General features: G+C 39.3%; 5 protein-coding genes and 1 long non-coding RNA gene across 11 annotated transcripts; 4 read left to right on the top strand and 2 right to left on the bottom strand.

Annotated features, from left to right (window-relative positions):
• Window positions 1–28,643: 28,643 nt before the first annotated feature.
• Window positions 28,644–31,758, top strand: LOC127550874 (HIV Tat-specific factor 1-like). Its single transcript, XM_051980146.1, has one exon. The coding sequence runs from the start codon at window positions 28,755–28,757 to the stop codon at window positions 30,102–30,104; it is 1,350 nt and encodes a 449-aa protein (XP_051836106.1). The 5' UTR covers window positions 28,644–28,754; the 3' UTR covers window positions 30,105–31,758.
• A 5,594-nt stretch (window positions 31,759–37,352) lies between these two features.
• SH3GLB2 (SH3 domain containing GRB2 like, endophilin B2) lies at window positions 37,353–64,837 on the top strand. 3 transcript variants are annotated; one of them, XM_051980147.1, is made up of 12 exons: window positions 37,355–38,973; window positions 51,469–51,610; window positions 52,804–52,932; window positions 54,566–54,699; window positions 55,407–55,499; window positions 58,491–58,553; window positions 60,200–60,223; window positions 60,973–61,062; window positions 61,790–61,890; window positions 62,284–62,298; window positions 63,180–63,420; window positions 63,686–64,837. In XM_051980147.1, exons 1-12 carry the CDS (start codon window positions 38,911–38,913, stop codon window positions 63,791–63,793), a joined length of 1,203 nt encoding a protein of 400 aa, XP_051836107.1. In that variant the 5' UTR covers window positions 37,355–38,910; the 3' UTR covers window positions 63,794–64,837. The 3 variants fall into 3 exon arrangements, with proteins under 3 accessions (XP_051836109.1, XP_051836108.1, XP_051836107.1); XM_051980149.1 differs by lacking the exon at window positions 58,491–58,553 and having other exon boundaries at window positions 37,353–38,973; XM_051980148.1 differs by lacking the exon at window positions 62,284–62,298 and having other exon boundaries at window positions 37,354–38,973.
• An 824-nt stretch (window positions 64,838–65,661) lies between these two features.
• NUP188 (nucleoporin 188) lies at window positions 65,662–108,703 on the bottom strand. Of its 2 annotated transcripts, none has more exons than XM_051980144.1 (44): window positions 108,656–108,703; window positions 102,644–102,698; window positions 101,777–101,850; window positions 99,602–99,686; window positions 98,010–98,090; window positions 97,426–97,470; window positions 96,272–96,364; window positions 96,013–96,132; window positions 95,187–95,398; window positions 91,394–91,508; window positions 90,409–90,609; window positions 89,274–89,363; window positions 88,759–88,824; window positions 87,613–87,732; window positions 81,218–81,344; window positions 80,484–80,636; window positions 80,190–80,316; window positions 79,773–79,860; window positions 79,609–79,685; window positions 78,768–78,882; window positions 78,179–78,299; window positions 77,911–77,977; window positions 77,336–77,464; window positions 76,381–76,520; window positions 75,645–75,751; window positions 75,150–75,356; window positions 74,858–75,027; window positions 73,979–74,048; window positions 73,604–73,671; window positions 72,991–73,186; window positions 72,230–72,307; window positions 71,822–71,907; window positions 71,077–71,222; window positions 70,460–70,641; window positions 70,173–70,376; window positions 69,748–69,840; window positions 68,596–68,754; window positions 68,045–68,182; window positions 67,538–67,612; window positions 67,187–67,402; window positions 66,953–67,084; window positions 66,786–66,859; window positions 66,494–66,623; window positions 65,662–66,318 (listed from the first exon to the last, which is right to left on the bottom strand). In XM_051980144.1, exons 1-44 carry the CDS (start codon window positions 108,685–108,687, stop codon window positions 66,142–66,144), a joined length of 5,241 nt encoding a protein of 1,746 aa, XP_051836104.1. In that variant the 5' UTR covers window positions 108,688–108,703; the 3' UTR covers window positions 65,662–66,141. The 2 variants fall into 2 exon arrangements, with proteins under 2 accessions (XP_051836104.1, XP_051836105.1); XM_051980145.1 differs by having other exon boundaries at window positions 70,173–70,373.
• An 84-nt stretch (window positions 108,704–108,787) lies between these two features.
• Window positions 108,788–112,477, top strand: DOLK (dolichol kinase). Its single transcript, XM_051980140.1, has one exon. The coding sequence runs from the start codon at window positions 109,323–109,325 to the stop codon at window positions 110,907–110,909; it is 1,587 nt and encodes a 528-aa protein (XP_051836100.1). The 5' UTR covers window positions 108,788–109,322; the 3' UTR covers window positions 110,910–112,477.
• A 331-nt stretch (window positions 112,478–112,808) lies between these two features.
• Window positions 112,809–134,917, bottom strand: PHYHD1 (phytanoyl-CoA dioxygenase domain containing 1). Of its 3 annotated transcripts, none has more exons than XM_051980141.1 (11): window positions 134,616–134,915; window positions 131,815–131,973; window positions 116,554–116,629; window positions 116,342–116,389; window positions 115,724–115,779; window positions 115,208–115,270; window positions 114,650–114,671; window positions 114,226–114,354; window positions 113,995–114,111; window positions 113,542–113,668; window positions 112,955–113,382 (listed from the first exon to the last, which is right to left on the bottom strand). In XM_051980141.1, the coding sequence occupies exons 1-11, from the start codon at window positions 134,646–134,648 to the stop codon at window positions 113,337–113,339; spliced, it is 876 nt and encodes a 291-aa protein (XP_051836101.1). In that variant the 5' UTR covers window positions 134,649–134,915; the 3' UTR covers window positions 112,955–113,336. The 3 variants fall into 3 exon arrangements, with proteins under 3 accessions (XP_051836103.1, XP_051836101.1, XP_051836102.1); XM_051980142.1 differs by having other exon boundaries at window positions 134,576–134,654; XM_051980143.1 differs by lacking the exon at window positions 113,995–114,111 and having other exon boundaries at window positions 112,809–113,382; window positions 134,616–134,917.
• LOC127550871 (uncharacterized) lies at window positions 123,352–129,026 on the top strand. Its single transcript, XR_007950955.1, has 4 exons — window positions 123,352–123,522; window positions 123,611–123,748; window positions 125,821–125,945; window positions 128,915–129,026. It is a non-coding gene; the product is annotated as an uncharacterized LOC127550871 (long non-coding RNA).
• Window positions 134,918–135,339: the final 422 nt, after the last annotated feature.

Raw genomic sequence — 135,339 nt, 5'->3', positions numbered from 1 at the left:
TTCCAGATTTGACAGAGTCCTTTATTCATTCATTAATCAGTACTAAATTGTACCCCATTTTTGCTTTTCTAGTCTGAAAAGTCTTTTTGTTTATCCTCATAAGAACATTCCTTTTCCCATACCTCCTTCCATTCATTCCTCCTTACTTTTACTGGAAGCTTCTGTTATATCTTTCTCAAGGGACAGTGACCAGTCTTGTCCATAAGGCTACAGAGCTCTTATTTTACACAAGAGGGAAAGCATTTCTGTTGTGTTTCCTAGTGGTATTGAAAATTGTGTTGGCAGGATTTCATTGTACATGGCAACAGCAAGATTAGACGATGATCAATTTTAATGAACATGGCTTTTCTCACCAATGAGACAATTCAGGCCAGTTCCAATAATCTTGTGATGATGAGAACCATCTACATCTAAAGAGAGGACTGTGGGATCTGAAAGTGGATCACAACATAGCATTTTCACTTCTTTTGTTGTTGTTTGCTTTAATTGTATTTTGTTTCTCATTTTTTTCCTTTTTGATCTGATCTTCTTGTGCACAAGATAATTGTATACATATGTATAAAAAAAAAAAAGATGATACAATTCAAAACAATTGAAATACCAACAACCAACAGCAGTTCAATATAATTGCTATTGGAATCCAAGTTCAATAACCAATGTTAATGGTGATTTCTCTTAGGCAATTTTTAAATTTTATTGCCTTTGTAACCATAAAGAAAAAAAAGAAAATTGTGCTGGCTCTTTCATCAACAGCTTCAGAAACAATCTATGACTGTTCCTTTGACTGCATTCTTTACTATGTTCTTTGTGATCACTCTGATGCCTATATTGGGTCTATGAGGAGCACCAGCCCTGGAGTCAGAAGGACCTTGGTTCAAATTCAGCTTCAGACACTTAATACTTACTGTGTAACTCAGGGAAAATCATTTAATTCCAATTGTCTTGCAAAAAAAAAAAAAAAAGGAAAGGAAAAAAGAAAAAAAAACGGTCTGTGAAATATGTCTGTTAAACAATGGCTTATTAAATTGATCATAAACTCATAATCCAAAACTTCCAATGCTGCCACTATCTGGTAAGGATATTATTAAAAGAAAAAAAAGGGGGAAGGGGTCTACCTATATTTATGAACCACATATTCATGTCTGCCTAATTCATAGAATCAAATAATTTAGAACTGGAAGAAATTTTAAAGATCATCTAGTCCAACCAACTCATTTTATAAATGAAGCAAGGCCAGAGACACACAGATCACCAAGCTAAAATTCAAACACATGGCTTCTTGTGTTGAATTTTATGTTCTTTCCACTAAGTCACATCATCTCCTTTACCAAATATTTTGACTATTAAAATTGTCAGTGAAAAAAATTTTGGAATAATTTGTTTATATTAGTAGGTGGGGTAGAAGTGTTATCTTGACCTGGAATTTAATCAGTATAGGTAACCTGAAGTATGGAATCTTCCAAGACTATCGTTGGCAACTTCTAATTTCAGAGTTTTGTGAAATACTGAGAAGTTGTGACTTATTCATGGTTACTCAGCCAGCATGTCATTAGCAGGATTTAGATCCAGGTCTTCTTGATGGAAAAGACTAGCCCTCTATCCATTACACCATGTTGTTTCTCTTTTATGATTGGAATATGGAATACAAGGAAAACAGGGTATCCACAAAAGTCTTAGTGCAGTTTTAAGCCACTAAAATTTTTTTGGTGTAATTTTAAAATTTTTTATTTAAATACAAAATGAGAAAAGGAAAAAAATTACCATGTATATATCAGACTATAAGAGAGGATTCAATATAAAACAATAATAAATACTACATGTTTTCAAAACTGCCCTGCTTTTCTTTGTTTTCTTATTGGATTTCTTTTGTTCTTTGATGTGTACTTCTCGTTTTATTTTTCTTTCCTCCCTCTCCAACCAAAAGGCTATAATTAAACATAGAGATATATTTATGTGTGTGTATATGTATACACAAATATATATGTATAAATACACTTCTATACATGTATATTTATGTAAACATAGATATCTAAAATATCTTACACATGTAAGACAATCATACTATGTTTATTTCCTTCTATCATCTGTTTCTCTAAAAGTGGATAGCATCTTCCATGATAAGTCCAAATCTTTTCTTTCTTTCTTTCTTTTTTTTTTTTTGAGGCAATTGGGGTTAAGTGACTTGCTCAGGGTCACACAGCTAAGAAGTGTTAAGTGTCTGAGATCAAATTTGAACTCAAGTCCTCCTGACTTCAGGAGTGGTACTTTTGCGCCACCTAGATGCCCCTCATGCATATGTTTTGTAAATAAAAAGCTTTAATAAAAAATTTAAAAATAAAATAAATAAAAAAATCCATTTTACACTTCACAACACTCTCCATCTCTTGTTTTTCCATAAATTGTTCATCTATCCATAAGTCTGATAATAGGTAATATGATGCATTTTTTCAAATTTTCTTGTCTCCTTTTATATCTAGGTCATTTTTCCATTTTGATCTTATCTTGGTACATGGTATAAAATATTGGTTTATGCCAAATTTCTGCCAGACTACTTTCTAGCTTCCCCAACAATTTTTTAAAACCAAATAATAAATTATTATCCTTAAAACTTAAGTCTTTATACTTGACAAACACTGAGTAACTATATTAGTTTGTTGTTGTAGCTTGTATATATACTATATTCTACTGGTCTACCTTATCACCTTTTATTGTTGATGTGATCAATTACATTAATAGTTTTACTTATATTAAGCCATCTCTCGAGTATGAATTCTGCTTGGTCTTTATGTATAATTTTTATAATATTATAATCTTTTAGCTAACATTTCATTTAGGACTTTCCATCCATATTCATTAATGAAATTGGTCTATAATTTTCTTTCTCTGTTTTTACTTTTCCTGGTTTAGGTATTAGTATCATATTTTTCATAAAAGGAGTTTGGTAGGACAGCTTCCTTGCCTATTATTCCAAATTATTTATTATTAGATGATAGACTATGGGACTCTACAGAGAGGGAGTACCGGGGCCACCTCGATCTTTGGTGCACAATAAGTTTTCTGCCATGTTGCAGAAATGCCCTTGTTAAGCAAGGAGCAATGATTTGTGATCATGGGAATGGCTGAGACTGAAGGTCATAGCTAGTGGCTCTTGAGCAGGATACCTAACAGGCCCTCTCTCCTGTGAGTAAGTTGCTTAATTGCTGTATCGACTCTCCTCTAATTGGCAGATACCATGCATAGACAATGCCCATGAGCTACTTCTCTGAATGGTGATTGGGGATTGCCTACTGTCCACACGCTGATTACGCTTGCAAAAATGTATATCAACAGTGCTGTTCAGCATAATAAACTGGAGCTCTTTTTACACTCTGTGAGTCTCCTGTTTCTCATTCATCTTGCTTCTGAGATCAAAGGGCTCATATGCTTTGAGTTCTTAAGATGGCTGAAACAATTATAATTAGTCTTTTGAATATTTGATATTTGATTTAAATATTTGATAAAATTCATTTGTAAATTTACCCAGTTCCTTTTTAACTTAAGAAGCTCATTTATGGCCTGTTCAACTTTTTTTCTAAAATAGGTTTATTTAGATATTCTATTTCCTCTTTTTTTATTTTAAATTTATTTATTTAAAACTTAAATACAAAAGAAAAAAAAGAAAAACGTTGCCATGGGCACGGAACATAAGAGAGAATTCAAAATACAAAACAATACATTTCCATTTCATGACAGCCTATATAATAAATAACTACACCTTGCATTCAAGCTATCCATCATTTCTTTGCTTCCTTGTAGATTTTCTTTTGTTCTCTGTTGAGTACTTTTTACTTTTTTCCTCCTTTCTTTCCCCCCACTTGCCCCAAGAAAGCTACAATTGCATGCAGATATATTTATATAATACATATATGTATTGTATATATACACAAAATACACATATATGTATACACATATACATATAAACACCTTTATACCCATATGTAACCTCCCACCCAGAGGTCACTGATTACCAGCTTACCAAATCCCTGGTCTTGGACGTCTCCGGCCACGCTATCTCTCTGGTTCCTGTTCAACAGAACGCCTCGACACAGAAGCTGGCAAGCACAAGACTTTAGCCCACGTGTTCACATCCTGTCTGTCCAATAATGGCTTGACCAGTCAGATTATATGGGATGCCAATGGAACGGGCAATACCAAATTCAGTGCAGAATGACCTAAAGACAAAAGGTGTATAAGCCAGTCCATTACCTGTCTTAAGTGCATGTGGGACTCTTACAATGGAAAAACAATGATAAAGATGGCTGATCACATGCCTAACTTCTCCAGATTGGAGTGAAGCCATGAGGAACTGAGAATGCATATCCAGAGTTATATGGATGCTCTGCTTCTTTACATGAGTAACGTCCATTTGCCATAAATGGATCTCAGATCACAAGGGTTTTTCCCTGGAGGAAGTGTAGGAGTGTGGAAAGGAAGGCAGGCTGTACAGGCTTTTACTATGCTCCTGGCTTCCTCTTTTGTTATCCCGAATCGAAAATGTAAAGCACTAGCAGCCTGATGATAAAAAATAGAATTTGAAAGTCCACTTAAAAGTGGACATACAAGATGTAATACTTACAGGAATGCTTTCTCACTTGCTCTCAAAGTTCTTCAAAAAACTGATATATATTGGAAGCTACAAATTTTATTTGGCCTGTGGCAATTCTTTGTCCCACACCAACTGAATAGGCCGGATCAGATATTATGTTTACATCAAAAATCCATTGCTAATTATGTAATAGCTGGATTATCTTTAATAGAGACCCATGTGCAAAGTTTGGAGCTGTGGCCAATAAATTTTTCTACTCTGGGATGGTTTCACAATACACATCAATTTGTGCATTGGTACAAAAGATGTATATTTTGTCAGATCTTATCCCAGATAATTGTACTACTCTCTTAATGGCTTTTAATAAAATTCTAGCCACAAGCACTGGGTAAGGAGTAAGACTTTGGTCTGGTTGTGCTAGGAGGTTAACTCACTCTATCATACTGTCTCCTTGATGAAGGACTGCTGTGGGTGCCTCTTGTGTAACAAAAACTGTTATTTCCAAGGTTTTTTGAGTGACTCTTTCAACCACATTGGATACAGCCAGTTCAACTTCTCTCAAAGCCTCTTGAGCTTCTTTTGTAAGCGGGCGTGGTGAGTCTAAAGCACTGTCTCTCCTCAAAATGTCATATAATGGTGGTAACAACATAATTTTTGGAAATGCTTTTCTTACTGGAGTAAGAGCAGCAGTCATATACATTTGATATATAGTAGGGCTATTCTTCATTCCCTGTAGGAAAACTGTCCATTCAAATCTTTCATAAGGCTCAGCTAAATTAATGCTGGGCACTAAAAAGGCAAATCTTTTCATATCCTTTATATCTAGAGGGATAAAATAGAAATAATCCTTAATCCAAAGAGGCCATATCCTAGGCAACTGAGTAGGAGATGGAAGCCCAAGCTGAATAGCTCCCATTGTCTCCATTTGTTCATTTACTTTTCTCAAATCAATCAACATTATCCATTTTCAAAATTTCTTTTTTTATAGCAAATACAGGGGAATCCCAAGGACTTAGAAAAGCTTGAAAATATCCTTGGTCAAAGTGCTCCTGTATTATATCTATTTTTTTAAATAGCTTTATATTGACAGAACCCATGCCAGGGTAATTTTTTACAACATTATCCCTTGCACTCTCTTCTGTTCCGATTTTTCCCTTCCCTCCCTCCACCCCCTCCCCCAGATGGCAAGCAGTCCTATACATGTTAAATAGGTTACAGTATATCCTAGATACAATATATGTGTGCAGAACCAAACAGTTTTCTTGTTGCACAGGAAGAATTGGATTCAGAAGGCATAAATAACCCGGGAAGAAAAACAAAAATGCAAACAGTTTATATTCATTTCCCAGTGTCCTTTCTTTGGTTGTAGCTGTTTCTGTCCATCTTTGATCAACTGAAACTGAGTTAAGTCTCTTTGTCGAAGAAATCCACTTCCATCAGAATACATCCTCAAACAGTATCGTTGTTGAGGTATATAATGATCTACTGGTTCTGCTCATTTCACTTAGCATCAGTTCATGTAAGTCTCTCCAAGACTCTCTGTATTCATCCTGCTGGTCATTCCTTACAGAACAATAATATTCCATAATGTTCATATACCACAATTTACTCAACCATTCTCCAATTGATGGGTATCCATTCATTTTCCAGTTTCTAGCCACTATAAACAGGGCTGCCACAAACATTTTGGCACATATCCTGTACTATATTTAATAAGGCCTGAATTTTTTCACTTTGTAAGATGTCTCTTCCCCACAGATTGATGGGGATTTTTTCAACCACAAAAGAAATAAAAACTCTGTCTTATCTTCAAATTCCCTTCAAATACCCTTCAAAGGGATTAGCACTAATTCTAGCTACTATTGATCCTCCTATGCCAGACACATAGGTGTTTGCTATAATCTTTGGCCAATGACTGAGCCAACTGGCACCTCTAATGACTATATGATTATTAGGGTCAAAGTCTAGTAAAATACTTCATTGCTTAAAATGTTTTGTACAAACAAAACTAATACAAACAAGATTAGAAGGAAAACAACAAACGGAAAACATTTTTACAGTTAAAGATTCTGATAAAGGCCTCATTTCCAAAATATATTTTTATATAATTTATAAGAAATCAAGCCATTCTCCAATTGATAAATGGTCAAAGGATATGAACAGACAATTTTCAGATGATGAAATTGAAACTATTTCCACTCATATGAAAAAGTGTTCCAAATCACTACTGATCAAAGAAATGCAAATTAAGACAACTCTGAGATACCACTGCACACCTGTCAGATTGGCTAAGATGACAGGAAAAAATAATGATGAATGTTGGAGGGGATGCGAGAAAACTGGCACACTGATGCATTTTTGGTGGAGTTGTAAACGAATCCAACCATTCTGGAGAGCAATCTGGAATTATGCCCCAAAAGTTATCAAACTGTGCATACCCTTTGATCCAGCAGTGTTACTTCTGGGCTTATACCCCAAAGAGATACTAAAGAAGGGAAAGGGACCTGTATGTGCCAAAATATTTGTGGCGGCCCTGTTTGTAGTGGCTAGAAACTGGAAAATGAATGGATGCCCATCAATTGGAGAATGGTTGGGTAAATTGTAGTATGTGAATGTTATGGAATATTATTGTTCTATAAGAAATGACCAGTAGGATGAATACAGAGAGGACTAGCGAGACCTACATGAACTGATGCAAAGTGAAATGAGCAGAACCAGAAAATCATTATATACTTCAACAATACTGTATGAGGATGTATTCTGATGGAAGTGGATATCTTTGACAGATGATCCAATTCAGTTCCAATTGATCAGTGATGAACAGAATCAGCTACCTCCAGAAAAAGAACACTGGGAATTGAATATGGACTATTTGCAATTTTGTTTTTCTTCCCAGGTTATTTTTACCTTCTGAATCTGATTTTTCTTGTGCAATAAGAGAACTGTACATATCTGTACACATATATTGTATTTGAGATATACTTTAATATGTTTAAAATGTATGACTCTGCCTGTCATCTAGGAGTGGGGTTGAGGGAGAGAAGGGAAAAGTTAGAACAGAATTGAGTGCAAGAGACAATGTTGAAAAGTTTCCCATGCATATGTTCTTTAAAAAAAAAAAACCTGAAAAAAAAAAAAAAGATTTATTGGCATAAACTTGGGTAAAATAACTCCTTATAATTGCTTTGATTTCATCTTCTTTAGTGGTATATGCACCCTTTTCATTTTCCATATTAGTAATTTGATTTTCTTCTCTCTTTTTAAAAATCATGTTACCAATGGTTTATCTATTTTATTTTTTTCATAATTCCAATTCCTTGTTTTATTTATCAATTCAATAATTTTCTTACATTCAATTTTATAAATTTCACTTTTAATTTTTAGGATTTTCAATTTAGTGCTTAATTAAGGATTTTTAATTTGTTCTATTTCTAGTTTTTTAATTGCATACCTAGTTAATTGATCTGCTTTTTTCCTTTTTTATTTCCCTTTTATTTTCCCTATTTTATTTATTTTATTTTTATTTTTAATTTCTCTTTGTATCTCTTGCTGTTGGATTTTGTTAGTGATGTATAAAAATTATTTTATTTGTAGAGATAAATATTTCTTGATTACAGCCTTTTCTGTAATTCATAGGTTTTAATAAGTTGTTTCATTATTGTCAATTTATTTAATGAAATTACTGAATGTTTCTTTTATTTGCTCTTTAACTCACACATTCTTTAAAATTAGGTTGTTTAGTTTCCAATTAGTTTTCCCCCTATTTTTCCATGATCCGTTATTAAATATAATTTATTGCATTGTCGTCTATAGAGAAAGCATTTAATTTTTCTGCTTTTAGCTATAAAATTTGTGTGCCCTAATATATAGTCACTTTTTGTAAAAGAACTATGTACTGCTGAGAAAAATATATTCTATTTTACTTCCATTCAGTTCTTTCCAGGTAGCTAACATATCTAGCTTATCTAAAATCTTATTCATTTCCTTAGTTTCTTATTTTTTCTTTTGTTAGGTTTGTCTACTTCTGAGCGGAAAAGATTAAAGTCCCTCACTATTATGCTACTACTGTCTATTTCTACCTGTGATTCATTTAATTTTTCTTTTTAATTTTAAATGTTAGTGTTGATATTGCTTCATTATCTATGATACCTTTTTACATAATATAGTTTCCTTGTTTATCTCTTAAGTAAATCTGTTTTAACTTTGAATTTGATAGTGATTGCTCCCTTGCTTTTTTGCATTGAATGAGCCATAAATACATTTTCTACTCTAGCCCTTTATTATAACTCTGTATAGCTCTGATTTTAAAATGTTTCTTATAAGCAACATATTGTTGGATTCTGGTTTTCAATACATTCTATTCATTTCTGTTTTATGGTTGAATTCATCCCATTCACATTCAAAATTATAATTACTATTTATGTATTTCCCTTCATCCTATTTTTCCTGTTTCCCTTCTCAGCCTTTTTTAATCCTGTCCCTCTTCTAATTTACATCTAATTCCCAATTATACTGTCTTTTAAAGAATCTCTCCCTTTTTCTTCCCTCCTTTTTCCTTGTTCTATCTGCTCCTCTAAGAGTCCCTCCCTTTTCTTCTTTTACCACCTTCCTAAATCTTACCCTATGCACCCTTTCTATATTACCTTTTGTTTCCTCACCCTCTTATTTCTTTATAAATTTAAAATACTTTTATATCCTTCTAGATGTATATGTTCCCTCTTTAATCCAGATCTGATAACAGTAGAGTTCCAGAACTACCAACCTCTACCCTTATCTGATTCCTCTATATCAGTTCTTCTGTTATGCCATAGTTCTCTTTAACTGTCCTGACTCAGTTTCCTTGTACAAGTTTCCCTTGTCTCAGTCTCCCTAATTACTCCCCTAAGCTGTAAATTTCCCTCTGGTCCATGAAGGCTGAGGACCAATTAGTCTAAGGTTATAAATTATTAGCCCAAGCAAGATAAACAAGAGATTAGACCTCCTGATTATCTTCTGTCCTCAAGAATTTACAACATCCCTCTAAAATATTCCAAGATATCTCTGGGTATTCAGACATCCTGTCTCTGGGTTTTTTGGTTTATGGCCTTAACAGGGACTTTCCCACTCTTTCCCTCTTCTTTGTCTCCAAAGATATATAAAGGTTAGAGATTCTCCATTCATTGCTGGAGGATGGCAGCTGGCAGCTGGCTGTATCTAGGCTGGACATTGGATTCTTTGAGATGATAGTCTCCTCCAGACCTGGGACCAACATGGATTCCTTGGTCCCAGTATATCTTTATCTCTGTCTGACTGGATAATTTGAGACAAGAGTCTTGTCCAGTCAATCTTACTCTCCCATTAATAAAATATTAAAAACTCTCTAATCTCTCTCCTGCCTCAGTTTCTCCGGCATTACACTTCTTCACATGTCTCAATTATATGAGATAATTGCTCCTTTTATCTTTCTTATACACTTTTGATTTGTAGATTGTAACAAACTAGGTTCTTCCCCAATCTTTCTTTTGATCTATCCAAGTACTAATGACAATCTTAAGCATAGTACCATTTATAAAATATAAACTGTTTGTACTCATTGAATCCCTTGCAATTAGTCTTTGATTATTTCATATTTCTCTTGGATCTTGTATGTCAAATTTTCTATTAAGTTGGATTTTTTTTGCAATAAAATCATAAAAGTGTTTTCTCTTCTTGATGTGTTCTCCAGATCAATTGCTTTTCTTAAAAGATATTTCATATTCTCTCTCTTTTTTTTTTATTCTTTTGGTTTTGTTGTATTATTTCTTGATATCTTATAATGTCATTCACTTCCCCTAGTCCAATTCTAGTTTTAAAGTTGTTTTCTTCCTTAAGATTCTGGATCTCCTCTTAAAGGACAGAAAGAGACCCACATGTGTAAAAATGTTTGTGGCAGCTCTTTTTGTGGTGGCAAGAAACTGGAAACTGAGTGGATGCCCATCAGTTGGAGAATGGCTAAATATGATATATGAATGTTATGGAATATTATTGTTCTATAAGAAATGATTAGCAGAATGATTTTAGAGAGGTCTGGAGAGACTTCATTATACACAGCAACAACAAGATTATATGATGATCAATTCTGATGGATGTGGCTCTTTCCAATGATGAGACGATTCAGGCTGGCCCAGTTCCAATGATCTTGTGATAAAGAGAGCCAACTGCACCCAGAAAAAGGAGGACCACAACATAGCATTTTCACTCTTTTTGTTGTGGTTTGCTTGAAATTTATTTTCTTTCTCATTTTTTTTTAACTTTTTGATCTGATTTTTCTTGTGCAGCAAGATAATTGCATAAATATGTATGCCTATATTGGCTTTACCATATATATTTTTATCATGTTTAGCATATATTGGATTATATTCCAGGTAGGGATGGGGGCGGGGAGGAAAGAGGAGAAAAATTGGAACACAAGATTTTTCAAAGGTCAGTGTTGAAAAATTATCCTTGTATATGTTTTGAAAATAAAAAAAAAACTTCAATAAAAAATGAGAAAAACAAAAAAAATAAAAAATATTCTGGATCTCCTTTTCCAGTTGGTTGACTTCCATAATTTTCTTGATTTTCTTGGATTGTTCTCATTTTTTCCTTAATTTTTCCTCAATCTGTTTTATTTGATTTTTAAAGTCCTTTTAAAATTCTTTCCAGATCTCTTTCTGGGCAGGTGATCGCTTCCTGCTACTCTTTGGGGTAAGAGACTTTTTTTTGCTTCTGTATCCTTCTCTGTAAGATGAACCCCAGTCTTCTCTGTTCCCATAGTAGCTGACTACCGTTGCCTTCTTTCTCCCTGGCTTGCTCTTTTTTTTCTTTTCATTTTTAGCAGTTTGTTCTTACAATCACCTCTAGTCCTGGGGTGTTGAAAATTGTGCTTCTTTCTTACTTTTATTTTTGACCTTTGTCCAGAGCTCACCCTCAGCATTCCTTTCCCCATCCAAGTCACAGCTAGGGCCCCCAGACCCAATGTTAGAAACGCTCTTGTGCCCCAAAGACCCTCCAGTGGCTGTAACCTTCAGTTCCTCTCTTTGGTCCAAGAACTCAATTCTCCTATGAGTGCCCACAGCCAGTAGCAGTCCCACTTTGCTGCTTCTGCACTCACCGGGCATTTGCTATTCTCATCTTCAGGGGACAAGACTGGGAGCAAGGCTGGAGCTGACATCCTTCACACATCCCCTGCTCACACGTTGGACCCACAGCATTGTCTTGAGGTGAGAATCCCGGTAGCAGGGGCTGACACTATTGCCCCAGATGTGTTTGTTGTTTCAGCATACATAGCTTGGAAATCTTTGCGCTTCACTTTGCTCAGAGGCCAAGCCTCTGTCCTGGGGTCTTTCTTTGTCTCTTCAACGGCTCCTGGACCACCACTCTGCCCCAGCCTTGTTTATTTTTGCCCTGCTACATTCATGCTGAGGAGCTATTATGTCTTGTTTGTGGAAAAAATCTAGAGAGCTTGGAATACTCTGACCTGCTCCTTTACCTGATGGATCCTTATCTGGAGGAATCTTCATAGAAGTATTTGTTGCACTCGGCCTCTTATGCTAAAGGACCACAGAACAGGATATGTATAACTGATATCAAAAATGTGGATAACATGATGCAGTGGTCTGGAGTCAGGAAAACTCATTTTTCTGAGTTAAAATCTGCCCTCAGACATTTACTAGCTGTATGACCCTGGGAAAGTCATTCAATCCTGTTTGCCACAATGCTTCATCTGTAAAATAAACTAGAGAAGAAAAAGGCAAATCACTCCAGTATCTCTGCCAAGAAATCTCCAAATGGGGTCACAAAGAGTAAGACGTGACTGAACAACAAATTTGGAATTGAACGAGAGAAGGTGAGATCTTTCAAGACAGTTGTGAAAATCGAGTAAGGCTTCATCTATTTCAAAGTTTGAGTAGGCCTGAAGGACTTTAAGCATTTAAGGCATACTTAAAGTGTCTTCTCCCTGCTATTCTCCTAAGGGCATACTTAAGCCCCCATCTTGTTATCCTCCCTACTTCAGCCAAATATGGGCAACTATACACTTATTGATCAAGTTCAGCCAAATATGGGCAACTATGTACTTATTGGTCAAGTTCAATTTCTTGGGTAGTTCCCGCGTATAGAATGTAAGATCCTCAGCCAATAAGGATGAGGGTCAGTGGTGGGAGGGGAATTTGCGTTAGGGATTAAAAGCGTCCACCCTGCCCCCTACAGTGCTTCCTTCCTTCGATTGTCTGCTTGATGGCTGTGACCCTCGATTCTCCCCAGATCGAGATAATAAACTTTGCTTTGCTTCTAGAGATCTATCCAGTTTTTTTTTTTTATTAATGGTTTCTGACCCACACAGAATTACTCAGCAAACAGATGTACTTATCCTGCTTTTGAAAGCGTTTTCCTTGAAGGTTTCAAAATCCTCACTGACAATTAACTTGCTGAATGGAATTCAGAGCTAATTTGATTGTCATGAAATAAAGTGCTAAAATACATAAGGAAGTGACATAAATACCTAAAACTAAAAGCCAATCTCAATACATAAGAAGCCCAAGAATGTAAAGTTTTCAGATGAAGAAATGCATGAGAACTATCTTAAGAACTGTTCCAAATATTATGTATGAGAGATGTAAATTTTTAAAACTGAAGTTTCACGTTATGTTGGAGTCCAGCTCCTTTAGTGAGATGAAGACTGTGACATACCGGGGCCAGGTGGAGAAGTCCTGGTTATGGACTCTTCGAAGTTTATTGATCAGAGACACATATATATATATATATATATACCTCAAATGCTCATAGGTTTGATACAAAGTACACTCTTTTAAAATTCCCATAGCCTAACAAAATTCTTCTATGATGTAAATGATTAAACCCTTAAGCCCTGATCTTGGTTACTTTGACAGAGATGTAAATAGTTGAGATAAGCATCAGAGTAAAGTTTATTATATTATTATCTCAGATATCTTTCTCCCAAATACCTTTAGTTTCCTTGTGGACATTCTTTCCTGTCCTAAATCCAAAGATTTAGCTTTTAATCCAAAGAGCAGTGTTTGCATTTTGCTTCAGTCACTAGATTATTCATTTATATTGATAAGCAGTCTCTGCTATTTCAATAAGGGAGTTTTGGTAAGACTCACAACCTGAAATGGAGTCTTAACTCCTGGTCCTCGACATTACACTATCCAGTTTTTTAAAATGACAGAAATAGAAGTAATGATGGAGGGGCTGTAGAAATTTAGGCATGAGGAGCCAAAATGAAGGAGAGAAGTCAGGAAGTTACCTAAATTCTCCACAGTTTCCCTCAGAAACAACATTAAAATCAAGTCTTTAGATAGCTTGGAAAGACTTCAGGAAAGATCTGTTTCACTTGGGTGAAAGGAAATACAGCCCAGTACAGGACTCCAGGTTCTTAGCCACAGTACAGTACAGCAACTGAGGTGCTTTGGCCCTGGCTCAACAGTACAGTGGTACAACAGGGCAATAGTGGAGCAACTACAGGTATACCTAAGTCATGCTACCCCAGCATGTTACCATGCTGAGCAAGTTACCAAATACCTGAGAGCCTACCTCTTCAAGCCACTGACCTCATCATGGCCTCATCCATGGCCCATAGTACAAAAAATTTGAGACAGTGTCCCCTAAGTCCCAGGAGCAGGTAACATAAATTAAATTAAATACATTAACCAATAAAGAAAAGTAGTATATAGTTTGACCACTAGATGGTGGCACCCTCAAGATCCCAGACTGACTCCAGAAGTTGGCTTTTGTTTTTGTTTTTTTTTACTCCAAATTATTTATCATCCCCACAATTCATTGTGGAGTTCTCAGCCAAAACATTCGGGCTATTATCCTTTCCACAATCTGACCTCCCAAATAAAAAATTTACTTTAGATAAAAATAAATGCAATATCTGTCTCTTCTTAGTTGCTATCTCTGGAGCCAAGAGGCTCCACCATTGCTTCTCCATGGGTATCATTTCTGGGGCTAAAATTTCCCTGAACTGAAATTTCCCTGAAAATCAAGTCTTTAGATAGCTTGGAAAGACTTCAGGAAAGATCTGTTTCACTTGGGTGAAAGGAAATACAGCCCAGTACAGGACTCCAGGTTCTTAGCCACAGTACAGTATAGCAACTGAGGTGCTTTGGCCCTGGCTCAACAGTATGTGTATAGATACACAGATTTTACTCTTCAGGGACCTAGTCCCATCTTTTGTGTAAATATGCGCTCAACTCAACATTCTTCTGTTTCTCTCCTCTTATAGTTCTTTCTTTCAATTCTTTTTTGTTTTGTTTTGTTTTGATCTGACCATGTCAAATCCATACTCAATAAAATATATGGGGTATTTAGGGAGAACTAGCACTTCTGATGTGAATGCTTAATAAACCTTTTTTGAGGCTGTTTGTCCATCTTTGGTATTTTTCTGTCACTCAACCTGTGGCTTCAAAAACCTGTAGCATGTATAGCAGCCACACTCCAGCAAAACCATGATGGTAGATAGGCTAAACTAGGTAACCATTAATCCTCAAAACATCAGTGAGTTAGGGGGGTGCTCAAGTTTGTGAACTTTTTTTTCTTTTTTTTTAATTATAGCTTTTTATTGACAGAACATATGCCTAGGTAATTTTTATAGCATTGTCCCTTGCACTCACTTCTGTTCCAACTTTTCCTTTCCCTTCTTCCACCCCTTCCCCTAGATGGCAAGCAGTCTTATACATATTAAACATGTATATCTTAGATACAATATATATGTGCAGAACCGAACAGTTCTCTTGTTGCACAAGAAAATTAGGATTCAGAAGATAAAAATAACCTGGGAAGAAAAACAAAAACATTCATTTCCCAGTGTTCTTTCTCTGGGTATAGCTGATTCTGTCCATCATTGATCAATTGGAACTGAATTGGATCTTCTCTTTGTTGAAGATATCCACTTCCATTAGAATAAATCCTCATACAGTATTGTTGTTGCCCTGTGTAATGATCTCCTGGTTCTGCTCATTTCACTCAGCATCGGTTCATATAAGTCTCTCCAAGCCTCTCTGAAATCATCCTGTTGATCGTTTTTTACAGAATAATAATATTCCATAGCATTCATATACCACAATTTATCCAACCATTCTCCAATTGATGGGCATCCATTCATTTTCCAGTTTCCAAATGTTATGGAATTTTTAAGAGTTTGGTCAGATATTGAAGATATTAAGGTCAGCTACTGTAACATGTAACACCAGTACTCTTGACTTTTGTCATTCAGAAATTAACACTATGTGCAACTGTCTCACTTAAATCTATTTTACTCATAAATCAAGACATCACTCTATATGTCATTGATCCTCTTCAACAACTCCTGGGGTTCCCTGTCAAATATATAATCTTCTGTTTGGCATTCAAAGCCTTTAATAATTTTTTTATTAAAGCTTTTTTATTTTCAAAACATATGCATGGATAATTTTTCAACATTGATCCTTGCAAAACCTTGTGTTCCAAATTTTTATTCCTTTCCCCTACTTCCTCTTCTAGATGGCAAAAAATACAATATATGTTAAACGTGTACAATTATTCTATACATATTTCCACAGTTATGCTGCACAAGAAAAATAATTTCATAAGCAGAATCAGGAGATCATTCTATACCTCAACAACGATACTGTTTGAGGATGTATTCTGATGGAAGTGGATCTCTTCGATAAAGAGAGCTAATTCAGTTTCAATTGATCAAGGATGGACAGAAGCAGCTACACCCAAAGAAAGAACACTGGGAAATGAATATAAACTGCTTGCATTTTTGTTTTTCTTCCCGGATTATTTATACCTTCTGAATCCAATTCTTCCTGTGCAACAAGAAAACTGTTCGATTCTGCACACATATATTGTATCTAGGATATACTGTAACCTATTTAACATGTAAAGGACTGTTGCCATCTGGGAGAGGGGGTGGAGGGAGGGAGGGGAAAAATCAGAACAGAAGTGAGTGCAAGGGATAATGCTGTAAAAAATTACCCTGGCATGGGTTTTGTCAATAAAAAGTTATTTAAAAAAAAAAAAAGAAAAGAAACACCCTAGTTAGCATGCAAAAAAAAAAAATCATTTCAAAAAGAAAAAATGAGAAAGAAAACAAAATGCAAACAAACAATAACAAAAAGAATGAAAATGCTATATGTTGTGAACTACAATCAGTTCCCACGGTCCTCCCCTGGGTGCAGATGGCTCTCTTCATCACAAGACCATTTGAACCAGACTGAATTGTCTCATTGTTGAATTGTCATCAGAATTGATCTTTCTATAATCTTGTTGCCATGCATAATGATCTCCTGGTTCTCCTTACTTTACTTAAGTTCATGTAAGTCTCTCCAGGCCGCTCCAAAATCCTCCTGCTGATCATTTCTTATAGAGCTATAATATTCCATAACATTCATTCACCATAACTTATTCAGCCATTCTCCAGTTGATGGGCATCCACTTAGTTTCCAGTTTATTAACACTACAAAAAGGGCTGCCACAAACATTTTTTGCACATGTGGGTTCCTTGCCCTCCTTTATGATCTCTTTGGGATATAAGTCTCATAGAGAGACTGCTGGATCAAAAGTCGCACAGTTTGATAGCCCTTTGGGCATAGCTCCAAATTGCTCTCTAGAATGGTTAAATCAGTTCACAACTCCACCAACAATGCATCATTATTGCCGTTTTCCCACATCCCCTCCAACATTTGTCATTATCTTTTCCTGTCATCTTAGGCAATCTGAGAGGTATGTAATGGTATCTCAGAGTTGTTTTAATTTGCATTTTTCTGATTAATAATAATTTAGAGCACCTTTTCACATGACTAGAAATGGTTTCAATTTCTTCATCTAAAAATTGTCCGTTCATATCCTTTGACTATTTATCAATAGGAGAATGGCTTGAATTCTTTTTTAAAAATTTTTATTGTTATTTTAATTTTTAAAATTTATTTTAAATTTATTTTCCAGCTTTTTATTTTCAAAACATGAATGGATAATTTTTCAACACTGACCCTTGCAAAATTTTGTGTTCTGAATTTTCCTCCCTTTCCCCCACCCCCTCCTTAGAGTGCAAGTAATCCAATATATGTTAAACATGTTAAAAATATGTTAAATCCAATCTAAGTATACACATTTATACAATTATCGTGCTGCACAAAAAAAAGCAGATCAAAAAGGAAAAAACATGAGAAAGAAAACAAAATGCAAGCAAACAACAAAAAGAGTGAAAATGGTACATTGTGATCCACATTCAGTCCCCACAGTCCTCTTTCTGAGTGCAGATGGCTCTCTTCATCACAAGATCATTGGAACTACCCTCAATCATTTTATTGTTGAAAAGAGCTGTGTAATGGCTTAAATTATTTTTTTTTCCTTCTTTTTTTCTGAGGCAATTGGGGATAAGTGACTTGCTCAGGATCACACAGCTAGGAAGTGTTGTGTCTGAGGTCAAATTTGAACTCAGGTCCTCCTGACTTCAGGGCTGGCGCTCCAACTACTGCACCATTTAGCTACCACAATGACTTAAATTCTTATAAATTTTACTCAATTTTCTAAATATTTTGGAACTGAGGTCTTCTTTGATAATACCACTCTATGTCTAAATCATGAACCCATTTAGACTTTATCTTTATATACAGTGTTAGGTATAGGTCAATGCCTAGTTTTTGCCTCATTAATAAGCAAATTAGAAGAACAAAGAATAGTTTATCTCTCAGATCTGTGAAGAAGGAAAGAATTTGTGGTCAAAGAAGAACTGGAGTACATTATTGAATACAAAATAGATAATTTTGATTACATTAATTTAAAAAGTATTTATACAAAAAATATAAAACCAATGCAGACAAGATTAGAAGGGAAGCAATTAACTGGGGGAAAATCTTTACATTCAAGGGTTCTGATAAAGACCTCATTTCCAAAATATTTAGAGAATTGAGTAAAATTTATAAGAATTTAAGTTCTTTCCCATGCTTTACCCATTATCCTAAAGAGGGAGAGGGATTAGGGAACTTAATCATATAATCAGGTAGTAATAGAAGCTGTAAAAACAAACAAGCAAGAAAGGATATGAGCCAAAAGTTTTTCAGTATCACTTACATCTGAAGTCAAAGAAGAGAAAAATACACACACTTACAGAAAGTTGGTTGAAGAAATCCTCAACTCAACATGCAAAGAAGAAGGCATGAAGAAAAAGACCAAATAAAGAGGGTAGATTTATGAAGAGATTAGTCATAGACAAAACAAACTCTAAGAAAGAAAGGGCAAAAACATGATTGAGGTCTGAATGAGGAAAGAGACCAGATCAAGACAGCTAGATGGTGTAAAGAATAGAGTACCAGACCTGGAACCAAGAACTCCCAAGTTAAAATCTAGTCTCAAAAGCTGTGTGACCCTGGGCACTGCTCTAATAATTAGCAATCCTTGATGAAGACTCTATCATCTGCCTCCTGAGCCATCACCAGTAATCTTGACTTTTGTCTTGCTACTAGACTTCAATGACTCGAGGAAAATGAAACTAATGACTTTGCATGATCGGCCTCTCTTAAATCCAATTCTCTCACAAGTCAAGACATCCTTCTTGAGAATAACAATGATTTCAGGCAATCACTTAACTCTTTTTGCCTCAGTTTCCTCATCTGCGAAATGAGCTGAACAAGGAAATGGTAAACTACTTCATTATTTCTGGCAAGAAAACCCCAAATGGGCTAAACATGACTGATTGAATGATTGAACAACAGGGTAGCAGACATTTATTGCTTCAGGCCCAGGGCAATGGTACTGAAGATTACCTCTTTCTCTATTCTATGTTTCTTTGATTTGTTTATTTTTTAATTGAAACATTTTATTTTCAAAACATATGCAAGGCAACAAGAGAACTGTTCGGTTCTGCAAACATATATTGAATCTAGGATATACTGCAACAGACTGCTTGCCATCTAGGGGAGGGGGTGGAGGGAGGGAGGGGAAAAAAATTGGAACAGAAACGAGTGCAAAGGATAATGTTGTAAAAAAAAAAAAAAATTACCCTGGCATGGATTCTGTCAATATAAAGTAATTATTAAATAAAAAAAAAAAAACATATGCAAGGATAATTTTTCTGTATGCTTCTTTGAAAAGAGGAAGTAAAGAGTGAAGAAAGGAAAAATTAGAGCTAGATATAAATTAATGAGAATAATGAATCCTCTGAGATGGTTTTATTATTTGAATTTATATTGCATATTCCCATTGGGCTGAGTCCAAATACCAATATTTTACATAATTATTATTTCAAATAATGTGGATTTGAGTACATGTAACCACTTTAGGGGTTTCATTAATCTTAGGACCTAGTTGTATAATATAATAGGATAGAGATAAGTAGTAATTATTGATCATAATGAAAGTGGCATTAATCCCACTCTCATAAAATTGTAAAGGATAGAAGAATGAATTAAAAAGAAGAATCCATTAATATGTTGTTTATAAGAATCACACTTGAAACATAAAGATTCATTCACAGTTAAATTAAGAGGCCGAAGCAAAATCTATTATGATTTAGTTGAAATACAAAAAAAATGGGATAGTAATCATGATATCAGGTAAGATAAGAGCAAAAATAGATTTTATTCAAAGAGATAAACAAAGAAATTATGCTATGTTAAAAGCTATCAAAAGCAATAAATTAATGTCAAAGCTTAGCTTATTTTCATAAAATGGCATAGCATCTAAATACTTAAAAGAAAATTGAAAGATGAAGTTTTAGGGATAAATAGATATTAATCCATAAGAGAAAACCTCCCAATGTAACCAATTGGCCTATTAAAGCCAATACAAATCTAACCAAAAAGTAAACAAGAAAGAAGTTAAGAACCTGAATAGATTTTTATTTTTTAAGTTAGATAAAGAAGGGGAGCCAGGATGGTGAAGAACAGATAGCAACTCAGCTGAACTATTCCAATATTCCCTTCCAAACAACTTTAAAATCACATCTCATGTTAAATTTTGGAGCAGCAGAGACAAGAAGAGATCAGAATGAGACATGTTTCCCTCTTAGATAGTTTAGGAGATCAGTAGGAGAGACCTGTGACAGCAGGTTAGGAGTCAGAAGCACCAACACTGGGTCTTAGAGATGCCTGTTAAGCAGCAACAATGATAGTTGCTCAGTCCAGAAATGGTAAGGGAGCTGGATAACTGGACAGAAAGAGATTACAGAGAACTTTTTACTGGCACTGAGTTGAATTGATACTTATTGAAGAGTTTATAGCCCATGGCAATTCTGGGTTGCAATTCCAAGATGAAGAGGAATGCTTTTGGTGGGTCACAAGAGAGTAGGGGTCCTGGTCCCAGGTGAAAGGCAGCGAGAAGTGCAGCACTAACTGCAAAGGACCTGGGGCCTATCTGGGTAAAGACCCGAGCACAGGAGAGCAGCGACCACACTTCTGCCCTGATCTCACCACTTTGGAAGCACCAAAAGAAGACCCCCCTCAACAGCACAAAAATATTTGAAGCTTGGGACAATGTTTTTTCACATCCAAGTAGGCAGAGCCCAGCTTTACCATAGTTAAAACTAAAGAAATAGACTGGAAAATAAGCAAACAACAACAACAAAAGGAATTGGACAAGAAAAAGCTGTTATTATGGCAGAGAAGACCAAGACATAAACTCAGAAGACAGCAATGTGAAAATAGCTACAAGAAAAGCCTCAAAAAAATGAACCTAAACCCAACAAGAATTCCTGGAAGAGTTTAAAAAAAAAAAAAAGATGAGAGGGGTAGAGAAAAAATTGGGAAAAGAAATGAAAGTGATGTATGAAAACTATGAAAAAAAATAACATTTTAGTTGAGGCACAAAAAATATTGATGAAAATAACACCTTGAAAAACCAGAATTGGCCTAATGGTAAATAAGGCACAAAAATTAACTGAAGAAAAGATTTTATGGTGGAGGGAAAAATGATAATTGAGGGGAGCACATGAACTTAACTCTTATCAGAATTGTCCCAAAAAAGGGAATAATATATTCAGTTGTGTGTAGAAATGTGATTACCATACAAGAAATCAGGAAGGAAAGGAGATAAGAAAAGAAAAGTGGGGAGTTAACAGAAAAGAGGATAGTTTGAAGAAGGCAAAATTTATAAGCAAAACATTTTTTGACAATGTTCACATAACAGGAGAGAGAGAGTATAGGATATAAAGGGGGGAAATAGGATGGAGGGAAATACATATTTGATATAAAGATTATCAAATTATAATGAGTTTCTCTGAAAAAACTTCATTTCTTAAAGATATAGAAAACTGAGTCAAATGTATAGAAATAAAAGTCATTCTTTTATTGGTAAATGGTTAAAGTATATGATTAGGCAGTTTTCAGACAAAGTAATCAAATAAAAATGCTCTAAATCACTATTGAGAGAAATACAAATTAAAACAATTCTGAGTTACTATTTCATATCTGTCAGATTGTCTAATATGACAGAAAAGAAAAATGACGAATGTTGGAGGGGATGTGGGGAAAATAAAATACTATGTGTTCACTACTATAGGTGAAGTTATATACTGATTTAATCATTCTGGAGAGAAATTTAGAACTCATGAAATCATTATAGCCCAAAAGGGTATTATACCCCAAAGGACTATAAGATCATGAATGTTGTTTAACCAAGCAATATCACTACTAAGTCTGCATCCCAAAGGGATTAAAAAAAACACACAAAAGGGTCTATATGTACTAAAATATTTATAGCAGTTCTTTTAGTGGTGGCAAAGAATGCAAAATTGAGGAAATGTTCATCAATTGGAGAATGGCTAAATAAGCTGTACAAATTGTGATGGAATACTAATGTCCTTCAAGAAATAATGAGCAACAAAAAGTTATCAAACTGTGCATACTCTTTGATCCAGCAGTGTTACTACTGGGCTTATATCCCAAAGAGATTTTGAAGAAGGGAAAGGGACCTGTACGTGCAAAAATGTTTGTGGCAGTCCTTTTTGTAGTGGCCAGAAACTGGAAATTTAAGGGGATGTCACCAATTGGAGAATGGCTAATAAATTATGATATATGAATGTTATGGAATATTATTGTTCTGTAAGAAATGATCATCAGGATGATTTCAGAAAGGCCTGGAGAGACTTACATGAACTGATGCTGAGTGAAATGTGCAGAACCAAGAGATCATTATATACTTCAACAATACTCTATGATGATCAATTCTTTTTTTTTAATAACTTTTTATTGACAGAACTCATGATTTTTACAACATTATCCATTGCACTCACTTCTGTTTCCATTTTTCTCCTCCCTCCTTCCACCCCCTCCCCCAGATGGCAAGCAGTCCTTTACATGTTGAATAGGTTACAGTATATCCTAGATACAATATATGTGTGCAGAACCGAACAGTTCTCTTGTTGCACAGGAAGGATCGGATTCAGAAGGTATAAATAACCCAGGAAGAAAAACAAAAATGCAAGCAGTTTATATTCATTTCCCAGTGTTCTTTCTTTGGGTGTAATTGCTTCTGTCCATCCTTGATTAATTGAAACTGAATTAGATCTCTTTATTGAAGAGATCCACTTCCATCAGAATACATCCTCAAACAGTATCATTGTTGAGATATATAACGATCTCCTGTTTCTGCTCATTTCACTTAGCATCAGTTCATGTAAGTCTCTCCAGTCCTCTCTGTATTCATCCTGCTGGTCATTGCTTACAGAACAATAATATTCCATAACATTCATATACCACAATTTACTCAACCATTCTCCAATTGATGGGCATCCATTCATTTTCCAGCTTCTAGCCACTACAAACAGGGCTGCCACAAACATTTTGGCACATGATGATCAATTCTGATGGACCTGGCCATCTTCAACAATGAGATGAACCAAATCAGTTCCAATAGAGCAATAAAGAATAGAACCAGTTACACCCAACGAAAGAATTTTGGGAAATGAGTGTGAACTACTACATAGAGTTCCCAATCCCTCTATTTTTGTCCACCTGCATTTTTGATTTCCTTCATAGGTTAATTGTACATTATTTCAAAGTTCAATTCTTCTTCTGCAGCAAAACAACTGTATGGACATGTATACATATATTGTATTTAACATATCTAATACGTATTGGTCAACCTGCCATATAGGGGAGCGGGTAAGGGGAAAGAGGGGAAAAATTGGAACAAAAGATTTTGCAAATATCAATGCTGAAAAATTACCCATGTATATATCTTGTAAATAAAAAAGCTATAATAAAAAAAATCAATTAAAAAAAAGAAAGAATGAGCAAGATTTTTCTCAGAAAAACTTACATGAACTGATGCAAAATGAAATGAGCAGAATCAGGAGAACATTGTATATAGAAACAACAATATTATATGATGATCTACTATGAATAAGCTATATAAATTAGCTATTGTCAGCAATACAATGATTCAATTCTGTAAAACTTATGATGAAAGATACTCTCTTATCTCCAGAAAAAGAACTGATACAGCTTGAATGTAGATCAATGATACTTTTTATTTTCTTTATTTTTTCCTGTGTTTTCTTTCAAAGAATGACTTACACATTTTATATGAATATAAAGGTGCTTGCCTTCTCAATGAAAAGGGGAACAGAAGGAGGGAAAGAATTTGTAACCCAAAATTTGAACAAAAATGTTTAAATTGTTTTTACATGTAGTTGGGAAAAAATAAAGTATCAAATAAGACTAAGAAAAAATAAGAGACACACTTGAAACAGAAAGACATATACAGGATTAAAATAAAGGATGAGCAAAATCTTCATTCAGCTAAAGCAAAAAAAGGCAGAAGTAGGAATTATGATCTCACACAAAGCAAAAGCAAAATAAAAACCAAATTAAAAGAGAGACTAGATTTTGATAAAATATACCATAGAAAATGAAGCAATATAAAAAAATTTTACAGCCAAGTTTCTCTGATTATTTCTCAAATATACAAGGAATTAAGTCAAAATTCAAAAAAAAAAGTCCATTCCCCAGTTGATAAATGACTAAAAGATATGAACAAGCAGTTTTCAGAAGAAATCAAAACTATCTTCAGTCACATAAAATGCTCTACATCTCTTATTAGAGTACTGTAATTTAAAACTAGTCTGAAGTACCACATCACATTTATAAAAAATGACAAATAGTAGAAGAAATAGGTACAATAATAAATTGTTGGTGAGCTATGAACCGTTCCACCCAGCCTGGAGAATGATTTGGAACTATGCCCAAAGTGCTATAAAATTGTGCATATCCTTTGACCCAGCAACACTCCTACTAGGTCTATATCCTAAAGAGATGAAAGAAAAAGTTAGAGGATTTGTATGTATAAAATTATTTACAGCAGCTCTTTTTTTAGTGATAACGAATTGGAAATGGACAGGATGCTGAATGTAATGTTCTCTGTTGAGGTTTCCTTGGGATCTCTGAGAGCAGCCTTCCTTTCAGTTCAGGAATCACCACATGAGTAGCCAGGGGTTAATTCTTTATTGTCTCTTTCAAAGCCTTGTCTCCTTTCCTGGGGCCTGGTTAGCGTTCTTTGAGGCCTATCTCTCTCCTTGGTTTCATGGGGTTGAGTGCCTGCCTCCTTCTCTGCCCTCTGAATCTCTGCGTATGTCTCTGAATCCAAAGGTTTGTGCTTCAGCCTCCAGCTACCACAAAGGTGGAAGATGGAATGAATCTGCCTCAGCCTCTGACAGCTTCTACTGGGCTAGTTCTCTCTGGCCCTGAGAGCTTCTCCTTATATGCCCCACACTGAGTATACACTCATCATTATATCACTAGGAAACTATTATTTGTTGTAGGATTAAATCAGTGCTAAACTAGATTTAACCATTGTCTCCTCAATTCCACTTAGTACCTTGTTTTAAGTTCTGGCCCATAACATCTCCTTGTAGGATTAAATCAATCATAGCGAACCATTCTAAATCAGATAACTATTGTCTCTATCAATTCCACTGACTTAGTACCTTGTAAGAATCCTTTGTTTCAAATTCAGAGTTCTGGCCCATAACAGCTGAACATTAGGGAAATGACTGAACAAGTTGTGGCACATGGTTAAAATAGAATGCTATTGTGATATAAGAAATGATGAGCAGAAAAACCAAGGAAGACTTTCATGAACTGATGCAAAGTGAGAATTAAGAGATCACTGTGTCTAGTAAGAGTAAAGTTATTTATGATGGAAGGTGCTCGCCATCTCCTTAATGAGATCAGCTATGAAAATTTTGACTACTCTGATCAATGCAATGATCCAAGACCATTCCAAAGCATTCATGATAAAGAAATGCTATATATATCCAGAAAGGAAAGTGATAAATGCTGAATGCAAACTGAACTATAATTTTCTCACTGTTTTTTTTCCTTTTAAAAATATGGCTAACATGGAGATAGTTTTGCATGATTTCACATATAACTGATATCATTTTGCTCACCTTTTCAATGGGTGGGTAAGGAATAAATGAGGAGAAAATTTGGAACCCAAAATTTAAAAAGAAAAAATGTTAAATTATATATGCCTATATGTGCTCTCTCTCAATATATATATACATATATATATATGCATATATACACATATACATATGATTCTGTCAATTGTTGAATGGGAAGAAAAAGAATCATATGTATATGTATATATATATATATGTATGTGTGTATGTATCTCTCTCAGATATTTATGGTACATTTATAATAATTGGTTGTTTATTAGGGCAGAAAAACCTCACAAACCAATTTCTGGAGTCAGGAAATGGAGTGTCTTGTTCAGGGAACAGTAAGTAGGCCAGTGTCATTAGATCTTAGAATAATTGAGAGATATGAGGTAAAAGAAGACAAGAAAGAAGGAATAGAATAAGTTATAAAAAGCGTTTTAAATGCAAATAGATTTTCTATTTGATCTTGGAAGTAATAGGAAACCATTGGAGTCTCCTGAATAGGGGGTTACATGATGAGATATGTATTTTAGAAGGATCACTTCAAAAGCTGGATAGAGAATGGAATAGAATGGAGGAAAGACCTACGGCAGGGTTACCAACCAGTAAACTATTGCAATAATCCAGTCATATGATGATGAGGGATTGCACTGGTGTGATGGCAGTGTTAGAAGAAGGAACATATATTGGAGATGTTATCAAGGTAAAATCGACAGGCCTTGGTAATAAATTAGATTGAGAGATGGGGTGAGAGAATGAAGAGTCGAGGATGACACCTGGGTTACATGCCTGGGTGATTGGAAAGATGGTGGTACTCTCAACAATAAGAGGGAAATTAGGAAAAGAAGAGGGCTGAAGGGGATGGTGAAGATAATGAGAACAGTTTCTGACAAATTTGTCTATAGTATCTCTCTCTCTCTCTTCTCTCTCTCTCTCTCTCTCTCTTTCTCTCTCTCTCTCTCTCTCCATATGTATATATGGAGAAAGAGAAAAACGAGGGAAATGGTTTATATATGCATAATTTATGACAATAATGAGACAATCTAATGAAATTTTAGGGGTACTATCAAATCAGTCTTTAGGTGAAACTATATCTCTAAACATCTTTATTAAAAGAAAAAGATAACAGGTCAATGAATTGGGTGTGCAATTAACACAAGAAAACCAATGTATGAAAAAAAAAATCCTAATACCAAAATAGAAAATCTTAAAATCAAAAAAGAGAAAAACAAAATTGAAAGCACATTGAGTTAATAAATAAAAATAGAAAAATAGAATTTTTTTAAAGAATGAGAAAAAACATTTTAACAGTATGAGAGTATTTTACATGTGCTATCTAATTTAATCCTTACGAAAATCCTGGGAGGTAGATGCTACTATTTCTATTTTGTAGATGAAGAAAATAAGGATAAGTGACTTGCCATAATCACACAGATAGTAAATATTTGAACTGAAGTCTTCCTGGTTTCTAATCCAACAACATGTACACACATTATATACCTATGTGTGCGATATCATACGCTTCATGTGCCATTATAATTATATATGAGCAATGTATGCATATATATAAAAATGTATAGCATGTGTATACCATGTGTCAGACCACCATGTATCATCAATTATATATACCAAATATATATCTTACATTAATGGTTAGTTCTCAATAGGTAGCACATACTTATATGTAAATATGTATCTATGTGTACATATAAATATATTCTCTTACATATCTTCACACACATTTTCTTAGTACAGTTTTGGTGGATATATCAAAGCTTAAAACAGAACTAAGATTTTTTTCGAGACATGCTCTGTGTGTGTCTATGTATACATGCGTGTGACTAAGTGTCTGTATACATATGTATATTCACATTCTCAAAAATATGGAATATATTTATGTGCCTTACATAATGCACTGTATACACACACTATACACACATATCCAATCTTATATCACCACATTTAAGTATTTTGTAATAAATGCTGTATAAATACGCATATGTATATGTACCATGTGCCATATGGCATAATGCACCATATATGCAATATACCAAATATATATTACACGCGATATGGTTGATTTCCTACTAAATGGCATTTACATACATGTACACATATGTCTACATATACATATACACTTATGTTTATACTGTATAATATTGGACATATCTATGCATGTATCTACAGTTACAAATATATACATACATACATACACAACACACACACCTACAAGAAGTCTTAGTTCTGTTTTTAACGCTATCAAATCTTAGAATAGAACTAAGATTTTGGGACACCTCAGGTGAAAGTGTATATGTATGTGTATGTTATGTGTGTACTTATGTATATTTGAACTATAGCTAAAAAAAAAACCTTTAAAGGACTTAAGTCCCCTATATACAAAAATTCATAACGGCTCCTTTTTGTGGCGGCAAAGAACTGGGAACTTGGCGCTGCCCATCATTTGGGGTCAGGGCTAAGAGGTGGCACGTGAACGCAGAAGAACGCTTGCCGGAAAGGCCGCAGGCTCAGCTGCAGTTGCATCAGCCCGCCAAAGCGGCCGCTGCTACCAGCATCGCCGCCACCCCGCCTCTGCAGCCGCGGGCTGTTCCGTCGCGGTCCGCGCAAGCGCACTTTCCTCTTCTCCTCTCCGCGCCCCGCCCCACTCCGCCCCGCCCCTCCCGGACGTGTTCCCGCGCCCTCCTTCTCCTTCCGCTGCCTCCCCAGGTCCGGGGATCCCACCGGGACCGGGCGCCCGAGGTGCCTGCCCAGAGCGGAGATATGAGCAGTTGCAGGCGGGACGTCAATGAGGAGTTCAACGAACAGCTGAGGCTCCAGCAGCTCCAAGAGGAGGCCAAGCTCGCGGCCAGCGGCTCGCCGGAGGGCCCCGAGGGCGATGACCCTTACACTTTCGTGGACCCGGCAGATGGCACCGCCTACGAGTGGGACCGAGACAAGAAAGCTTGGTTCCCTAAGATTACGGAGGATTTCCTTGCCAATTATCAGGCTAATTATGGGTTCCCTGCTGATAGCTCCTCTTCTTCCGGTGGGCAAAAAGAGAAAGAGGCTGATGTGGATGTAAAAGCTTCCCAAAAAGCTGCGGATCAAAAAGCCACACAGAACGCTGAAAAGAAACAGAAAGGTGAAAAAAGAAAGCCTGAGCCGGGATGGTTTCATGTCGAGGAAGACAAAAATACAAATGTGTATGTGACTGGCTTACCTCCAGACATTACAAAAGATGAATTTGTACAGCTCATGTCCAAATGTGGCATCATCATGAGAGACCCACAGACAGAAGAATATAAAATCAAACTTTATAAAGATAAACAAGGGAATCTTAAAGGAGATGGACTTTGCTGTTACTTGAAGAGAGAATCTGTGGATCTAGCATTAAGACTTCTGGATGATGATGAAATCAGAGGCTACAAATTGCATGTGGAAATGGCAAAGTTTCAGCTAAAGGGAGAGTACGATGCCAGCAAAAAGAAGAAGAAATGCAAAGACTACAGAAAAAAGATGTCTCAGCAGCAAAAACAGCTGGATTGGCGGCCCGAGAAGAAAGCCACCACCACTCGAATGCGGCATGAGCGGGTGGTTATCATCAAGAACATGTTCCACCCGAAGGATTTCGAGGCTGACCCGCTGGTACTAAATGAGATCCGGGAAGACCTGCGAACAGAGTGTGAAAAGTTTGGGCAAGTCAAGAAGGTCCTTCTCTTTGACCGACACCCCGACGGGGTGGCCTCCGTGTCCTATAAGGAACCCGAGGAAGCTGACCTGTGCATTCAAGCCCTCAATGGCAGGTGGTTTGGTGGTCGTCAATTAAACGTGGAAGTGTGGGATGGAGTGACTGATTTTCAGGTGGAGGAGACCTCAAGAGAGAGGGAAGAAAGACTGAAAGGTTGGGAGTCTTTTTTAGAGCATCATAACAAACAGAAAGAAACGGATTCCTCTGATCCAAATTCTGCTTCCGGAAGTGTGGGCCTGGGAAAAGGGAAACCGTCCCTAGCGGATATGACCTCACCTGGAACAAAGGAGGAAGCTGGTAATGGGGAATGCAGTAGAGGAGGGATCCAGTCTAAGGACAGCAGCTTGGGCCTCAGTGATAATCAAGACCAGGCATGCCATTAACCTCTTAAGCATGCTTTTTGTAGGGCAATGTTTGGATTTCTTTCTTTGTGCTTCAGGGTGATTACTGGTAGTGTTTCCATGAATACATGCATATTAATCAGATGTCATCCACTTAGTGCTTTGAAGTTTTCATTAAAAGCAGTATTTAATGAGGAACTAAAAATATGTTAATGGGCTGACCTAGTGAAACATCCCCAAGTCCCTGGTACAGAGTGAACAGAATTTGTTCATGTCAATTCCTTGCTTGTAAAGTCTCTAAAGGTATCTATGTGTGAAGTATGTTGTAGTCTAACTTCAAAATTTGTGATCATAAAACTAAAGATAATTTGATAATTAAATTGAATTTAAGGCTTAAGTTGAATTTTAAATACGACTATTAAATGTTTTTCTATTTTTAAACAAAGAAATGATGAAATTGAGCAAGCTAGGAAGATATATATGAACTGATGCAGAGGGAAGTGAGCAGAACCAATAGAACAATATATACAGGAACAACAATATTGTGAAGGCAAACTGAAAGACTTAAGTACTCTGATCATCGTGATAACCAACCATGATTCCAGAGAACCCATTATGAAACATGCTACCCATCTCTTGACTGAGAGGTGATGGACTCAGGGTGCAGAATGAGACATATATTTTTTGGACATGACCAATGCAGGAATTTGTTTTGCTTGACTATGCATAATTTGTTACAAGGGTTTTGCTTTGTTTTGTTTTTAGTGGGAGAGGGGAGGTGGGAGGGAGAGAATAGATTTTTGTTAATTGAAAAAAAGAAAATTTAATTTAAAAAAAAAAAAGAAAAATAGCTGGACCAGACAAATTATACACTAAGAAATCTGTACTGGACTTAATATATTTTTCAAAACATTGAGGGATTGATTTTCAATATATTTCAAAGAAGTAAATGAAATGATTGGAAGAAACCATGGATGGTATTTCTTCAAACATTTCAATCCTTTAATAGACTTTCTTCTTATCAGTGTGGGTATTTTCTTCACTGTTGAAGATTGCAACCTGACTTAATTTTCTTTCACATCCTCCCATAACCCCCATCTCCACCTCCACCCCCAAGGAACTTAATGGTAGTGTTGGGGGCCTTCCTCCATGTCTCTTGACATTGGTTACCCTTCACTTTCCCTTTGTGATTGGCCCTCTTTTTCTGTTAATATACCTCTCTGATAACAGTCTTCATGCTACTTCTCCTGCGGAATTCTTCATTGATAATGTGTTAAGAGTATCATTACCCAAAAAATGGTGACTGAGAGGACATTAGCAACAACTGACCTATATAGTTATGTGTTCATCTCTGTAAAATTGTTGAGATTAACTTATGTACATATGTAGAGTGTCCTTGATGAAAATATAAGAAGGGAAGACATGGGCTCTTGTAGACAATTTTCTACAACAGACCACATCTTTGCAGTCACATAATTGATTGAAAGGTATGGGGAATACATGATCCTACTGTGTTTATTGTTATTACCAAAAAAAAGTTTGAGTCAGTAAAGTACAATAAAAAAAATTTCTAAAACTCATATCAGATTCTGTGATAAATGTAACCACAGGAATAATGTTGTCCAACAGTTCTTCCCCCATTGAATGTAAGCTCCTTAAAGACAAGGGTTATTTTGAATAAATGCTTGTAGATTGATTTTCTGGATCATCATTATCAAGTAAGACATAAAAGAGATAAATGTGTATAATGGGGGGGGGGGCAGTGAACTAGCTCTCATGAGCAAGTGCAGAATGTTCAGCTCTTGCAGTACCCATATTTGAAGCATATGTGGACATCTTTTAACTGATTCTAGTATGCTAATTATGTGGTGAAGAGGAGCCTCTCTGGCCAAGTGACAAGAACTTGGAGAGAGGAGGGGGCAAGGAATTCAAAAAGCACTCACTAGTCAACCAGAACTTGGCTGTTCTCTTGCTGTGATTTCTTCTTGCCTTGCAGTTTTCTGGTGAGAAAAAAGGAACAGTGTTATAAAGAAAAGGACTTAGGATCCTTTCCTTCTATATACATAATTTGTGAATACAAACATTGTTTTTTTGTTTGTTTCTAAATTTGTTTTTTCATTTTAAGTAAAGCTTAGAAATGAATTTGTGTATTTTGGAAGGTCAGCAGAGGCAGCTTATAATAGTAAAATTCCCACCTTTTTGAGGACTTTTAAAAATAGTATTTACTCTCCTTTGGATTTTTAGTTAGAAGAGAGGATTTTCTCTCATCTTCCCACCTCCAGGGGCAATGATGTCTTGTAGCAAAAGCATAAACCAGCTGGACACATGTGCTTGTCTAATTAAACCTGAATCCCTGGCTAAGAGGAATGTTTTAGGCCTTTTTCTTCCTTTTTCCTTTTTTGGTTCAAGCTCCTGAAAAATAGATATGTCCAAGCATAGGGATTACCTCATGAGTTCGAGATCCCAAGCTCCTGATTGGGACAACAGCTGTGTAACCAAAAAAAATTTTTTTCTTAATAGTATTATGGTTTTATTTTAGTTTTTTTTAACGAAACGAATACCATTACCAATATCAACATGCATCCAAAGGACTAAAGAGAGTCTAGCCTTGGTTAAAAAGGGCAGACTTTGTCAACCATCGAAATTGCTGTGAAATGCTCACATAAAGCAAGTCAGAGATGAATGTGGAATGTTCAGGAGCCTCTACAAGGGTCTTTAATTTCCGGGAGTAACATACAAGTGAGATAGGCTATTGAATCTGTATTTTCAATGCACACACATTTGAATCCTTTGAATTTTGTGATGTTTCTCTCAGTGGTAAAGAAAATAAAGGATTTCCTATGTTCAGTTTTAAAAAGGAGGAAGAAAGAAAAGAAGAAAAGTAAGGAGAGTGAGTCTGGGAGTAGAGTCTGTGCTTTGGTTTGTAGCCAGCCAGATAAGCTTTAAGAGCCTGAGAAGTAGAGAGATAGTTTTAGGACCCTAAAGTAGCTGAGAGGATTATTCCTCTTAACAATGTTGATGCTCTTGGATGTATAGTTGGTGGTGGGACCCTGATGAGCCTGTATAAAATTTGAACCCATACTTCCTAGGGACTGAGATGGTACAGGGCACAGTATTGGGAGAAATGTCTGTACTTTTATGCTTCTTATATCATTGAAACAAAAGTCCCTTTGTAAAAATTAATCTGTAATAACTGGTCAGATGGATCAGGGCAACTAGACACTAGTGGTTTACAGAAGGAGGAACACACTGGAATGGAAACCCATCCTGGCAGTACAAGAGAAAAAAGAGGCACTTTAACCTCACAAGGGTATTCCTTAAGGAAATGTAATCAGCCCTCCCTGGGAGAGTAAGGCCAAAATATTTGATGTATATACACTCAGCAAAGATAGTCTCCACTATCATGAAGGAAGCCCTGTACAAAGGTCAAATGGAGAACAGATTCTCTGTATGTGGGGAGGACCTTCAGATGCTTCTTTTTGCAGATGACATTAAAATAGTTGTTTCATGCTCCAGAATATTACAGATCTCCCTGATAACAATCAGCCTAACAGAACAGGGGGAAAAAAAGAAGGAAAAAATCTTTACTAAGCACTTAACAATGTGCAAGGTGTATATAATTACTATAAATAGAATATATAGATCAAGGCTTCTTAAACTTTTTCCACTCACAACCCCTTTTCACCCAAGATATCTTTAAAAAACACCCTCTTCTGGGCAGCTAGGTAGCACAGTGGATAGAGCATCAGTTTTGAAGTCAGGAGGACTTGAGTTCAAATCTGCCCTCAGACACTTTACACATCCTAGCTGTGTGACCCTAGGCAAGTCAATTAACCCCAATTGCCTTAGCCAAAAAGAAAAAAAAAAAAAAAACACCTCCTTGAATCTGAGCTGAGGTATTTCTGGCAGCATTCAAGCATACACAATGCAAAATGCATATGTTCAGAGCCACGGCTGCAGTGAAATTGGGTAATGCAACACAGGCAAGTACTGCCAGAAACACCTTGAATTCACATTTGATTTTGAATTAATTTTTGTCACTGTATTCAGAGACTTTATACTCTTACCAATTTTTTTGCGGTACCCACATTCAATTATATGACTCCACGTGGAGTCATGAACCACAATTTAAGAAGCTTTGATGTAGACAGCTGTAATGAATATATGATAATAAAAACTTGCATTTATATATCATGTTGAATTTTAGGAGTGAATTTCCTCATCATGTCTGAGAGGTAAGTAATACAAGTACTGATACTATTGATGCTCAATAAACTTTAGTAGCTCCCTATTAACTCTTAAGATTAAGAACAAATCTTCTGTGAAGAAGCCTTCGCAAAAGCTTAAATGTTCTTCAAAACCTATGTCTCTGGGCTTATTATTTATCACTACCTTTGGCAAACTCTCTATTCCAGCCAAACTGAACACCAGTGTTCTTGCTATTCTTCACACATAACATTCCTTCTTCCAAGTTGGTACCTTTTCACAGATTCTCTTATATGCCTAGAAAATAGATGCATATATTCTCTTATATGCTCTCCTCCTAAGTGCCATTTTTTAGGACCTTGACTTTCTTAAAGCTTTTTATTTTACCAAATACATGCAAAGATGGTTTTCAACATTCACTTTTCCAAAATTTTGTGTTCCAACTTTTTCTTCCTCCCCTCACTGTCTCCCATAGACAGCAAGCAATCCAATGTAGGCTAAACATGTGCAATTCTTCTAAACATTTCCATGTTGGTCATGCTGCACAAGAAAAATCAGATCAAAAAGTGAAAGGGAAAAAATGAGAAAAAAGCAAACAGACAGCAACAAAAAATAAAGTAAAAACTCTGTGCTTTGATCCATTTTCAGTCTCCATAGCTCTCTGGATGCAGATGGCTTTTTCCATCACGAGTTTATTGGAATTTCCTTGGATCATGTGACTGTTGAGAAGAGCCAAGTTCATCACAGTTGATCATCACATAATCTTGGTGTTGCTGTGTACAATGCTTAGTTCTACTCACTTCACTTAATATCAGTTCATGCAAGTCTCTCCAGGCCTCTCTTAAATCAGTCTACTGAACAATCATATTCCATGACATTCATATGCCATAACTTATTTATCCATTCCCCAGTTTCCTAGTTCCTTGTCCCTACAAAAAGGGATACTACACACATTTTTGCAGATGTGGGTTCTTTTCGGTTTTTTATTTTCTCTTTAGGATATAAGCCCAGTAGAGACACTATTGGATCAAAGGGCATATCCAGTTTGATAGGCCTTTGGGCATAGTTCCAAATTGCTCTCCAGAATGGTTGGATCAATTCATAGCTCCACCAACAATGCATTAGTGTTTTACCATTTACCATTATCTTTTCCTGTCATTTTAGACAATCTGAGAGGTGTAAAGTGCTACCTCAAAGTTAATTTGCATTTCTCTAATTAATAATGATTTAGAGCATTTTTCTACCTCACTAGAAATGGCTTTAATTTCATCTTCTAAAAGTTATCTGTTTGTATCCTAGTTGGTAGAGTGGATAAAACACCAGCTAGGTGTTTTATCAGGAGGACCTGAGTTCAAATTTGACCTCAGACATATAACACTTCCTAACTGTGTGACCTTGGGACAGTCACTTAACCCCAGTTGCCTCAGCAAAAAGAAAAAGAGCTCTAATGACTTAACAATTTGTAAAGATTCCAACAGTTTCTACATTAGACCTTTTCTTGATTCGATTTTTTCCTTCAATCTACTTTGGAATTCACTATGTATGTGTGTGTGTTTATATACATATACATACATTTTTCATTAATTATTTAGCATCCTATGTGCCATGCTTTGGACTTTTAGAAATATTATTTCATTTGATCCTCACAACAATCCTGCAAGGTAGGTGTTATTATCATTCCCATTTTACAGATGAGAAAACTGAAGGGATCAGAGGTTAAGTGACTTGTCCAGCATCACACAGCCAGTGTCTGAGGCCAGATTTGAATTCTCGTCTTTATGACTCTAGGCCCGCTTTATCCACTGTACCACTAGCTGCCTCAGAATGTCAGTTTTTCAAGAGCAGGGACTATTTAATTTTTGTCTTTATATTCTAAGCTCCTATCACATAGCCTAGAATATAGTAGGCATTTAATAAACGCTCATTCATTGATTAATACTATAAATAAATATCTATATTGGTCTTAACCCACTACCAGAATTATACATGTGTTTTTGTTATTGTTTAACCACTTTTTGGTCATGTCTGACTCATTGTGTCCCCATTTGGAGTTTTCTTGGCAAAGATACTGGTGTGGTTTGCAATTTCCTTCTTTAGATTATTTTGTGGAAAAGGAATTGAGACAAACAGGGTGACTTGCTCAGTGTCACAAGCAGGTAAGTATCTGAGGACAGATTAAACTCAGAAAGATAACTTTACCTGATTCCCAGCCCAGTGCTTTCTCCACTGTGTCACCTAGCTGACTTTTTCCCAAATCTGGCTTGTATAAATTCAAAGTGTACCTTATACTTATTGTTATATGTGTGTTTATATAATTTTTTTGCCTTCCTGAAAATATATATATATGTATATATATATTAAGAATACTACTTATATCCAAACATGAGAGTATTATAATGCCAAAAGAATCAAAACTTCAAAAACAAGAACAATTGAAAGATAAATGGCAGTTGTAACTAAGCTATAACATATTGTTAACAATGACTGGCATAAAAGATATGATCAAGGACCAATGTGAGTGAAAAAAGAAGTGGGCTACTTATGTGCTGAAGGTAAAAGAATCCCAATAGCTGTACTGGCATCTACAACATGTTAAAGGAATTTGAAGAAGGCTTCCAGGACTTTGCAGGGTTCCTTTGAGAGATTCACTGAGAGAAAAGAAATAAGATAAAAATTCATGGAGGATAAGCAGGTTTCAAAAAAAAAAAATTTGAAAACCATTAAAAAAAAAACATATGAAAGAGTGCTTCAAATCACTAATTATAAAAAATCAAATCTAAACAAATCTGAGTTTTCACCTCTGTTTGCAAATTGACAATAGTCAGTATTAGAGGATTTATAGAAAAATTGCATAGGTTAAATATACTCTTAGTGGTTGTTGTGAGTGGGTCCAAAAATTCTGAAATTTGGAATTGTGATTTTTTTTTTAAGTTGCTAAAATGTCAATATCCTTTGACCCAGAGATCAAAATGCTAATATCTCAAGGAGATAGACGATGCAAAGGTCTAAAATATAGCAAATATTTGTAGCAATGCTTTTTTTTGTAGTGGCAAAGAACTGAGGAAAAAAGTACTTGCCCATCAACTGGATCCAACTTGTGGTTTATGGAATTGTAGTACTGTGAACATAATACAATATTACTAAGTTATAACAAACAATTATCATAAATAAGAGAAGCATTGGAAGACAAATGAACTGAAAAGAAATAGGAAAACAACCTATAAGATAGCTACAACAACATTAATGGAAAGAATAAAATAAATTTTAAACTGGAAACTATATAAATAAATCCAAATACATTTGGTCCTGAAGTAAAAAAAAAAAAAATCACTTCATTTGTTGCCGAGGTTATTACATTTATAGATTATACTGTGAGGAACATTTATTAAGCTGTCTGATTCAGTTGATTTGTTGCTTAGTTTTGTTGGAACTCATTTTTCTTTTTCTTTTTCCTACAAGGTATAGTTTTTTGATTGGAGGGATGGAAAAAGGACATGTTTGGAAAAAGTGATGTAAAAAAAACAAAAAAAGAAATAAAAAAACCAAAATTTAAAAAATAAGAGATCATCTGGATACATTTTTCTCTGAATGAATAAAAAATATTATTTATGGTGTTCTTTGTAACTGGTACCCTGCTATCAATTATCGTTTATTAGTAGTTATCTGCACCAGCAGAAAGAGGGTCACACCAATGAAATCATGGATTTATGGAAACATCAAAATATAATTCAATCAAAAGTCAGATGGAATATAGCAATAATGGACATTTCTGCAATCACTCCATCTTTCTTTCCTTGAGCTTTGTTAAAGGATGAGATGATCTGCACTGACATGGCGTCCTTTCCTAGAGAGTCCTATCCCCAATTACTCCAATTAGCCAAACAGTCCTCGCTCCTCCTTCAAGGTAATAGGGTAAAAAACAGAAATCTCTCACTTCTTTCCTGAATCTGGGACGCTCTGCAACGAGATACCTCTTTGTCCCGCCTTATTACTCTTATTTATCACTACTTCTTACCCTGTTCGAAGCCCTTCTCCCTCAACTCGGGCCCCGAGATAAACCCGAGTGGGGGAGGGGAAGCGGGAAGAACAGTCCCAAAGCCCTTTCCCTGTCCATGGGGGATGGCTCCAATCCAGGAAAAACAGCTGGCACAGAGGAAACATTGCGAGTGGAGAGAGCTCCGCAGTCTCCATTCTACAAACCTGAGCCATCTGGTGATAGAGACAGAAAAGCGGGAGGGAAAGAAGCTTATGAGAGGGGGGGAAAAAGATCCTAGGGTCTTAGGAGAAGGGAAAAGGCCGAGAAAGGAGGGGCCGGAGGAAGAGGGGGCAGCCGGCACTCTCGCTTTGTCTAGAGCTTGCAGGTATTTTCCGCTTTAAGAAGCAGCCCAGCTGGGGGCCAGAGGGCAGCAGCGAGCACCGGGGCCGGGCTGGAGACGCTGGGCGCAGCGGGTTCTGTGCGCCGCGGCGGCACCTCCTCTCCCCGGAGCTGACAGGCAGCAGGTGGGCGGAGTGGAGGCCGGGGCGGTGGCGGGGCGGACGCCGCCGGCTCCGATGCTGCGAGGCTGCTGGTCCGGGTCGGCGCTCGCGGGAGGAGGAGGGAGAAAGAGAGAGGAGAAGGCTCCGCCAGCGCGGAGTCTACGCCATGGACTTCAACATGAAGAAGCTGGCATCGGACGCGGGCATCTTCTTCACCAGGGCGGTGCAGGTAAGCCGAGCTGGGCTGGGCTGCGCTTAGATGGGCTGGGCGGGTGGGGCAGCTCCGAGGCCTGGCTCCACTCCTGCAGTAATCGGCGTGCTCCTCGGTCCCTAACTCTCCACCTCTGCTGCGTCTCCCGCTCGTTGGGGACCTTGCCTCCCCTGCGAAATCGACATCAGAACTCTGGGCTGCCGCCAAAAAGGGACTGGGGAGAGCGAGCCCGGGAGCCGCTGGAGAGCGCCCGGGACTGCAAAGCAGTCTCTCCGGCGCCCGCCCTGCTCCCAGCTGGTGCGTTCTGTGGCTCCAATCGTGCATCTCCTAGGGCTCTCCCCGGGAGACCCGGATGTCTGGGATGCGCTGGGGTCTGAGGGAGAGCATCCTAAGGCAGCTGCTAAGAGGGGAGGAAGAAGGAGAGCCCCAGGGTCAGGGACCAGAGGCCACTAACTAGTTCAGGGCTCTGCGCCCACGATGCCAGGGACTGTGACAGAGGCAGTGTCTAGGAAGCTCTCAGTCCTGCTGCAGAAGGCCTTTTCTATGGAACCCACTTTTTAAAATCTAGCTTTAGGGAGAACGACCTGTTCTCAGTCTGTCGAGTCTTCACTTTGGCTCAGAAGCAGTTTGGCAAGAGGGGGTGTGAGATAAACTTGGACTCATATCTATTTTATCTGTCATTCTCTTTATTCTTCGCTTCCTCCCTTCCTCCAGCACTAATCACCTAGTGACCACTATACCCTGGGGGGAGGAGGGAGCCGGGGATGGACCCCACCTGCTTCGCTCCCCATCTTCCACTCAACCCCAGATTCCTCTTAAGCACCCAACCTAGGGTTGAGGCTGCCGGAGCCATACCCTTCGCATAGCCCTGTGTGTCCTTGTAGGAGCTCAAAGGAAAGGGCGGCCTCACACGTGCTGAACTGTGCTCCCATGAGGTATGGCAGCAAAGTCTGAGCGTGTCGGGTCCAGGCCATCTCGGAGCTTAACAGTTTGCATCTGGCAGCTTTTTCTCTTGCCTCTTTGTGGGAAGGGAGGGAAGGCAAGAGAAGGAATAATGACCACATCCTGACCAGGACACGTGGCCCATGGGTCACACCCCCTATTCTGAGGCTGGTTGGGCAAACCCAGCGTAAACAAACGTTGTGAGTTGCTGGCTTCCCTCTTCACCCAGATAGGGAGCACAGCTGAGGAAGTGAGAGGTCAGGGATGGAGAGTCCCTGAGTACTTAAGATTGTTCTAGGTCCCCTTTGTTGGGTCAGCCTGGAAATTCCATTCCTGGGTGAATTTGGGGGAGTGGTATAGTGGAAAGAGCACTGATTTCAGAATCAGGAGATCTGGGATCTAGTCCTAGCTTTGCCACTCATCTGGCTCTTAGACCTTTAGGGATACATGACTTCCTTCACTAGTTTCCTCATTTTTAAGATGAGAGTTCTGAACTAGTACCATTTAGTTCCAAGTCTCCTCTTTACTTAGATAGCTACACACTGCTATTTGCATTACCCAATTAGGGTAGGAAGCCGGATGGGAGCCATAATGGGTAGAATGCTAGGCCTGGGTTCAAATCCTGACTCATTCATTTATTTATTCATTTATTTTTTGTTTGACCCTGGACTAGACTTTTAGCCCCCTTTTTAGTCTCAGTTTTCTCAAATGTAAATTGTGTGTGTGAGAGAAAGAGAGAGACAGAGAGAATAATAGCACCCACCATGAAAACGATTGTTGTGAGCTTCAAATGAGATAATGTTCCAGATCAATTCCAAATAGGAAGAAACTATGTGAAACAGAGGATGGGACCTGTTTATAATCAGTGATAGCGTGTTGAGAATGCAGGGGATCTCTCTACCCAACTTAAAGCCCCAGTTATTGAGTTCTGTGACCTTAGATGTCCCCTGTTTACTATGAGTTCCAGGAGACTGTTTTCTCCCATTCTGAAGGGCAGAGAAACACAGAAAGCTGGTTTTTCTCTGGACTTCCCACACTGCCTTCCTCCCATCCCCCCACTTATGCTTATTGCTCTAGGATGGGAAATTAAGGGCCCTCCCCCAGTAGGGAATGATTGGGTTGTCAGGGTAACCATACTATCAGCCTTTATATCTAGCCTAGACTGGATTGGCAGGTTCCTTCTCACCCCTTCCACCCCCACCTAACCCTCCTCCATCTGTCACCTCCACTTACCTCTGAATGCTAGGGAGAAAACAGGACTTACCCCTCTCCCCACTCCCAATTTACCCTTCTGGAGGGGCTGGGGGTTTTCTGGAGTGTTTGTTCATCTCTCTTTGTGTGAAGAGAAGGCCCCACATGTGTAGCTTGGGCAGCAGCTACTAGCAAATGAAATCTTCTCTGGGGAGTAGGAGGGACCCTGTCCCACGCAGCTGGGATCTGGAAGAGAAATGTATAAATAGTGCCCCTTTTTTCTTTTTCTTTTTTTTCTTTCTTTCTTTCTTTTTTTTTTTTTTTGCATACCAAGCCCTGCTGCCTTCTGGCTCCAGAGGAACTCCCAGTGCCCAGGATCTTTGGGTCAGGCACCTTTTAAAATAGATGAGGGCTAGAAGATCAAACCTGAAGAGAATATGGGGGGTAGAAAGAGAGAACCAGACAGGAGTTAAAAGGAGGAAGGTCTAGATGTGCTAAGAGGTGATGGGGAGATTTCTAAATCTTAGACCTACAAGTTGTGCTGTATAAAGAGCACTGGATTTGTATTCTAAAGACATGGGTTTAATCTCTACCTGTGCAGCCTTGGGTTTTAGCACAAGTCACTCCTCCTTGAAAGTGGGGGCCTCCTTTTCTTTGCCTATAGAATGAAGGGCTCTGTAAGGTACTTTTTAACTTTAAATCCTAAGTTTTATATCATACCATCCTTGATTTCTGCAGCTTGAGTTATGAGCAGTGAGGTGAGCTCCCTGAAGGAAAAATATAATCTCTGTCTCTCTCCTTTGCTCCAGTCCCAGATCCCTAGATCATAGTCTTTTCCAGTGAGAGGACCAGAGCCTCTGCAACCATTAATCTTATCACTGCAGAGAGATAGGGCAGAGATTAGTCCTAACCAAACAAACATATGAGGCTCCTGGAAGATCCCAAGGTATTTAAGGGGAGGAATGGAATCGGTCAGATCTAAGGATGGCAATCAGGGTATCTGTTTTGTGTCCAAAGGAAGCTGGGGAAGTCTTTTTCTCCAGATCTGGGGAGTTCATTCTGGTTCCCCAAATGGCAAGCAGGATATCAGGGTAAGAGAAGCAGCCAGACTCTGGACCATGGTGGATGATGGATCTAAAGACTATGTGAGCTTCCCTGTCTGATATCATAGGGTTTCACTTCCTGGGTAAAAGGCTGGAACAAGAGATTTCCAGGGCTAACAAACTATTTCAGCTTCTCTGATTTTCTCTGGGTCTAGTTACCATAGTGATGGTAACTTTAAAAATGACTGGGGAAGTGGGAAACATAACAAGCACAGATGTGAGTTGGGTTTTGGACATTCGAGCTTGATAAAGCAGCCTTATCCTCACATGGATTCATCCAATAGGCATCTGGAAATACTAGGCTGCAGCTCATAGGATCTTAGGATATGGGCTTAGAAAGGCTCACTCAAACTAATTTCATTTTTCATATTACAAACCCAAAGAAGGGAAATGACCTTGCCAAGATCACACTGATAGTAAATTGTAAAGTCTAAGTCTGACCCAAATTCAGTGTGTTTTCCACTACAGCCTTGCCTTGGGAGACAGATAGGTCTTGTTGGAGATGGACAAATCCATAAGCATTTATTAAGCTCCTGCCAGGAACTAAGGATGCAAGTACAAAACTAAGGTAGTCCCTCTGCCTGGAGGGGAAGGATGAGGTCTACACCTGTGATTTTATTGGTATAGAGAAGTTCTGGTTGACGAAATACCATTAACCAAGCCAGTTGGCACCTTCTTTGTCTTCAGTCTTAAGATCACTAAGAGATGAACCGTATCCAGGGTTCTATAGCTAGCTAGTAGGTGTCAGACTTCGAATTGAAGACTCCCCAGCTTGGAGCTGACTCTTTATCCCCATCCCAAGCTGCTACTTAAATAAAACAGATATGTGGTAATTTAGGGCTGGACTCTAATAACTAGGGAACGAGGACAGGCCATTTGAAGGAGGTATCACTTAAGCTGAGCTTTGAAGAGAGCTTGGAGTTCCAAGAGATTGAGGCGAGGAAGAACATTCTGGGGAGGGGAAGCTGTGCAAGAGCAGAAGCGTAAGAGATAAGACAGAAGGCACAGAAAGTAGGAGAGGGCTGGCGATGTAAACATGGACACTCCCAGATAGATGTGGATAGTTGAAGTGGATTAGAGTAAGGGATACTGTGGAGATTGGAGAGAAGGATGCCTTCAGAAACACCTGTTCTCCCCACCTCTGGATACAATGGGATGGGAAGGGGTTGTCACGGGGTCACAGTGTCTTAGTATTGCTGGGTTTCTCGCAGAAAGAGGGAGGTTGTTCCAGGTTGGAGGTGAGTGGGGACAAGCAGAGTAGACAGGTTTAAATGAAAGACTTTTTTTTTTTTTTTTTTGCATGAGAGAAATTGGGCGTATTTATGAATCACAGAGCAGGTGGACACAGGATAGATTGCATCTGTTGGAGTCCAGGGGAGGAATGAAGAAGGAGGAAAGGTGTGTGATTGAGGGGAGGGTTTGGAGGGAGAGAAGGTTGAGCTCAGAGGAAAAGAAGCCCCCAGGCTGGGATTCCTACAAATCATTGCCCATGCTGCATTAGCCCAACACTGGTTCTCCCCTTATCATCAGGAGGGAGCCTGGGATCCTGGGAGGCAGCAGTAGCTACATGCTCACTGGGAAGAAACCCAAGCCCTCGTGCATTATTGATGGGCTTGCTTTCTCCTCCCCGCCTGCTCCCCACACCAGAGAGGCCCCTCCTCCATAATTTATCACTATTCCTCTGGGAGAAACCAGGGCAGGGCCCTCTTCAGGGCCTGAAGAAGGATGTCGTTGGACTGCGAAGCCTCCCCCTTTATCAGACACGGGCACTGGGCTCAGAAGCTCCAGCTCTGGGGGGAGGGAGCCCAAGGTAAAGGCCTCCTGGGAAGCACCGCCCAGCCCACCCCAGGGGGTCCTCCAGGTGCCTGCCTGGGGCATGCTGCTGTCTTCTGCATGGCTGGACATACTGAGCAGAGGCGTATTCTGGCCGAGGGTAGAGGGCCCTTCCACCCCAGAGAGATTTCAGAATAACGGGGTTTGGGAAGTCCTGAGAACTTTCTCCTCTTCCTCTCCCCTCCCATTGAGGGAGCTAGAAGCTTCCTGTAGGGCACTGTATTCATGCAGCAAAGATGTCGGAAGCAGCATCTGACCCAGGAGAATCTGTGGAAAGTGACTCAGATCTCTAACAATTATCAGGAAGACAAAGGCCCAAATTAACTAAGGCTCTGAAAAAAGTGCTGTAAAATTAATTTTCTAAATCTGACGGATAAGTGACCCGCTTGGGCTCAGAGATGGGATGCTAAGAGATGGTAGAGAACCAGGCATTCAGAGCCTGATTTAATTCCGTCTTCTCCTTCAAGAATGACTTTCTCTTGGCTGCAGAGGCACTGTGCTAGGCTCTGGGGACACAAAATAAAATGAAAGGGTCCCTGCCCTTAAGAAACTTGCCGAATACAACCGGTAAAGTACTCCAGCGGATAAGTTTAGGCACGATAGCCCTGAGAGGAGGGAGACAGCATTATTAACTAAGAGGATCAGGAGGGGCTTCAGGTAGGGGGTGACTCGTGCTTGAGCTGAGCTTTCCAGGCAGATACAGAAGTCAGGAGGGAGCACATTCTGATTATTAGGGAAAATGTGGAAAGGTAGGCTGGGGCCAAATTGTGAAGAATGTTAAGTACCAAGATGAAGAATCTATATTTTATCCTAGCAGCAATAGGGAGCCGCTGAAATTTCTTAAGCCAGGGACAGCTGGTTTAGGAAGGAAGTTTTGGCAGCTTTGGGGAAGATAGAATGGAGAGAGAAAGGAACGAAACTGAGAATCAAATTAGGAGGCCATTACAATAGTCCAGGCAAGAGATAATGAGGGTCTGAACTGGGATGGTGGCCAGTGAGTAACAGTAAATGGGACATAGGTGAGAGATATCACAGAGGGAGAATCCGTGTGCATGAGGGAGTGGGAAGAAGCCAGGATGATCCCAAGGCTGTGAACCTGAGGGTCTGGAAGGCTGGTGATGCTGTAACAGAAGAAGGGAAATTGCAGAGAGAACTGGATTTCTGGAGGAAATGTTTTGTTCTGGTTATATCTTGTTGGAGACTCCTGGATATTCAGTAAGGGACAATGATACAGAACTAACTTTTGGGAGAGAGGTACATCTTCACACTAGAAACAGTGGAACAAACATTTGTTTAGGGAAATTGAGGAGATTGTGAAAAAATGCCTAGCTACTTTTCAACAATGAGGTGATACAGGGCAATTCCAATAGACTTGAGATGGAGAGAGCCATCTGCATCCAGAGAGAGGAGTGTGGGGACTGAAGGTGGATCACAACACAGTATTTCTACCTTTCTTGTAGTTGTTGTTTGCTTGCTTGTTTTTTTCTTTCTCATTTTTTCCCTTTTTGATCTGATTTTTCTTGCAACATGATAAATGTGGAAATATTTTTAGAAGAATTGCACATGGTTTGGATATATATAGGGTTACTTGCTGTCTAGGAGAAAGAGGAGGGGGAAGAGAGGGAGAAAAATTTGAAATACAGGATTTTTCAAGGGTGAATGTTGAAAACTATCTTTGCATGTATTTGGAAAAATAAAAAGCAATTATTATTTTTAAAAATGCCTAAGTATTTTAAATGAGTTTCAAGTCCCTAAATTCAATAGTTAACATGTATGACATAATCAATTATTTCCTAAGGTACTAAGAAAATGTATAATTATGCTTATGGCCCAAGTGATGGGCTCATTGAGATATAGAGTATGTAGCGTGGGACAGAGTTATTTAGGGAGCATGTTATGGATGATAGCGTCACAAAGAAGACTGAAAAGGAATAATCAGAGAGAAGGGAGGAGAACCAAGAGGGAGAATCCAGAAAAGAAAGAGTACCCAGAAGAAGGCTGCAGAGAGTGCAGGAATGATGAAAGTTGAGAAAAGTCTATCTTTTTGGGTGATTGAGAGATTATTGGTAACTTTGAAGAGAACAGTTTCAGTTGAATGAAGCAGAGAAAGGGTTGATAAGTGAATGAAAGAAAATGAAGTAGCAACAGAGAGTAATTAGGGTTTTTTAATTCCTTGGATTTATAAAAAGAAGGAAAGATATAGGAAGATACTTTGAGGAATGATAGGGTCAAATGAAGTTAGTTTTGTTTTATTTGGGGTAGAAGGGGAGGAGAGTAAAGGAAATTTGGAAGTGTTTCTAGGCATCCATGATGGAAGCAATAAGCAGAAACGGAAAATCAAAAGAGAAGTAATTAGGATAATAGAGGAGACAGGAGGGGATGGAATCGAGGTTCCCATTGAAGGGTTGGGTGGAGAGAAAGGCCATTTTTTCAGTGGAGACTAATGAAAGAGAAAATGGAACGAAACAGCAGAGGATCTTGTGATGTAAGAGAAAAAAGTGGGCTTCAAGTGCGTGGCCTCCGTGTGATCAGTAAAGCACATGACAAGGTCCTTGGCTGAGACAGAGGTGAGAGGTTCGAGGGGAGAAAGGTGAGAGGAGAAAAGTGAGCTCGTTTACCACCATCGTCACCAGGCAGCATTCATCTGGTACTGTAAGGTTTACAAAGTACTTCACAAATAGCGTCTCTTTTTGCCCTCGCCACACCCCTGGGAGATAGGTGCTAATATCATCCCCTCCCCCCCCCCCCCCCCCGTTTTATAGATTTGTCTCATGCTTTGTCCAAGGACCACACATAGTAAGTTTTGGAAGTAGGATTTGGACTCAGAACTTCCGGACTATAAGTTCCACCCTGTCCCTTAGCTGCCACCTTGGGATGAATTAGGAATTAGTGAACCCAAAGAGTGATTTTTAGATTCATCGATGACAACCTGGAAGAAAACTCAAATTTTCTGTCCTTTTCAGGGTTTTTGACTTGGATGAAGGGATGATTAATGTGTGGGGGGACAGAATCAAGGTTTAAAGGTATCTCAACAAGCTGGAAGACTGGGCTGAAAGTGAATGGAAAGTCCTATACCTAGTTTCAAAAATCCCAACTCCACAAGCACAGCATGGGGAGGTCATGTGAAAAAAGACCAAGGTCACACTCAATGAGTCAGCACCGTGATAGATGTGGCTGCCAAGAAGCAAATTGGATCGTGGGCTACGGCCTGGAAGTAGTGTCCAGGGGAGTAGAGGCAGTGGTTCTCTGATCTCTGCCCGGGGCCGACCACAATGGGGAGCATTGTGTGGCATGCTGGGCCGGTTTGGAGGGGCCCTGGCAAACTGGAGGAGATCCAGGCAGGGGGATTGGATAGGTGAGCAGACTGGAAGCCGGGTCTTGTTAAAGAGTACTTAAAGGAGCCGAGGACTTTCACCCTTCAGAAAGAATGTTTTGGATTGGGAAGTAGAGAGAATGGAGGCTCTGAATATTTGAAAATCTAGTGTGCAAAACAGAACCGTGTTGGTCGGGCTCCAGAGGAGAGAATTACAGATTTAGTTTTGGAAATTACAGAAAGCCAAACTTCAACTCAATATAAGAAATCCTTTCAACTAATGGAAGCTGTCTGAAAATGATTATATTGCCTTGTGAGATGGTGAGGTCCTCATGCCTAGAAGTGATGTTCAGAAGTTATTGTCAGTTGTCTTTTTTCTATACATGCCAGGTTCACTTCTTTTTTCTTTCTTTCTTTTTTTTTTTTTTTTTTTGTCTCTCTCGTGGTTTTCCCCTTTTGTTCTCTTTTTTTCTCCCAATGTGATTTATAAAGAAATGTGTATTAAAAAAAATTAATATACATGTAAAAAAAGTTAGAAAAAAAAAGAATTGTTAGGGAAAGTCATATAGCTATACTAATTAAGGTCTGTTTCCCCATTTCATCCTTCTTGAAGACCTGCTCCCACTCTGATCTGCACCCTGATCTGTTTTGACCTGTTCCATTTATGAACTGGGCCAGTTAAACAACCCCCTCTTGAGTGTTAATCATATTAATGCTGAACTTAGTGAGGAATTCAATCTGTTTGGGCTCTGTAGCTTAGAATTCCCGAGCTCAAGAAATCTACCAGTCAGCTTCCCCCGTAGCTAAGATTACAAGCATATGTCAGTTTTTTAAAGTGTCTCCTGTGTGCAAAACACTGAGCTAGGAGTGGAGGAAGAGAAAAGTTCAGGTAATTCTTGTTTCTTGTCCTCATGGAGCTTATATGACCTAGTGGGAAGAAAAAATGCCAATCCTAATATCTATAATATTCAGTAATCCCATCCATTGGAGACTAGAAAACAAAATGTTATATGGAATACAAAGGATAAAGGATATTTAGGTCCCTGAAAACTTTTAATCAAAGCAAAAAGGCTCTGATTATTCTGGCAGCAATCCTTCAGGATGTATTGGAGGGGAGAGAGATGACCAGGATATTGCTGTACTTCAAGCCTCTGGTACCAAGGGCTTGTGTGAGAGTGACAAGAATAGGGAAAAGGCAGCAAATGCAAGAAGTGTTGTAAAGGACACATTGAGAGGACTTATTGCGAACGGAGATATCAGTGAGATGTCAGCAAAGTGTCACGGATATCCCTGAGGTTTTGAGCATGTGAGACTAAGAGAAGAGTGGTACTGCTGCCAGAGGCAGGAACACCTTCACAGGAGAGCTACCAAGCTCAGTTTTAGGTGCTAGTGGGACGTCCAGTCTGGGTGCATTTCCCACATTTGCCAAGAATGTTGCAGAAAGGATTCCTGCCCCATCTACGGTTGGGCTTTCCCTCCAAGGTCCCCTCAGGATTTCTAATTCTAAAATTCATGAGGTCATAGGATTTAGAGCTAGAAGAGACTTTAGAGGTTATTATCCAATCCTGTCATTTCATGGATGAGGAAACTGAGGGCTCAGTGAAGTGACACGTCTGAGATCACCTAAGTGAAGGAAGTTGAGATCTGGGATGTGAATTAAGTTTATCAGATTCCCAGTCTGATGTTCTTTTAACTGCAATTTTGTTATCAGTGGACATTATTTGGGGTCATGGGGATACTGGGGGGGGGGTGATGACCAATGTGGTGTCTGCCAACATTTCTGAAAGCAATAACTGAAGTAATCAATTTTAATTGGTAATTGATAAGTTTAAGAATATGTTTAATGTTTTTTGGTATATATCCATATCCTCTCAAGTACGATTCCTTAATCCTATTTCTCCAAGAACATATATACCCATGAGTTTCCTGTGACAAGATGGGAAGGAACTAATGCATCCTATGCTACTCTCCTCTCCCTCATCTCTACCAAAGAGCAACTGCCCTAGCTTGTGATTTATCTACATTATACATTATTTTAAAAATTTTCCCAATTATATATGAAAACAATTTTTACATTCTTTTTTTAAAAAGATTTTTGAATTCCAAATTCTCTTCCTTCCTTCCTTTTCTCCCCCTTCATTGAGAAGACAAGCAATTTGATATGGGTTTTGCACATGTAGTACATTAAAGTTTTTATAAATACCTTCCATCTGTTAAACTGTCATTTCTCATGGTGCAATGGAAAGATCACTGGAGTCTGGGGACCTGGGTTCAAATTCCACTTCTGATCTTGAATTAATTGAGACTTTGACAAGTCATTAAATCTCCCTTGATTTCAGTGCCCTTATTTGTGAATGGGAGAAAGGAGGCAACGGTCTGAAGTCCTATCAAGGGGCATAAAAGTAAGAGAGGGAATTTTGGAACCTCAACAGTCAGATTTTTGCTGTCCTGTGATGGCAATAGGGGAGTGACCCATCTGATTTATTTGAATGAATTTAATTAGCATTTTGGTTCATTGGAGCTCAAAGAAAATTAGATTCAAGCTCATGTTTTGATCTCAGTCACTTTCCTAAACCAAGTAACAGTTTTTCCTAGTTTAGCTAGAAGAGTCAATCTGAGTCTTAGCGTGTTAGAGATAGACGAGAGTTCATTTCTTCACTTAGGGAGCATTTAGCTTCCTGTTATGTGTAGAGGACTATGGTAAATAGACATATGAAGCCCTAGATATCATTTAGTCTAACTCTCTCTTTTCTTTTTTTTTTTTAATAGTATTTTATTTTTCCAAATACATGCAAAGGTAGTTTTCGATATCTACATTTGCAAAACCTTGTGTTCCAAATTTTTCTCCCTTTTTCCCCTCATTTCTCCCCAAGACAGCAAGCAATCCCATATGGGCTAAATATGCACAGTTCTTCTAAATATATTTCCATATTTGCCAAGCTGCACACACACACACACACACACACACACACACACACACACACACATCAAAAGAAAAAAAAAAACAACAAGCAAACAAACAATAAAAAGGTGAAAATAATAAGCTTCAATCTACATTCATTCTCCATAGTTTTCTCTCTAGATGCAGATGGCTTTTTCCATCACAAGTCTATTGGAATTGGCTTGAATCACGTCATTGTTGAGAAGAGCCATGTCTCACATAATTTTGTTGTTACTGTATACGTTGTTCTCTTGGTTCTACTCGTTTCACTCAGCATCAGTTCCTGTAAATCTTTACAGGCTTTTCTGAAGTTAGACTGCTCATCATTTGTAATAGAACAATAAAATTCCATTACCTTTATATACTATAATTTATTCAGCCATTCTCCAATTGATGGGCATCCACTCAGTTTCCAGTTTCTAGCCACTAAAAAAGGGCTGCCACAAACATTTTGGCACATACAGGTCCCTTTCCCTCCTTTAAGATCTCTTTGGGATATAGGCCCAATAGTAACACTGCTGGGTCAAAGGGTATGTACAGTTTGATAACTCTTTGGGTCTCATAACTGACACCCAGAAAGATTGTTTTTTGATCAAGTGACAGAGATGGGGATTGAATCTAGGTCTGATTGCACATTGAAGCTTCTTTCATCACGACTGCAACCTTTATTCTTATAAATCTGACAGTCCAGCAGTCCAGCCTATTCCTTTTCCTAATGGCTTATTGAGGTGACAAGGCAGGAAGTTTCCTGTGATAGCAAATTGGTGCCGAATCCCCAAACTACCCAGTTCTCCTGAACCCCGTAAATTGGAGGACAATTTCAGTGTGGAAAAGGCTTAAGAGAATGGCCCCATTTTTGGCTCCATTTCCCCATCCTAATGATTACATGATTAAAAAATGCTTCTCTCCTCTATTACTCAAAAACATTCTTTCTCCTACATACACCCTGAAGCTGCCTGTCCCAGAGGCAAGAGGATCCAGGGATGGCTAATTTGGATCACAGTGCTGTCAAACTGAATAGAACTTGACTTAGAAAACCACAAATTAACATTCTGTTGTACTGCATTCTTACTCATTTTGTTCAGAATTTTAGAGTTACATTTTAATCTGTTTCTGAGACGGGCTGGGGAGTTTGGCTGTTCATGAATTTAACTGAATTCTCTTTTTCTTTTTTCCTCGCTCCCCTACAGTTCACTGAAGAGAAATTCGGACAGGCAGAGAAGACAGAGCTAGATGCTCATTTTGAAAACCTCCTGGCCCGGGCAGACAGCACCAAGAACTGGACAGAAAAGATTCTTCGCCAGACAGAGGTGCTCCTGCAGCCAAATCCAAGTATGCAGCAGGGAATCGGGATGTGTTTGGGTTTGGAGGGAGGAAAGGGTTTGTCTGTAGCTTTGGAGGTGCCCACCTGAGGGCAGACAGGTGGAATCCAGCCAGATTTAGAGGAGGGTTCTGGAGGGCTAGATTCACACAGCTAGAATACTCGCCTGGAATCAGACTCTTCAAAGGTTCTATCACATAAGGTAGACCATTTTAACATTTGAAATGAATATATATTGCCTTGGTGTGGCTGAAAAACCAGTAGAATGTAAGCTTCTTGGGGGCAGGAATTGTTTTTCATTTTGTCTTTATATCCTCAGGACCCAGATGGCAGTTCCTTGCAAATAGTAGGTGCTTAACAATTGCTCATTGGATTAAGGATTTGGGTTGGGAAAGGAGGAAGAAGAGAAAGCTGGAAAAATAGTCCTATGAAGGACCCAAGGCTTTGCCAGCTCTGTTTAAGGAGGGAGCACAAAAGAATCTTGCTCTTGGACACAAAGACTGGGATGGAAGAACTGGCTCCAAGAACATACCCTGTGGGACAGAAGAGGGAGAAATTCTCATCACAAGATGTCAGAGCTAGAAGCAACCTTAGAATCAGTGTTAGAATCAGAAAGGATCCTAGAGACAAACTCCTTCATTTTACTAAGGAGAACTGAGAGGGGTGAAATAAATATTAAATAAATAAATTGGAGAAATAAAATTAAGTGCTCAGAGCCTCCTAGGCAGTAAGTAAACAGCAGAATCAGGATTTGAACTGCGGTCCTGTGACTTTACTGCATCCTGTAACATAACATGTTACATCCTGTTACATAACATGTAAAATGGGAGGTTGGATAACTATGGGACCTCTTTCCTCTAAGTCAGAGTACTAGGTATAAGGCCTACCTAAGGAGAGAATGGAAAGTTGAATTCATCCTATTTTTAAAAATTGCTTTGTAGTTAAATTAGTTGTTAAATGAGAATGTTTTGTTTGATGTGGAGGAAAGTTGTAAATAGAAGAAATGTAAATTTCTGTTATGATAAGAATAGCTTGTGGAGTCTATATCCTTGGCAGTCAGTAAGTAGTGAGCGGAGGGCTGCTGAGGGGTGGGGGATGAGGATGGGGAGAAGAGAGGCTTGGAGGTTGAGGAGTGGCTTAGATGACCCCTGAGTTAGATGTGTTGGGACCTTAACGGGCGGGGTTTTTGTGGGTCTTGTTCCAGGTGCTCGGGTGGAAGAGTTCCTCTATGAGAAGCTGGACAGGAAGGTTCCCTCTCGAGTCACCAATGGGGAGCTGCTGGCCCAGTACATGTCAGAGGCTGCCAACGAGCTGGGGCCAGAGACGCCCTATGGTGAGGCTGAGCCTCTGCCCAACCTGGCTTCTCCCTCTTCCCTTCTTTCCTGCCTCCCTTTCTCTTTTAGCTCTGTCCCTTTTTCCCCGCTCTCCCAAACCACAGAATGCTAAAGCTGGAAGGGCCTTAGAATATACTACACCGGAATATAGCATTTGAGACCTGGAAAAGTATTTCAGAGACTTTCTAGTCCGTCCCCCTCCTCTGTTACCTTAAAGTAACCAAGCCCTACAAGAAGCGCTTGCCTGGTGCCACATAGCTCTTAAGGAGCAGGGAGTAATTTGAAGCCAGTTCTTCTCTTTTCTCCATGGGGCAGAGGCCCGTGCCCTGAAATCTGCCCAGCCTCTCACATTCCCTGGCCTCCACCGCTCCCCTGCCACACCTGGGGGCCCTGGCTTAATCCTGCCCCCCACACTTAGGGAACAGGTCGGGAGCACAGGGACAAGTCTCCAGCTTGGTCTGTTTTCCTGAGTGTCTCTGTACGTCTCCTTTGCATTTGTACGGTTTTCTGAGTGTTTGAGTCTCTGTATACCTTTTCTGGTGTTTATATGATAGTTTGTATGTTTTAAACTCTGTGTTTAAGTTTTCTGCCTTCGGCTAACATGACTATGTGCGGGGGCTTCTCCTGGAGTTTGTGTACATCCGAGAGGGTGGGTGGTTACCCCAAATGTATATGTTCTTCCATATGTTCTTACCTTGTGTGATGGCTAAAGCTGTATTTCGAATTTTGACTGAGCCATACCCCAAGTATGGCACCTGTGCATGCATTCAGGTGTGTGTTTGTTCTAGGGTTGGGGAGGGACTCTCCCTCTTTCTTTTTTATTTTTTTATTCTATTTTTATCTTTAATCTTTTTTTATAATAACTTTTTATTGATAGAACCCATGTCAGGGTAATTTTTTACAGCATTATCCCTTGCACTCATTTCTGTTCCGATTTTTCCCCTCCCTCCCTCCACCCCTCCCCCAGATGGCAAAGCAGGCCTTTACATGTTAAATAGGTTACAGTATATCCTAGATACAATATATGTGTGCAGAACCAAACAGTTCTCTTGTTGTACTGGGAGAATTGGATTCAGAAGGTAAAAATACCCCGGGAAGAAAAACAAAAATACAAGCAGTTTACATTCATTTCCCAGTGTTCTTTCTTTGGGTGTAGCTGCTTCTGTCCATCCTTGATCAATTGAAACTGAGTTAGGTCTCTTTGTCAAAGAAATCCACTTCCATCAGAATACATCCTCATACAATATCATTGTCGAAGTGTATAATGATCTCCTGGTTCTGCTCATCTCACTTAGCATCAGTTCATGTAAGTCTCGCCAATTCTCTCTGTATTCATCCTGCTGGTCATTTCTTACAGAACAATAATATTCCATAACATTCATATACCACAATTTACCCAGCCATTCTCCAATTGATGGGCATCCATTCATTTTCCAGCTTCTAGCCACTACAAACAGGGCTGCCACAAACATTTTGGCACATACAGGTCCCTTTCCCTTCTTTAGTATTTCTTTGTCTCCCTCTTTCTTTAAGGTTGCCTTCCACCTCCCCGTCTGGTCCTGGGTATAGAAGTTTTCTATATCTCTGTATTTCCCTATCCAATATCTGTGATCTTTGATTCCCCTATCTCAGGGAAGACCTTGATCAAGGTTGGGGAGACCGAGAAGCGTCTCGGTGCAGCAGAGCGAGACTTCATCCACTCTGCTTCCATCAACTTTCTGACTCCTCTACGCAACTTCTTAGAAGGGGATTGGAGGACAATTTCGGTAAGAAAAAGGAGAACTGCCCCTCATCCTCACTGCCCTTCCCCCTTCCATGATTAGGGGGATTTTTTCTCACATCACCCCCCTTTGCAGGGATCTTCGGGGAAGCTGCTTCTTCCAGGTTGTACTTGGTGAGCATAGGAACCCACCTCCCACTTGGTGGTTCTTCCAACAAGGAATATTTAATGGATGGAATATTGAGGCTATCTTTTCAGAAGTCCATTTCAGTAAACCTTTATTCTGTTCTTCCCATGGTAGGCCCTGAGGATGCAAAGTTAAAAGGTGACACTGACCCTTCCTGCCCTCGATTGCTTATAATCCTGGGTCTGCTTTTACCCTGGGCTGGAAGTCAAGAGACCTCAAAGATCATGTACTCCGACTCCCTTATCCTATGAGCCGCAGAGCCCTGGACGCAGAAGGCCCACTTGCCCAAGGTCACCCTGAAAGTCCCAGAGGTGGGACTTGAATCGAAGCCTTTTGACTCCCAGTCCGGCTTTGTGGCTGTGTGTGTTTGCATTTCCACTCCAGCATACAAGGTTCTCACGCGCCTTGGCCACTGTCACAAATACAGCAGGGATCGGCCGGCCATGTGTTTGTCAGCCCCTGCGGTCGGCATCGGGCCCTGGAGCCCGGGAAGCTGGAACGGTTCCCCCGCCGCCTGGGCAGAGGCTAGCCTGCCCAAGGGTCTTACTGTTCTCTCCCGCCTACAGAAGGAGAGACGGATTCTTCAGAACCGGCGCCTGGACCTCGACGCCTGCAAAGCCAGACTGAAAAAGGCCAAAGCAGCCGAAGCCAAAGCTGCGGTAAGTTCTCCCCTCCTCGCTCCCCACGGTGCTCAGGGGCTGGCCCTGCCCTCCTGGAGACTTGTTGGGGAAAAGATGGCAGGAGGGTAAGGCGGGGATGCGAACTGGGAGGCAGGCGGGAGAAGGAGGGCTGCCAGCGCCTTTCCCTCGGGATTGGTCGCCACTTTGACTGACCCTACTTAAAGGTTGCCTGGTTTTTGGCATGAATTCTCCTTAACTTGCCTGAGTAGCCTTGGAATGGCCTCTCCTGTCTAGGGGGGCTCTGAGATGGACTGATTGATTTTGTGGCCACTTTCCCCTGAGGGAGAGGGAGACACTTCATTAACCCTTCCCACCCTCCCTATCCTAGGTTCCCACTGAGCATGTCCAGGAGTGTAACATCTACAGCCTTACTGACCCTGCTCTTTAACCTTTGACTTCTGGGAAGGGGCCAGATGGGTGTGCTATCTCTGCCCTGGGCTTTGGGTCCCCAGGGTTCCTAGGCTTTCCTTTCCTGCGGTTTTGGACTTGAACTAGAGGATAGGGTGTGCCTCTTTTTCCTCCATCTCAAATGATGAGAATCTTTTATACGGCCAAGATAATTGCTAGGTGATGGGGGAGGGGGTCATTACATTGTGGCCAGCAAACCTGTTTGCTAATCGATCAGTGCACATCAGAGCCTTCTCGAGCCTGAGGTGGGACTGTCTCTTGCATGTTCTCTCGTTCCTCTCCTTGCCCCTAGTGTGCCCTGTTTTGTCTTCTTCCTATCTGAACTTGAGGAATTGGGGCGAGGAGGAGGCTGGGGCCCTGTCCCAACCCGGAGGAACTTCTTTCCTTCTCCCATTCCATTTGAAGGGAAATTGGGGAGGTTTTTTCAAGCTGTTTTGACTGGACTCTGTGGAGCACTGCAGATCCTCTACGTGGCAGGGTCCCCAAGGTTCCCAGGCTCACTCATCTGTTGGGAAGCGGCGGGAGTGGAATGATCTAAACATCCTATTTCAGGGCCAAGGATGTCAAGCTTAGAATGAGGAACAGGACTTTGGGGGAGTGGTGTCTTCCTGTGTAGTGGTAAAGCACATCAGCTGCTGAGGCCATCTAGCTTCTAATCGTCTCCTTAGAAAGATCAGATTACCCAGGCCTTCTCTTGGGCAAAACTTGGTGAGACGGCCCATTTTCCTAAGGTCCCTGGAGTAGGGGCAGACAGGATGGTTTCTAGTGAAAGGTAGGGATGTTGGGTGTTAAGAGAAGCTGTGTCTGCGTTTCTCTTTTAGTATTTTTCCATCTGCCTTTCTTCCTGAATTTGGCTCACGACTAACCCGCTGCTTTTTAAGGCTTGCCCTGTACTTGGCTCTTTCCTCCCCCAGACTCTTTCCCCTCCTGGCTACCTGTACTCAAATGGCCCTGGGGAACACTCCAGATCCGAGACACCTAAAGAGACCAAGCTGCCAGTCTTCCCTTCTCATTCCCGGCTCACACCCTAGGAGAGTTAAAACGCCACGGGGAGGGGGAAGTCGGAGGTGATGAGGTTCCCAGGGGATCATCCAGAGCTAACTATCAGGCCTGAGTTAGAGGGAGGTATCTGATCTGGGCTGCGCTTCCCAGTCCTATTGGGTCAGTCTCCCTTGGGTCAGCTGGGCCTTCAGGGAGCACAGACAGAAGTACAGGTCATCCCCAAACGCCCCTCCCTGGCGAGCATCCCTCTCCCTCTGCCCCAGGCTCCCCACGCGGGATCTCTTCCAAAGTGCCATCTCTACGAGTGTGTCTGCGTCTGTCCGTCCTGTCCTCTTCGACAGGGAAGGGGGGAGATGTCTCTCTGGGGCGTTTTCCTGTAGCTGCCTGCGCTGTTGACTCACTAACTTTTTTTGTTCTTTTTTGGTCTGCTTTGGTAACTGGGCTCAGTGTGAGGGAGATGTGAGTATATCTGTGTCCCAAGTGCTGTGCTGCTTTGCCATTTTAATTTTTATTGTTGTTGTTGTTTCTTCTTTTCACCTTTCCCTAAGGGCCCCTTGCCCAAAACTACCTGAAAGGGCAGTGACTCAAAGGTGGGCACATTGGAACTGGCTAATGGCTCTCTCTGCCCCTGGCCCCAAGAGGCCATTAGAATGTGGCCCCCGACTTTCGGGATGAAATGGGGTCTTCTGGAGGGTCGGGAGCTCATCTGGTCTTGGCTGCTTGGCCCAGTCCTCCTTCTCTTGGAAGCCCCAGGCCACCTTGCCTGGGTGCATCTTGGCCTGGAGCCCCAAGCTGGGAGAGGCAGGCGCTGTCCCTGAGAGTCGCTCTATCATGCTCTGGTCTGACTGGGTACATGGGCACATTCCTCCGTCCTGTCCATATGCCATTCACCCAACCTCATTAGAACAGAACCATCCACCTGGAAGGGAGGGGGAGGGGAAAGGGTCTGTTTCATGTGGTCCAGGGCTTTGGGATTAGGGTGCTGCACTGGTGGGATGGTCACTTAAGTGAGTCGGGGGTGCCTGGGAGGGATGGAGGGTACAAGGGCCAAGTCTGCTGGTAAAGTTTAGAAGGCAGAGTCCAAACCCTCCCTCCCACCTCCAGGCCTCTCCTTCTTGAAAATGGGGGGCGGGGGGGATCAGACCATGACCCAGAAGTCTTCAGTACTCAGCTGTGGGGACAACTTTTCCTCCTTTTCCACCTGATACATAGTAGACACCTAATAAATGCTTATTGATTGATCATTTGATGCCAAAGGTCTTTCCAACACAGACACCTGACCAAGTTTTGGGGTTCCCCTTTATCCCCTTCGGCCCCGAAGGGGGCTGCTGAGCTAGGGCCCACCTCTAGGCGGGTGGACGGGGGTCAACTGCAGTTTTGAAGTGGGGGAGGGTTCAGGTTCCTAACCCCAGTCCTCCTCTGTGGCGCCCCGCTCCCTGGTCCTTTCTCTGGGTTCTGGGTATGACAGGCGTTACCTCGGAGGGGCTGGTTCTAGCTTCCTGGCCCCAGAGATCTCTGGCGTGACTCGTCCATGAATTCTGTTCCCCTCCCCAATCCCAGGCCGTGCCTGATTTTCAGGAGACTAGACCTCGTAATTACATTCTCTCTGCCAGCGCATCCGCGGTAAGCTCCTTGCCCTATTTCCCCTCCCTCGGCTTCCCCTCCTCCTTCACTGTGCTGCCTCCCACCTCTGAGCAGGAGATGGGGATCCCAGTGGCCAGCTTTCTTCCCCCTGATCCCAGCTCTCCTCGCCCCTTTCGAGGCCCCAGAGGGTGGGTGAAGGGAACGTCACACCTGGAGAGTCAGAGGGTGGCAGAAAGACTTGAGACGACCCCCCCCCCCCGCCCAGTGTCTGGGTTTCCCTTCCCTCAAGCACCAGGGAGGGTGCAGAAGGGCCAACCCCTCCCTCCCGGCTCCTCTGTCGCCCCATGTCCCCAGCTGCCGTCCATGGGCCCGTCGCTGAGCCCCTCCCGAGTCTGTTTCCTTCTTTGTCCAAAGGAGACAGTCCCTGTCGGGCCCACTCACAGCGATTAGGCTCAGATGAGATGCTGACACACAAGCTTCAGAGCTCCACAGCAGGGTCAGCTTCCCGAAAGCAGAGTGCTCTGCCCTGGGCAAGCTGCTGTGAGAGCCCCGCGAAGCGGGGAGCCGGAGTCAGTCCTGAGACTGGCTCGGTAGTGGCTCCTGCCACTCTCAAGCCCAAAGGGATTGATGCCTCAAGTGCTTGGGCCAGATAGCGCCCCCCAAAATAAGCGTCCCCTACCACGCAGACCCAAACGGCCCCACCTGCAGGAAACTCCCGAGTCTAGCGCTCACCTGCCTTGTGTTTCCAAGGTGGGGGTGTGTGCAGAGGGGAGAGGGGCAGGGAGGGGGAGGGAGGGTCCTAAGCATTCCAGCCAGAGCCAGAAAGGCCCCAGTCCTGGGCCTTGGCAAAATGGTCATTGTGTGGAGGAGGGACAAATGGAGGGATTCCTGGGAGGTTTTCCCTTAAGGCCCTGTTGCCAAAAGGTTCTTTTCCTCTCTCAGGATCTACTTACATTGTATATATGGGTTTTTATATTTCCACCTATATAAGATCCTATGATTCCTTATACTTCCTCCTGATCCTGAAATCTTTGGAAGGGAAAAGGGGGTTACTTGAAGGAAAAGGGCCTTACTGTTCACCTCCTCCTAGTCTCTTGTCAAGAACTTCCTTTTCATTCCCCCTGTTACCCTATTTGAGTCAGGAATGAATCCCTCTTCTGTGGATGGGGAACCTGAGACCCAGAGAAACTGAGACTGGCTCAGAGTCAAATAAGAAGTCGGGGGGTATAGCCAGGCCTGGAACCCCGGTGTTCTGGGCTGCCACGTGCTTATTGCCCCAACCACAGAAAAAGTCTGGGCCCCCAGCAGAGAAGGTGTGTCACCTCAAGAGTCCAGCTATACTCGAACCCCTTTGAGCATTACATTCCTTACAATAGAAGAGATTTAGATTAGGGACAACTTTCCCAGTGATAAAGGGTGGCAATACCAGGGGAATGCTGAGGGAGGGCTGGTAGTTCTTTCCTCCCATGCTCATTCCTCTCTTCCTTGCTTTTCCCAAAGGCCATGCATGTAGCATGCTGGACTGACTTGTCCCCTCACGCCCAGCTGCGGCCCCTACAATGCAGGGATAGGGTGGGGGATTTCCAGAAGGCTGGGGCTGCCATTGAGCACTGGGCCTTTTGGGGGTATTGGGGAACAGACCAGTGTCTCATCCATATTGATGTCTCCTGTTGTGGTCCCTACAGCTGTGGAGTGATGAAGTAGATAAGGTAAGTGCTCCCCTGGGGTGGGGGGAAGTGGGGGATTTGGATTGTACCTTTAGGGACCAGGCCTAGTGGTATGCTGGAGTTGTGGTCTTAGCTCCGGTACTTAACTACGAGACCTGCAGGAAGTCACTTTGATTTATCTGGGCCCCAGTTCCAATTTTCGAATTGAAATGATCGGACCAGGAGATCTGTCTTCCTCTGTTATGTTCTGTGGCCCCTCCAGGTCCAATAGTCCAAACTCTGCCATTCTGTGGTCCGGTCGTATTGTTCTTGATTCTAGAGCATGATTAAATTTTGGGCCTGGGGGCTGAGGGGGCGTGTTGAGGAACCCGAGGAGATTGAGACTGATTTCTGACTTTAGAGATTCATATTCTTGTATAATGAGTAGCAGACTGCTTACTTTCTGGGGTGGAGGAAGGACTAAAGGGAAGGAGTGAATTTGAAACAAAGTTTTTAAAAAAGGAATGATTAAAAAAAGAGATTCATGTTCTTGAGTTGAGGCACAGATCAGGATAGAAAGGCTGAATTGGGAGGAGGAGATGTCTTGGTCCCCAGCAGGTGAGAAAGAAGAGCAGTGTTCTCACGGGAGAGGGGCCATTAGGTGGGGGTGCCTCAGCATCTAGTCCAGTGCCCAGCACATTTATTCAGATCCTGGATAAATACGCTTATTGAATGATTGAAAGGGGATAAAAGAGGGGAACTCAAGTTGTCCGACACTTTTCACTCCCCGCTCTCACTCCAATCTCTTTCAGGCAGAGCAGGAGCTTCGTGTGGCCCAGACAGAGTTCGACCGGCAGGCAGAGGTCACTCGACTCCTGTTAGAAGGAATCAGTAGTACCCATGTGAGTGTCCCAGATTCCCGGTAGGATTCCGGTGCCTTTGTGTAGTTTTCCAGTTCCCTGCCTCTGGTCCCCCAAACTCACAAAAATCTCGAATACCTATGGGAGACAAAGCCCCTTAGGAGAGGGCACTACCTAACACAAATGAAGGCATCTCTAATTGTTAGTTTTCAGATATTAATGAAAGGCAGGGCGCTTTATTTCAAATTCCAGTTATGTTTAAGACCAGTATTGTAGCCAATATTAAAGAGGGAACCTCACTCAGATAATAGGGTGTCCTTATCCCCAGAAGTAAGCATTTCAGTGCCTTCTATGAACCAAGCTCCTTATAAATATTCTCATTCGATCATCACAATAACTCTGTGAAATAGATACTATTATTATTCCATTTTATTTCCTGAGGCAGAGGTTAAATGATTTGCCCAAATTCACACACCCAGTAAATGTCTGTTGGGGTTTGAATTCAGATCTTCCTAACTTTTGAACTACTTAGCTGCCTCAGGAAAAGAGCTGAAACAGGAGAAATTATCTCCAGAATGGTTCTCCTTGATGACCGAACTAAAATGTAACATCATCTTTAGAAAAACTCCCTGGCAGGAGTACTGATTAAATTGTATTTCCTCCTTTCTCAAAAGGCTTTTTCACTTCTCTCTGCGTAATGAAAAATGCCAGGGGAGGGGGAGGAGAAAGGAAAGGGAAATGAGGGTCCTTTGGTCTTACCCCCCACCAGGTGAATCACCTTCGCTGTCTCCAGGAGTTTGTCGAGTCTCAGGCCACATATTATGCACAGTGCTATCGACACATGCTGGACCTACAGAAACAACTGGGCAGGTGTGCAGCTGGGAGGGGTAGCTGGGGTACAGTGGGATGGGAAGGAGAAGGGAGGAAGGGAAAGAGGGAGGGAGAACCCGTTCACTCACGGGCCAGGAAGAAGTCTGGCCCAGTAGCAGGGCCATTTGATCCCGAGTGATTGCTTATTCAGACCCACCCCAAAGTACGGGGGATCAGACCTTTGGGGTGGTCTCAGCTTGGAGTTAGAATGCTCGGGTCCCTTCTCTGATTCTGCTCTCTGCCCACACAAGGATATAAACCATCCTTCCCTCACTCAGGAGCCTCAAGGAGTCAGGTCTGGAAAGTTCTTGGAGGGGAAGGTAGAAGGAAGGTAGGGGGCAAAAACACCAGTGTTTTTTATGTGTTTCTCTTGCCTTTTTCTCATGCGGCCAGCACTCAAGGAGTGATGTAAGTATGGGTGGTGGAAATTGTCCTCGTGTTTGGTTAGGAAGGGCTCAGGGGACATTGGTCCCCCGTCCCACTGTCAGCAACCTGTGCACGTACAGACTGCTCCTGGAGCAGGGCAGCTTGCCCCATCTGTAACAGACTGAGGTTCCCTAAGCTCTGGGGAGGGGAGGGGAATTGTGGCCATGAACCGCCTTACAAGCGCAACCCTGTCAAGGAGCGATTTCTCCCTCTTAGAAGAGCTCAAAGTACTGTTATCCTTTTGTCATATTCTAATTTTCACTATATTGTGTGTGTATGCACATATGTACATATATGTATGTGTGTTTGTCTATGCATTGTCTCCCCTACTGAGCTGTGAACTGCCCGAGGGCAGAGATTATTTAGCACAGTATCTCATACTAGGGGAGGGCTGGGAATAGGGACTGATCTCTGACTTCACTGGGAATTCCCCATCAGGGAGCCCCCTCCCTCCCGTTATAGGATAACTTATTCCCTCCCTACCTCTTAGAAAGTTGTCGAGGTTAGATGTCTTACCCAGGTTCGCAGGACCAATATGGGTATCAAGGAACTGGAAGTCAGGGCTTTGGGGCTCTGATGCTAGCCCTCTAGCCATTCTGCCACTCGAACGTAAGAAATATTTTTCAAAACGAATAGTCAGAACACATTGATTAAATGCCAGCCCCTGTGCAAGGAATCCCCGTTCTTGCCTGCAAGAAGCCCCAGCCCGGATTGTGTAAATGCTGCCTCTTCATTAAACAGACAGTGTGAAGTCATATATTAAGATGCTCTTGTGAGAAGGAGGGAGGGAGTGCTCTCCCTGGGGTCTCTGAAGCAAGGCCCTGGAAGCCCGAGTTTTTCTACGTTTCCCTCCTTCCCCTCAGATTCCCGGGCACCTTTGTGGGCAACACTGACCCCGCCTCCTCGCCTTTGAGCAGTGCCTCCCTGGCAACGGCTGCTGCCACCATCCCGGTGGTGCCCACCGTGGCAGGCATGCCGCCCGCAGGAGAAGCTGCCATCAGCTTGGATGACGTGGCCCCGCCTGCCAGCGGGACCCGAAAGGCGCGGGTGTTGTATGACTACGAGGCGGCTGACAGCAGCGAGCTGGCCCTCCTGGCCGACGAGGTGGGCCTGCGGTCGGGAGCCCTGCGGTGGAGGGAGGGGGTCCTGGGTGGGGAGGGACCGGCCGGACACACGCTCTTCGGACAAAGGCGAGCGGCCAGAGCCTCCTTCCTCTGTCCCACGGCCACGCTGTGGGTCCGAGGCTCGTTGGCAGGTGGGTGCCCGACTCCAGACCAAGGCCGAGGGTAGAGAAGGACCGAGGAGGTAGGGAGGCCCTCTTGGGTAGAGGGTCATCGGGCTTCTAATCCTCCCCTCTCCCTCTCTTCAGCTCATTACGGTCTACAGCCTCCCCGGAATGGACCCCGACTGGCTCATAGGGGAGAGAGGCAACAGAAAGGGGAAAGTACCGGTCACCTACTTAGAACTGCTCAGTTAAGCAGGGCCCTGGGCCCACCTTCTGAGGGCTGCCACGGCTCCCCGCACCTTCTCCCATCGCTTCCCACTTTCACCCTCAGGTGGGAGAGAGAAGGTAGAGGGGAAGGAAAAGGGTGCTGTCCCTTAACTCCCCTCGCTTCATTCTACCGTTTGTTTATTCGTTACCTTGCCGAGATCCTGGCTCAGGGTGGAAGCTGTATCCTCCCTTCCCTGTCATGGTCATTCCATCAGGGAGCAAAGGGGTCTCAGAGGAGCTCCTGGTCCCTGATCTTGCTTCTCCCATTCCACCTTAGGGACAGAACACTGGAGGCCTCCCTCTCTACTGCTTTTCTCAGCCCTCCTGCCCCTGCCTCTGAGCTTACTGAAGGAAGTAGATAGCCAGGCTTTGAGGGAGGAAGTTAGGCCTTATATGGGGAATCTGGAGAAAGGCTAAGAGCCATATGGTTGGGGAAGAGCGGGGCCCCCAGGAAAAAAAGAGGTCTTGAATGCAAACCTCCCTGCTACCTTGATAACTTGTTTTGGAGCAGGGAGTCCTCAATGGTGCTTATGGCTGTGGGGCCAAAAGCTCCTCCGGATATTTTAATCACATCTTTCGAACCCCAGGTTTTGGCTAAATCCTTTAGTTGCCAAAGAAAAAAAGGGGCAGTTCGGTCCTGCCTGTTTCGATCCTGGAGGACTTAGGAGGGGAGAGCATGTAATGAAAGTGATCTGAGCTTCTCTGGAGCAAGGAAACTAGTGGAAGTTCCTCTCATTCCCATTAACTAACCCACACCTGTCCCAGTCCCCAAGGGTGATCCCAGGGACAGGGACCATGGAAGCCTCTTCAGTCTCTTTACCACTGTCTTTTCAGTCAACACACCTTAAGTGCAGCGTCCTTCCTCTTGCCCCTCAGGTAGGTAGCCAGGCAAGGTCCTTGTTGTGGCCCATCCCTCTGCTGTCTTTAGCTCTCTTTCACACTCACTTTTTAACTGGCATTTTTACTCCCGTGTCAATGCCCGGCTGCTCAGCCTCTTGTGAATGATAATAAATCACCTGTAGTGCACAAGCTTCTGCCATCAGGCTCCTTCCTTTTCCGTCCCCAGCCTCTGGACTGGGCTAGAGCCACTCTATTTTCCTGGTGCGGGCCACAGCCTCTCTGAATGTTCTGCCCACAGCTAGGCTAAGCTGCATTTATCAGCCCCAGAGAATGACTGGAGAAAAAACTAACCTAACGCATATCCATTTTAGAGGATTATTTGTATGTTCTGATCTGCTACAGTGCTTAAGTAGCACTACAGGAGTGAAAAGGACTTAATATCATTGAGCCTAAGAGCATGAGGGGGGATGAGGGGAAAGATACTACAGTGGGCTAAAAGGGTGGATTGATCTTGGATGTAGGCACTCCTTCCTTATCAAGTTAGACAAATTCACCTAAGAACATTTTCCCGGTTTTTTTTTTTTTTTTTTTTAAAGACATAGGTCATTATCACCCAATTTGCCAGAGAACATCCCCACTGGGGTCTCGGCATAGCACAGCCTTCAGAGACTTGGAAGGGCACGTGTATGTGTGTAGGGAGGAGAGAGGTTTTAAAAGGTCAAGTCCAACAGTAACCCTTTGAACAAGTCTTTGAGACACAGGGAAATGGAATGGTCCAAATCACCAAAAAAAGTGTCATTTTTATATATGTGTTGATTCAAGGCTTGTAAAAGTGGTATATCCCCTTTAATCTTACAAGTACTATCTATGAGAGCATTATAGATATTATCCCCATTTAACAGATAACAAACTAGTCGTAGAGCTAGTAAAAATTCATTAGTGGGATTTCTAGTGTTCTTCCCCCCTATGTCAGGCTGGTTCATGCCAAAAGTTTTAATGACATCCACCACAACTGTGTCTATAAACAATGTTTTAATATTTGTATAAATAGAGCAGTTACAAAAAATGCAATAACACAGCATGTAAAGAGACGTTTCAAACCCGTGCATACGGCCTCTTGTCTGAACTGTACATGGCACACACACCTCTCACCCAGCTGGCAGTGGGGGCTGGCCTCACTCAGGACAGGATGTGCTGAGGGAAGATGGGCCCAGCTGCTATGAGCAGCAACGAGGAATGCTCACAGGAAAGGAATATGTTTTTGTGGGGTGTTTTTTATACAAGTATTTAAGAAAACTGATCCTCTGATTCCACTATCCTCCCCCAACCGGATGGTGAGATACAAAAATAAGGATAGGTTCCCCTAGAGAACCTGCTTGGACCATTTGTTTCCTGTAAGAGGTGCTTTCGTGGGGTGGGGTGGGGTGGGGTTCTCTTAGGATGACAGCCCTTAGGCTGGCTGGAAGGAGTGGCCTGTGGAAAAGCCAACTGCCCTATCTCTGTACGTGCTGGACAAAGGCCTGGACTAGCTGAATCAGAGGTTCCTGGCTTTCAGGGCCTGCTTTGGAAGTTGAGGCTGGCTTGCCTTGAGGAGAAGGAAGGACTCCAGCAGCTGGGGAAGTGGGGGCTCCACGGCGAAAGTAACGGGAAAGGCTGGAGAGCAATGTACTCTGGAACAAAAAGGGGAACGAGGACAGATCAAATTTTTAACAGTCTCTCTCCCGAGTCCAAAGTATTCAAGGACTTAACAAAGTAGTTATATCATGAAAACAGACAAGGGACAGGGTGTGAAAATCCCTAAAGGACTGCTTCCCTCTTACCCTACCCAAGGCCCTCCCTCCATACCAATTCTGAGCTGAGCTCCTGCTTCATTCGTTGTTTGTCCCTGGGGTGCACGGCTGGGTCCCTCAGGTAGCGTACAGCCTGGGAGATCAGCAGGTAGAAGCAATTTTCCATCGTAAACATCAAGAGGGACCTGTGAAGGACAACAGGCTAGTTGGCAAAGCTGAGCGGTGGGGTAGAAGGATGAAGAGCCAAAGACTAAGAGCTATTGAAAATTTCCCATCCATCACCAAGGGATAGTGGGCTCATTAAAAAAAAAGAAACAGATCAAATGGTGCTATGAAAAAAGTCTTACTTCAGTGTTCTGATCCCCTCCACCTGTGTGCTCAGCCCCACAGCCTGGGACAGGGGTTCCTTTTTCTTGTCCAACTGTAGGGAGTGGGGAAAATGTCAGACCCAAAAGTAAAATGCAGAAGGTAAGGAAAAGTCTAGTAAGGGAGATACTCTGGACATTGGACTTACCTCTCCCAACATATTGAGGGCCACATTCACTGTGGCTAGGAGAGTCCCAAAAGAGGGAGCCACATCAGAGTCGAAGGTTGGGGTTGTGAAGCTCAAGGCAAAAAGGATATTGTATTCAGCAAGATCTAGGGACTGTGGAGGGGAAGAAATACAGATCACCAATCCATCCCTAACCTCGTTTCCCATGACCACCCCTTGTCTTTTGTCCTCTGCTGAGACACAAGGGCTGAATACCTGGTCCAAAAGGATCTGGCAGACATCAGGGGTGAAGTGACGCAGGGCAGCCAGCGTCTTGCTGAGAATTTTCAGGAGGCTATACTGGACCATGCGCAGAGCCTTTTGTTCAGCAGCCTCACCATCGGGATTAGGCTGCTTCGAGGACATGGGCTGGGAGGGGCGTTGGACTCGAGGAGTCACAGCTGAAGGCATGGCGTCGCTTCCATTTTTGTTCTATGGTGAGGAAAAGGTATCAGGATGATTTCTTCCAGGAACTCTCCATCTCATTCAGAGTGGGAGTAATTTAGAGTAACAACGTTGGAACTGGAGTCAAGGGATAACAAATTGCCATTCTGGAAATAGCCTCACCTGTAAATAGTGCTGCAGCATCTTGCGGCTGTGCAGGAGGGAGGTGCAAGCCTGACAGAGGTAACACAGGTTTACCTAGAACACACCAGAAAATATGAGACAGGACAGGGAATGAGAGAAATGGAAATCTTTTTTTTTTTTTTTTTTTTTTAAATCAAGAGCTCTATTCCAGTCATGCTTGTTGTCCCTCTAATACTCCACTTTGACAGGATCTCTGAATGTCCTTCGATAAGACAAAAATTATCTTTATAAGACACACAAACACAAACCTTTGCTTTCTGAAGCTCCTTGGGAAATTTGGGCTTTACCTTCATATGATCTGGGATCACACAGAATGTCTATCTACAATGTAATTCCAGCTGAAAGCCCCAAGGGCCCCTGCTGCCAGGAAAAAGCGCCACCCCCATGCTCTTTAGAGCCCTGGACTTTGCCTCTTTAGGAACACAGGCCTCAGGGCACACCCAACTAACTAATCTAAGCCAAGACAGGAGCCAGACTGTCCCTTACCTGTATGTCTCTCAGGAGCTGTGGCAGATGAAATTGCCACTCCTTCATGAAGTTGGAGAGCTGCAGGATAAAGCCTACAGTGTGATCAGCTTCCTCTAGACAGGCCAAACTCTGCACTGTCCTTACTGCATTGAGGCACTAGAGGGGAGAAATGCTGGGATGAGAAAGCTCCAAATACTACTAAGTTGGGGTTGGGGGAAGGGGAATATTAGTAACAACTTATTAAGTCTAATTGTACTAAAGAGACAGCAGCAAAGAAAGGTTTGCTTAATGGGGTAAATTCCTCTCCTGGGGAGATGAACATGGCCCCATTTTCAACCAGGTGATTATTTTCATTAGGGTCAATCACTGAAAGCATGCAATGAACAAATCTCTGTTATCAATCATACCTGGAACATGGATCAACTATCCAGTGTCTCTAACTTTAGTAAATTCTCTACAAAGCAATTCATGTATTATATTAGACTATGGCTCCCAGCCAATTCTTCTATCTGACTGCATATATGGAGTCACCCCTCTGGGAGTCACAACTCTAATAATGGAAATTTCACCTGCAGAATTCGCTCTTGATGAACACCCACAAAGTCCAGGGCTTCAGTCAGGAAATTATAACGTAGGGTTTTGAGCAGACGTTCCATCAAGGACATGGACAGGCGGTAGACTCCAGGCCAAGAAGGGGCATCAAAGGACTTTCGAGAGGCACCAGGAGTCTGGATGGTGAAAATAGGAGAAATGGGTCAAAGTGGCCTAGCAGCTCTGTTCTCACCAGGAGAGAATGTCCAGTGAGCTGGGCTGATAAACAGAGAAGTCCTAATGTACCTTAGGGATTGTGACAGACTGGTTTAAATTAAGAGAAAGCTTCACAGAATCAACATAATTATCTCCACAAATCTATCACGAGGGAAACATACTAGAAACCACTAGACAAAGTCAGAAGATGTGAATTCTAGTCTTAATTCTCTTGCTAACTTGCTGTATGTCTTTAAACATTTAGTTTTCTCATCTGCAAACTGAAGAGAGTTAGAGTAGATGAGATCTAATGTTCCCTCTTAGCTTTAATATTCTACTATTCTACTGAAAAGAGGAGGAGGCTGCAATCAGGATTTACTGGGAGGGACCAGAAGGTAGTTATTAGATCTCAAAGTGGGCTCCAAAGCTAGTTATATAACATAATGAGCATTTGAGCTTATTCCTGTACCAGGAGTATTCCTATTGTTCCCCCATCCTCACTAATACCTTCTACCCTTCCAACACTGCAAAGGACCTGGAACACGTGTGGCATCAGACTTCACAGAGTATAGGGGTTGGATAGAGAGTTCTGAAGTCAATGTCAGCATGCAAAGGTCAATGACTTATGGTAAGCCTTCCCCCCTTCAATTTCTTCAGCTATAAGGTGGGAAGAATTATTCTCAGCAGTTTTTCCTATTTTCCACATTTGATGAGTATAACAAAGATACTGCCTTTCAACTCTTGGTTTTCTTGCTGAAAAACCAGAAATTATATAAGGCACGATTATAGTTCCCACATTAGCTATTCTCTCAAACAGATCATGATTCAAAAGGCACCAAGAATTGCTATAGGAAAGTGAAAGGGTAATGATCTCAATAGCAAGAAACAGGCTCAGCATTAATAAAACACTAATTTGAACTTGAAAGCTGATCCACCCATGGCTGTACCTGTACTGGAAACCTGCATGTACTCACCTGTACTGTTCCATTGGTGCTGAGTTGGTACACACTTAAAAGGGGCAAGCAGATGCTCTGGGTAATGCCAGCTCCAGCCACAGCTGCTGCACCCTGGAACAGAGATGACAGATGCCCTGAATTAGCCCTCAAGATATTGCAAACTCAACATGCTATTCCTTCACCATGGCTAGAAGCCCAAAATAGTGGAATGGATCAATAGCTCTCTTGCCCTGATTATGATGGATTATGGGAGAGAACAAAGAAAGGGTGTAAGTATATGCCAACAATGACTCCAAGATGCAATCAGATTTCTGAAATAATCAGTACCTTCCAAGACCCACCACCTTGTCTAAGGAGAAGAAAGCTGGTGTAGGATTATCAGAACTTTCTGGATCTATGTTCCTGATAGTTCAAGGATGCTAGATTCCTAATCTGCCTCTTACCTGCTGGGTTCGGGCCAAGGTAAACAGAAGGTGCAGCGAGGCTTCAGTAAAGTGCAGGTTTTGCTTCATTCTCAGGCTCACCTCCAGGGTGGTGAACAGAGTAGGCAGAATAGGGATCCTACGGGTAACCTGAAGCCAAGAGTCTCCATCCTCATCCACTTCACATAACTCTTTGGCCAAGTGTAGGCCCAGAACACATACCTGCTGGAATCGAGAAGAAAGTAAGGAGACATGGCAGAGGGCTCCAAAGGTTGCCTGTGGGAAGGGACTGGATAAGATACCCATACCCCATCCCGCTGGTCCTTGTGCCGAAGCCGTGAGTAGTCATCTGTCTCCATGCTGTCCTTGTCCTCTGACACACTGCCAGAGGCCAGGCTGTGACGGGTCTGGTCAAAGAGGGCAATCACTTCTTCCTGAAGGGTCTCACAGACATTTAGCACCAGCTGGGAGTATTGTGTGATATCACTCACTGCAAAGTAGACAAAAGACACACTCACAATGTCTTAATACCACCCATTATTGGGCTAATGGAAGGAAAGAGACAGTCCCCTTTCCCAGACTAAGGGGTAGAAATAGTACATCTTAATCCAGAAAGGGAGACCGATTTCAACCAAGTAAAGAATGAAGAAGAGGTTAAAAAAAAAAAAAAGGGTTAGATGAAAAAAGAGAAACTGAGAAAACACTGTGAATTTCTAAAAGGCATCATTCTGAAGGAGTAATGAAAATGCTATCTTTCAAAATCTCAGATCCAAGCCCCAAACAGCAGCCTCCCAACCCCAAATCTCCCACTATTCAGAAGTCCCACAGAAAACCAGTGCAAACCAACACTGATCCCTGAGCAAGAAGAGAGAAATGTATTTTGCCCTGGTTGTGGTGTCTTTCCTTGCTACCTTGCCCACCTCACCTTTCAATTCTTTCATCTGGAGGACAGTAAGGAGGGCTGAGAACACTTTGGCCTTAGCCTTTTCCATCAGCTGCTGGTCTGCCTGTAGGATTCCCTCTAGAATCTCCATCAAGGAGCTAAGGATTTCATCCACAGAACCCAAATCTCTGGAAAAAAGACAAGAGAGAAATGGGAAGCCCCAGATGTCAGTAGCAAATTGCCTCGTATCTAGAAGCCTACTAATTAATATCCAGTTTTCTGGATTGATCATAATGGAAAAAATATACAAAAACCTAATGTGTATCTATGTGTATAATTATAGGTATCTATGCATGTGTTTATATGTATGTATTTATAAATATATCCATGCTTAATAGTAGAACAAAGCAAAAAGTACATAGCAAAGAACAAAAGAAAACCCACAAAAAAGCAAAGAAAAGATAAGACAGCTCTGAACAAAATGTGTAGTATTTATTATATAGGTTTTCTTGAAATGGAAATTTATCATTTCATATTTTGAATCCTTTCATGTTCTGCTTTGCACACAGCAGTAATTTTTTTTATTTTTTCTATTTAAATTTTAAATAAGTTAATTAAAAAAATAAAAAGCAGGGGAAAAACCCCAATGTGGGAAATTTTACTTTAATCACAAATTATTGCTTTTCTTAGAGCAAAAGAATAAGTTAAGAGGGTCAGGGCAGAAATAGATCAAAAAAGCTAACCTAAGAGCCATCAGCTTTCACCATTCTTCCAACAGAGACCTTACCTCGTCCACTGTCGAAGCAAGATAAGCAGCAGAGTACATAGCATGGATCCCAGCCTCAGGCAGTTCACTGATGTTGGGACCAGCAACTGAAGAAAAATAGCTAAGTTAAAGCCCAGAACTGTGCTAATCAGGAAACCTAACTTCCACACACAGGGGTATACCCCAACCATTTCTGACAATCTCTTCAGATGAGTTATCTGAGAAAGAGTCCTGAAATGATGAAGGGGGAGGAAAAATGGCAATCCTATAGGATTGAAAGACACTTATTTCTATACAGAAAATTCTGAAATAAAGTCACTCCCCTTCCTCTATGCTTGTGTGTCTAGCAGTCTAGGGAACCCTGATCTGTATGTGACTTCAACAAAACATCTCACACATATGGATGCAGATGCTCTGAAACACACTTACTAAAGCTTTAGTCCCAGCAAGAACATCAAGAAATAAGTGACGTCGAACAACAGAATCATTCAAATGCATTATATCTGCCTGAAAAAGAAGAGAGAGAAGATCGTTAGGTGGGAAAATTTCCTCGATATGCAAAGTCAAGGTCCAAATCTCAATTCTCGACAATGACTTTAGCCAATAATTGAAGGGACAAATCAACCACTCTGCTTAAGAGATTCAAGAAGACGACCAAGAAACCTGTCAAGCGCTCAGGGTCCTTCTAAAAAAGAACAAGAATGTCATTTTCCTCGTTAAAATCCAATCATCTGGGCATATAGTCCAGTTTTAAGGGTGCTGAAAGACTGCTCTTATCATATTATAATCCAGTTGGCTAGCCAACAAGTATTTGCTGAAGACACACAGGAATTATATCAATAGAAGGGAACTGTATATACTCATATGATGTGGGCCTTATAGGGAATTGAGGACAATCAGAACTAACTAATGCAACACCAGGAAACACAAGAGGTGTTGTTCCTACTGGGAGTAACATCTATATACTGTATATCTAAAGAGGTTTTAAGCAGCTGTCCTATCCTCTTCGTTAGTACTTGCTGCTGGCTCCACCACCACAAGTTCTGGTGATCACACCTAAGTTTCTCAATAGGGAGCGACAGTCTTGTCCAAGCTGGAGGGAAAGGGAGGAGCAGGAAGGTGACTTCCAGGACTCTCAATCCACTATAGCTATAACATGAGAAAAAAATTGCTTAGGAAAATATGCTTACATGACTGGTGGCAATAATGAGAAGCATCCGCCAGGCAGAGATCAACATCTGGTACTCCACCAGAGAGGTGCAGCCACTTCCTTCTGTCTCTGCCATGTGATCTGCCAAAGATTTGATATAACCTGACCAATAGGCAAAACGTTTCTCACTGGAGAATTTCTTGAGTGTGTCTTTTAGGGACTGGTCCAGTGAACCCCTAAGGAATTGGGGAAAACAAAGGGAAAGCTTTAAGTAAGACCGGAATGTGAGCACATTGAACCCTATGGAGCAAAAAAAAAAAAAAATACAACCTCACAAAGTAGAAAACTCAAGGGATTCCACTCCACCAAAGCATTTTTCTCCCCAAGGCCTTCATTAAATTCAATGCCTGATTCCACAAAAGTGGCCAATTTTAGAATGACTCCTCCATAAGCATGGACACATGCTTTATAATATATGTTCTTTACATTTATAAAAGGCATCAGGACAGAGAATCTAAGTACATATGCTGAGGGTACAACTATCTCTCTAGATAGTTAATAATTCCAAACTATCCCCTTCGTGGAAAGGACAATTAAAACAAAATTTTCCACCCAAGCCTTTAAGTAAAATCTTAAGAGGGAAAAAGACTCACTTAACTACATAATATATTTCCAAACAAATGATCTTCATAATTAAGGCACAGGTCTCCAGGACACTGGGCTAAGGAGGAAAAAAAAGCAAAAAATTTACCAATTACACAAAGAAATCTGACATTATAGAGTCATCCATTACATATTGGAGAATCAAGAATTCAATAGTCTTTTTCCAGGACAAGGCTTTAAAAAAAAAAAGGTAAAAATTATTTAAAAGAGGAGAAATGTTTAGAATTTTACAAATCTGACTCAAGCTCTTTGAGGAAAATAGTAAAGCCATCTTTTCCTATTCAACTCTCTCAAAACCCAGCCTTCCCCAACCTTCAATCCCCCCAAATTTTTGGTCACTTTCATTACCATCTCACCCAACTTACCTCGGATGTTTCTGAGGGAGGAGAAAGAGTCCCAAATAATGGGCTGGTCAAATTCTCCCAAAACTTTGGTCTAAAAAAGGACACATAATAACTGTGTTGGTTTTTCAACATAAGTTCCTTAACTAACCCTGATCCCGCTGTCTTCAATGGCTTCTCCTTTATCCTATTATCTCAAATCTTGAAATTTGACTCGCATGTCAATGAGTAATTTCTTTTAAAGGGTCTCATGTCTAGGAAAGTTAATTTCTTAAGGATACATTCATTATACCTTACACAGCTGGACTCCTAAAACTCCAAACCATTGCAGCTTTTTCTCTCATACTTTATTGTTTTTTAGTCATTTTAATCAAAACTAAAGAGTCTGACTCTTCATAACCCCTTTGGGGGCTTTCTTGGCAGAGATACTGCAATGGTGTTCCATCTACTTCCCCAGTTCATTTAACAGACCAGGAAACCAAGGCAAACAGGGTTAAATGACTTGCCCAGGGCCACACAGTTAAGTGAGTATCAGAAGCCACATCTGAACTCAGGAAAATGAGTCAGCCTGATTTCAGACCTGGCACAATGCCACCTAGCTGCAAGGTTTTAAAAAACTACTAAAAGAAGAAAATGAACTGGGAAACAGGAAGAACCTTCTAACACAGGTCCTCAATTGGTGGTCAGTAATACAGCACTCCAAGCAAATGGGGCCATTTCAATCCATTTTACCTTGCTATGGAATTTAACATATTCCCTTAGAATAAAACCAATTCAAAACTTCTACCTCTTGTTTGTCAAGTATAAAATACCAATGGAATTAAACCAAAGGCAAGAAGATAAAGCAAACTGAATTAAGGGCAGGGATGGCCCCTGCTGATAGGCAGTGAAGAAAATACTCACTTGGTCCTGAGAACCAGCATGGCACTGTCCCGGCGGTCCTGCCATAGAGCATGTAGAAAAGCTATCGCAGCACGGTGTAGCAGGGGTGGACACCAATATCTATCTTGCTGTTTTGAATCAATTAACTCAAGTACTACCTGGAGACAGCTCCATTCCCCAAGACTGAATTCCTGGAAAGGAAAGGATGCTCAGCATACATTCTTTAGAAAACTGAATGCAAAGCTGGTTTTCTACAGAAAATCCCTTTTAGTTTCTGCAGCTAACACAGATTCATTCAAGGAGAGGAGTTTACCTTGGAGCCATCACTCCCATCCTTTACTTCAAGATTCAGAAAGAGCTCAATGAGTCCAGGTTGGGTCTCCACAGCAACAGTAAGAAACTCTAAGATCATGACTTTGATACGCATATCCTCAATCTTGCTTTGCAGCCTGGTCAGAAAGGCATCCCGGATAGCAGCTGCATCGCTGCCGAGGCAAGCATACACAGACATCGGGGCAACCTATGGGAATACCAAGGACTACTGATTACCCTATGTTCAAGTGCTCTCTCAAGAGACCCAAGGTGGGCCACCTGTCTGAAGAAGCAAAAAGGAGAAAAGAATACATTCAAGAAAATCACCAAAAAACCTACAGTACAAGGAAAGGTGTACTTAGAGAAGCCCATTTTATCAACAATACAACTTCGCCATCTCCATTAATAACTTTTTTTCCTCAGGTAAAGTTTGAAAGGATGCCAAGGTGAAGGAAAATCATGGTTTCTAAGACTAACTTATAAAGAAGGATCATACCGTTGCCAAACGTTTCAGTAGCTGGATGGCAAGTCGTGGCAAGGCAGGGTCATGTTTATGATAAATGTATTTGGCCAAAACAGCAATAAGGTTGTTCCCATGGGCACCTAGAAAAATACAAGGACAAAGGGAGATTTCAAAGTTGCCTGATCCAAGGCCTTACAGAGAGACAGCTTCAAAAACAGACAAAATAGGCTATGGACTATTTTAGAATGTGCAAGTGTCACAATGAGCCAAGAAAGCAACATTTCCCTATCTTTTATTAATTGTAAGTGGATGAAGAGATGGGATTAAGATACTGGATAATCCATATTACATAAGAGAATTAAATGTTGAGCAATGTCTTCCAGTTAATGGGTCAGAGAAAAGCATTCCACTGACTCAAAAAATGATTAGAATGATATGCCACCAAAAAGAAAATAGGCTTACATAGAAAGAAAGGACTTTAAAGATAGAAGGAATGAAAGAAATTATTTAGTTTAGCCTCCTTGATGTGTAAACGAAGAAAATAAAGATAGGATTTGCCCAAGATGTTAAGAAAAGTTAGTTACTAGATCTTCATTAGAACTGATCTCTCAGTTCAGTCCAGCCAAACCACCACACTGCTTCCACAAGTGATGGCCAGAGAACTGGATGTCTCAACATGGAACTAATTAGGAAACATTTGTTTCTCAATCTCTGTACAGAATCCTATACAATGTAGAGGCATGTTACTGGTCAAAAAGGAGGTACTTACCATGTTGAGTGAGTGCCTGTTCCAGGGGAGATACCACATTAGAAGGAGGTTTCAGTCTAATGACATTATTGGTCACTGAGAATGCCAGTTTCACAGTCTTAATAAGTAGCTGGCCTTGCCCCTGGCCCTCTGCCCCATCACTGAAAGATCAGATGGAAACCAAAGTTGATTGAGCCAATGGTCATTTTCAAAATGTGTGATCTTTCAAATTAAGAGTCTAACAATAATCTGCTATAATAAGACTGCTAAAATTTCTGGAAGACACCACAGCCCAAACTCAAGAATGAGGTGGTTAACTCCCTTACCTCAAGTAATAAAGTATTTTTACAAATTTTAATATGTTAAATAAATGTGACATATCAGTTATGTGCCAGTCTTGATGCAAACTATACACCACTTGCTGTCACACACACAAATAACAGTAGCTGCTCTGATTAATAACAGTGTGACTATAACTAGAAGTAAAATACCACTGTAGTTCATAAAAACCCAATATAGGCTACTATGAAGCTTTATAAAATAAGCGCAGAAGAAGAAAGCTGCAAAAGTCAAATAGGCATCATACTGTTTGCCTTCTTAATGGATGGGTTAAAATTTGGAGAGAGGGAGAGAATTTGGAACTCAAAATGAATATTTAAAAAATAGACATGAAAGAAAGAAAGGAAGAAAAAGAAAGGGAAAGTCTTGTAGTAGACAATATTCTAGGCTAATTTAAACTAGGGTAGTAGATTTGTGATCGGTAATGATAATACAACAACCATTGAAAAAACCTTTTCTCTTTTGGTTAACATATATGCTGTATGTCTGTCTATGTGGGTATAAAATGCAAAGAGAAAGGGATGCAGTTTGTTTGCAGAGAGACTAACATCTCCAAGTCACCCCAAGAGAAACCATTAATGTTTAAATTACATTTGCCAAGGATCTGAAAACTCCTATCCTAGGAAATGTGACTTACCATCTGGGCTGAGCTGCCATCACCATGTCAATGGTATCTACACCAATGCCCATGATGTTGATGACTGCTTGGCCAGCTTCGGTGTTGGCCAGGCTGCAGATGCACAGAGACTGTAAACTAGGGGAATGGCTAGAAAACAAAAGAAGAGTTCTTTTAAGTTCCAAAAAAGCCAGTAAGTATATCTTTGGACTGTAAGGGCAAGATTAGGAAAATTCAACTTTCCAGACTCAAGATACAGGTGGATGAGATAGAGAGATGAGGCCTTTTATAGATGTTCAAAGACTCTTAACATTCAATCTGGCCTGGTCTTCACTGTTTTGTCTTTTTAGCTCCAAATGTAGTCAACATACAAGGCACAGCAAATTAGTCTTAAATTTGCAGGGAAATTTACCACCAAAAGCTTCTCCAATCTAATGACAAGTGCAATAGACACACTCTCCTGCTCCTCCAGGAAAGAAGATATGCTGGCCTTGTCCATTAGGTTTTTAGTTTTCTTCCCAGGCTTGCTAGAATAGCTGCTGGCACAAAGAATAGAATCTACTTTTTCAAACCCCATCAGCTCTTCCCCATCTCACCTGTTGTGAATGTCAGACTCATGGCACAGATTCAGAATTGCATGGATCAGCTCAAGGATCAGACAGCCTGGATTCAGGAAGAAAAGGAAAAAACTAAGTCTTCCTGATTTCAGGATGACAGGGAAGCATACTCCAGGGAACTATGCTATACAATCTTATGCTGTGGGACTTAATGTACCCCAGAAAAGAAAAGTTGTCAGAGAAATAATAACCACACCTATGCTGAGCCCTCCAATCCCCACATGTTCTCTTTTAGGAATGTCCTTACCAATTTGCTCTCTCACTCCATGGGCATTGTAACGCCACTTATGATAGCTGGGAAGCATCTCCTTCAACACAAACATGATGCAAGGGGCCAGCCCTTGGCTCTGGGTGCTACCAAGCTGTCCCTATAGGAAACCACATCATGAAATCCACTGTATGAAGTCTTTCTGCAGAATAAACTGCCAGAATCAAAGTCCAAATAAAATCAAGACAATGCCTTTGCACTGGTATAGAAGTAGGAAGCTAGAGGATACTGATAAGAGGAATCATACTCATTGAGCTCTTAAGTCAAATGAACAGTCTACATGAAGTCCTTATCAATTTGGTGAAACAATTCAGGAAGCGTGAGTACTTAACCAATGAGTTGTCAAAACAGCATCACAGAGGAAGCAGATACCAAATCAGAGAAGAAAGTAGTTATTTTCAGTATTAAGGATAAATGATTTCTCCCACATATATTTTAGAGAGTCACATTTACAAGAGAGATCTTATAGTTTAAACTCCTTTTACTGCCACTACCAAACATAATCCCAAGGATAACAGCAGCAAATTGTAGGGTAAATGCTTCAGAATTACAACTGATGAAAACTTACCTTGACAAGAGTGGTGATTAAACGCAAAAAGGCAATGGTAACACCATATTCACCCTGTGGCTGCTCACTATTCATCAAGAGGTTTCCATAGCCCCCTGCATTCATTCCCTCAGCACTGGTAAAAGAGAGCGACAACATGAAACCCAAAAGACAATTCTTGCCTTTCCAATGTAGTCAAAAGCTCACAGAGCAATACAATCACCTCTCAGGAAGCCTAAGACAGCTGTGTGAGAAACCTACAAAACGACCTATTTTATATTTAGTGGACATATATAAAATGTTTCATTCAACAGAATTTTCAACAAAGAATATATTCTTCCATACCTAAAAACATACCATAAAAACATGCTTATTTTTTTAAGGAAGAATAATCAGATGGAGTAGATCCTACTGTTCTATGAGTTGGGGGCTTTTAGCTCACTGAAATTCCTAAAAAACAGGAACAATGATTTGGCCAGTTTGCATTTTGAGAAAGAACAGTGTCTAGACTAGGATCTATGGCTTCTCTAAGCTAGAAAGAAAACACCCACACACCTACAATAAGTGTTGCTAGGTGACAAATATGTCCTTCTCTGTGAGTCTGATGACCACAGTAATGCTTTCCAGTGAGAGGAGAGAAGACACAATCGAGCAGCTTCCTCTCCCCAATCTTAACCCCTACTTTAAAACAGTCTTTCTTTCCTCGTCACCTCTCGCTTCCAAAAAAGGAGCTAAACAGGTAAGTAGAATCAGAAAGCAAGTAGGTAAAGTGGAATTATCTATTTTTTAAAACTATAACACCATAACTAGTGTTATAGGTGTCTAACAGATTCCATATCTTCCTCAGCTAAAACTGGCTTACCTAATCATCTGACTCATATTGGAGACTGGATGGGCTACAAATGGCAGAAACCCTGTGTGGCGAAGATCAGTCCAGACCTATGAAGGGAAAAGAGAAGTCAAATATTTTTTGTCCCATCTGTGCATATTCCATATTCTTTTGGTTCTAGGAAAATGGGATCTTACTTTAGCTGGATTCCGGGCAGCTAATACCGTTAAACAATTGACACAGGAAGCAATGACATCCACAGGAGGAGAGATCACAGTTGTTAACCTAGGTGAGGAATGACAATCAGGCCTGATAGTTCCTGAAATTATGGTACTCAATAAAAAGATTAAGACAATCAATTCTATGACAAATATTATTTCAACTCTCTCCTTCCAACTTTCTCTTCTCAGTCAGGCTAGATGAACAGGAAAGTCCTTTACTGGAAGAAAAGTTACTATACAAATGACACCTACTGAGTAACTGGCTTTGGATAAATGGACATGTTGTTCTAATTCCCAGAAACTCTTAACATGTCTGAGAATAGTTACTAAGAGGAGGGAAATTTCACTGCAAGTATTTTCATATAACTGGAGAACTACCCATCAGCAACTTACCTCTGCAGTAACATGTAGATTCGTGATGTGATTGGCAGGAGACAATCAGCTATGGACAAATCAGTGCTGATGACTTTGTGAACCAGGTCAATGATAGGTTTGACCCGCTGGCAGTGCTGAATTACATCTGAGGGGAAAGGTAGTTTGTAGACTTGAAACTAACTCCTTTTGGATCACTGACCAAGCCTATGTAAAGCAAATCAGCAAGACAATCCCTTGATGGTCCCAAGTTATACCTTCCTGTTTATCTCCACTTTCCTTTCCCACTGTGACTGACTTACAAGTTGTTCTTACCTGCTGTTGATACAACATGCAGTAGCATTTCAATCTCACAAGTGAACAGAGTCCAGCTGCTGTAGGAGTATTCCCAGCGCACTAGGTAAGCACGGTCATCCAGCATTACCTGACCTACTGTGCCCTGAGGTATACGAAGATTAGTCTGACCCCCTAGCAAAAGAAAGAAGGGAAAAAAAAAAACAAGTTAATTCTTGGGCACTCAAAAGCAAGAAAATTATTTATTATTACCATTACTCTAATCATGACAGTATTTTATTTACACTTTTCATTACTCTTCAGCATTTTTAACATTATTTTTAATATTAATAAAAGATCATATTTATAAAATGGTTTATACATTACAAAGTGCTTTCCTCACAAGAACATCATTAGGAAGCCACATGGAAATATATAATCCCCATTTTCCAGCTGAGGAAACAGGTTCTGAAACATTAAATGACTTGCCCAAATGTTAGTTATAAAGCTAAGACTGGAACTGTAGGTCTTGTGACTTCAAGTCCTTCCCCCATCCCATATAATTTCTCTAAAAATTCCTCTACGAATCTAGAAGAATTTAGGGTTTTATATAGAAGTTTCATTAAAATGCACTTCTACATTAAATAAGCATAATTTATAAAGAATATAATTATTTTAGAGACTACTGTAAAATTCAATTAAGAATTACTAATCTTTCCATTAATTCAAAAATATCTTTAAATATCTTAACAAATGAATTCTGCTTTTTTTCTTACCAAGAGGGTAAAGGAGTTTTGGTGTCTGCCTCCGCCAGAGGGTCCCATCTTCATGTGAGATCACATCATGAGGCCTATGTTTATAAAGCTCATTGTAGAAAGACATTTTATCCAGGAAACTATATACCTGCAGATAAGAAACAGAAAACTCTGGTCATATGCAACCACCTCAGGACTAAGCAGAGAAGACAACCTAATTCTTTTGATTTTCTAATTAGACTAGTCATTTGTACCACTAATATGGTCATTAGATAGCCTTTATATGTATATAAGTATCACCTTGCCTACTAGATGATAAATTTATTGAGAGCAGAATTTGTTTTCAACTTCTTTGTATTCTGCTATTGTGCCAGGATATAGCAGACGTATTCAATATAATACATGTATTCAATATTTAGAAAAGATTACTGAACAAAAACTACATACACAGTCTCATGCTATGTGCTGAAGGAGATAAAAGATAAATTAAGTATGAACTTAAAGAATCCCTGGGATAACTAAAGATCAGCAGAAGTACTAAAAGGAAGAGCCAGAAATAAGAAGAGTATTTAGTCTTGCAGATTATGCTCCCAGTAATTCAGGATCAAAAATTTAACTTTCTCCTCTACCCTTTCACTCAGACCCTCTGACCTAAAGAGTTCTGATGAAAATTGGAAACTGAGTAGATACCCATCAATTGGAGAATGGCTGAATAAATTGGGGTATATGAATATTATGGAATATTATTGTTCGGTAAGAAATGACCAACAGGACGATTTCAGAAAAGCCTGGAGAGACTTACACGAACTGATGCTGAGTGAAACGAGCAGGGCCAGGAGATCATTATATACTTCAACAACAATACTATATGATGATCAATTGATGGACCTGGCCATCTTCAGCAATGAGATGAACCAAATCAGTTCCAATGAAGCCGTAATGAACTGAACCAGCTACGCCCAGTGAAAGAACTCTGGGAGATGACTAAAAACCATTACACTGAATTCCAATCCCTATATTTTTGCCTGTCTGCATTTTGGATTTCCTTCACAGGCTAATTGTACAATATTTCAGAATCTGATTCTTTTTGCACAGCAAAATATGTACACTTATTGTGTATCTAATTTGTACTTTAATATATTTAACATCTACTGGTCATCCTGCCATCTAGGGGAGGGAGTGGGGGGAAGGACGGGAAAAATTGGAACAAAAGGTTCGGCAACTGTCAATGCTGTAAAATTACCCATACATATAACTTGTAAATAAAAAGCTATTAAGAAATTTAAAAAAAAAAAAAAAGAGTTCTGATAGAGGAGTAGAAATACTCCTTGCTCCTCAATGCAACTTACAATCTCCTCCCCTTTACCACCACTACTCAGCAATTCAATATTCTTCCTCAATGAGGTCACTGATTGACTCTCAGACTTTTTCTCAACTCAACTCACATGTGTTCCCCTTCTGTGTTTATGAACTCTAAAATGCCCTTATCTAAAAAATATCTTCTTGCTACCTAGTAACTCTTAATTCTTTTCTCACTGTGATCACCAATTCCTTCACCCCTCCTGTGCTTCGCAAGTCATCACTTTTGTACTGGCTATCCTCTCTTCCCCTGCCTATCTCAATCCCTTAGTATTTCAGTTAAATACTACACTGTCACTTAAATTTGAATTTCTTATTTTATCCTATCAGCATTGAATAGTCAGGACTATAAACCTTAGTAATTCCTATTTAGATGCTGAAAAGATTTAGAGAAAAATCATAGAACCATACTGACTGCGTCTGCCATATGTCTATTCTGCATAACCTCAAATAAGGTTAGCCCATTCTCCATTTTGGCTATTTCAAGTCTTTTAATACGCCCTTTCAGCACTCCTTTCCTCCACATTCTCAGCTGAGATCCTTACCTCATACTTCAACCAAAAACCTGAGACCATTCATCAAGAGCTCCCTATTCTCTCTTCCTTATCTCATCATTCAGGTATCTTCCCCCATTATCTCCTTCATTTCTATCTTACATGAAGAAGTGGCCCTTCTAGGGCCTAGGAAAAACCCTCTACTTGCACTACTGATCCCGTTATATTTCATTTTCTCTTGCTTCTACTATCACCTCTCACCAATATTCAATCTTCCCATATATACTGGCTCCTTTCCTATTGTTTACAAACACATAAGAAAGTATTAATGCCTTAATTTTTTTAAACTCTTAGTTCTGGAGATTGAATGTAGATTAATACATGCTATGTTCATTTTTTTTTTCTTTTTCTTCTTTTCCTCTTGTAGTTTTCCCCTTTTGTTCTGATTTTTCTCTCCCAACATGATTCATAAAGAAATATATATTTAAGTGGCAACTAGGTGGTGCAGTGGATAGAGCACCAACTCTGAAGTCAGAAGGACCTGAGTTCAAATCTGATTTCAGACACTTAACACTTCCTAGCTGTGTGACCCTGGGCAAGTCACTTAAAACCCAATTGCCTCAGCAATATATATATATAATATATATATATGTATGTATATATTTTAAAAATTAGTGTACATGCACAATCAAAAAAAAATTTTAAAAACCAAACCTTTCAGTTCTAATTTCTCCTCTTTTGTCCCTCTCCCACATATTGAGAAAGCAAGCAGTATGATATCAACTAAACATATGGAGTCATGTAAAACATATTTTCCTATTATTCAACAAATATTTATTAAATTCCTCCACTTACTTCCCCATTAGAACATAAGGATTAGGCCCTCATCCTTTAAAAAATCCTCACTTAGTCCTACCATCCCCATTACTATTGTTCTATATCCCTCTTCTTCTCAACTAAAATCGTTAAGTCATATATACCAGGAGTCTCCACTTTCTATCTTATCAATTATATTTAAACTATGCAATTTGACTTCTGACTTCATCACTCAACTTAAACTGCTCTCTCCAAACCTTCTTAAAGCTCAATTCTTCATCTTCCTTGACCTCTTTATACTCTGTGATCCTTACAATCATCCTCTTCACCTGGATACTCTCCTCTCTCTGGATTTTTGTGACAATCCTCTTTCACAGTTCTTCTTCTACCTGACTGCTCCCTATTCTCCTTTGTTACATCTTTACCCACATTGTGCTCACTAAGCTTAAACATCTCTCAAAGATCTGAACTTGGCCCTTTTTTTTTCTCTATACCATTTCACTTATTTCATCAGTTTCTCATGGGTTCAACAATCATCACTGTTCAGATCATTTCAGGATCTATATAATAAATCCAATCTCTCCTGAGTTACAAATCTGCACAACTACTTTCTGTGCATATCTAACTAGATGTCCTGTAGCCACCTCAAACTCCATATATCCAAAATAGATCTTTCCCTCAAGATCCTCTCTTCTTTTTTCATATTACTTTTAAGAGTACTATCATTTTCTTAATCACCTAGACTCATAACTTTATAATAACCTTGATTCCTCACTAGCTCTCATTTATATATCCAATCTGTTGTCAAATCTTGCCATTTTTACCTTCACATGTCTTGTAAACATCTCTTTTTCTCCACTCACACAGCTATCCTAGAATCCACTCACACAGCTATCACCCTAGAACAGACACTAGAAAATCAATCATCTTTACCCTGGACTACTGAAAAGGCCTTCTATGTAGTCTCCATGTTTCATGTTTGTCCTCATTATAATCCTTCATACACTTAGTTGACAAATGATCTTCCTAAATCCCCAATCTGTCTTTGTCTCTCATTCACATTCACAAACCCCACACTCTAAAATCCTGTGGTACATTTCACTGTCACAACCTGTCCCATTCATCCCTTTTTAGTGTTTTTAAACTTTCCTCCTCTCATATACATCAAGATTCAGCTGTACCCAATGCCTTGCTGCTCTTCGTCCTTGACTCCAACCAGCTGACTCCATGTATTTATTCTGATTGTTTCCTATATTTGGAATGCTTTTCCTCCTCATCTATTCCTGTCTTTCTTCAAGATTCAGGTTAAATTCCTTCTCCCACAGAAAATTTTCCTCACTCTGCCCTCTGCTCCTAGTTCCTTCCCTCTAATATTCCCTACTATGGACATATTTATCATGTATTTATATAGTTATTTGAATTTTGATTCCCCCATTAAAATATGAGCACCTTGAAAAAAGGGACCAGAATTTTGCCTTTTTTTGTATCCCTAACATTTACTGTTTGGAATGTAACAAGCTCACTACTGGGCTTATACCCCAAAGAGATACTAAAGAAGGGAAAGGGACCTGTATGTGCCAAAATGTTTGTGGCAGCCCTGTTTGTAGTGGCTAGAAACTGGAAATTGAATGGATGCCCATCAATTGGAGAATGGCTGGGTAAATTGTAGCATATGAATGTTATGGAATATTATTTTCTGTAAGAAATGACCAGCAGGATGAATACAGAGAGGCTTGGAGAGACTTACATGAACTGATGCTAAGTGAAATGAGCAGAACCAGGAGATCATTATACACTTCAACAACGATATTGTATGAGGATGTATTCTGATGGAAATGGATTTCTTTGACAAAGAGACCTAACTCAGTTTCAATTGATAAATGATGGACAGAAACAGCTACACCCAAAGAAAGAACACTGGGAAACGAATGTGAACTATTTGCATTTTTGTTTTTCTTCCCGGGTTATTTTTACCTTCTGAATCCAATTCTCCCTGTGCAACAAGAGAATGGTTCGATTCTGCAATCATATATTGTATCTAGGATATACTGCAACATATCTAACATATATAGGACTGCTTGCCATCTAGGGGAGAGGGTGGAGGGAGAGAGGGAAAAAAATCGGAACAGAAGCGAGTGCAAGGGATAATGTTGTAAAAAAAATTACCCTGGCATGGATTCTGTCAATATAAAGTTATTATTAAATAAAATAAAATTAAAAAAAAAAAGGAATATAACAAGCTCTTAAATGTTTGTTGAATGATTAATAGGAAAATAGGTTTTGCATGACTTCACATGTATAACTGATATCATATCACTTGCTTGCCTATGGATCTATGTATTCTATGTGAGGGATGGAAGAAAGAGAGAGAAATTGGAACTCAAAATTTCATAAAAATAAAGGCATGTAGGCAAATAAATAATTGAAATTAAAAGGATAAAAAAAAATGTTATCCTGAGTTTCAATGGATAAATGATGGACAGAAACAGCTACACCCAAAGAAGGAACACTGGGAAATGAATGTGAACTATTTGCATTTTTGATTTTCTTCCCGAGTTATTTTTACCTTCTGAATCCAATTCTCCCTGTGCAGCGGGAGAACTGTTCGGTTCTGCAAATATGTATTGTATCTAGGATATACTGCAACATATTTAACATATATAGGACTGCTTGCCATCTTGGGGGGGGGGGTGGAGGGAGGGAGGGAAAAAAACAAAACATAAGCGATTGCAAGGGATAATGTTGTATAAAAATTATCCTGGCATGGATTCTGTCAATACAAAGTTATTATTAAATAAAATAAAATTTAAAAAAAAAATGTTATCAACTGACATCCTCACATTCAAGCAGTTGCCAAATCATGTTAAGTCTCCTACCTTTTTGTATCTATTTCCTTTTATTTACTCATACTGTCACCACTCATGTACAAGATATCATTCCCTCCAGAGTGCTTTTTCCTTGTCTTCAGCCTTTACCTTCCTCCATATATCCATAATACAAGCTGGCAAATAATTTTACTCTTGCTCAAAAAAACTTAAGATTTCCTATTCTCTTTCAGATTAAAAAAAAATCCCTTTATGCTGCCACGCTGTTTGAACCTCCTTTTTCAGCTTTATTCCAGATTATTCTCTTTCTGTATTCTATTTCAACCAAACTGAATTACTACCTGTTCCCTGAACATAATAAGCTATCTCATTTCCATGCACTGGGCACAGTTTGTCCCACATTCCAGAAAAGTACATCATTTGTATTGCCATGTTTCAGAAGTTTTCCCTTTTTTCAAAATTTAGCTCAGGTTCCACCTTCCCCATGCAGGCTTCCCTGATCCCTACCCCTAGATGAACATGAGAACATTTTCTCTCTCCTCAAGTTTTTCTAAAGCACTTTATCTGATTCTCTCCTTTACTCTCATTGAATCCTTACCTTACATTATACCAATTCCCCAAACACATCATTCCCTAATTTGTTATTAGCCTGTGCACATGTTACACTATCTCCTAATTCTCAAACCCAAATAGGGTACTTGAGGAAAGAGATGGTTCTATTCTTAATTTTTTTTTTTAAATGTCCAACATCTAGCATAATACTTTGTATTGAGAAAGCACTCAACAAATATTTGGTGAAATGCACAGATAACAAAGATGTACAAATTCTTAAGATCACCTCTCTAATTTTCCCAGTGGGATAATGGAAAGATAATACTTAAGAATTACTCTTAGTTTTCAAGCACCTGACCACACTACATACCTTTTTGGCTGTGGATTTCCCTGACACAAGAGCTCTGAGCAACTGCAAAAGAGGAGAGAGGAGATGGGGGAACATTCCACACACACTGTCCAGGATGATCCCTAGCCCAGAAGTTGGTTCCTAAGAGAGGAAGAAAATCAAATAATTAATTTCTTATTCTTAACAAATAAAAATATAACCTACCACACACACACACACACACACACACACATATACATATTAGGGTAGGTAATTACCATTATTATAGCAACAACATATTTTCTCTAGATTCTCCAGCACCCAAGACATAAAATCTTTACTGTAGAAAAACATTTTTTCTTCCTAACAACATAGCTTCTGAAATGACTACAGAAAAATATTATCACAAGAGGAGTTACTGCATGACTAAATTTAAAATGTAAAGGTTACCCCTTAACTGCTTTCTATAGAGTAATATTACATAATAAATTTACAATGTAAGGGGTAATAACTGCCTTCTATATAGTAATATTACATAATATTATATTATATATAACATCATATATATAGATTATATATATTACAAGATGTAATAACCATTTTTGACACATAAATCTTTTTAAAAATACACTGATATTTACACCTTGTCTATCAAATAGGAATTAAAAATATTTATATCTTATCTACCAAAAATAAATTGTAAATCTCCACCAGGCAGAGAGTTTCAACCTAAATATTATATCACTTAATATTAGTTTTTCCTAAAATGTTTTTATTCTATGCATAAGCACAGTCCAGAAGTAGGGGAAACCAAAAATATGTAGAATTCAGTGAAATTTAGCAGATCAACTACACCATATTACATAAGAAAGTATATTAGCACTAGGTATAGCTTTGGGATTAGATGCTTTTATTAATACTGAGAATAGCATTGTTAGGTAACCATTGTCTTAGAAGTCAAATATACACCTCAAACACTGTAATACTTTCATAAGAATTCAGATGCACTACTATTATAAGTCTTCTTGAATCCCATCACTAGGGCTCAAAAAAAGGCATATAGGAAAGACTGTATCAAGATAAGCTACCAAAAGGGAAAGGAATGAGTGACTCAATATAAAAAATTTCTTTTCATGTAAAGAATTCTGTAACAGAAATGAAAAGATCACCTGAGACCCTGAGACTTACCGTTCCCCAAAAGAGTTCTGGAAGAGAAGGGTCTGCTAGAACTTCACATGCTGTATCAATGACATCCTTTAAAGGGAAAAGAGAAAACACATTGACTTAGCTTGGTAGTTTCAGTCTGTCTTTTCTCATGAACCAGAAACACCAAACCTTCTACCATTTAAACATGTGAATATCTTATGTATGATCTTTATGATCTGTAAATACAAGCAAGACAAAAATATTTCTATTCCCTAGGGTTTTTTTGGAAACTCAAGGACTTTTCATTTGTTTCATGTTCATGCTTTACTAGGTTCAAAATCAGATATCTACCCTTCACAGGTCATGAAGATAAAAGTAACTAACCAAAACTCTAGGTTTCATGGCTTATGAATTCCAAACTGGTTTGACAAAAAACGTTAATTTCCAAAATAGCAGAATACTGAGAAGAACCAATATCAAGTACACAAACTACTATTTCATTGCTAAGTAGCTTTAGCAGCTTTCATTCAAAAGATACAAGAAATCCCAACACTTACTTGCTGGTTGCCTAAAGTGTGTAACTCCAGTGAGGTGAGAACAAAAGAAAGCAGTCCATAGACACACATGCAAGCAGTACTGGTTGTACACTGTAAAACCAAAGCAATCAATAAGGAACAAGACCAGCCCTTACCCAGCCCCACTCTCAAATCCAGGACAACCCTACTTCAATTTATTTAGGGACTTAATGGAGAAAAGAATTTGAGGTCTCATTAACTCCCCTAACTAAAGACAAAAAGGATCAGAAAGATCAAGGGAAATAATAAAACTTAAAAAAAATACAAAGGAATGACTGAAAATTATCAAAATTCATGAAAGGAAGAAAACTAACATGCTACTTAACTACTGCTGCTAATGGTTGCTTACGTTTAAAAAATGTTTACAAGCATACTACATATATTTTGCTTTCTCAAATAATACAGGTCTTTTTCTTTTTAATTTTTGTTTTCAATATCATATTCTCTTCCTTGCTCCATGCTCCCCTTCCCCCAGAAAACAACAAATATGATAATCATTATACATATGAAGAAATGCAAAACATATTACCACACAGCCATAGAATGCTTAAACTCATGTTTAAGAGAAGAAAACTGAATTTCACAAGGATTAAATGACTTGTTTATTTTTATTGAATTAGTCAATGCTGGCAATTGAATCCCAAGTCTTCGTGTAGGTACGCCAATGATTTTTATAGATCTCCATTCTATGGATAATTTAGTAGGTAAAGTTTAAGAGAGTTGCTTGAGGCTCAGATAGTTTAGTTATGTGCCCACTGTAGCACAGTCAAGTCAAGTGTTCTTTCTACTATACCATACTACCTCATTGACAGAAAACATAGCTAGGCCTCACTTACGTATTCTTGGGAAAAAACTATTAGTGTTTCCAAGAAATTAACTTAATACTACTGGTATCACCATGATGGAACTATTTAATTAAATTTCTACCTTACTAAGTCATAAATAAATGATGCCATTCACATCAAATATCAGAGTAAGTTTCAAGAAACTTTCTATGGAGCCTTGTTATATCTGAAATTGAATCCAAGTAGAAAATATTTCACTACCATTCTGACCAGGACTCAAGAACAGGTTAATCTTTAAGGAAGTGTTCTGTTCTCTGCCAGCCAAGACTCACATTATTTCCTCCACTGGCTAGTGATCGGAGCAGCCGTGTCAGGTACTGGAATACATTGAGCTGGATGGCTGTGCTACCCATCCTCCTGATGACACTACTTGTTTCTTCTGGATTTAAGGTGTGACGGAGTAAAGCCCAAGCCAAAAGCACAGGGGCATGATGAGGGATGTCTCCTAAGGTCAACATCAGGTGGTCCATATTCTATTAAAAGAAAAGAAAAATAGCTAGTACATACAAAATAGTAATGATTAAGACTTTAGTAATTGCTGATACCAAGCACAGCTTTGAAATAGCAGTGGAATCCTAATACAGGGCAAGAAGGAAATTTGTTGATTTCTATTAAATATTACTTCCTACCATCACAAGAGTATCTTAGTAATCATCACTCTAGTGAGGATCATTTAGATCACAAATTGTGCTAATAAAAGAATTAAGATGGAAAGAGATAAAGGCATCCTACCCTCACCAGTAGATTTTTTCATTTTCAAGAAGGATCACAAACAAAGAATTTAAAATTTGATCAATTATCCTTCAAAACATGGATTACCTTCATCTTGCAACTTGCAATCTTTGTATGAGAAAATATGGATGGAAAAGAAAGGTAAAGAAAATCAATCCTTCTTGGAAACTGAATGATCAAAGAGGCAATGTGGCATAGTATATAAAGAGCCAGTCTTGGAGTCAGGTATACCTGGGTTCAAGTCCAGCTTCTGATACATATTGGTTGTATGACCTTGGGCAAGTCATTTAACTTCTCAGTGCCCCAGGCAGTTTTCTAAGACTACAAGGTGCAGAACAGTTGCTGATCTACATTGGTAGGAAATCCTGAGGATAAATCCTAAATTGGGAAATAAATTATGTTTTATTTAATCTATATGATAATGTGCACACATTCAGTGGAATAATTTAATCAACTAACTAATCTGTCAAAGAGGGTCATATTCAGAGTGTTAACAATACACCCAAATACATCTTCAAAGTTTACCTGACATACAAGCCCATCCTGGGCAAATTGATGGAGCTCTGTCCTATCATCCAAAGCACATTTATGTAATGAGTCAATATCCATTCCCTCTACCAGGATAAGGGCACTGAAATAGCTAGAAAGAAAGAATATCAAGGGATCATATGTGAGATTCTAGATTAGAGAATAAAATAGGATGCAATTAACATCACAACATTCTATCATTTTCATATAAAAAAAGTTGAAATAAAACAAGAAAATCAAAGCTCTTCTGGATAATACAGTTGTTCTAAGAGAACAACAAGAATAAAACATACTTCTTCATTCTTAAGAGAGATATGATGAACTAGAATTGTGAAATGAGGCATAAATTTTCAAAAACAGCTAAAACTTTGATATACTTGATTGTTAAAATTCAGTTAGCTAGGCAGGGAGGTGGAACAGCTAGCTGATAAAGTGCTAGAGGTTAGGAATATATAAATTCAAATACAGCCTCAGATATTTACTAGCAGCTGTGAGCCTGAGAAGATCACTTAACTTCTCTAAGACTCAGTTTTCTCATCTGTAAAGTAGGAATAATAATAACACCTACCTACCAGGATTATTGTTAGGATCAAATATAAATAACATGTGCTTTGCAAATCTCAAAGCTCTAGATAAATGCTATTACTATTATTTTTATAAAACAAAATTGTTTTACTTTTTTTTTTTTTTTTTTTTTTTTTTTTTTTTACAAAAACAGCAACAATATTTTACAAAGCAAAATTAGTGGGAAAGATAAGGTGGTGGACAATAAGGAGTAACAGTAAAACTTTTTTGAAAAGAAGCTAAAGACATATATTAGATGTGTATTTGGAGGGGAGCTAGAAGGTACAATGGCTATAACACTGATCCTGGAATGAGGAGAACCTGAGTTCAAATCTGACCTCAGACACTTAATACTTAGTAGCTGTGTGACCCTTGGGTATGTTGCTTAACCCCAGTTGCCTTGCCTCCCTCCTTTTCCACCCAAAAAAGATATTTGGGTACTTTAGAGAATTTACCCATTACTGCAGGGCTACTTGTGCTAGCAATCTGCAAACCTGACAAGAGTCATCCCCACCAGGTCCAAGAAACACAGAATTCCTGAAAATTGAAAACAATTTCACGGCCACGGAGTCCAAGTTGTATCCAAAAGGGAGCACACATTTAAATTGTGGGCTCAGATTAAATTGTGTAAGCCTCAGATAGCAGATCCAAGAGAGGAAACCTAGTGCACTCCAAACAACTGAAAGTGCTGGGAAGTCTAGATTTCCTTCTAAACTGTATTCATCAACTTGCCTTCTAAAGTCAAAGAGAACAAATCTAAATTTTCCTCCTTCTTCCTAATCTTTTCCTAGCATGCCTTTCTTCCATTTGAATGGTTATCAGATTTTTCCAAGTCTTCTCTTCTCAGGCTAAAAATCCCTAGTTTTTTCATATGGCAATAATCTTAAGAAATGGATTTAAGGCCTTTCACCAACTTTTATATGTCAAAATAGTTGTCCTCTTTTGCCATTCATGTCTTTCTTAAACTGTGAAGCACAAAAATAAATACAGAACTCCAAACATACTCTAACCAGGGGAGAATATAAAGGAACTTTCAGCTCATTTCTGAAAATCACATCTGTTAATATAATCCGAGATTACATTGGCTTTCTTTGTTACCACATCATCTTAGTGACTCATTTTCTTTGACAATGGTGCATGGGCTTGTTAGAATAAGAAATAAACAATATCCAACAACTTAAATAAGCAAAATGGGGAGGTGGGGAAAGAAAAGAGCCTGAAGTTCACTAAATTTTTTTCTTTTTACTTTACTAAACAATGTACAATCTGACAAATGTTTTAAAACATTCTTGCAGAAAAGTAAACCCCTGTCCCTCGCCCCATCTTTGTCTCAACTGATATACAGGATAAACTTGAAACAATTAAAAAAAAAAACAGCACAAAAATGGCAGTCCCTTATCATTATCACCCATCTCACACAGCTGATTTTTTTTTTAAACCCAAATGTAAGACTGTACATATTATCCTACTGGATTTCATGTAAGATTCAGTTCAATGTCTAGTTTGGTAAAAATCTTCTTGGATTTTGATTCATCAATCTAATGTGTTAATTATTCTTCGCAGCTAAATGTCACCTGCAAATTTATGAGTTCATATGCCATCTATGACTTTTTCTGAATCAAAACTGTTGTTTTGTTAATATTGTTAACTAGTATAATGTTAAAATTGTTAACTAGTATAAGACTAAGAAGAGAGTCTGGAGATTACCTGCCACCCTGACACAGAACCACTGAGGAATAATCTCTAGAGAGATTATTCATCCAGTGTAGATTCAGCTAATTCTATCATTATCTAGGCCATATCATTTTATCTCTACAGGAAGAATATGAGCTACTTAATCCATTGAAATCCTTTCTAAAATGGTAATTTTTATCTATAACATTGCCTTCATTTATTCCATTCATTAACTGCTAAAATAGGAAATGCTAGATTAGTCTGATATGATTCACTATTGATGAAACCATTCAATTCTCTTCAATAAGACCTTCTAGAATTTTCTGAGGAATGTAAGTCAATATCACTGATTTATAATTTGCTGGTTCTGGCCTCTTTCCTTCTTTGAAAACTTGGACTTTATACTTCTCTAAACTTGCTGTATCTCTCTTATCCCACCATCTTTCAAATATTATTGAAGATGCAGCAATCTTATCACATCATACTGCATTTATAAAGTCCAAGTAAAAACCAAAAACTCTCACTAAGTCCTTACATACAATAGACATCAGTTTAACAAGATACAGTAAAAAGTATATTGAATTCATATCAAAGGACCTAGGTTTAAATCCCACTTTTACTACTTACTATGTGACTTTGAGTAATAAATTTAATCTCTCTTGCCTTTAATTTCTCATTGGTAAAATTAGGATGATTAGATAGCCGCTTATAAATTCCCTTGCAACTCTACAACCACAATCCTAAGAAAGTTCTCTTAGTCCTGAATGTTCTGAGATTTCATAAATAACAAAGCCAGATGAGACTTCTTATCACCAGACATAGCTGATAAAGTGCTAGAAGTCAGGAATATTTAAATTCACATACAGCCTCTGATACTTTCTAGCAACTGTGAGCCTGAAAAGATCATTTAACTTCTTTAAGCCTCAGTTTCCTCATCTGTAAAGTAGGAATAATAATAACACCTACCTACCAGGATTATTGAGAGGATCAAATATAGATTTAACACTATAAATCTGGTGACCAGAGAACATCACCATTTCTATTTGAGCAACAGGGCTGCAGTGAAATGGATTTCCTGTGGAACCTATGAGCATTATATTGATCATGAGGTTCAAGTTCTGAATGACCCATAAGCATGCCTAAAATCCAAATTGCATCTTTAATCCAAACCTGCCATCTTTCTCATGTGTAAGATTAGGAGGGGAAGAACAGGAAGAGGAGGAAAAAAATAACTCCTTACTCCTAAGAACTTAAAATACATGCCCTGTAAAATAAAGGAATAATTCCATTTTTCATATGAAGGATGGTACATTATTATTGCTATTCAAAGTTGCAAACCACACATCTCCTAATTCCACTCTCAATCTATTACATAATCTTAAATGTGAATTCACTCATCTATTACCCTAACAACCAAATGAGGAGCATGTCCATTTTCTCCCAGAGAAACAAGAGTAAATAAAACGTGTCTGTTAAATAAACTAAATTTGTAGACAAAGAATCAATATCTTGTATGCTGAAATAATAATGCCATTCTAATTCAGACACTTACCCAATCCGATCCACAAAAGGATCCATGCTTTCATCCACCAAATGTCTATTGGTCTGCCTACACCCAAACCCTTGTGCTTTGAACATCTTAGTTAATAGCAGCAGGTCACCAGGAACCATCTCAAAGTAGGCATAATAAAGGAAAATTATTTCCAGCAGCATTGACTGCTCCCTCAGGCATTGAACAAACCATCGGGACACTTGACGCTCAGTCTATATCACCAAGTGAAAAAGAAAAGATCAAAAAGAGAGATTTAGAAAAGAAATAGAGAAAAAACAATTTCATTTCAACTCAAACATTTACTAACTCCATACTGTGTCAGGACTGAGGATATAAAATAAAAAATAAAATGGGGCCTGCTCTCAAGAAGTTTGCTTTTAAGGGGATACAATATTTAAACAAGTAAATAAATTCAACTGTAAACTAAAGTCTATATTGCAGTACTGCAGCTAACTACCTAAGTTATTGTCTTAAAGGTATTTACAATCCATTGCTACAATTTCTTTTATATTATGTATTCTTGAAAACTCCTTGCAGTAAGAAAGAAAATGCTTTACAGAGAAATGAGATCATCAATCAGGACAATGACGAAATCGAACACTTTCACTAGTCACTTTTCAGGAGGCAAGGAAAATAGATTATCACAGTGAATACTATTTCCTTGTTTAATGACAGCAACATGTCTCATGTCTCCTTTGAACTGTTTAACACCAATAATTTTTTAGAGGAGAGAAGCTACATATGTTTCTAAACAAATAATTTGGAACACACACACAAAAAAGCACACAATTATTAAGAACTAGAAAAGACATAATACTAGCCATACCATGAGATTTCCATGTGTTTCCCATGTTGGCGCTTCTGTTTTGTAGAGCTCCTCAAACTGTTGCCGGTACTTGGTGACTAGCTCCTTCTCCAATTTATCAACACATTCAGAGTACTCAACCTAAAAAAATTACAATACAACTACTTGTAATTACTGTTAAGAAATATTCAAATGTATATGACCATAGGTCATATATAGTACATTAGCTACAACAATTTGAACAATGTCATAGAGAGTTGTGAAACCAGTAAATAATTACCCTGTAGGGATGCCTCTCATCCTGGAAATAAGTGAGTAAATGTAATACACAACGTAGAATACAGGTCCTCTCTTCATAGTAATAATCTGCAATCTGGAAAGATCAAAAGCATCTATATCAACATCTAGCATAATGCCCTAAACTTAGTAAGCACTCAATACTTATTTGTTGTTCACTGCATACAATGTCAGATTTTTTTCAGTGTGTGAGTTAGATATACTCAATTGTTCTTTTCTTTCTCCTTCTTCAATGTTATAAGAGACAGAAGAGGGAAGAAAGTAGAAATATTCTTTAAAGTATAGAAAATATAAAACCAAAAATCAAAAATATTTTTAAATGTTTACTGCTGATTACAGTTGTGGTTGCAAAGTTAGAAATTACTGCAATTATGCAAAAGAGGGTATAGAAGCCCAAGAACCAATGGGGAAAAAAGTTTTGAATCCAAAAGAAAACCTTCATGAGTCAATAGATGAGAAAATTAATAATAATATATTAATAATATGTTTCCAAACAAATTCTTTGGCATCAGCTCTCAAATACATCAAATTTAAGCAAACCAGAAAGAAGAAAAAAGCCGCACAGCCCATGATGGCCATTACAAGAATAACATGGAGTTATATCTTATCCAATTGGAAGCAATTTCTTAGGTGTAACTTTCTCATAAGCTACTTATTAGGAAACATCTTCAAAGCCTATAAAAGTTTAAATTCTAAATTTAAAGGGAAAGTTTTTTGGAAAGCAAAAATGTTGCTGAAAGGCTGGGTGAAAAGTAGGAAGGGGAGAAGGAAGGAGAAAGTAAAGAAATGAAAAATTATTCTGATGGATTTAGGATTGGAGAGAGAAAAACAAAAACACTAGGGATTACAAAATTAGGGTTGAAAGAGACTTTAGAGATCAATTAATCCAACTCCCTCAGATCCATGAGCATGCTCTTACCTCCACTGAAAAGATTCCTCTTCCAAAAACACTCTCTTTTAAAAGTTCTCTTATTTCACAGATGAATTAGCAGATTCCTTCACAAAGAGCTCATTCCTTCACTAATGGTAAACTAGGGTCCAGCAAATAGCAGGAATCCAAAATGTTGAGGGCAATCAAGCTAAAGGCTCTGATAGCCAATTTTATTTTAAAAAATGAAAATAGTTGCTACTACTGACCTTCAGTATTAGAGCCTGGCTCTGTCTCTCATCTTGCAGTACTGTCTATAAGAGAAATGAACAAAAAATAAATGCCATCACATATTACTAAAAACAATGTCAGACACTGAGGATAATTAATTTATTTCTTTAAAGTAACTTTTATACTCATCATCTTAGCAGCACTAGGGAACATCTTTTTATCTTCAAGTATCTAAGGATATACTTCATTTACCTCATCAAAATCCACAACCTGTAGTTATGGTTACCACTATCATTGTTGTGGCTACTATACCTTGCAACATTTCTATAACTGAGTAGATAGTTTTCAAGTATTGCTACAGCTAAAAATTCATCACTTTGTAGGCAACCTAGCAACAAACCTCTCTGAATTTAGTAGATTAATCTTTGAATAATAGAATCCATCATTGGGCTATAAAAGCTTTGCAGGACCTGTCAAAACTTATACTCCACTAATGCAGTCTAATCACCCATGACAAGACATTAGAGAACTTTAGTGAAGACTGAATGAATATCATTTAGTGAGTTTACTGAATTTCAGAAATGAGAGATAATCAACGGTTAAAATGGATACAACCACAAACCTTTAGTGAGTCCCGGGTCCCTCTATAGTCCTCTTGAAGGTAACACTGAAGTAACTGCACACTCTGCTCTTCATCAAGGCCCTGAAACAAAGAAAATATATAACAATATATTGAGAAGAACCATTTTACCAAACAAGCCACAAAAGAAAATAACAACAATAATAATCTTTAAATAGCACTTACTATGGCAGGTACTTTACAATTATTTTTACAATTTATTACAATTATTTTACAATTTACAATTATTATCTATTTAATTCAGGCAGCTGGATAGCACAATGGGCAAGAATACTAGACCTAGAGTCGGGAAGACTTGAATTCAATTCCTGTCTCATACATTTTCTAGTTCTGTGGCCCTGGGCAAACCATTTAACTTCTATTTCTTCATCTGTAAAATGGAAATAGTAGTAGTATCTACCTCCCAGTTGCTATGAGGGTCAAAAGCAATAATAATTGTAACGGACTTACCACAGTGCCTGGCACATAGTAAGAGTTACATAAATGTTAGCTACTGTTATATCTTCACAGTAACCCTGGGAGTCAGGTACTTTTGTTATCCTCATTTTATAGATGAGGATACCAAAACAAATGGAGAGTAAATGCCTTTCTAAGATCACACAACTAGTAAATGTTTTTTACTGGTTTTGAACTCAGATCTTCCTGATTCCAAATCCAATGCTTGTATACATAACACTACTTAGTAAAACCAGATATGGTTGCACATGCCTACAATCCCTGCTCCTGAAGAGGCCAAAGCAGGTAAAGCACTCATGTTCTGGATTTCTCAACTGCAGTAGGCTAAAGCCAATAAAACATCCAAATGAAGTCTGGACTCATATGGTAAGCCCCTTATGAGAACAAGGCCTAGATACCAGTTTGCCTACAGAGGTGTAAATGGGCCCAACTTAGAAACAAAACAGGTCCAAGTTTCCAAGCCAATTAATATGGAATTGGGTCTGTGAATGGCCACTGTATTTCCAGAATGGGAATGATAAAGAAACTCAATCTTCTTCCTTTCAATCTTCTCCCAAAAAGAATACAAAATATCTCAAGAGTTTGTTCTTTGGAATGAATAAAAGCTATTAGTAGCCAATGAGCAAACTTCTCTGACACTTTTTTAACAACTCAAGGTTATGGGACATAGATACTATTTTCTTCCAACAATTTAAGGAGACAAGGTCCCACCATTTTATTGGTTCTACTATTCTTTTGTCTTCTTAACTCAAATAAAATATTCCCTTTGTAGCATTATATGAAATGTCAGAAACAATTTTATTCCTCTACCCAGAAAGTTTAAATTGTAACAAGCAAGTCAGTAAGAGTCACAATCATTAAAAGACATACCTTTCCCAGTTTCTGAAATTGATATAAAATTGATGCTAATATAATAAGCTCATCACTATAAAGACCATATGATTTATTTATTTATATATATTCAGGCAATGTTTTTGAAACACAATAAACAGTAATAGTTTAGAATTGGGAGTTTAAGCTTAAAAGCTTGAAACACGACTGTTTTCAGATACAATACACAGATGTGTTCATATAAAATCTACAAGAATAATTTGAAGTTAAGATTGAACTTTTCTCACCAAAAATTTGCTGATCCTCAACCCCAGCTCCTTCAGTGGTGGAGCCACATCTTTATTAGCTTTCACTTTTTCTGCTGAACTTGCACTAAGAAAAAAACAAAAACTTTTAACTCATTTTCTATCACTCTGAATGGCAAAAAAAAAAAAAAAAAAAACTAGTTGGATATAAAACATAACTTATCATTGACAGAAATAAGTATTTATATTAGTATCACCTCTCATATATAAAGCCCACTAGAAAAATTACTAAAACAAAAACACAATCAATCTACATAATACCTATCACAGAAATAATGCTGGTGCTTCTTTCTAACCTGAGAGAAATCAAAACTCATTCATATAATTAGATTTTTCTTTAAGGAAAAACTATTTAATTTCAAAAAATCACCAAATCAGTTATCCTGTTTATCAAATGAATAAAATATTAAGTGCTTCTTATGTGCAAAGTGTTAGGTTTACAAACAGAACAGTAATAGACAATCCTGTTCTCAAGGAACTGACATTCTAATGAGGGCAGCCAACATGTATGGAAACTGCTAATCCGATGAAAAAAGCTTATGGTGGTCTCTTCACAGAATATGGAAAGTGAAATGCTGGTCTAATTATTGTCTCTTGACATCAGTGTGATAATGGATTTCTATAATGCTGTCATTTCTAAAAAAGACCTCTCATTCTCTAAGAAAAATTATGAGTCAATTAGTCATTATACCCTGAAAATCCCAGAAAAATATGAAATAAGTTAGCTACTGGTAACGTCAAATTAGAACAGGAGTGTGAACCTTTTTCCAATAATGCATCACTTTGACAATCTCATGACTATGGACTCCCCAGAACGTTTTTAAATGTATAAACAAGATCTGTAAAATTACAAAAGAAATCTAATATATTGAAAGTTACCAAAATATTAAAATGAGGTTCACAAATCCCAAGTTAAGAACTTCTAAATTAAAGTAAAAGCATTGTGCATTAGCAAGAACACTGAAATAGGACAGAGAAATATAAAGAAAGTAAAGTTCAAAGAAACTAAATGATTTGTCCAAGATTCAAACTCAGATCCATTCAAACTCAGATCCAAATCCAAGGTTCTTTCACTCCACTAGCTCTTTCTGTCAAGTGCTCATGATGGGTCTCAACCTCTTTGAACCTCAATTTCCTCATATGCAAAATGGAGATATTTGCATTATTGGGCTAATATGAAGCTCAAATGAGAAAATATCTAGAATATGGTTTGCTTTTCCATGTAATAGTATTTTATTTTTTCAGTTACATGTAAAGATAGTTTTCAACATTCATTTTTGTAAGTTTTTTCCTTTCCTCCCCTTCCCCAAAATAGCAAGCAATCTGATAGAGATTACACACATACAATCATTTTCAACATATTTCCCTATTTATCATATTACAAATGAATCAAAACAAAAGGGAAAAATCCCAAGAAAGAAAAAGCAAACCATAAAAAGGTGAAAAAAGTATGCTCCAATTTTTATTCAGTCTCCATAGTTCTCTCTCAGGATGCGAATGACATTTTTCATCCCAAGTCTATTGGAATTGCCTTGAATCATCATATTGCTAAGAGCTAAGTCTATCACAGTTAATCATCACACAATCTTGCTGTTATTGTATACAATGCTCTCCTTGTTCTGCTACAATATATTTATAAATTATAAATAATTTTTATTCACTCTGAGCTTGTTTCTTCATTTGTAAAATGGAAATAAAAATCCCAGGTTCCCTCAGAAAACTGGTACAAATTTAAAATAATATATATGAAACTCCATGGAAATTGTGAAATACTCTGTCTTGAGACAGGAATTGGACCTATGATTTCACTGATGTAGGAAACTCCTAGAAGGCTGGTACCATTTTTACACGTTAAATCTTAGACAAATCAAAGAGTTGCCTGAGAGGTAAAGTGATTTACAAAGAATTACAAAGCTAACAGGATCAAAAATTTAGAGTTTGAATCTAGGTCTTCCTAATGTCAGGATCACAAATTTATCACAAATTCAGGATCACAAATTTATCACAAATTCCTGATGTCAAAGACGCTCTCCATCACCATGCTAAACTACTTTAGCACAATGCTGGGCACAAAGGAAGCACCGAATGAATGTTTGCTGACTGTCTGCCTGTCATAAAATATTGTTGTAATTAAGATGCTTTAAGACTATGCCACACCTGGGAGGTTTGTAGTATGAAAGTCCCTCTAGCAGCCGCTGCCAGTGTTTATTCAACTCTGACTCGATCTGATTCTGAAAAAGAGCAAAGCAATAAAGCAACCACAAAAAAAAGTAAGTTCCTTGGGGGGAAGAACTGGCTACAGAATGAGAGGTAGGGATTTACATTGTGTAGTTTCTGTAACACCCAAATAATGAAGAAAGAGGGAAGAGGGGAAAGGACTTGCTCTTCAGGGTATCAAATAAAACAATGTCTTTGTGGTTCCAAAAATGTGTCTATATCAATATAGGTACCCATTCTTGCAAGAATGTAAAATAAATCTTTCCTGCATTCAATAATAATAACGCAACCACAATGTTGGAGAGCTATCAGCAAAATATTTATTTTAACGTATCACCTATCACCAAAGAATCAAAAGAAAATACGGATATTTCTTATAGACCACAGCCATTATGATTTTAAAAAGCTACTCAGTGAGCTAGAGTGTAGGAAGTACAAAGAGAAAAGAAAAGCAAAAAGCCAAAAAAAAAAAAAAAAGATTTGATTTCCCCTAAGGGTATTTCTTAGGATATAGAGAAAGCAAACTCCCCAACTTTGCCCTATAAACCTCAGCCCTTGAAAGGCAAATAATACTGTTATCTCTTCTAAAGAGAATCATTTGAACTAACAAAGTGTAAAAGCCAAAATATTAATGGGTATAGGAAAGAAGGAAGTAGAGAATGAGTGACTATGGTGAATACATTAACAAACAGGAGACATAAGAGAAAGTAACTCTCTTATCTTTCTACTACAAAACAAAGATAGACTTTTATATGACAAGTTGCCTGGAGAAGCCAATGAAACTGCTTTAATAAGACCATGACTTACTAGCTCTCTAAGAGCTGATCTTCCAAGCAGAATGGTCCACAGTTCTCTACTGCTCCTGGATAAAGAGAGAAAATCAATAGGTAATTTTCGATATTTTCAACTATAGAAGGCAAAGCTGGTTACTTGAACACAAAGTTGAAAATGTACTGGAATCAGCGTTTAATTGTGACATTCAGTGTACAAATAAAACAAAATAGAAATTTTGATATTCTGAGAAATACTCAGCTCTTGCTAAAAATGAAATGAATAAGATTAATTTTATGGATGCCTTTTTTGTTCAGATTGAGATTGATGAAAGTTGCTTCATCAGTTTTTACCTCTATCTGCATCCTTCCAGTAGCATTAAACAATCAATGAAAAATAAGACTGAAAAGGAAACAATGTTATGTTCAGGATCCCATTCACTTCTGGAAAGCTATGCTAATCAAATTATAAAACCCATTATAAAATTTTTTTAAAAAACATTTTAACTTCAGAGCCAATTATAAAAGAGAAATCATGTTGGTTCTATATCTTTTTGCTTCGGATCTATGATTTCAATTCTGTAGATATAGAAAATTATACCAAAATAACTTAGCATCTTGTGTGTAACTTATAATTGACAAGTTAGCAATTGAGAACTTGATACATGTTAGTTAACACATGAATATATGAATATATGGCCAAAAAAACCCTATAGAATCTAGGTATTCCTTATTCTAATGTCAGGTTTCCATCCACATTTCCTGCTGCCTATTAATGATTCTATAGTTCTTTGAAATGTTATATACTTCGGTCATTCCGGAAACATGATTTTTTTTTTTTTTTAGAAATACCCTAGAATTACTGACAAGGACTGGGCGCTGTGATTTCACTGTTATAGGAAACTTCCAAACGATATTACTTCCTCTACCAATGCAAATCAATAACTTCACTACAAATTTTAGTCTCTTAAGTGTTGCCTATAAATCCACAAAGGCTAAGTGTCTTATTCAGGTTCACCCAGCCAGCATATGTAAGAGGTAAGATTTTAACCCAAGTCTTTTTAGCTCCTAAAGATAGCTATCTATTACACCACTCTGCCACTCAATACAGAATTAAATCTTAAAATGTGTTGTGCAGTACTGGTTCCTCAGGAGGCAGCCACGTAAAGAAGAATAAAGAGGATAGGAAAAATATTTCATAAAAGGTCCCTAGATCAATGTATGGGTTGGATGATATGTCTTGCTGTCATCTAAAGACCATCCTAGCTAAATTTTAAAGAGTTTCATCACCAGGTGGCTAATCATCAAAACGATGAAGTTTTTGATAAGAGCAACTCATAAAATTCTACTAAAGTGTGGAGGTCTTGTGATTTATAGTGGTAAAGGAAGTTCCCACGTGGGTCACTGAAAAAGAATATAAATAATAAAAATTTATTTTTCTAGTCTGAAAGGTACTTTTCAGAATCTTCAAATTAAGATCTGAAACATTATCTTAAAAGTCTGTATTTGATTGCTAAGTTCTGCTGCTTGGAAGGAAAAAGGATCAGCTACAACTAACAATTCCCCTCATTGAGCATTCTGTACTTATTATTAGAAGGACCTCCAAATTCATTGCTCAAAGATAATTAGAATAATAATAGCTGATATCTATTCAGTACTTTAAGGTTTGCAAAATGCTTACCGCTTTACATACATTAAATTATTTGTACCTCAGAATTCTCTAAAGCAGGTATCATGGGTATTATTATTCTCCATTATAGAGATAAAGAAAGTATGGCTTAGAGAGACCAAATGACTTAATCCATGGTCACACAACTAGTAAGTATCAGTCAGGATTCAATCCAATGTCTTTTTGATCCCAAGTCCAGCAACCACTACTCCACACTATTTATCATATTAAAAATAAAGGTGGGGGCAACTAGTTGGTGTAGTGATAGAGCACCATCCTTGAAGTCGGGAGAACCTGAGTTCAAATCTGCCTCAGACACTCAACATGTCCTAGCTGTGTGACCCTGGGTTGGTCACTTAACCCCAAATGCCACAGCAAAATAAATAAATAAGGATTTTATTTAAAATAAAGGTATACCTTATATAAGTATTTTACAAAACAAACCCCAAGTCTTCTGGTTTCTAAACTCAAAACAGAACCCTCCGTTTGGCCTATCACACACAAAAGCACAGATTCAAAATTGGAATATACTGAACAGGCCATCTAGTCCATATCCTCATTTGACAGGAGATTAAGTGACTTGCTTAAGTTGCAAATAGTCATTTAAACTTAGGGCGGTTGGATGCTAAAGCTACTGCTCTTTCCATTCTATCACACTGCCTCCCTGTACTCTGCTACATTTAAGTATTGTAATGATTAATTGAGGGAAAAGGATACAAAAGCTATCTTCCCTAGATATATTCATCTGGCTGAATACTTTGGGTAATCTGTTGAAAACTAATTTTCTTTAGTCCTACAGACTAAGATTCAAAACTTAGATAGAGCCATACAACTTTGATGAGATGATTTTTTATTTTTTAACAGACAAATATTAAACAGATATTCCACAGGGCCAATAAATAAAAGATGCCTACTGATTCTCATGAGTTCACAGAGAGAAGTATGGCAACTCTTGTATAAATTAAGATTTAAGTTTCACAACAAAATTCTTTTAAATAGCAATTCTAGCTTTGTTTTTAACATGCACACATACAGTATTCTAGAAATACATTAGCTGAAAAACAAAGGGGATATAAGAAAAACACTAACACTTCCCTGATTTCTACTCAATCTCAAGAGAAAATTTCTGAATAGGACAGTAGATTTGGAGCACAAAGGGACTCAGAGGTCATCTGGTCCAATTCCCTTACTTTATAGAACAATTATCTCTTTGATTTATATACACACATCTTTCAAGGAACTCAAAGTAATTCTTTGACATCAAGTCTTTTTAGCCTATAAGACCTTGTTATACAATAGTATAATAATGAATTATTTGCCTTTTTTATTATATTTGGGAGAAAGTTTAGGCTAAGTACAGTAGAATAATTTATCCAAGGTAGTCAATGAGTCAAGAACTAGGTTTTTAACTTTTGACCTAAGAGCCTAGACATTTTAAAAAGAAGTTTGAGTCTTTTTCTTGAAAAGCAGCTTCTCTTGGGAGAGCTGACTCTAATATAGATCATGAACTATTCTATGACTAGAAATATATTCTACTGAGTTAGGGATACCATTTCTAGGGTCTGATATGAATTTGACAGGTAGCTCAATGAACAACTTAGGTGGCATAGGCGATAGAGCTCTGGACCAGAAGTCAGGAAGATCTGAGTCCAGCTTCAAATACTTAATAGCTGTGTGACCCTGGGCAGACATGTCTCTTACTCTATTTGTCTTGATCTTGACTTCTATAGCATCACACAAAAAACTAGAGAGTAAGACAATTGCTACAAAGCCTCTGATATAGATCCTGGCACAGAAGGTTGTGATAACTTACAAGAGAAAGCTCCATAGCTAAACCTCCGTTTTATGCACTTATCACATTCTGATTTGTGTTAGTTATCTGAGTACAAGTCAGCTTCCCTTTTTGCCTCTCTCAGATTTCTCATAGAATTTAATATGAATTTTCGTTTTATACTTATTATATACTACTGCTATTAAACTAAACTTTTAGAGACAGGGACTATGCCTTTCATCTTTTTTATCCTAAAGCTTGGCACAGCCCCCTGAACACAGGAAATACTGAATTTCAGAAGAGGACATGATCAAGAGTCATATATGGAAAAAGCTATATCAATCAGGTCAAGCATGCATTGAAATAGCCAAAAGATCCATGATCTCATCAAAATTTCCATCTTCAACAAAGATCTCTAGGTAGGGTGCTGTATTCAAGAATTCCTGAGTTTAAATCTCTTAAGACTCTTTAAAAAAATAGCTTTTTATTTTCAAAATACATGCAATGATAGTTTTCAACATTCACCCTTGCAAAACTTTGTGTTACAAATTTTTCTTCCTCCCTTCCTTCTCTCCCTCCCCTAGGTAGCAAGTAATCCAATTTATGTTAAACATGTGCAATTCTTCTACATCTATTTCCACATTTATCATGCTGCACAAGAAAAAGAAGTTCAAAAAGGAAAAAAAATGAAAAAGAAAAAAAAGCAAACAAAAATGTGTGATCCACATTCAGATCCCATAGTCCTCTTTCTGTATGCAGATGGCTCTCTCCATCACAAGTCTACTGGAATTGACCTGAATCACCTCACTGTCGAAAAGAGCCACATCCATCAGAATTGCTCATTGTGTAATCTTCTTGTTGCTGTGTACAATTTTCTTCTGTTTCTATTTAGCATTAGTTCATGTAAGTTTCTCCAGGCCTTTCTGGAATAAACCTGCTCATCATTTCTTACAGAACAATAATATTCCACAGCATTCATATACTATAATTTATTCAGCCATTCTCCAATTGATAGGCATACATTCAGTTTCCAGTTTCTAGCTACTACAAAAAGGGCTGCCACATTTTTATACATGTGGGTCCCTTTCTCTCTTTTATGATCTCTTTGGGATATAATCCCAGTAGAAATACTGCTGGATCAAAGGGTATGCACAGTTTGATAGCCCTTTGGCCATAGTTCCAAACTGCTCCCTAGAATGACTAGATCAGTTCACAACTCCCTTAGAGTCTTACTAGCTGTATGATTTCAGGCAGATCATTTCAGCTTTCTGCCTCAGATTCCTAATCTGTAAAATGAAAGGACTAGACTTTAGATAGGCTCTAAGATACCTTCAAGATTTAAGTCTATAATCTTATGATTTTACATCCCTCCTCTCTTTCTAGCACAACATAATGGTTTTTTTCAATAATAGCCAAAAAAAAATTCATTTCCTGGTAGCCAAAACTTTCTATACTTAGTAAAGTTGGTATCCTGATAACAGTCTTATCATAGTCATTGTCTAACACAGTCTATAGTTATAGTTCCCTAAAATGTATCTCAGAAGTACAATCAAATCAAATCCCCTCTTTTTACAGATGAGGAAACTGAATCTCAGGATGGATAAATGACTTAAGGTTACACAGTAAGTATCAACCATGAGACCTGAACCCAAGAACCTGAGTCCTGATTCCAGAGATGAGACTCTTTGTACAATGTCAGGAAAACATAAATCCTTTCCAGTTTGATGGCTTCTTTCAATTCTACAGGTTTAAGAGGGAAAAAAAAGTAAACATTCCAGTACCTTACACAGACTTAAGGATGAGGAGTAATGGAAAGGTTGCCTTCTGCATTACACACTTAAGTCAAAGATTAATCAAACTACTATGAATCTTAGAATCTTGTACCTGAATAAATGTCTTTTTTTTTTCAATTAACCTTAAAAAAAAAATCTTCCTTAGTGCTTGGAACAGTGGCCTGCACTTATTATACCCCTATGTTTTCAAGGAACCCTGAACATAATAAATGATGGATTAAATCTTTCTGCACTTAACACCTACTGTTGTTTTTCACTGCATACAATATTGCCTTGCAAAGAAAAAGCATTTAATAAAAGTTTGCTGAACTAATGAATGAAATTGTCATTGCCAGATGCTCGAGCTCAGTATCCAGAAAAGGCGGCAGGCAACTTCACGGGTGATAGCGAGACCCGTCCCAGCCCCGCCAGCAGTGGGAGGTTCCAGGGAGGTACACGCCCCCTGGCGGGAGGGGCAGCCCCCAGTCTGCGGGAGTTCAGGGACTGCAGCACCAGCGTTGGGGAGTGGGGAAGAAAAGAGAGGAGGGATCGGGCGAGCGCGGTCACGCACGAGAGGGAGGAGGGACTGCTCACGTCTAGGCCTCCTCAATCCTCCGCTCTGCCAATTCCCCTCCGCGCGCTGGGGGCCTCGTGCCCGGGACGGAGGCCAGTTTGAAAGTAACCGTCTCGTCGCCGACACCCCAATATCGCCGCCGCCCCTAGCGCCGTCCCTCCACTCTCTCTATATCTCGGCCTCTCTCGGTCTCCTGCCCTTCATTTACCACTGTTCCTTCTCCCCACTCCCTCTAGGAAGCAACAAGAATTCCCGGCCCGTACCTCACACAGAGCCCGCCGGCGGCAGCCGCCATCTTCGCGTCCCTCCCACGTGACCGCGCGGCAGCCCGCGCGCTGGGCCGCCCGCCTCACGTGACCACGTAGGGGCGTGACCAAAGAGTCAAATGGAAAGAGTCGGATAAATTACCTGCCGCCTCTGTCCCTCATCAAGCGCGCTCTGTGTCACGTGACTCTCCAGGATCAAGATGGCGGCTTCCTGAGAAATAGAAACTTGCGTTTGAGGACCGGAAAACCAAATGGCTGAGCGACAGGCGGTGCTGGACCCAGGTCACTGAAAAGGAGGTGGGAAAACGGGAGGTGTGTCGGCTTCAGGACTTCCTCCGGCAAGGTCGCACCCCACCAATCTCTCTCACCCCCTTCCCGCATTCTGAACGTTAGTGGATAGTGGACAGTGATTCAAGCCTATTCGGGGCTTTGGGGTCACTGACACCTGTCTCTTCTTCCGGGACTAACGGTGTCGCCAGGCCCTTTGACGCCACGGGTACTCTGCAAGCAGCTACTGACCAGCTGCCTTTTGTTTCTTTTGATAAACTTCCCCCTCCTCAGGTTTGGAGAGAAAGGACTACTCTCTCCTTTTCATCCATGATCCAAATCTCTACCCCTTTGGAAAGGAGATATAGCAGCGCTGGCCCAACGTGAGGACAGTCGAATGGCTGCAGCCATGACGAGCAAAGCCACGCTGGGGGAAGCCGCCATTGTGTTTATAGTGGTGCTGAGCATCCATGGCTCAGTATGGGACCGCTATTCATGGTGCGCTGTAGCCCTGGCTGTTCAGGCCTTCTATGTCCAGTACAAGTGGGATAGGTTGCTCCAGCAGGGGGCTGCAGTCTTTCAATTCAGGACCACAGCTAACAGCGGCCTCCTGCCTGCCTCCATGGTCATCCCTCTATTGGGGGTGGTGATGAAGACAAGATGTGAGGGTGCAGGAAATGTCTACTTCGAGCGGTTTGGAGTTGTGGTGGCAGCCACAGGCATGGCCCTGGCGCTGTTCCTATCTGTATTGGCACTGGGTATCACCAGGCCAGTGCCCACCAACACCTGTGTTATCTCCGGCCTGGCTGGAAGTATCATCATCTACATCATGAAACATTCATTGAGTGTGGCAGAGGTGATTGAGGTGCTAGAGGTCCTGTTGATCTTTGTCTACCTCAACATGATCCTCCTGTACTTGCTACCCAGATGCTTCACCCCAGGAGAAGCATTGCTCATCCTAGGGGGCATCAGCTTTGTCCTCAACCAACTCATCAAGCGATCCTTAAATGTTATCCAAGGTCGGGGAGACCCAGTAGACTTTTTTCTCCTGGTAGTGGTAGTAGGGATGGTTATCATAGGTATCTTTTTCAGCATATTCTTTGTCTTCATGGACTCTGGAACCTGGACATCTTCCCTTTTCTTCCATTTAATGACAGGTGTATTGGGCCTTGGTGTCATCATGCCCTGGTTGTACTACCTAATCCAGGAGAACCCTTTGTTCTGGCTTTTCCAATTCCTATTCCAGTCAGAAACTCGTATCTACCTCCTGATCTACTGGTCCCTGCTAGCTGCTTCAGCATGCCTAGTTGTGATGTACCAAAATGCCAAGAGATTGTCTTCTGAGTCAAAGAAACATCAGGCCTCCACAATTACCCGGAAATACTTCCACTTCATCATAGTAGCTACTTATATACCAGGACTCATATTTGACCGACTCTTATTATATATTGCAGCTGTGATCTGCTTGGCTGTCTTTATCTTCCTGGAGTATATTCGCTTCTTTCGAATTAAGCCACTGGGCCAAACCCTGAGGAATTTGCTCTCCCTTTTTCTTGATGAAAGGGACAGTGGCCCTCTCATCCTGACTCACATTTACTTGCTGCTGGGCATGTCTCTCCCTGTCTGGCTATTCCCAAGACCTTGTGCCTCAAAGGGTAGCCTGGGAGGGGTTGGGGCTCTGGTCCCTTATGCAGGAGTGTTGGCTGTGGGAGTAGGTGACACTATTGCTGCCATTTTTGGTAGTACTGTGGGAGAGATCCATTGGCCTGGAACTGTAAAGACTTTTGAGGGGACAATGACTTCCATATTTGCTCAAATCATTTCTGTGGCTTTGATCTTAATCTTTGACACTAGAGTGGACCTGAATGCCAGCTATGCTTGGATTTTGGGGTCTATCAGCATAGTCTCCCTCCTGGAAGCCTACACTACCCAAATAGATAATCTTCTTTTACCCCTCTACCTCCAGATTCTGCTGATGGCTTAGCCTTCATGCAGAGATCATGATGGGAGGAAGTGAGTTCAAAGTAAACATTGTCAGCAATTAGCCACTTCAGTATGATGGATCAGGTGGCAAAAAAGCTGATTCACTTTTGCAATGAATTGAGATTTAAAACCAAAGCTGCTCTTTCATTTTAGCTATTGATTTCAAAATAAAGTAACATTTCAGATGAAGGAATTGGAAGGAATTAATAAAGTTTCCCAGTGGAAGTGCATTCTTTTTTAAATTTTTTTAACATTGAATTTTTATTTTATTTTTTTCTCAATTACATGGAAGCACATTCTTCATAATGATGGGACCTATTCAGAAGGCTGAAGATATTTTTGTAAAAAATCAAAACTCCATCCTTGAAAAATAACTTCTCATCTTAATTTATACCTAATAGTTTAGAGAATTGTAAAAACTGAATTTTGTTTACTGGACTTGATTTTTGTGGAAAAAAGAGTGGAGGGAGGAGATTTTCATAACCTTTATGAGACTATTTTAACTGGGTAAAGAGGCAGAGAAGTGCAGAAGAGTGAATGAAGAAATACTTGAGTTAATGCCATTTATTTTTCCTAAGTGGGCCATAGAGTACAGAACTGAATTGACACAGCTGGTTACTTGGAAAGTAGGAACACCTCCTTTGGTGGAAGTAGGTAGCAGAGGAACTAAGAGAAGATATTAGAATAGATATTGAAAGTCAGTTTTAAAAAATGTGAGAAACTCAGGAATACTTTAGAGCAGAGTTTCTAATCACAGGGCCGTATGTAACCCACAGTTCTCATAAGGACAGCCTGAACCAAATTAAAATGTAATTTGAAACTATTTAACAAAGTAAATATAAAATGTTATAAAACATAGATGATGTTAATATGTCATTTTTTAAAGTCAAGATGCAACTCATGTGCACAGTAGTGGTCTCTGTTTGGGCATGACACCACTGTCCTGGAAGCATTGTAATTCTGACTTAAATAGGAATTGTGAATCAATAAAATTAAGATCCCTCCAGAATCCACTATAACCTCTTAGCAACTCAAAAGATAGAGATAGCTTTTTCAAGATTATAGAATTGAAGAAAAACAGTCTTTTAATTGTGAACATTTTGCAGACCCAAAAAAATTTGCCACAAATCATTAGTTAATAAATAGTGTTTAAATACAGGATCCTAAATGACTTTTCCTTTTCACTTACCACCTGTTCACCCCTTGTAGGTCTTCTCCCCTTCATAGCTGACTACCAGGGAAGCCAGTAGGAGGGAATAGAGCAAGCTAAGCATATATATGAGTAGGTAACTTTGAGGCCTACAGCTTTCCTTCAGCAGGATACAGCATCTTTGCCTTTATCGTAACTCAAGCAGCTTCCTATTCTTGACAATAGGAAGAGTCCTACTACCACAGTAGGAACCAAGTTTTTTAGGACAATAATCATGGGATAGTGGGAGGTTCTCCCCACCTTACCCCTACTCTCTAAGAATTGTTACTTCAAAGTCTTATCTTTTCCTGCCCTTGAAATCTATCTTCTATTGTGACTATGTTGTAAGTCTTGGTCTGAATAAAGATTTTTTCCTGCCAGCTGGTCAGAAAGATGGCTGTGTTTTGCTTAGTCTAAAGGGAGTAGCTATTAAATCACATAGAAAGAGATCTTCAAGTACATGTAGCCAGGAAGCTAAGCTAAGGATCCAATTCTTAATGCTTGTTGAATTCTGTACTGTCATTTTGATTAGGAGCTTACCATATATGACCAGAAATCATCTAACTTTTCAACACATAAATTGCTAATCATAAATGTGGATATTCCCTTGTAGCTTATTTTATAGATGGAAAAACTGAAGCTCAGAGAAAAGGGATGATAAGTTTCCTGACATTGCACAATGAATTAGTGACTGAACAGGACTCAATCTAGTGTTCTTTCTCTTTCATCAAATTTAATGATATAATTCCCTTAAATCATTCACTATCACAAGCTAGGTAGGACTGGTATAACAGATTTTTGCTCTCTTTTACATAAAATTGTTTTGTGTATTTGCTAAAAGTACACCAGAAAATATCTTATGCATTTGGTAGTTTTTTTATTCAATGACTGTCACTCTAGATGACCTTCATGTCCTCTTCCCTCTATGCTGCTTCCCCCTTCCCTATAGTTTCCCCCGAACTCCACACACCAGGCTATTTTCTTTACCAGAAGAGTCTGAGGGTTATCCAGGGGTTGATCCCAAGAAGAGAACCAGAGGTGGTAGATACTCAGTTGTCCAGGACAAAAATAAGGGCCATGTTCCCCAGTGGGCAGAGGGAGCATCAGGCCTGGATTATAAAATCCAAGTGATGATATTCACTCCTACCTCTAGGGTAATAGGGAGTGGTTTAATGTATCCATACATTGGGCCCAAGTCTTCACCTGGAAGGGCAGGGAAATCCATCTTGCTGATTGGCATTAAGTGTACAGTAGTGGGAAGGGCAGCTCTGGTGTTGGTTGAAGCCTGAATAGAAGGGAAGAGAGAAATGCTAAAATCTTCAGCTCTTTTATAGCCTTAAGGATCTCTGAAACATTTGGGGAAAACAAGAAGGAAAAGATGCATGTAGATAGTTCCTGGGAAAAGAGCCAGGCTGCCTGACATTCCAGGGGCACCTCAGCTTACCAATTATCCTGGCTCCAGTGAGTATCCTTGGATTCCATGATGTGGAAGGTGTATGCATGGCGAGAATGTGTGGACTGGTTCAGCTCACTCTTATGAACGACTTCTCCGTGTATCAAAATAAGACCCCCTGGCAGAAGGAATAAAAGGGTCACATTTCTTTACCTGATCATGTCCCATTCCAGTGCTTGCACCTCCCTATCTGGATGTACCCCTAGTCTATCACCTGAGCATCTCCCATAGCAACAACAAATGACAGGCAGTTTAAGTCTCGACTGTTCTGAGAGCTACATCCATTAAGCAGGAAAAACCAATGTTGCTCTCAAAGAGGATAATCATGGTCTCCCCAAAATTACCCCAAAGATACAACCTTGGAGCTGTTGGACTCAATTGCTTAACATAATTACCTGAAATCCAACTTCCTCCCTAGCATGTGATAACCTTTAGACCCTTTACCTTTCTGAATGGGTGCAGGAATGAAACGGCTATCCTCATAATTTGGTTCCGAGCCTATGAAGTTGGTGCTACCTGCAGAGTCTGTCTGCACCCGTACCATCCTTCGGAAAATGCCACCTGCATTGTTCACAAGAACAGCCAGGTGAAGAACCTCAGATGCCTCTAAATGGGTTTCCCTCTGGGCTGATCCAGAAAGGAGAAAGGAAGATGTTTCAGAGAGGCTCTGCTTACCTGTGTGGGAGCCAGGGATGAACCAGAGGCAGCCATTCTCCAGGGTAGCATCCTCCAGAGCAATCCAAACACCCAGTACTCGGCCCAGTGGCTTAGTGTGGAGAAAGGTGGCATCCTGGTGCGGGGTAACTACAAACCCACCAACCTGTGGGTTTGTCAGCCTATACCCTGGCCCCCTCCCTCACCCAGTTTTGATCCCAAATTCTCCCTTTCCATTTAGCCAATATCCATTTCCTTCCCTCTTTACCAAGCTAAATTTCTCTCATTCCAAGGTTATGATTGGTTCAAAACTAGTTCCATACCCCACTACCCACAAAGAGGCAAGGAGCTAATTTCCTAATCCCTAAGGATGCTATCACTGTTTATGTAATTTATGCACTGTATACATCATGCTAAGTAATACAGGAATCTATGCACAGCTCACCTTCCCCGCCAAAGTGTGGTTGCTGAAAGAGAAAAGAGGTCTGATGAAATAGAAGACCGAAGAGGGTAGGGTGGAGTAGGGAGAGAGATTGAGATATAAGGAAATCTTTACTTTTTCAAAATCATCTCATTCTTGTTTATTTTATTTTTTTGCTGAAGCAGTTGGGGTTAAATGAATTTCCCAGGACAGCTATTAATCACACAGTATTAAATGTCTGAGGTCAGATTTGAACTCAGGTCCTTCAGACTTCAGGGGTGGTGCTTTATCCAGTGTGCCATTCATCTCAATGCCCCACCTCATTCTTGGTAGAATTTTCTCAGTTTAAAATCTTAGGGGAAAAAAATTTCTCCCACTATGTTGGGAATACTATCCTCCTTTTAAAATCTTCTGAAATTGGACCAAGTGGTGCCATTGTTTACAATCCCTTATAAAAAAAAGTTTTCAATATCTGTTATATTTTGTTCCTCACAACCTTTTGCAATTTCACTTGGGCATACTGGATCCCAGAAAGATTTCCCCAAAGTCCCTAAGTGAACTGTGCTCAAGTAGGAAGCTTACCTTAAAGATGTACATGCTTTGAACTACCACGGGTATTTCAAGCCCCAGACTCTTGACCAACTCCTAAGAAACAGTACAGTTCACTGATTCAGATTCAAGAGTGCATTATCACAAAATATCACTAATCCCATCTGTGGGAGATTTTCAGAGTTATCCCTATCCCTTCCTCATTGCTTAGCCACTCTCCTAGCCTGGGTTTAAAACTGCTCCTTCTCTCTTTGGCAGAGAAAAAAGGGAAGAGTAGGAAGATGAAGAGGAGCATCTATTTTCTTATTAGCATGGAAATAATAGAATACCATTTAAAGTACAAAGATGCTGGGACATGGGGAATCCTTCCATTCTTCTGCCAGCTTTGGTTTAGGAGGTGAAAGGGGTGGGGTAGTGTTAAGGGTTCCAACTGACTTTGGGATGGAGATAAGAGGCCATGAAGACAAACTGAAGCCCAGGGTTTTGTCAGATTTCTGGGGAGGGGCTCTAAGATAGTAGAGAATTCTAAAAGAACTTTTTCTCACTCACCTGCACCTGAAGTGAGTGGGTAACACTTCTGAAAACAGGATCATGAGCATGCAGAGCTGTAGGAGCAGGAGATGAGAGACTGGCTCATTCGGATGGAATTTGAGCTGCTCTCCTAATCCACTGCTGCCTAACCCTTCCCACCAAGGAAAGAAAGCTAGAGGCAGCCAAGTCAAATAGCCAAGTCAAAGTATAGAAGCCAATACCACAGTGTCCCAGGGTATAGGATGGGGAGGACAAAACCTTCACTATTCCCAGAGGGTTGTGATGGAAGAAGGAAAGCAGGAATCTACAGCCAGCCTTCCCCGACCCACAAAATACACTTGCTCCCAGCACTACAGGGAGAGGGCCAGTTTCTTCAATGTTAGAATTATCACAGTAGTAGACGAAAATGGACACAGGCTACTACGTATACCTACTATTCAAAAAATAATTAGAAAACTATTAAAAAGAGGAAGCAGAGAAAGGAACACCCCTTACCTCCCCCCACTTCTCAGGAAAGACCAAGCTCCCCTGGTGTAAAGGGGATGATAAGGACCAGGAAAGAACAATGTGTACAAGGACGTACAGACCCATCAGGGCATTCTGCCCTCTCCTATGGTTATCCAATACCATCCTTACCATGACCAATCTTATTGATAGAGTTCTCTGGTGGGACTAGAAAATTGCCTATGAAATAAAAGAGATGATGAGAACTAGAAGAAAAATTGAAAGTCCATTTTACTGTAGCTAGAAAAGATTAAACAAAAAAAATTCAGTTGTCTTGCTCCCCCAGCCCTTCAAGCTTAGATAATATCTACATAACCCAGCCCCTGCCCCTATTCACTTCTTACCTTCCTTGTCAAACACTCCTTTCTCAAAGAAGAACCTGATCTTGTCTCCGCTGGTCAAAAAGTAGTCAGTATTGCCCTATGAGAAGTGTGGGGAAGTGAGGAAAATTATTCAAAGCCATACATCAAATTATTGACAGAGCCAAGATTGTTCTTGAGTTCTACTGGTAGGGTCAGGACTTGTGGAGGCTAGAAGTCAGCTGCCCCAAAGTGAGTGATACTTCTTTGATCCTTCATTCCAAACAGATACCGTGGAGCAAGACACTTACTTAGCTAGGAGCATCACTTGAGCCCTAATTTGGATCCTTATCCTAGTTCCTTCAAGAAGATGGTAATATATTTTAGTCACTGCTTCCCAGGGCTATATTGTAAGTAGGAAGGGGCTCAATATGGTATCTTCTCTACTATTAGATTAAACTCAGGTATCATGATTCCAAGTGAGGACTCAAAGCTTACAGGAATTCTGAGAGCCAGAATCTTGAGAAGGAGCAGTAAGAGAGAACTTCTGCTATTCTTTCTAATAAATAAACAGGAACAGACGCTGTGTGACTTTAGGCTAAAGCATTAGGAGGGGTGAAGGAGAATAGCTCTGGGACTAGGATCTTCTAACAGTGTTTGAAGATTTTTTTAATCCCTAAAACTGAAAGTATTAAATTAGGCATGGACCCACACTTAACACCATATACCAAGATAAGATCAAAATGGGTCCATGACCTAGGCATAAAGAATGACATTATAAATAAATTAGAGGAACATAGAATAGTTTATCTCTCAGACTTGTGGAGGAGAAAGAAATTTGTGACCAAAGATGAACTAGAGACCATTACTGATCACAAAATAGAAAATTTTGATTACATCAAATTAAAAAGCCTTTGTACAAACAAAACTAATGCAAACAAGATTAGAAGGGAAGCAACAAACTGGGAAAACATCTTCACAGTTAAAGGTTCTGATAAAAGCCTCATTTCTAAAATATATAGAGAACTGACTCAAATTTATAAGAAATCAAGCCATTCTCCAATTGATAAATGGTCAAAGGATATGAACAGACAATTTTCAGAGGATGAAATTGAAACTATTACCACTCATATGAAAGAATGTTCCAAATCATTATTGATCAGAGAAATGCAAATTAAGACAACTCTGAGATACCACTACACACCTGTCAGATTGGCTAAGATGACAGGAAAAAATAATGATGAATGTTGGAGGGGATGCGGGAAAACTGGGACACTAATGCATTGTTGGTGGAGTTGTGAACGAATCCAACCATTCTGGAGAGCAATCTGGAATTATGCCCAAAAAATTATCAAATTGTGCATACCCTTTGATCCAGCAGTGTTTCTATTGGGCTTATATCCCAAAGAAATACTAAAGAAGGGAAAGGGACCTGTATGTGCCAAAATGTTTGTAGCAGCCCTATTTGTAGTGGCTAGAAACTGGAAAATGAATGGATGCCCATCAATTGGAGAATGGCTGGGTAAATTGTGGTATATGAATGTTATGGAATATTATTGTTCTGTAAGAAATGACCAGCAGGATGAATACAGAGAGGATTGGCGAGACTTACATGAACTGATGCTAAGTGAAATGAGCAGAACCAGGAGATCATTATACACTTTGACAACGATATTGTATGAGGACATATTTTGATGGAAGTGGATTTCTTTGACAAAGAGACCTAACTAAGTTTCAATTGATAAATGACGGACAAAAGCAGCTACACCCAAAGAACGAACACTGGGAAACGAATGTGAACTATCTGCATTTTTGTTTTTCTTCCCGGGTTATTTATACCTTCTGAATCCAATTCTCCCTATGCAACAAGAGAACTGTTCGGTTTTGTAAACATATATTGTATCTAGGATATACTGCAACATATCCAACATATAAAGGACTGCTTGCCATCTAGGGGAGGGGGTGGAGGGAGGGAGGGGAAAAAAAATCTGAAAAGAAACGAGTGCAAGGGTTAATGTTGTCAATATAAAGTAATCATTAAATAAAAATTAAAAAAAAAAACTGAAAGTATTTTCAATCTTCTTTGTACCAGGGAAAAGGAATTTAATGGTCTCCATCCAGGAAAGGGAAAGAGAAGGAATGAAGGGAAGAACTAAGCCCACGAGATACTCATAAGCTCATGACTAAAATTCTGTTATCTGTATCTCCTAGACCAGCATTTCTTTATCATCAGTTATCAGAGAGTTTAAAGGTCAAAGGTATAATCATTAATCTCCTAGACTAGACTTTTTTAACCTGGGATAAATTGCAAGGAAATCTGTGGATTTAAATGAGAAAAAATTACAACTTTATTTCAGTACTATTGGTTTCCTCTGCAATCCTATGCATTTTATTTTATGCATTATTCTGGGAAGCGGGAGTGTCATAGATTTCACCCAATTGCTGATGGGGTCCAGGACACAAAGAAGAATCTAGAATTTCTAGAATCCTAATCTAGAACCTCTCTATCTTTTACATACTACACACAGAGAAGTGAAGAGACTTGCTTAGGGTCATCCAAATAGTGAGTAACTGAGCCAGAATTTTTTTTCCTCCTGAGGCAATTGGGGTTAAGTGCCTAGGGTCACACAGCTAGGAAGTGTTAAGTGTCTGAGGTCAGATTTGAACTCAGGTCCTCCTGACTTCAGGGCTGGTGCTCTAACTACTGAGCCACCTAGCTGCCCCATGAGCCAAAATTTAAAATCTAGTGATCCTATATTAATTCTAGATATTGTGCTTTTCCTCCTACAAAATGTTGCTTCTCTCATTCAACCTAATTAAACAGAAGACTAATAAGTGGCTGAGTGTCTAGCATATTGGATGTAGAGTTGGGAAAATGTCAGTTCAAATCCTGCTTCAGACACTTGAGGAGGTGTTGATGCCCTTTCCTTCCCCTTCTTCCTATTTTTACCCTGCTACATACCCTCTACCTTGGGCAAGTCAATTAAGCTTTGTCCAGATTTCCTCATCTCTATGTAAGAGATTATCTGTCTCCCAGAGTTGTTATAAAGATCAAATATGATAATATTTTCAAGTGTTTTGCTAACCTTAGATACTTTGATAGAAAAAATAGCTATATGTTAGCTCTTTTATTATTTATTAAACTCCTATTTTTTTGTGAGACAGTAGGGATAGAGCCAAAAAACAAACAAGATAGTCCCTATCCTCAAAAGCATACATATATATATGTGATAAATAGTTATAAATTATTCAGTAACAAATATAATTTGAGGATAGACAGAACACTAAAACTGGAAAGATGAAGACAGCTTTCATGGAGGAAGTGGCATCTGAGCCATCCCTGGAAAGAAGCAAAGGGAAAGAAGTGAGGAGGAATACAAATATGGGAGATAGGAGCTAAGATTAAATCTGAGGTAAAACCAATCAATGTGGCCCTCCAGCAATAAACAACATTAGAATGAATGTAAAAATCAGAAGGTAAGGCAGTTATCATGGCAAGGCATGACTAGCAACAGCATCAGAGGGCAAGGTGTTCTGGAGCAGAAGGCAGTTGAACTGATTAAATAAAGGAAGGAAGGGAAAGGAACATTTATTAAGCTTATTATGTGCCTGGAACTGTACTAAGTACTTCATATATATTATCTCTTTTAATCTTCACAACAATCCTATGAAGTAGGTACTATTACTCTTATTTTATAGTTGAAAGAATTAAGATATAAAAAAGTTAATGACTTGCTCAGAGTCACAAAACTAACAAGTGTCTAAAGCTACATTGGAACTCAGGTCTTCCTAACTCCTAGGAGCAGCCAAGTGGTATAGTAGAAAGAGCAGTAAGCCTGAAATGAAAAATACTTCAGTTCAAATCTGTCTGCAGACACTTACTAGCTTATGACCGAGGCAAGTCACTTAACCCTGTTTACCTCAGTTTTCTCCTCTATAAAATGAGCTAAAGAAGGAAATGGCAAATCACTCCAGTATCTTTATGAAGAAAACCTCAAATAAGATCATGACAAATTAGACGTAACTGAAAAGATTAAACAACAAGTCTCTATCCACTCTGCCATTTAGCTGTCTCTAAAGGAGCCTGATAATGAAGGCAAGAAAGTGAGATCAAAGCAAAATGTACTAGGAAAGTGCAAAAGGATTGGGGGAATAGAGGTCCTCCTGAGTATAAAAAATAGGTTTAGGAAATATGAAGCAGAGATAAATTTGAAAAAGTAAAAGGTTGTGATATGACAGAAAATCAAGTGAAAGTTTCTACACTCACAGAGACAACATTCTCCTAATGGCATACAAATGATTATAGACAGTATATTCATATCACCATAGTGGGAATAAAAAGGGTTGTGAACAATTAAGAGAATTAGGGCTGAGTGAAATGAGCAGGGCCAGGAGATCATTTTATACTTCAACAACAATACTACATGATGATCAATTCTGATGGACCTGGCTCTCTTCAGCAATGAAATGAACCAAATCAGTTCCAATGAAGCAGTAATGAACTGAACCAGCTACACCCAGCGAAAGAACTCTGGGAGATGACTAAGAACCATTACATTGAATTCCCAATGCCTATATATATAGATAGATAGATAGATAGATAGATTAGATTACTACATTTTATTTAATAATCTTGTTATGTTATAATTTTAACATTTAAACATTTGTTATATTAATATTCATGTTATAACCTGATTTTTATTCCTGACACTACTTTTGTGGCTTTATTTTTTATTTATTTATTTTTTTAACTTTTTATTGACAGAACCCATGCCAGGATAATTTTTTACAGCATTATCCTTTGCACTCACTTCTGTTCCAATTTTTCCCCTTCCTCCCTCTACCCCCTCCCCCAGATGGCAAGCAGTCCTTTATATGTTAAATAGGTTACAGTATATCCTAGATACAATATATGTATGCAGAATCGAACAGTTCCCTTGTTGCACAGGGAGAATTGGATTCAGAAGGTATAAATAACCCGGGAAGAAAAACAAAAATGCAAGCAGTTTATATTCATTTCCCAGTGTTCTTTCTTTGAGTGTAGCTGCTTCTGTCCATCCTCGATCAATTGAAACTGAATTAGCTCTCTTTATAAAAGAGATCCATTTCCATCAGAATACATCCTCAAATAGTATCGTTGTTGAGGTATATAATGATCTCCTGGTTCTGCTCATTTCACTTAGCATCAGTTCATGTAAGTCTCGCCAGTCCTCTCTGTATTCATCCTGCTGGTCATTCCTTACAGAACAATAATATTCCATAACGTGCATATGCCACAATTTACTCAACCATTCTCCAATTGATGGGCATCCATTCATTTTCCAGCTTCTAGCCACTACAGACAGGGCTGCCATATTTTGGCGCATACAGGTCCCTTTCCCTTCTTTAGTATCTCTTTGGGGTATAAGCCCAGTAGGAACACTGCTGGATCAAAGGGTATGCACAGTTTGATAACTTTTTGAGCATAGTTCCAAATTGCTCTCCAGAATGGCTGGATGTGTTCACAATTCCACCAATAATGTATCAGTGTCCCTGTTTTCCCACATCCCCTCCAACATTATCTTTCTCTGTCACTCTAGCCAATCTGACAGGTGTATAGTGGTATCTCAGAGTTGTCTTAATTTGCATTTCTCTGATTAATAATGATTTGGAGCATATTTTCATATGTCTATAAATAGTTTTAATTTCTTCACCTGAGAATTGTCTGTTCATATCCTTCCAATGCCTATATTTTTGCCTGCCTGTATTTTTTATTTCCTTCACAGGCTAATTGTTCACTATTTCAGAGTCCGATTCTTTTTGTACAGCAAAATAATGGTTTGGTCATGTATACTTACTTTGTATTTAATTTATACTTTAATATATTTAACATGTATTGGTCATCCTGCCATCTGGGGGAGAACGTGGGGGAAGGAGGGGAAAAATTGGAACAAAAGGTTTGGCAATTGTCAATGCTGTAAAATTACCCATGCATATAACTTGTAAATAAAAAGTTATTAAAAATTTTTAAAAAGAGAGAATTAGGAAAGGCCTCGTGCAGGAAACTGCACAAGAATTGTTTGTTGAAGGGCCAGAGATTGGAAGAAGAAGATGTAGAAAAGAGGTTATTACATGAGTGAAGTACAGCTTGTGCAAAGACATGGAGGTGGGAGATAAGATATCGTGTATGGGAAACTGCAATTTGGCCAGTTTGGAATATAGAGTGCACGGCAGGAAATGATATAAAACAAATCTAAAAAGGTAGGCCAGAGGCAGATCATGAAGGCCTTAACATTCCATGCCAAACAAATAAATTTGTATTTTATCCTAGAAGCAGTAGGAAAACACTGAGGATTTCTGAGCAGAAGACAGACATGCTCAAACCCATGCTTTAGGAAGATAATTTGGCCTCTGTGTAGAAGATGAATTAAAGAAGAGAGAGTTTGAGCAGGGAAACTAAGCCAACACAATATGCCAGATAGGAGGATGAGGCGATAGTTGTAGTTCTTAGAGATGAAAGAGTAATAAGTAATCAAAAATATGGCCATTCCTTTGTGTGCATGAAGTGAGTGAAGGTGTGGGCCATGAGAGTTTGGAAAGTTGGGAAACCAGTTACATACATCAGTATGTAAATTAAAGTCTTTGTGTTTGAGGGGATAGTTTGGGTTCAGAAAATGTCAAAATAGTATTAGGAGATACCTTGTTTTCCAGAGCTAAGAGCCAGCAAACAAATTGTGACCTAAGCTTGACATAACAATTTCCCACACTTGTAATTCTCAATAAATCAAATCAGGTGCTCTGCTGCTGCTTCTGTCCATGTTAACCTGATTCTGTGCCCTACTGAACAACCACAGGACTCAACAATCCTATGGTCTTGGAGACTGTTTGTTGCGGTACAGGTGTGGACTTGGAGACTGTATATTCAGATTCAAGAACACCTGTGATGGGTTCAGTCATTTATAATTTTCACACTTAAAAATCCTACCTTTGCTATAAGCAAGTCCCTCTTTTTAGGAAGGAGAACTTTACTTCAAGGTGTTCCCCTCATTTTGAAATTAAACTTCTGTTTGATTCCTGACCCTCTTGTCTCTAACTTGTTCTGTTTTGCTCTGATAATCCACAGATTAGAGGTTAATCCAGTCCAGTTGACATTAATTGGTGACAGGAGTGGGATTGGACACAGAACCAGGCCATTGAACTCTCGGGTACTAATAGTAACAGACAAAGTGCTACTTCTTCAGAATCCACCTCCATTTGTCTGGTGAGTCCTGTGCCCTTATTCCTACCCAAGCTTTTGTCTTACTTGAGCTCGACATTCTTTGTAAGGAAAATCTTGGGGCTCACCAGTAACCTGATTCATCTTGGATCACTCTGGTAAAAATATCCATTAAACAGCACACCTCTATAAACTGGCCCCTCTACATGACTCTTTTTAAACTGAGTGCGTCTGTAAAATTGTAACCATGTCTTTGTTATTTTTAAACTGCACACCTCTATAATGGTGTGCCTCTGTAAGGATTCTAACTACCTGCTTTGTTAAAACTGTTTGTGTCTGTATCTGTCTTGTCATTCTGTCTGTGTTTGTACCTTTGTAAAATGACTGTGTCATGTTTGTGTTTTTGTAGATCTGTTATCTTGAAAGATTTAAAATACAGCTAGCCAGAAAAGATTCTAAGGGCTTTAGCTAAGGAGTTTAGAACACTGGGAAAGATTAATGAACTTCCATACTTCGAGCAATTGTCCCAATAAGCAGGACCAGTTCCCACTTTAGCCTTTTCTTGGGTCATTAGATAATAAGATAATCAAAATTGTGGAACTGCTGAAAACATCTTGATAGATTTTATAGGTTTGGAGGGGAGATTGCAGGGGAGAACTCCTGGGATTTGGGGTAAGTCCAAGAACTGTTTTCTGAAATCTCTTAATAAGTTTGGGGTTACCATTCTATAGATTTTGTTTTCAGGAAAAATAAGGATTAAATTTTGTAAAAGTTAAAAGTATATAGCAGTTCTTCTGAAGATGGATAGATTCATTGCCCTAGGGCAATGAAGGAAGGCTGCTAGTTTGAAAGTAATCCTAGAATGAAGAAAGAAAAAAAAAGGTAAACAGTTTACACCAGTGGTTCTCAAACTTTTGTTTTCAGTATCTTTATCCTATTAAAAATTATTGAAGATATCTCCAAAGCGTTTTTGTTTATCTGGGTTATATTTATAGACATTTACCATATTGGAAATAAAAACTATTTTTGAATCTGTAGACCCTCTAAAAGGGTTTCAGAGATCCCCAGGATTCTCTAGACCATACTTTGAGAACCACTGGTTTATACCTTATAGCAACTTCTTATTAACCCTTCCTTGACCATGCCTGTGACTTCCCCAGGTCAGTGACTCCGCTCTTATTCTATAAACCCCTCTAATCTCAGATTAGATTCCCAAATAAAGATGTTGGAAAAAATACTGGAAAAATACAGGGAAACTCGAATTATGTTCCAGTTGCAGAAATTTATTAGCTGTAAAATCTTGAGTAAGTTATACTGTCTCTATTTGCCCGAGTTTTCTGATCTGTAAAGAAAAAATAATAATGGTACCCTCTTCCCAAGATTGTTGTGAGAGCAAAATAATATCATTATTGTAGTGTTTAACACAGTGACTGACATGCTAAGCAATACATTGTTATTATTTCTTTAATTGAATGTAATTGTTCTTTACCTGATAACCTGAAAACCTGGTTTTAATATTTCAAAGGTAATAAGATCAATGATTTTTATGTGATAATTTGGAAATGAAATTGAGGTTTTGTTTCAGGTTTTTTTTTAATATATGATATTGTTCATGTAATCATTATATTTCTAAATCCTCTTATATTGTGAAATTTTAGAGTCAGAAATGCTGTTAGACAAAACAACTTTTTTAATCTGGATGCTGTTATGTCTGAAATAAGCTTTTAAAAGGATGTGATAAAAATAGATATTTGAAACTGTTAAATATTTAATGAAGTATATTTTGTTATAAAGCAGATAATAGTAATGTTTGTAATTGCCTATAATAGTGAATTTTCACTTGAAAATTCTTAGTTATAATGAAAGTATATAGAGTGGCTGAAAGATGTAGTTCCAACATATTAATTAAAGTAAATACTAGGTATTTGTTGTATATCTGAAGTCCCAGAATATGAGTAGTTTGAATTTATAAATAAAGGATAAGTGAAATGTAAACTGTTAGGGAAACATCAGGAAAGATATTCAAGTCCTAAGTTATGGTTAGTGAAATTTTGCTATTTAAGGTAAAAATTCCTGGAACTGTGATTTACTACTATTGTTTTGAATTTTGATTACAGAGACAATTGTCTGAATAGTCATGAAGCCAACAGTAGAAAATGGCATACCTTGCAGTCTGTGAACTGGCAAAAGTGGATGTCTATGACTGGGAAAAGTTTTGGGGATATCTTTAGTATGGCCTAAGGTAAGATTCTCATGACTCTATTTCCCCATTGTTCAATTTCCTTGCTGAAAAGAAAATTTCCCCTTTTTAATCCTGAGTCTTGCTTTTGATACCTTGTGACTGTAGCCTGTCATATATGATTCATGCCTGGAATCAAACAGAGGTAAGGAAGTTTTCCCCCCTCTTATACGGGCCATGTCCCTCTTTTTCTTTGTACAACAAATATCTATAATCAGAAATTTTGTGAATACAATTCTAAATCTATTTAATAATAATTAATACTAATACATCTCTGAGTTACTGTAATAGGCTATATGTATGACCATCTTCCAATTTTAAAGTGTATTTATGATCAAATTATAATGCAGGAATGATATCCTTCTAAGAGGGAAATTATTAGACAAAAAATAGTAAAAGAAACTATTAGACCAAAAAAACAAAACAAAGATGTAATATAAAAAGTTTTCTAAATAAATGGAATAGCAAAATTTTAGAAGTGACAGGATTAGGCTGCTTTCTCTAAGAATTATATATCTATGTACATAATTGGCTTCCAGATTTACCGATCATGGAAATATAGGCTTTTGAGTATGTATTAGTAATAAGTTCTCAACATTGGATTAAGAATTTTATACATAAATTTCCATTTTTAAAGTATCTGGTAATTTTAAAGGACAGAAGAGTTTATTTTATAGTTGGACCCTCAAATTTTTTTTTAAAGATTCTTATTTCAGGTGCAGGATTTAGAATGGTACATGAACTGAAATTCTCTGAAGTTTCAAGAATGGAAAACCAGAAGGCAGCTAGATGGCACAGTGGATAAAGCACCAGTCTTGGAGTCAGGAGGATCTGAGTTCAAGTTTAGCCTCAGACACTTAACATTTCCTAGCTGGGTGATCTTGGGCAAGTCACTTAATGCCAATTACCTCACCACCCCCTCCCCTCAAAAAAGATTGAAGCATTAAATTTAAGACATTGTACTAAATTATGTTAAGTCAGAATTATCTAGGAATTTCCAGATTTGGAACCAGAGAAGTAGAACCCTTTTTGTAGTGGTCCTGAGAATATTGTCCAAGAAAAGATATCCAATGACCAGATATAACTACATGAAACTTCTGAACATTCATTCATTCAAAATGTGCTGGTGAAATGGACACTGAGAAGACGTTACTAGGATACAAGGAGACTTGCTGCTTGTTAATATTAGTATTAACTATTGTATTGTTGTGGTCTTTTGTTTCAAGATGTTTATGTTTAATTTTTTTTGTTACCTTGTGACATATAAATCCCCCTTCTCAAAACTAGTACATTGTGACCCCTTTAAGTAGTTTGATCTGGACCTTACACTAATATAACCTGATTTAATTGAAATTATGATTATGAATTTTTGAAAAACTTTATTGCATTGTTTGAATTTAGCCCTGTGTAACTGGGAAACTGGACCATAGCTTTGTGCTGTTTAGAGACCTTTAACTAAGTGTCTATGTTATGCTGACCAGAAACTCACTCATATCCAAATATTGATGCAAGGAGTTTTCTCTAAGGGATCCTTAGCCTTCTGCTAAGCCATTCTGAATACTACCGCAGCTGCCAAACTTGTGGGTGTGGACTCCTGAATCATCTGGAGAAAGCCCCTGTCCCTGAATAGACGGCAGAACTCTTTAGGGATGGCAGAAACCTCAAAGCCATCTAAGTATAGACCCAGAAGCAACTGACATCTGGATGTGGACTGAGTATACTGTCCTAGTTTTGTTTTGTTTTGTTTTCTTCCTTTTTTCTCTTTTGTTATATGCTCAACCATCAAGACCATGCTTTAAATGTGTATTAGCATTTTTCCCCCTCAACATTCTTGCCCCCCCTTTTCTGCTTGTGAGCAAATAATGGCTAGATAAGACCTATACAACTTAACATCTTATCTTAGCCCAACTGGCTTCACATGGCATCTTGGCTGATATCTGCCTCTCTTTTATTGGCAAGAAGAATAAGTGTTCTTTTAGGCCCCCTCCCTTTGTCCAAAACGGGGAAATGTCAAGATACTATTAGAAGGCACCCTGTTTTCCAGATCCTAGACTCAGTGAGCAAACTGTGCCCTCAACTTGGCATAACAACAGTTTCCCACTTGTCATCACCAAGTGAACCAAATCAGGTGCTAGGCTGCTGCTCCTGGTCATGCTAAACCTGGTTCTGTGCTACACTGAACAACCACAAAGCTCAATTGCTTGGAGACTGTTTAATGAAGACTCAAAAATACTGGTCTTGGAATCTAGGCATTTGTAATTTTCATGCTTAAAAACCCTACTTCTGCCTTCTTAGGAGGGAGTTCTCACTCACGAGCTGTTTCCCTCACTTTGAAATTACTGTTTGACTCCCACCGTCCTGAATCTTGACTGCTCTGTTCAATTCTAGCTATCCACAGGTTAGAATTTGGTTCAGTCCAAATGACAAGAGAAACCTATGAGCTATATCATGAATCCCTTTAGAATACAGAGTGAATGAGAGGGATGATGAGAGACTGTCCTAAGAATCTGGATAGAGTGATTTGAAGGGAAGGCCAAAAGAAAAGAAAATGCTGAGTCATCAACATCTCTTTCTCCTTCCAAAGGGAGTGAAAAACAGGCTTTGTCCTCTTTCATGTCTGGTATATACAGCAAAGCAGAGCAGAAGGTAAAATATTAGAGACAGTCGCTAAGGATAGTATGTCTTCTGGAGGTTTATTTGAGTATAAGAAGATGGAAAAATAGGAAGTGATCTAAAATGAAGGGAACAGCAGGGGCTGCCAAGGGATACAGTGAAAAGGGAGGGCAGAGCAGAACAACATACAAATGAGAGGCTCTGAACTTCAGGGATTAGAAGGAAGAGGAGATAGGAATTTCCAACTGTTACTCAACATCTCCATTTATATGTTCTGCCCATTTTAAACTTAATATGTGCTGAAATTAATTCATCATTATCATCTTATCTAAAATGTTTTTTTCTTCCTATCTTCCCAGTCTCTTCATGATATCACATCTTCCCAAGCAGGCTGAAAAACTTTCACCATCTATATCCAATTAGCCACCAAAACTATCTCAGGATGAGGAGGAGGAGGAGGAGGAGGAGGAAAAGGAGGAGGAGGAAGAGAAAGAGGAAAAGAAGAAAGAAAACACAACATAATCAATGTTTTCTCCTAATCATTATTTCTCTTCCCCTAAAAGTCCAGGATATGACATACACAAGCATATCACAATATAAAAGATAAGAGAAGAGTGCATTGACATTTGGTGAGGTTTATTATCACTGCACCATCAGCTCTCCTTAATATTCAATATCACCATTTTTTTGGGGGGGGAGAAGGGGGACTGGGGCAATTGGGATTAAATGACTTGTGCAGGGTCACACAGCTAGGAAGTATTAAGTGTCTGAGACCACATTTGAACTAAGGTCCTCCTGATTTCAGGGCTGGTGCTCTATACACTGCGCCACCTAGCTGCCCCAATATCACCAATTTTTTACTGGATGACCTCTCTGTACCTCACTACCTTAGAACAAGCTGATTCCCTCATATCTGAAAATTTCCCTTTTTTACTTCTATTTCTTTCAATCCCTAGTTACCTGAAGGAAACTCTCCTGATCTGCTACTACCTTCCTCCACCAAACTGTTTTGTATTTATTTTATCTGTTAATTTTGTGTTATATCTTCACCTCCTATGTAATGCTAGATACTTTTTAGTGAAATTTTTCTCAGCTTTTATCATAATATCCCCAATGCTTGGCACATTTAAAATGATTTTTAAATAGAATTGAATTGTATACTAGGTCCTAAGTTAGCTAGAGAAACCAACAAATTCATGCTGACTGGATTCATGGCAAATTTATGTTACATAATCTCACCTGGGCCCTCAGTGAATCAAGGCAATCATTATACAGCTCCCTAATTGATTCATTATCCCACTCACCACAGCAGCTTTTCCAAACCTCCCCAAACTCCCTGTGGTTCTCCTTCTACACATCCTCTAACCTTATTTCAGTTTTTAACTGAAAAAATTAAAGTTATTCAATAAGACTGCCTTTTCTCCTTCTCATCTCACATTACTTAGATGTCTTCTCCTGATTACCTCTTCCTTCACTCCTATCTCACGTAATGAAATGACCCTTCTCTTTGCCAAGGCTAACTCCACTAGATGAAGACTTCTTAAACTTTTTTCCACTCAAGGTCTCTTTTTGCCTGAGAAATTTTTATGTGACTCTCCTCTCAATTCTGAATCAAGGTGTTTCTAGCAGTGTTAATGCAGGCATAGTACAAAGTGTGCATGTCATGTGTTCAGAACCAAAAACAGTGAAGTCCTGTGTTGCAATTAATTTTTGGTTGTTGTGTTCAGACCCTTTTACTATTGCCAAATTTCCCCCAACTTCCACATTCACACAACCTCTCTCATTGAGACCACAATTCAAGAAGCTTTGCATTAGACACACAAGGGATCCCATTCCATCCCATCTTTTCTAGCAGAATGCCTCCTTTATCATTCCTACACTCTCACTAATCTTCAACCTCTCCCTATCTATACTATTATCTACAAATATGTTTATATCTTCCCTATTTAAAAAACAAAAACAACAACAACAAAAACAATTATTACTTGAACCTTAATTCCCACTAGTATTATTCCACTAAACTCCTTGAGTAGGCCATTTACAATAGGTACCTCTACTTCTGTTCTTTTTTTAGTCTCTTCAGTCTGGCTTCCAGTTTCACTGTCCAACTTAAACTGCTCTCTCCAAAGTTACTAATTACCTTTAAATTGTACAATCTAATGTCTCAATCTTCATCCTTTTCTTGAGCTCTCCGAAGTCTTTGACACTGTTAATCACTTTTTTTTTTTTTTTGCTGAGGCAATTGAGATTAAGTGACTTGCCCACTAGGAAGCATTAAGTATCTGAGATCAGATTTGAACTCAGGTCCTCCTGACTTCAGGGCTGGTGCTCTATCCAATGTGCCCCCCTTGCTAATCACTTTTTTCCCTTTAATAGGCTTCTCTCTTGGTTTCTATGACCCAGTTCTCTTTTGGTTCTCCTCCTACCTATATGAGTAATCCCTCTTACTTTCCTTTGTTGGATCTTAATACTAGTCACGGCCACTAACTATGGGTGTCCTTCAAGGCCCTGTACTGGACTCTCTTCACTCTCTACCTTTATACCATTTTGCCAGCAAAAAATTCCATCTTCTGAAAGAAGTCCCCCTTAATGTTAATGTCTTTTCTCTATTGGTTATTTCTAATAGTTTATATATCTTATTTGTACGTTGTTAGTTGTATATTGTATGTCCTATTAGACTAAGATTATACTTGAGATTAATCTTTGAGAGATTAGATCAGTTTATTTATTTGCATTTTTACTTAGTATACTGCCTGATACATAGCAGGTACTTAATAAATGCTTTTTGATTGAGTGGGATAAATGCTGTTAGTTGTAGAAAATTACAAGATAGGATTTAGGCAATACATACACACACACACACACACACACACACACAAACAATCAGATAATTTTTTTTGGACAGAACTTATGATTTCATTCTTGCAGGGAAGTCCTCAGTGAGGTAACTCCCTTCACCATTGGAGACCAATTCCTGCTCAGCCACTTCGAGGTTTAGAACTTGCTAGGTGTATGGATAGATTAATAAGTCACCTGCTCAAAATACCTGTATATATTTGTCAGAGGCTCCAAGGCCAAGTGATTAACTACATTAGACTATAACTAAATTACTATATCTAAAAATTTAACGGTTTTAATAAAAAAAAATTAAAAATATAAAAAGCTCTCGTTTGGCTATGGGAGAAGCTGAGATCTGTGTATATTAAATACCAGAAGAGGGCAGTGTGGTACAGTGGTGAGAGTCAGGAAGCCTTCCTACCTGGACTCGCAGCTGTTCCTCTTCTTGAGTAGAGAATTCAGTGCGACAGTGAGATGGGACTTCCATTTCTGCTATGATCTTCTGGATTTGCTCCCTCATGATATCACACTCTTTGGGGGAAAATACTCCTTCCAGGACCAGAAATCCATCCTCCTGAAACTATGAAAGAAGTGGAGCCTCTTTCAGAGCAAGACTTTTATCTCTCCCTTCATCCAAATCTCACATTTGAAGAACAAGGTTTAGAAGAGGGAGGCCACTGAAGTAAGGTCTGAGAACGTCTCTGCATGTGGCTCTCCAGTCCTCTTCCCTTTTCACATAAACATTTTTATTAGATTTTCATATAATTAGATTAGTTTGACAATTTGGCCTGAAGGGATAAAATAAAGGATTATGGATTTCCATTGTCTTAAAAACAAACTTCAAATTCCTCAGCCTAGCTTTTAAATTCCTCCATATTGTAGTCCCAACTGATTTTCCCAGGCTCATATAAGCCATAGAATCAGAAATTTTCATCTTAGACCTTAGAGGTCATCTAGTACATTCTTTCATTTTGCAGATGAGGAAACATTTAAAGAGTGTTTTGCTTAATAAAATCAAGAGGTAATAAGTGGTGGATGCAGAATTTGAACATAGATCTTCTTACTTCTGTCCCAGTCCCAGCCCCTCTTCTATGGCTCTCTTTACAGTTCTCCTTAATTTGATTAATGCTTTCCTATCTCTCCCCACAATTCCATCACCTGAAATGCTCTTGCTTCTTTTCTCTACTTTAGTTAAGTCCTTTCTATCCTTCAAATCTCAGTTCACCTTCTAACTGACCTCCTCCAAATAGCTTTACTTCACCAACCCAACCATCAGTGGTCTGTCTCTTGCCTCAGTACTTAGGACAAACTATCTGAGATTCATTACATTATTGTATTTATATTTATCATATTTCATTACATTCATATTAGAGAGGGTTACTAAGGATACTATGTCTTTTGGAGGTTTATTTGAGTATAAGAAGATGGAAAAATAGGAAGTGATCTAAGATGAAGGGAACAGCAGGGGCTGCCATTGAAAAGGGAGAGAAAAATAATATATTTTTCATTTTTATATTCCTAGCACCCTGGAAAAGACATAGGAACATATTAGTGATAGCATTAACTTATGTTTGCATAGCATTTTAAGATGTAAGTGAAGCAGGTTGTGGTCCCTTTAAGAAACAACTTTTATGATTATTCCTTTCTGATTCCCAACACCTCCTAACTGATACATTATCAATTCAGGAAACTAGGACCTTTGATTCACAAAGCCTGGTCAAAAGCACCCTTTTGAATTCCATTAGGAGATCCAGACTTATCCCAGCCCCCATGAGATCTGAGCCAACTTGGGATTCCACCCATGGGCCCCCTTTAGCTAAATCTCACATTATAAAAAGAGCCAAACTAATATCCTCTCTTTGCAGAGGTTCCAAACATGCCACACCTATGCTTGGCACACCAAGGGTCTCTGCCCACTGGAATACTGTTTCCAGTGCTATCTTCTCTTTACTCTCACCTATTTCCTTAACTAGACTTTAACCTTACTTCCAATCCCATAATAAACCTCTTTTATCAATCTAGGTTTTCAGGTCTATAAATTCCTTTACAGGGGACTCTTGTGCAGCCAGAAGGGAGTTCCCCAAAACTCCCTATTCTTGCACTGAATTCTGAGGGGTTGCAGGGGAGCTTCATTTGACTCCCTGAACCCTGAATCTACCACTAGACCTCATTTAACTCCCTGACCACCAGAAACCCTAATTTCATTTGGGTACCCCAAATCTAAACCTCATCATAAGGAGTGCATTAATCTCATCCTCAAAACAACTCTGTGAGGGAAGTAAAATAAATATTATTGGCTATAACTTACAGATGAAGAAACTGAGACAAACATTGTAAATAGTTTGTCCATGGTCACACAGCTCACAAACTCAAGCAACATGTGGATTCAGGACTTCCTATTCTACCATTCTGCCTCCATAATGGCTGCTTAATGAATGTTTGATTGATCACAGTGTTATTCTGTCTTGTCCTGTTGGTGAAGGTGGTCCTTTTCGTACTCCTTTCAGGGAACTGAAGCAAACAGGATTTTTAAAGGGACTTGTCCAGGGTCACACAGCTAGCAAGGAGTGGAGCCCGGATTTGAAGTCAGGAAGATGAGTCTTTCTGACTCCAGGCACTGCACTCTGTCCCCTGGAGAATGGGATAGAAGCTAACATGTAGGAAAGAACGCTGAATTTGGAATAAAGGGAACTAAATTCAAAGTTATCTGAAAAATAAAAGTCTATATGAGCTTAAAAGTCTCGCCCCTTATTTTGTGGCAAGAGGACCCCTTCGAGGTGCAGTTGATCCCATCCCTGGCTCTTTCCTCTTTCCCCATCTCCACTAATGCTTCTTATACTAAGACCCTGAATTCTAAGTCCACGCACTTCCAGGTGGCAACAACTTTATGCTCCCCACAAGTCAAGTTTGGTTTTCTGCTTTTTTTCCCCCCTTTCCCTCTTGACCCTTTCTATCAAAGCACAGGAGAATCGGGGCGACAGTCCCGCCTTCTCCCTCTTCCGGACCCCATCCTCTATCCCAATCTTCCGGAAACCCTGTCCAAGGTCCCTGCCAAACTCTGAGAGGTGTAGGGGGCGGCCGACTTCCATTGGCGGTGGGAGGGTGGGGAAGGAAAAGGTTGGGGATTAAGGCTGAAGTCCCTAGGGAAATTTACGCTAAACAAGAGTACCACTTCCTCTTACCCCCCTCTCCCTTTAATAGAGCGATCACTGTTAACTCCACCTTCCGCAGCTGCGTTGGGCTCAGGCCCGCCATGGGGTTCAAAGGGACTGGCTGGTGGGACTTCTTTTGTCCTTGGTTTTTTTGTTGTTGTTTTGTTATTTTTTCTGGGAACAGAACTGGCAGCTGAGTCCTGGCTCCTGGGTCGTAGCTTCCAGACCGAGCTGGGATTGGAGCTGGAGAAGCGATGAGAAGGTGGGCAGGACAGCGGTTTGCTTTACCTCCTCCTGGTCCTGTCGAAGCTTCAGGCTTTTGTACTATTAACTCCGGACGCCCACATGGACTCACCCCACCCCACCCCACTGTCCCCAATCTGACTTCAATCTGCAGTGTTCAGGAGAGGAGAGAAGAGGAGTGGCCCCTGGTCAACCAATCAGAGTCCTTGCCCCCACAGCTAATTCCAGTGGCCCTGGGAAAGCTCAAGAATTAGCTGCCGCCCTTTAAACCACTCAAGGCTTTATGTACTCACGTATTTGTCCAAATCAAACATTTACTAAAGTCTTGCTTTGAGCTACTCCAAACTAGGCACCCAAAATACAGAGAACCTGGAGGCACAAGATAAGGCTGTATAAAACCAGGTCCCAGATCTCCGGAAATGTCAACTCTACTGGGAAGCAAGTGGGAGGAAGAAGGGGGCTTTGGATTGAAGTTCTTAACTTATAAAGCAGCATGTTACTCTCCTGCTCAAGAGCCTGAGATCAAATGTAATCTCCTGAATTTAACAAGT

Source organism: Antechinus flavipes, chromosome 2 (genome assembly GCF_016432865.1).
Source record: "Antechinus flavipes isolate AdamAnt ecotype Samford, QLD, Australia chromosome 2, AdamAnt_v2, whole genome shotgun sequence".
NCBI lineage: Eukaryota > Metazoa > Chordata > Mammalia > Dasyuromorphia > Dasyuridae > Antechinus > Antechinus flavipes.
Note: the sequence above shows the minus strand (reverse complement) of the source record. Positions and strands in the feature narration are given on the sequence as shown.

Excerpts from the sequence above, each read along its gene's own strand:
- LOC127550874 (XM_051980146.1), top strand. The coding sequence starts at position 28,755 with ATGAGCAGTTGCAGGCGGGACGTCAATGAGGAGTTCAACGAACAGCTG.
- SH3GLB2 (XM_051980147.1), top strand. The coding sequence starts at position 38,911 with ATGGACTTCAACATGAAGAAGCTGGCATCGGACGCGGGCATCTTCTTC. Across the intron at positions 61,063-61,789 it reads AAGGAATCAGTAGTACCCAT|GTGAATCACCTTCGCTGTCT; the intron begins GTGAGTGTCCCA and ends ACCCCCCACCAG. Across the intron at positions 63,421-63,685 it reads TGGCCCTCCTGGCCGACGAG|CTCATTACGGTCTACAGCCT; the intron begins GTGGGCCTGCGG and ends CCCTCTCTTCAG.
- NUP188 (XM_051980144.1), bottom strand. The coding sequence starts at position 108,687 with ATGGCGGCTGCCGCCGGCGGGCTCTGTGTGAG. Across the intron at positions 71,223-71,821 it reads TTGCTTCGACAGTGGACGAG|AGATTTGGGTTCTGTGGATG; the intron begins GTAAGGTCTCTG and ends TCTTTTTTCCAG. Across the intron at positions 66,860-66,952 it reads CCCTCAATATGTTGGGAGAG|TTGGACAAGAAAAAGGAACC; the intron begins GTAAGTCCAATG and ends CACTCCCTACAG.
- DOLK (XM_051980140.1), top strand. The coding sequence starts at position 109,323 with ATGGCTGCAGCCATGACGAGCAAAGCCACGCTGGGGGAAGCCGCCATT.
- PHYHD1 (XM_051980141.1), bottom strand. The coding sequence starts at position 134,648 with ATGGCGGGCCTGAGCCCAACGCAGCTGCGGAAG. Across the intron at positions 116,390-116,553 it reads AGGAGTGTTTGACAAGGAAG|GCAATTTTCTAGTCCCACCA; the intron begins GTAAGAAGTGAA and ends TTTATTTCATAG. Across the intron at positions 114,672-115,207 it reads AAAGCATGTACATCTTTAAG|CAACCACACTTTGGCGGGGA; the intron begins GTAAGCTTCCTA and ends TTTCTCTTTCAG.